This window comes from Arvicola amphibius, chromosome 7 (assembly GCF_903992535.2).
Source record: "Arvicola amphibius chromosome 7, mArvAmp1.2, whole genome shotgun sequence".
Lineage (NCBI taxonomy): Eukaryota > Metazoa > Chordata > Mammalia > Rodentia > Cricetidae > Arvicola > Arvicola amphibius.
The window spans coordinates 99,710,481-99,817,246 of NC_052053.1; the positions used below are offsets into that span (position 1 = coordinate 99,710,481).

The window sequence follows — 106,766 nt, forward strand, 5'->3', positions numbered from 1 at the left end:
CGATGAAGCCCTTTCCTCCCCAGGCTGCTGTGGTCATGTGTGCTGTCACAGCAATAGGAACCCTGACAATTCCGGTTAGTGTTTTACCCCAGGGACAGAGGAGCAAAGCAGGAAAGAAATCTTCAACATTTTTTAGAGCTGATGCTTTTGATTTATGACTGCCAATGCTGAGAACACCACTTCCAATAAATTTGTAGTACAGAATAAGCAGATGTATACCTAGGGCCATTTCCGTAACTATTGGAAATTTTGTCCTAATTCCCAACCAAAATTCATTGAACAGTTTTTCATGAAACTTGAATCAGCCACTCAACAATTTTTAAAGTCAAACATTCTAACACAGTACATTCCAAAGATATAAAATCATGGTAGCTGGGACTGAAGAAATGGCTCATTGGTTAAGAGCACTGGCTGCTTTTCCAAAGGACCTGGGTACAGTTTCCACTACCCACATGGCAGCTCACAACTGTCTAACTTCAGATGTGTGCCAAAGTTCCGCTCTCTGGGGTATTGTGTTCCAAGTCCCCCACACTGTTATTCCTTTAGATTCATCCTTCAGATTCAAAGTATGATTTGGTTTTTTCCCCACGTCTGAAATATTTTGTCTAGATCTGCTAAAGGACAACATCATAGCAATTTAGAGGAGATTTATATTTGTTTGGTTAGTTTTGTTCTTATTTTCTTGTTTTCACACAGCTGTGTTCCCCAAACTAGCCTGTAACTTCCATATGTTACCCAGGCTGGTCTCAAACCCACAGTCTTCCCTCCTTATCCTTCTCAGTGTGGGGATTACCCTTATTCCTGGCTTGCTTGCTTATTTATGTATTTATTTTTGTTGTCTAAAGGATCAAGCCTTACACACAGTGAACAAACTTCCCTTTTTCTTTCTCCTCCTCGTCCTCTTCCTCCTCCTCCTCTTCTTCCTCCTCCTCCTCTTCCTCCTCTTCCTCCTCCTCCTCCTCCTCATCTTCTTTCCAAGACAGAGACTCTCCACTGGAATTGGAACTCACTACATAGACCTGTCCTGGAACTCACTGTGCAGACAAGGCTGGCCTTGAACACACAGATTTGTCTGCCTCCACCTACCAAGTTCTGGAATTAAAGGTATGTACCACTATGCCTGGCTTCTTTCTTCTTTTTTTCAAGATTTACTTTACTTAGTTTTAAAGTGTGTGTGGGGGGGGGGGCAGGTGCATGTGTGTGCGCGTGTGTGTGCATGTATGTGTGTGTGTGTGTTTGCATGTGAACATATGTGCCCATGGAACTCAAAGGAGGGTGTCAGATCTCCGGGAACTGTAGTTACAAGTGATTATGAGTTGCTGACGAGGACACAGGTTCCCTGTAACTACAAGCTCTTGACCTTTGAGCTATCTCTCCCGTCTCCTCCCTTTTCTGAGACAGAAGTTTTATTCTGTAGCCCAGGAAAGCCTGGAGCTTAATATGTAGCACAGGCCAGTCTCAATTTTGCAGGAATCATCCTGCCTAGGACCCCCAAATTGCTGAGATTAAAACTGCAGCGCACACCTCCATGCTAAATTAGCAATAATAAAAAAATGGTAGTAAATAAAAGTAATAAATTTTTACGTGTGTGTATGTGTACATGTGTATCCGACTAAAGGGAGGTGTCATTTTTCTTGGAGCTGCAATTACAGATGTTTATAAGTTGCCTGATGTGGGTGCTATATCCAGACTCCAGCAGAAATATTAGTTCTCCCTCTTAAACACTAAAACCATCTCTCCAGCCCCACATTCTATCTTTCATAATCTGCTGGGAGTCAAAGGGGGTTGAGGTTCTATAAGAGAGTAAGAGCCAGTAAAATCTGAGTTGTTTGCTGATTTCCATGGTGTAAACACTCCCTGAGGTTGACTTCAGACTTCCTACATATGAACCAAAGATGGTATTGAGAAAGGTGCTAATTGCATAAAAATTTCACCAGGTAGATAGATACACAGAAATAACCTCAGGAGCATAAATAATAGCAAGAGATAGTTGTTTGTTTGTTTGTTTTTAAAAGGGTAGTAATAAGTATGGTGTATATTGTCCTTATTCATTTATTTACTTATTTATTTGTGTGTGTGTCCTATGCCTGTGTTCATGCACCAGTGCATACACCACACACACACACACACACACACACACACTTACACATGCACACACACACACACAAAGAGGGGGCACAAAGGAAGTCCTTCTCTATCACTCCCCAATTTTAATCCTTCAAACAGGGTTGTGGGATATTTGTACACTGTGTGAAGATGTTTTGCTGTGATTGGTATAATAAAAAGCTGACTGGCCAGGAGGTAGCTAGGCAGGATGTATAGACGGGTCTTCCAGACAGAGAGGAACACTGGGAGGGAGAAAGTCAGACAGATACAGAGGAAGCAGGACTTGCAGGAGGAGGGGTAAGAGCCACGAACCACATGGCAGGATGTCAATGGCTAGAAATGGGGTAAAAGCTCTAAGAACTAGTTAGGAACAAGTCTTAGTTATAAGACCAAGCTTTCAAAATAATAAGTCCCATGTCATTTTTTGGGAGCTGGCTGGCAGGACAGAGAAAGAGCTGTTACACAGGTCCTTCACCAAACCTAGATCTGGTAGGTAGTTTGCCTAGGTTGGCAATCGGGCAAGCCCGGCAAGCCCCTCTGTTTCCCCTCAGTCCCACGCTCAGTGCTAAGGTTGCAGCTTAGCTCTTCACACGGGCACAGGGCACCTGAACTCATACCCTGTGCGTGTGCAGTGCACACTCTTAGTCCCCCCCCCCCCAGCTATCTCCCCAGTTCCTAGGGTAGCTGAAGCTGGTCTTGAACTCCTGATCCCTTGCCTCTGGCTCCCAAGTGCTGGGACTACAGTCTTGCCTGTATTTTTAAGTTTAAGTTTATATAACTTGGTTTTTAAACAGGGTAACATTTAATAATTAGCTTACAAATTTCCTGAAAACTACAAGCTGCTAAGAACAAGCTTCAGGCTGTGAGTCTGAGAGAACTAAGCAAAAACTAAATTCTCAAAGGCAGAGAATTGACACCTCTGGTCATCATGTTATCTCGTCCTGCATACAGTGCTTGACACACCACTGAAGCAAACAGCAAATAAGACAACCTGAAAGTTCTTATTCCCAGTCCGAGGTCTTCAGCTCAGACATGGAACACCGAAGCCCTTGCCCAGAGAGCTCTTTCTGTTCTTCCTTTATGCGCTAGTGACAGTCATCAAGCACACTTTAGAGCTTCTGCATAGTTTGAAAAATAGATTCCTTTGGGCTGGAGAGATGGTTAAGAGCACTGGCTGACTGCTCTTCTAGAGATCCTGAGTTCAATTCCCAGCACCCACGTGATGACTCACAATCACTGTAATGAGATCTGGCGCCCTCTTCTGGCCTGCAGGCATACATGCAGTTTGAAGACTGTATACATAATAAATAAATAAATCTTTTAAAAAAAGAGTCCTTCACTTGCTGCAGTTGTCTGAGCACTAGGTGTGTGCAAACTTTCCGATGTGCTCTTGGCACATAGGAAGGCAGGTGACATAGTTCATCATTCATGGAGGATTTAGTTGGGCAGATAGTCAAATAACTTCAGATGGGGGCCGGAGAGTTGGCTCCATGCACAGGAGAGCTTGCTGTACAAGCATGAGGAACTACGTTTGGGTCCCAGCAACCAAATAAAAACAAGGCATGGGGGGCTGGAGAGATGGCTCAGCAGTTAAGAGCATTGCCTGCTCTTCCAAAGGTCCTGAGGCCTGCAAGCAGATACACAGACAGAATATTGTATACATAATAAATAAATAAATATTAAAAAAACAAGGCATGGCCTCACATGGGCCTATAACTCCAGCATTGTAGTGGGTAGGGACAGAGGATCACTGGAGCTTGCTGCCCATAAGCCTTGTTCCAGCTCCAGTGAGAGACTCTGTTTCAAAGACATAAAGAGGAGAGAGTTAGAGTAGGCCACCAGACACCCTCCTCTGACCTCTGCACATGTGCACCAACCCCTCAAGTTAATTAATTATGAAGTAAAAACAATCAGATGGTGGAAAACGGCATGAAGAAAATAAAGCAGGGGAATGGGCTGAGAGGTCAAGACATTTAGAGGATGCTGGGGAGGGGGGAGGGCTCTCCAAACTCAGATTTGAGCCAGAGACCCAAGCCTGTTCTTTACTAAGGGACAGCAAGTTCAGAAGCTCTGGTGGAAATGCATGCGTGGGGCCTGGAGAGATGGCTTGGTGGTTAAAACCACTTGCTACTTTTGCAGAAGAGCTAGGGTTCAGTCCTCAGCACCCACATGGTGCTTCATAGCCACCCATAACTCCAGGGTCAAGGGACCAGACACCCTCTTCTGGCCCCTTTGGGTACCAGGCAAACATGAGATTTACATACATATACTCCATCACACATATATAATCATAAAATGAATAAGTCAAGCCTTTAATCCTCGCACTTGGGAGGCAGAGGCAGGTGGATCTCTGAGTTCAAGGCCAATCTGGTCTAAAGAGTGAGGTCTGGGACAGCCAGGAATACACAGAGAAACCCTGTCTTGAAAAATCAAAAAGAAGAAAAAGGAGGAGAGATAGAGAGAGAATACATGTATGGTAAGACAGTTCCTGAGGAGGGCCAAAGAGGTCAAAGATCAGAGAGTTTGGGGACTTATTTTTAGTTTGAGACTATTGGGCTTCTAACTCAAAGGTTCCACCTAGTTGTAAATCAGAGTTCTCCTCTCTCAAGGCTATTGTCAACAGGTGTGGCTAGTTGCCAGACCTCCTGCTCCTGAAATAGGGAAGTAGTTGGTTTCTACCTGAATCAAAAGTCTAAGAAACCAACTAAGTTCTTGTTCCCTTTATGGGAATAACTTGGGATTCCACCCAGGGGGAGTTTTCCTACAGAGTGTTTGGTCTAGGGCAAAAGAGTCAAGGGCATTAGTGGTGACTTTCAATTTGTATGTTAATGCAGTCCTTTGGTTCTACTCCTACCATTTGAAATCAGGGATATATTAAACTGTCAGAAAATTAAACACGGACGAATTCTCAGTACTCACTGAAATTCCCTCCCGATACTGTCCTATGTGTTTCTGCATTTTATTATTTTTGTTCACGTCTCCGTATTCCTTACTATATTTCTAGATTCTCACGCCTCCACTCTGGAAGAAAGGTAATCTTGTCGAGGCTGGCCCCTGACAAGTTCCAAAGGTCCAGCAGCAGCCAAGCACCAGACGATACTGCGGAGCAGAAGGGATGCTGCACGGTTTTAAGAGCCAGCAGGGTTGGGCTGGAGAGATGGCTCAGAGGTTAAGAGCACAGACTCCTCTTCCAGAGGTTTGGAGTTCAATTCCCAGCAACCACATGGTGGCGCACAACTATCTGTAATGAGATCTGGTGCCCTCTTCTGGCCTGTAGGCATACATGCAGACCGAACAATAAATAAATATTAAAAAAAAAAAAAAAAAAAAAAAAAAAGGCAGCAGGGTTTAGAGGCAACGCTACACTGAAGGCAGAGGGGGAGTCAATGGAGACACCATGAAAAGTCCCCACACAGAACCAGACAAGGTTTAGCAACCTGCACCTGTGTATGTAGGACGCTGAGCAGTCAAATGCAGGTCAGATGGTCGGCAGTTTTGAGTGTCACTTGGAAACGCTGTCAATGTGTCCAAGTGTCCAGGCAGGACAACCTGTCCTTGGGTTGGAGTCCTTGGGAAGTCTTTTGCTTTGATAATTTTCCCGGACAAGGCTTATGAATCATGATTAATGTCTTAGTTTTTTATTTCCTGTTCTATAATAAAAAATGTACCTAACAAAAGCAGACTAGGGGAGAAAAGCTTTATTTGGCCTACAATTCCAGGTTACAGTCCGTCCTCGAGGGGAGATCAAGCTGGTGGAGCTCGGAGCAGTCACACTACACCTCCAGCGGAGAAGAGAGGATGACTTCACACACGACTTCATACACGTACATGAGTGCTCAGCCCCCTCTCCTCTCCATTCAGACCTGGGCCCCACCACGAGATGGTGCCGCCAACATTCAAGGTAGGGCTTCCCACTTCAGCTGGCCCAATTCAGAAAATTCCTTATAGGCATATAGGCCAACCTAATCCAGACGATTCCTCATTGATCCCAGGTGATTCTGTAAGTCAACAGTCAAAACTCACCATCCTGTGAGCAACAAAGTAATGGCTCAGGGTCTACCACCTCTCAGTCTTGGTGGCTCTGTTCGATCTGGCCCGGGGGAGGGACATGTCAAGTGACTCCCATAGGTTTTGTGTTTCTCCTTTGATTCGATACATTCACAGGTATAAAACTTTCAGTTTGTGCCTCCTGGTGTGCTGTCAGGTGGCTGTGGTTTGCTTGGATAAAAAAAGATGTAGAATACTTCTATCTTGGCCCTTATACTCCAAATGGCGTACCTCTGGTTAAACAGTAGGTTCATAAAGTAGAATAACAAATACACTTAAAACAAAGAAGTCCAAGATCATCCTTGACTACACAGGGAGTGTGAGGCCAGCCTGGGAAGACGTGAGACCAGGGTTGGCAGGGAGTGCTCTTTTCCTACAAAGCCCATCTAGACAGGTAGCTTATACATATAGTTGATGGTGTCCCCAGGCTTCTCCCAGTAGACACCGAGCAATCACAGAACTGGGGGTGCCAGACATCTTAATGCAGGTGGACAGATGGCGCACATTGATCCCTACTAACCTAGTCATACGATATGTTTCCGGTTTTTTTTTTTTTTTTTTTTTTGAATCTCAAGAACAAAGGTCGTTATTTCGAGAATTATTCTTATCGCTGGTTGACTTATGCCTATGCTGTTTATATCGCAAAGGGCAGGCCAGATGGTAAGGACTGGAAACGTACGTAGCACTCCACTGTCTCTCTCCATGTGTATTTCACAGTCTTCTGGCTCTGAGATTCCCGTCTCAGATCAGGCTACCCATACAGAACAGAGGCAGGGGCAGTACCTTGAGCTAGAACAGGACCCAGTGGGGCTTGAATATGCATGGTTGTTTGATGGCAAGTTTTTTTTTTTCTCCATTTCAGTCACAGACGGAGACTCACACCCTAGGAAATTTTGCTAACTGGGCACCCAGGTTACTCTCTGCCTGTGATTGTGGTGTGTGATTTACTCTGGACATTTTACTATGGCGTCCAACTCGGGGCATTTGGGACCCTTTAGCTCCGGTTCCCGCTCTGCGTGGCAGGGATTCGGCCTTGGGCTTTTGATTGCTTCAGCGGGTAGTCCCGCACGCAATTTTGCCCTTCAGCTGCCTGCACGCTCCTACACTCGATCTCAGCGCAGTTTCCCAGACTAGCCCGTCCCAGCCCTGCTTGTACAGAGCACAGGACGCGCGCCCGGAACTCAGCCCAAGCGCACTAACCCCTCAGGCGGCGCCAGTCCCGGCTGAGTTTGGCCTCGGCCCTGACCTGCCGGAGACAGCAGTTACTGCCTGAGTCCCCGAGTTCGGTGAGAGCGGTTACCGCCTGCGATCAATCGATCGTGGAAGTAAGGTGTGAGCAACCCGAGTGCGCTCCCACGGCCACCTTATCCCCTCAGGCGGCGCCCTCCCTTGCCCAGCTATAACCCACACAGTGTGGTCTATGAGCAAAATGCTGCAGCTTGCTTGCTGGCAGGGACCTTGAAACACTGTAGAGTTGTGGCAATGAACATGGCTACAGCCGGTACCTCTGCCATGAGGCTGGAAAGCTAAGGAATGGGCTGGATCCAGCCGCCAAAGTCACAGCTTTAGTCCTACCGATATTGTTTGGTAAATTAAAGACTCCTGTGGTCACAAAAAGAGAGATATACAGTAAAAGAAAGATTCAAAGTCGAAGAAAACGTCCAAATGGTTTATTATGTGTTAAAAATATATGCAGGCTAAAGGTTAAAGTTCTTAAAAGTAAAAAAGAAAAAAAGGAAGTAGTTGGGTGTGGTGGTACACACCTTTAATCCCAACACTTGGGAGGTAGAGGTAGATTGACCTCTGTGACTTGAAGGTGTGGTAGCACACACTTTTAATCCCAATGCTTGGGAGGCAGAGACAGACAGATCTCTGTGAGTTCAAGGACAGCCTGGTCTACAGGGTTATTCCAGGACAAAGATATACAGAGAACCTGTCTCAAAAAAATAAAAGTAAAAATAAACGAAATAGAGGTTAAAATAAAGCCACACAAAGATGGAAAATACACAGAGAATCTTGAAGCTGTATACTATTATGCTCTCTTTGAATTGTTTGAATGCTGAGGAAGGAGCAACAGCTGCTAAAAGATATTTGTTTATAAATGCTGAACTAATCCAAGAAAGATATTTTGAAAATACCTTGACTTCAGAATTTGGATCTAAGGATATGATACTTTGGAAAAGAGATTCTTCTGTTGTTTTTACAGAAAATGAGACCCTATGGATTGCTTCTATCCCAATATGGTATGACAGACCATGCCCTCCTGAAAGGTTGCTGTGAACACCCTCAAAAAATTACTTTGCTCAACTGCCGACTGAGAGGAACCTAGCACACAGGTTACACCATGAAAGATCTGATTAACAGCGCCCCCATACAGCAGGAAGAAGTTTGGAGAGATAACTATGTCCATGTTCCCAAATATTGATTATAAATGTTCTTTTACATTTAAAGGGGGATATGATATAGATATGAATAATTTACATTGATATAAATTTTGCTTCATTGATATAAATTTAAGGTTAATTTTGTTATATGTATATGTATTTTTGATCTTGATTAAGGTATTGTGATTGTGTAGTTCATTTAAAAATGTAATGTATAATTAGGAAATATAGGTTGTTAATGAATAATCATCGATAATAGTCAAGCTTGTAGTCATGTTAGTTAGATTTTCTAGATATACAGAGATATATTTCAGTTAGATAGGCATTCTTCATATCTTCCAAAGACTACAGAATATTGCATTTTAAATGTTTTAATAACTTAGGACTGTTCATGACAGTGAGACACATCTGCTCCTGGCAGCACCAATCTATTTCAAGAAGAAGATGGGCATTGAAGAGGATCCTTATGGAGTTTGATAGCCATTTGGGCAAGAAACTGCTCTTGCCTGGACTGTTGCATAAACTGGACACAGAGAACCCTCAGAGAGAGGACTGCTGAACTTGCTTAAAGGTGAGATGGTCTTTCGGGGTTCCTGATTCATGAAAGAGTCTGTGAGACATTCTGCAGGACACAGCAGAAAGTGACTACACTGTCTTTGAAATTTCCTGCCTCATGGAAATGTCTGCTGGACACTATGGGCCTGAAGGCCGAAGATGGATTCCCCAACAGTACAGAGGAACTTTGGGTGACTGTCCAGGTAGCAAGATGTCTCAGTCATTTCTAGAGTTTTGGAAGTTGCTTACTTCTTGTTCACCTAGATAATATTGTGTCCTTCTGGAGTCTTTGATGGAGTTGAAGAATAAATAGATAGTTATAATTTTCTTTAGTTATGATCAAAGATAAATTAGATATAAATATTGTAACTGTAATTCTTGCTTGATAACTGTTTTGTTATATGTAATTTTACTATGTTAAAGTGAAAACCTTTCTTTTTTGTTTAAACAGAAAAAGGGGAAATGATGGAGGACTCTCATTGGTTAATAAAGAAACTGCCTTGGCTTTTTGATAGGGCAGGATTTAGATAGGTGGAGTAGACAGAACAGAATGCTGGGAAGGGAAGTTAGTCAGATGCCATGCCTCTCCTCAGTGAGACAGATGCGATGAAGCTCCGGCCCAAGATGGACGTATGCTAGAATCTTCCCGGTAAGCCACCACCTCGTGGTGCTACATAGATTATTAGATATGGGTTAAAGCAAGATATGTGAGAATTAGCTAATAAGAGGCTGAAACTAATGGGCCAGGCAGTGTTTAAAAGAATACAATTTGTGTGTTGTTATTTCAGGTGTAAAGCTAGCCGTGTGAGATCCGGGCAGGATGAAAAGCAGGCCTGCTCGCTCACATCACTACATTACTGCTAATGATAATCTGCCTCTAGTGGTGAAATAAACCGTGACACAAATAGGATTCGTTGGTATTAGCCTCTTATTTAAAATCTGGGCACCTGGGGCTGGAGAGACGGCTCAGTGGTTAAGAGCACTGGCTGCTCTTGTGGAAGGCCTTGGCTGGCCAACCAGCATCAACATGGCTCATAGCCACCTGAAACTCTAGTTCCAGGGTATCTGACACCCTCTTCTGGTCTGCCTGGGCACCAGACACATGTGGTACATACACATACATGAGGACCAAACATTCATGCCCATAAAGTAAATAAATCCTTTTTATAATGTAATCATTTTTAAAAATTATAGCCAGGTGGTGGTGGTGCACACCTTTAATCCCAGTACTTGGGAGGCAGAGGTAGGTGGATGTCTGTGAGTCTGAACCCAGCCTGGTCTACAGAATGAATTCCAGGACAGGCGAGGCTGCACAGAGAGACCCTGTCTTGAAAATAAGCAAACAAAAAATTTTAATTATATACTTAATTCTCAAATAGACACACATAAATAGTCTTTGTGATGCCATATTTAATTACTGTTGCTTTATGCACCATAGTATTAGCATATTCCTATCTTCTTTCCTAAACTTTTACTTATTTTTCAGTATTTTGTTCATATACATTCCTAGTCAAAAGATCCTAACTGCCAGATTTGTTCACCTGACTTAATAAAAGAAATGGCCAAAATTTAAAGATCACAGTGCATTTATATTTAGACTGTTTAAAAAATTGCAAATAAATATAAAATATTTATCAAATATGGATATCAGAGGACAATTTTGCATGTTGGTCCTTAACTTCCACCTTTTGTTTAAGACAGAACTGGTGTGGGAAGTCCTTCTATATATGTGTTACTTTTATTGGTTAGTGAATAAAGCTGCTTTCGGCCAATGGCTTAACAGAAACCTAAATTGGAAACCTAAAGTGAATGCTGGGCAAAAGAAGGCGGAACCAGGGAGAAGCCATGTAGCCACCAGGGAGAAAGACATGAGCCAGCAGCTGGAACGCGAGCTGGCAGCTGGAACCTTTCCTGTAGACTACAAGCACCATGGCAAAATAAATAAATAAATAAATAAATAAATAAATAACAATAACAACAATAATAACAATAATAAATTATATTAATAAATAAATAATAAAACAATTGGAAATAATAAAATAATAGGAAATAATAAAATAATATATATTATAAGAATAATAAAATAAAAAATAATAAAATAATAGGAAAGGGTTGATTTAAGATGTAAGAGCTTGCTAGGAATACGCTAGAGTTGTTGGCCAAGCAGTGTTTAATTAATACAGTTTTGAGCTGGGCAGTGGTGGCGTTCGCCTTTAATCCCAGCACTCGGGAGGCAGAGGCAGGCGGATCTCTGTGAGTTCGAGACCAGCCTGGGCTACAAGAGCTAGTTCCAGGACAGGCTCCAAAGCTACAGAGAAACCCTGTCTTGGAAAAAAAATTAATACAGTTTTGTGTAATTATTTCAGGTCTGAGCAGCCTCCACCAACATAGAATCTCTGTTGTTCACCACTGCACATGACAGACTAGCTCTCAGGGATTCTCCTGTCACACGGGTGTTTGTTTTATTATTTACTTATTTAGTATTTATTTAGGGCTCATGCCATAACATGCCTATGATGTCAGAGAAGAACTTGTAGGAGGCTGTTTCATTCTTCCACTGGGTGGGTCCCAAGGATGAACTTGGATCGTCAGGTTCAGAACCAACTGTCTTTACCCACTGACCATCGTGCTGCTGTCCCCCAGGGACAGTCTTGATTCAGACTAAAACTTTACCCTTCCATTCATCAGGATAGCCAGGTAAACCAGATACAAACATGTTTCTGAGAATAGTTTGAAGCCGGGCATGGTGGTGCTTGCCTTTAATCCCAGCACTCGGGAGGCAGAGGAAGCTGGGTCTCTGAGTACAAGGTCAGCCTGATCTATGAAGTAATTTCTAGGACAGCTAGGGCTCCACAGAGAAACTCTGTCTCTTCACACACACACACACACACACACACACACACACACACACACACACACACTAGCTTGAAGTTACCATCACTAGTCTTCTGGGTACAGAGACTTATATGATGGAAACCAACCTAGAAGAAGAATATTTAATTTAAAAAATTCCTCCATATTTAAAATGCGAAGCATGGCTGAAAGCATCTGCTAAACAGAACTTTAAGTGGGTTTTATTTTAGGTCCCTCCAGGGAGATGCCCTAACACAAACAGGCAGAAATTGTTTTGTTTTTATCATTTTTTTGAAATGTGTCTTAGTTACTTTTCTATTACTGTGATAAGATCCCGTGACGAAGGCTACATATAGAAGTAAGAGTTTATCTGGGGCTTACAGTTTCAGAGGACGAGTGTCTTAGTTAGGTTTTACTGCTCTGAAGAGACACCATGACCAGCAACTCTAATAAAGAAAACATCTAATTGAGGTGGTTTGCTTACAGCTTTAGAGGTTCAGTCCATTATCATCATGATGAGGAGCATGGTGGCATGCAGACAGACATGGTGCTGGAGCTGAGAGTTCTCTGTGTTTCAGGGCCACAGGAAGTTGACTGAGACACTGGGCAGTTTCCTGAGCATAGGAAACTTCCAAGCCCACCCTCCTCCCCTGACAGTGATGCACTTCCTCCAACAAGGCCACACCCACTCCAACACAGTCACACCTCCTAATAGTACCACCCCCTATGTGATTACGGGCGTGGGGGAGGGGGCGGCAATTACATTTAAACTACCATAGTGAGTCAGTAACCATGGCAGCATGTAGGCATGATACTGGACCAGTAGCTGAGAGATACCAACAAGCTGAGAGGCACACAGATACACATATCTGACCCCATACACACGAGGCAGAAAGAGAAAACTCAGACCTGTTTGGGCTTTTGAAGCCTCAATGCCCACCCGCAGTGACTCATCCAACAAGGCCACACCTCCTAATCCTTCCCACGCAGTTCTACAACTGGAGACTAAATGTTCAAACATGTGAGCCTATGGAAGGCCATTCTCATTCACACCACCACAGAATGCAAGCCAACCTATTGTTATTCTTTACCCACTTTAGCAGCCAAAACCAGGAGTGTATCTCTTTTAACACAACCTTGACTATTTCTGAGGGCGTTTTCATGTGGGTGGGTATGAAAATGTATCTAATTTCCAGGGATGACAGACATCCGGGGGCTTTGTTTGCTGAGCCATACTCTCATCTTTTTGGCCAAGTTTTTGCACATTTGATGAATGAGCAGAAGAAAGGCATCCCTAAAATCTGTGCAGATTTTCGCCTTCTTCCTGGCTGATGCTTGCAGAGTCTTTGTCAACACTGTGAATTCTGCCTTCATTGCTGATGTCTCAGCCAAGGAGCTTTGCCTTTATGCCTTGATCAGCCAAGGTGTATAGCCCATATGGTCTAACCCACAAGCCAGCACCCTCATTCCCGGGAAGCTCCATCCAATAGTGAAAAGCTCCATCCGTTTTGCTAGGGCCATCCTGCCGGACTACGCTAAGTCCACAGTTTTTAATACAATTATGACTTAAAGCAGCAGTCATATGAAACTTATTGTAGCCTGATATTTGCCTGTTGTTTCAGCTCTCTGTGGCCTTGGAGCCTGTCCTGGAACTAGCTCTTGTACACCAGGCTGGTCTCAAACTCACAGAGATCCGCCTGCCTCTGCCTCTCGAGTGCTGGGATTAAAGGCGTGCACCACCAACACCTGGCTACCACTTTGCTCTTAAAAGTCATACAGGCTCCAAAGCTACAGAGAAACCCTGTCTCGAAAAAAAAAAAAAAAAAAAAAACAACAAAAACAAAAACAAAAAAGTCATTATTACCTGGTGGGTAAAAATTATTTTTTTTAACGGATGTGTGTATGTGTTTGTGTTTGCTTATCTGCGAGTGCATGTGTGAAAGGTGTGTGTGTGTGCACGTGTACAAGGCAGAGGTTGACTTTGGGGGTCTTCCTCTTTCACTCCCCACTTACACAGAGAGGCGGGATTTCTCACTTGAGCCTAAGCTTGCTGATTGGTCTAGCCAGCACGCTCCAGGGATTCCCCTGTCTCTTCTACTGGACCTAGAGACCTGAACTCTGGTGTTTACACTTTTGTGGCAAGTGCTTTCCCTGATGAACCATCCCCAGGGTGAAAATTTAGCATCACATCCAGTGATTTGCAGTGAAGGGCAGCTACAGTCAGCCATGGGAACCATCCTTTTGCCGCTTCCCTAGCTGTTTGAAGTCAGTAGTAAGCAATTAGCTGGGAACCATCCCCTAGCCTTCGGATAACATTCCAGTCGAACTTGTTGCCTCTTGTCCTGCTGCCAAGCAAAGGTTCACCCCAGTGGATCCGAATCCAAACTCCTTAAGGCTTCACAGAATGACACACTGTTAGTTCATAACTGAAGTCTTAAATCTAGCAAAAATCCAGCAATACCAAGGAAATCCCATAACCATCCACTAGTGGTTGAGATCTTTTCTTTTTCCTCCTCCTCTTCCTCCTCCTCCTTCTTTCCAACAGTCTCACTTTGTAGCTCACACTGGCCTAAAAACCACAATTAGTGCCTAGTACTCAGGGGTTAAAAGCACTGGCTTGTCTTCCAGAGGACCTGGGTTTGATCTTAGCACCTACACAGTAGCTCACAACCACCCATAACTCCAGTTCCAGGGGATCTGATGCCTCCTCTATCTTGGGTGCCAGGCATGCACATAATAAACACACATCCATGTTGGCAAAACACTAAACATACAAAATGAATAAATCTTTAAAAAATAATAAAGGAAACAGACCACCTTGCCTCAAGTTTATTTGTAAAAACAGCACAAGGTCCTGACCACCTGCAGACACTGTGTAGAATCCACACCAGTCCATCTCTTCACACTGGCAGGCTGAGACCTTTCTTATGGGGCCTTCGCAGGCACCTTTGGGAGCCTGAGCTGCAGCTGAGGCCTCTGCCTTGGCTTGAACCTTGGACTTTGTTTTTTGGAGCCTACAACCCCTGGCCATGTAGCTTCTAATCCGCTTCCCAAGCTTGGGGTGAGAGATGAAAGCGAGACGGGTGAGTTTGCGGCTGGGGCCCTTTGGCACCTTGGGCTTCACCACCTGGGGCTTCACCAGGGCCTTGATGGCCTCCGCACGTGCACTCGCGGCCTTTGCGTTATTTGCCTGCATCTTCTTCAGGCCTTTCTTGTTGTGCTTCTTGGCAAAATGCATGTTCCTCAGGAACTTGGGGTCGACCCCCTTGAGAGATTCGTATCTTTGTGACCGGGGTTTCTTGATGCCATTTCTGTGCCATTTCCGGGACTGGTTGTGTGTGGTGTGGTTCTTGGACTTGGCCATGGCTGGACGGTAACCGGCGGCTCCCGAAGTGCCTGCGACCGGAAGAGAGAGTGTCTATCATATTTTGAACTGTAATTTTAAAGTCCCAATGGTGCTTGTTAGGCATTGCTCATGCGTAAAGATGACTACATATTATAACAGCAACCCCTCTTTAGTTTTAACTAACTCAGGTCTCTGGCCAATGCTTTTTCAAAGGGGCAGAGTCTTTATTGTTTTTCCTGAGCCTATTGGTACATACAGTAGTAGCCCCTCAGAGTCAGGCCCCACCCCATACACACCCGTGAGAGGCCAGAAAGATTTTATCTCCAGCATCCCCAGAGAATGTTTTCTGTTGTTGGTATCAAGAAAATACTCAGTTTGTTTTGTTTTCTCCAGTGTCAGTTTCATCCAGGGAGGTCCTTGAACTCTCAGTATAGCATCGCAGTGGAGAGTTCCTATCCAAACTGAGTTCCCAGCTGCCATGGCAGGGTAAGTAAGCACCATCCTGTTGCTTCAAGCGCGTCTCTCTTCTGTAAGTATTTGGTTTTTGAGCAACAACCAAAAAAACCCTTTAAATTTATGACTTGTTTGTAATTCCACCTCTTATTTATTGGTTCATTTCTGTTATTTTCCTTAAACTTGCATTCTGAAACAATTCATTAACCACACCTTTTTCTCACTGGGGAACTGGCTCAGCAGTTAAGAGCACCGATTGCTCTCCTAAGAACCTGGATTCCTTCCCAGCACCCACATGGTGGCTTGCAACTGTCTGTAACTCCAGTTCCAGGGGGTCAAACCCCTCTTCTGGCTTCTTCCAGCTTCCCTAAGCATCAGGCAGGCATATGGTGCACACATATGCAGCAGGCGAACAGTCATGCACATAAAATAAGTTTTTAAGAAGGTACTTTTAAAAAGAAATTAGCAATTAGATCTATATAGCTGAATTATCCAAGAAATAATAATCTCCAGATTCTGTCAGATCTGAAAAATTTAAAAAGTACTCATTCTCTCTCCCTCTTCCTTCCCCCTCCCTCCCTTTCTCTCTCTGTTACATTTGTTGTTCATGAATGTGTGTGTGTGTGTGTGTGTGTGTGTCCATCTCATGAATAGTAAGAAGGCAACTTTTGAGAGTTAGTTCTCTCCTTCCATCGTGTGGGTAGAACCTGGAGATTGAACCAAAGTCTTCAGGCTTGAAAGCAATCACCTTTACCTGCTGAGACATCTTGCAAGCCTCCCCGAGATCATCTATCTATCTATCTATCTATCTATCTATCTATCTATCTATCTATCTATCTATCCATCCGTTTTTCAAGACAGGGTTTCTCTGTGTGTCCCTGATTGTTCTAGAACTCACTCTGTAGACCAGGATGGCCTAAAATGCACAGATCTACCTACCTCTGCCTCCTAAGTTCTGGGACCAAAGGCGTGTGCTGCTACAACTACCCAGCCGATTTAATCATTTGTTTATTTACTAAAATACTTTTACAGTATTTTATGCCCAAACTGTACTGCTTAATACATCTTTTTCTTTTCTTTTCTTTCTTTCTTTTTTGTTTGTTTGCTTTATTTGCGACATAGTCTCACTATGTAACCTTGGCTGGCCTAGAACTCATTGTGTAAACCAGGCTGGACTGGTACTCATTATATAAACCGGACTGGCTTCAAACTCATAGAGACCCACCTGCCTCTGCTTCTTGAGTCCTGGGACGAAAGACAAGCACCACCGTGTGCAGCCTAACACATTTTTTCTTTATCTCTAGTTAAACCATTTTTCATCCTTCCCCCACACAGTATCCCATCCACTAAGAAACCCTGCAGCTCTGGCTTGGTTGTCATGAAATAACCTAATTTGTGTTTGTCTTTAAATACTTTTGTGTTCCCATCAGTTTTAAAGATAGTTTTGCAGGGTATAACATTCTTTGATCACAGGGTTTTATTTATTTATTTATTTATTTATTTATTTATTTATTTATTTATTTATTTTACTTTTAGGTCTTTAAATACTTCTAATCTCCTCTGTCTTTTACAGTTTCTGATGAAAAGTCTGGATAATTCTGATATCCACCATGATATGTGAATTATCATTTTTAACCTTGTTTTAGGATTTCTTTTATGTTTCTGACATCTTGACTATAAAGTGATGAAGAGTTTCTTCTTTGGTCTTGTCTATTTGGAGTTCTATATGTTTGGAAGCCTGTTGAGTTCTATAAAACTGGGACCTTTTCTGCTATAATTTCATTAAGTAATCTGTCTATTCCATTCCATTTTTACTTCTGTTCCATCTTCTACACCATAAATTCTTAGGTTTGGCCATTAATGTATTGCAGATGTCTTGGGAATATCATTCATGCTCCCACATTATTTTCCTTATATTTGTCTGTTTGTGTTGTTTTCTTGACTGTCTTCTATTCCTGAAATTCATCCTTCTGCATAATCATGTCTGCTAATAATGGAATCTGCTGTGGTTTTTATTTGCTTGATCTCCTTCATTTCAAGTGTTTATTTGTCTGCTTGCTTGTTTTTCAATGTTTCAACCTCCTTGCAAAACTTTTTGTTTGTATTTTAGACATTCAGTTCCAATTTACCAATTGCTATGCTCTCTTAGGAGTGAGTCTGTCTTGTCAAGGTCTTGAATAGATTTCCCAAATCCACACATCTGTTTGTTTGACTCTTGTGTCTGCTCAATAATTCTTTTGGATAGCAACTCTCTAAATTTATTCTCAAACGTTCCAGCTATCTCTGTAACTTTGGATTCCATTCTAGGGGAATCGATGGGTTGATGAGGAGCCATGGATGGCAGTCCTGTCATGGCTTTTGTGTGTGCTCTTTGTCATGTTTTATACATCTGTTGGAGTGCATTTGTTTTTAATCTCCTCTTCTTCTGAGCCTATTGGAATATTCTGTAATTCTTCCTAGAGGAACATCTGCCTCAAGTTCAGCTACAAGGAACGGTGAATCTTGGTATTGACTATCAAATGAGTTGATGAAGCGATCCTGTCTTGGCTATGTGCCAACGGGACTAAAGGGCTAAACACTCAGCACCAAGGTGACCAGATAGACTCAAAACCTCACTTACATCTTGGTTTCTGGGAATCTGCTGGAGGCAGGATACCAAACTTCAGACCCAGTGAAGTCTGTCTATTCTCTGGGGGCTGCGGTGAGAGCCACAGGCCCAAAGTAAACTCTGGAGCCACAACAGTATAGACTCCATGTCCTGAGTGACCATTGAAACCTCAGAAATCAAAGCCCTACATCTGTAATGACCTCAGAGACTACTGGAACCAAAGATCCTGTCTTCATGGGACCTTGGGCACACTGGATTTGAAGCTAAGGCCTTGCACTGGCCTCTGAGGACACTGGACTGAAGTCCTGATCACAAGGTGCTCTCTGGTCCTGCAAGAGTGGGAGGGCTGAGCACTGACTCTCTCTGGTCCTGCAGAATCTGGAGGCCTGGTCCCACGTCTTTTTCATATGTAGTATTTTTTTCTGTTTACCCAAAGGTGATGCTCACGCTGTGACTGCCATCGCCAGAAAAGTTATTTCAAAGGGAGACACTTATGGGCTGGATAAGTGGCTGAGAAATTAAGAGTACCTAGTGCTTGCTGTTGCCGAGGGTCTGAGTTCAGTTCCTAGCACCCACATCAGGTGGCTCACAGCCTCCTGGGACACCTGCACTTATGTGCACATACCCCCAAACAGCTGCACACACATATTTAAAAATAATAAACAAATAAACATTAAAAAGAGAGAAACTTGTGCCCCTTCCATTTGGCTATCAGATTGTTGAAATAATGGACCCAAAAGAATTATTGAAATTTCATCAGGAATCCCAGGCTGGAAGAAGGGAAAAGCAGAAACCCTGGTGCCAGCTAGAGACTAGCTTTGCAAGAAAGAGATTTCACATGGTTTTGATAAATTAGTGACACCTATTTCTTAGCTTCTGTTTCAGCCTTTGTATAATTGTAACACTGTTACTGAAAAGGCAAAAAGAAACTGCACTAATTGCTTTTCTATTGCTCTGATGAAACAATATAACCAAGGCAAGCGATAAAAGGGTTTATTTGAGCTTAAGGCTGGGGGTGGGGGGCGGTTAAGAGTCCATCTTGCCAGAGAGAGCTGGCAGCAGGAAACAGGTAAGCATAGCAGCAGGAGCAAGCTGGCAAACAAGAAACAGAGTAGAGTGAGGCCTTAAATTCTCAGATCCTGCCCTAGTGACACACTCCTTCCTGCAAGGCCACACCTCCATCACTGCTCCAGACGGTACCATCAACTGGGCACCAAGTATCCAGATATCCAAGACTGTGGGGGCCATCTCATTCAAACCGCCACAGACGCTAATGGTCTTCCTTTCTCAGGTTTGGCCAAACTGTAAATAATTCATTCTCCTTTACCGTTTGTCTCTTCACTTCTTTTTAAGAAACAGTAGACTTGTAAACACGAGATCCTTCTGTCATAACTTCGGGGAGCCAGGCAGGAGGTTGGCCGTAGGCAACTATCAGATCACTGTGGCTAGAACGCAGGGAAGCCCCTGTCCTGGAACTCTGTCTCTGACCCTTGGTTGCTAAAAATGTGTATTGATGAACTGGTGAAGAACAGGCTTTTCTAGATTGTGGGCTCATTTTATTTGCATAGTACTCTAGTTCTCCAGTGTTATGATTTGGAGAATACTTGGCAAATTCTCATCATCTAATTCTTAGTCTGTTTTGTGCTTTTGATGCCAATTTGTAAAGAAGGCTGGTTTCTAATAATTATCTTTTTTTTTAAAAAAAAGGTTGTTTTGAAATTTTATGTGTATGAGTATTTTGTCTGAATATGTATTGAAGTAGGGAAATAGAGTCTCCAGCCTGGGTGGAGATATAATGTACCAATTGGGTGGATCAATCTCCTGGTCAAAGGATCATCCCTAGGAAGGCAGGCTCCCCTTAAGGCATGTTAAAAAAGATAGGTGCTTAGCCTAGTTTAGCATTTATCTTCAGATGTTGGTTTAATGTTTAGCTCCCCTGTGTTAGAGGCATGAGAACTATTTGTAGCTTTTCTCGAGTCATTTTGAAGTACCAGTTGATAGTCCTTTGATAAGAATTATTACTAATTATGAAAATCATTATGAGAATTGTTAGTGTTAATGAGAATTGTTCAGAAAAGCATATCTTCTTTTCCACTTTTGTTTTGTTCTGTTTTGTTTTTTGAGTCAGGGTTTCTCTGTGTCCTGGCTGTCCTGGAACTCACTCTGAAGACCAGGCTGGCCTCTAACTCACAGAGATCTGCCTGCCTCTGCATCCCGAGTGCTGGGATTAAAGGTGTGCGCCACCACTGCCCAGCCACTTTCTCTTTTCTAGGTACACTTTTTCCCCAACATTTTGAGCTTCTTTACTCTTTCTCTACAGCCTCCTTCCCTGCGATGAGGCTGCTCCTCTACCAGGCCTCTGACCATGACAATTTAAATAGCATAGTTCCCCTCAACCACTCTACTCTAGGAGCAAAAAACTGGTATTTACAGTTTGCCTGCCATCAGGGTTTTTCTTCTAAATGCCAATAAAAATTATCCTGAGCTTCCATTTGAGTCCTTTCTCAAATTATTTTATTAATGAAAATAAGAACCTTCCCTTGTGCCATCTGATAACCAAGAAGGGACATCAAGACTCCAAACTGGCATTTGCACACATGTGTGCCTGGTGCCTTTAGAAGCCAGGAAAGGGACATCAGATCCCCCAGAACTGGAGCTAGAGATGGCTGTGAACCATCATGTGAGTGCTGGGAACCAGACCCATGTCCCTGCAAAAGCAACAAGGGCTCTCAACCACAGAGCCAGTTCTTCAGTTCCAAATGACTGTCACGGATCCGCAGGTAAAGGAGCTCGCTCCCAAGCCTGATGGCTCATGGTTAAGCCCAGGAAGGCAAATGGCTTCAGCAAGTTGTCCTCTGTCCGCCACATATTCTCTGTAACGTGCATGTGGCCAAACATGCACACACGCAAATGTGTGCGCGCTCATACACACACACACACACACACACACAGAGAGAGAGAGAGAGAGAGAGAGAGAGAGAGAGAGAGAGAGAGAGAGAGAGAGAGAGAGAGAGAGAGAGAGAGAGAATAATTAAAACATTTAGGTCATTTGCTGAACTGGTGTTTGGTTATGTTACAGGGAAACTCAGGTTTTGTTTGGCACAGTGCTTACACTCTTTGCTTCTCTTCTTGGCCCAGTTTGCATTCATCTTTGGATTTTGCTTTAATTTCTATCTTTCCCCATGTTTGAGGCACGAGAACTATCTGGATCCTTCTTGGGTCACTCTGTAGTACTAGTTGATAGGAAATCAATGATCTCTGCTGTCTGAGGCTTGGCTATTTGAGTGCTGCCTGTCATTGCGAGATAATGAGAAGGATTCTTAGAAAAATGTATCGCTCGCATCTGTATTTGAGTTTTTAAAAAATTTCTTTGTCATTATTATGAGGGGGGAAGGAAAAAGAGGGAGGGAGGGAGAGAGAGAGAGGAAGTGTGTATATGCAGATGACCTCTTCTGAAGGTCCTGAGTTCAATTCCCAGCCACCACATGGTGGCTCACAACCATCTATAATGAGATCTGGTGCCCTCTTCTGGTGTGTAGGCATACATTCAGGCAGAACACTGTATACAACATAAATAAATATATAAATCTTAAAAAAAAAAAAAGACTAACTAGGAATGGTGTTAGCTTTTGAAACTTCAAAGCCAACTGACACACCTCCTCCAACAAGGCCACACCTCCCAATCCTTCCCAAACAGTTCCAACAACTGGGGCCCACGCATTCAAACAGATGAGCTATTCTCATCCAAACAACCACAGTTAATGATGCACACCTTTAATTCCAGCACTTGGGAGGCACAGGCAGAGCTCTATGAGTTCAAGGCCAGCCTGATCTACATATATGGTATTCCATCCTACGTAGTGAAACCTTGTCTCAATAAATAAATAATAAATAAATAATGCCTTATATAATACCTGCACATAACATCCATTAAAACCTTTTGTTTAATTTTTGTTATGAGTTTCTTTTCTGGGAATAATCATATACTTGATTGTGCTCATGATATATATGAGAAAATGTGCCAAGGACTGTACAGGAAGTCAAAGAATAAGTCTGTTGGTGAGGTCAAAGATTCAGTCACTTCCCCATCAGCGGCCAACCAATCTGTTAGCTCACAGCCTTTGCGGACATTTGTTGGATCTAAACTGTAACAGCAGGTTACAGGTTACATAGCTTCCTCTCGCTGGTGGACAAACTCGCAGGAGTAAATGAAAGTACCCTAGGCCAAGTGAGGTGCCTCACACTTGTAAATCCCTGCACTCAGTAGGGGGAGGCAGGATTGCTGCAACTTTGAAGCCTGCCTGAACTAGATAGTAAGAACTTGTACCTAATTAAATAAATGATGGGCCGAGTCGAGAGTGCTTCCAGGAGTAAGGACGCATCCAATGCCAGGAGGCTGACAACGCAGTCTCACAGAAAGGGAAGTGCCTTTACTTAGACCTTTCCAGCCTTTGCCTTGTGTGTCTCTTGATCTATCTGTCCATTTGCAGAGATGAATTTCCAAGAAGGGTCCAACGTGGCTAATTGGGTCTCAGTTCACCGGCCAAGTCTGGTAGTCATTTGCCAGTGTGAGGTCACAGACACGGTGTTCTAGAAGAACCACACACTGAAACTTGCAGCCTTTGCTCAGAAGTGTCCCTGTCTCAAGCCCAAGATAGCAGCTTCTAGAAGCTTCTTCTTGCCACTTGCAGCCAAATTTAAATGTCAGTCAGGACTGTTCCCCAGGTATTGTATCTGTTTGCTGACAGTGTGGAAACTTTCTCGACACAAGCCAGGCCCTGGTGTGCAGGCTCTGTGTGTGTGCGTGTGTGTGTGTGTGTGTGTGTGTGTGTGTGTGTGTGTTTGCTCTGTGTGTATGTGTTCACAGGCTTGCCCACGCATGCGCATGTGCAGAGGCCAGCGATCAAAGCTAACGTCTTTGATACACAGAGAGACCTTGTTTCAAAATAAATAAACAAATAAATAAAAAGATAAAGGAATTGACTTTGTGTCTCTCTGTGTGTGCATGCGTTTGAATGTAGGCGCAAATGTCCCATGGTATACTTGTGGGGGGTCAGAGGACAACTTTCAGGAGTATGTTCAATCCCTCCACCATGGAATCCAGCAGTCAAACTCAGATCATCAGGCTTTCATGCTAAGCACCTTTATCCACTGAGCGCATCCGTCAGCCCTACTTTCCAAGGCCCTCCAGCACTGCCTAAATGATAGCATTGGTGTCTGCAGGAGCCCCTGAGACTGGGTGTGTGTCTGGAAGTGTTGGATTACAAAAGACAAGTCCTCTCGAATCCAAACCTCCCATAGTCCAGATAAAGGACTTAGAGACATTATTTCAAGATAGAAACAAACATCTTAATTTACATATTTATCTTAGTTTACTTACCCAGTAAATACTGCAGACTCCACTAGGTGAGTGGAGAGTACTCATGTTCTAGAGCGTTTTCGAATGGGCAGCAACCTCCTACATTCTAAATATTTTCATGACTAAAAATTATTGTCCATAAGAGTTGCAGTTTGCTAAGTCTTCGGACAAAACTAACCCAGAATAATCCTGAACTTTCCTGGACCAATGGGACTTTCAGAGAGGACCAGTGCTTGCCCTGGGACTGGACAGCTGAGACCTGGGACCTCTGACAAAAGCCTGGCAAAGGGAGATACTTCTTAGCACCCAGAACTCTGCAGTGAGGACCAGCCAAGGCAAGACTGGCTCGCTTGTTATCAACTGGACACAAACTACCAGATTGGCCTGTAGGCAAGTCTGCAGGGCTTTTGTTTGTTTGTTTTTAATTAATGATTGCTGTGCCGGAACTAACCCACAGTAGGCTGTACACCACTCCCACCCCCTCCCACCACCCTACCCCGCAGGTCCTGAGATTAAAAAGCAAGCTGACCAAGCCCTTGAACAGGAAGCATGGGTCTCTGAACTCTGCGTCAGTTCTGGACTCCAGGTTCCTGATGCCTTCAATGATAAACCCTGACACGGACCAGACCAGTGGGACTATTAACTCTTCCCCGGGTTGCTTTTGGTTGGAACATTTTATCACAGCACTAGGACAAGGAGAACGAAAACATTTTGGAAACCCGTGTTTTGGTTAAAGGTGATTAGATTCATATTTGATCCTTTCAGGAATCATCTTTGGTTTCCTCAGGCTCATCTTTCTGTGTCATTTGTTAGAGGGGAGCATAGGGAAGGAACACAGGGATTGCTGCTGTCGATCCTGTCGTTTGAACTGGCCTTGCAGACAGACTGGCTCACAATTCCCAACAGCCTAACACCTTTTTTTTTTTTTAAAAAAAAAAAAAGGATTCATTATATTTTTAAAATTGTGTGCATGGGTGTGTCTTCGTGTGACTGTGTATCTGTGAGTGCAGGAGCCTGTGGGGGTCAGGAGTAGCCATTGGATCTCCTGGAACTAGAGCTACAGACGGTTGTGACCCACTTGACATGGGCACTAGAGGCACCCGTAACTGCTGAGCCATCTCTCCAGCTACCCCCACCTCAGCACCTATATTTGTGTGTTTTATAATTTTTTTAAAAAAATGCTGCAAGATCCCCGGCGGCAGTAGGCAGCAGAAATACTGTAGGTCCCAAATGGTGGTAGCGAGCCATGTGGTGGCAGGCAGCAGGCTCTGGGAGCAGCCAGTTCCAGGCAGAGATGGCTGCCAGTCCCTGAGCAGTGGCTGGTCCCAGGCAGGGAGACACATGGCGGGCGGGCAGGAGACAGAGACATGGATAAACGCGACATGCAGAGTGAGGTTGAATATTTATTCAGGGGGTTATAAAGGGGGGAAGGGAGAGGGGGGGAGAGAGAGACAGAGACAGAGACAGAGACAGAGACAGAGAGGAGAAGAAGAGAGAGGGGAGAGAGACGGGGGAAGGCGGGGGAAGCAGAGAATTGGGGAGAGAGGCAGAAGTAAAGCTGCCTCTCTGAAAGGAAGATGGAAAAGAGAGCGAGCTCAGGCCAAAGCTGAAGATCAGCCTGCCTCAGCAGATGGGGGAGGGAGTGGGTGTGGTTTGTCTCTTAAAGGGACCAGGGACCAAAACCATAACATTCCCAGGTCTTCCTTATAATAAAATGTAGGAGATTAGACACCACAGTTTGAAGGAATTGGGGCGGCGAATTCTCAAAACTGCTTCCTGCTGATTTGTCGGTGTCGTCTTGGAGGGGGGACCTGAGAGAAGGCTGGGTGCTGGCCACATCCTGGCATAGCTGGTCTCTTTGCTCCTGACCGGTGTTTGTAGCATGGAAATGTCTGGTGTCTCTTATCCTGTTTAAGGTATTGGCAGAACAAAGAACAAAGTTAAATGAAAAGAATTTTAAGATTATGAAAAGCATCATGATAGAGAAATTTGATATGAAATTTGTTTGGTGAGGTAACCTGGCAAAACCTCTTAGCTATCAAACTGTCAGAGATCTTTGAGAAGGATAAGATTTTACTTGAGTTACTGATTAAAAAATGACAGAGAACTTATTTGGTTGGCACCCAGAGCTACTCTTTTTGGGTCCTCCATGGTCGCTGAAGGTTGCACTTGACCTTTGCTATTTAGCGCAGTACCTGCCAGGACCAAAACCATAACAGTGTGTATTTAGTTTTGTGTGTGTGTGTGTGTGTGTGTGTGTGTGCCACATGTGTGCAGGTACCTAAGGAAGCCAGAGGAGAGCATCAGATCTTCTGGAGCTGGAGTTACAAGTGCCTGTGAGTGGCTGATGCAGGTACAGGAAACCTAACTTGGGTCCTCTGGAAGACCAGCAAGTCTCTTAACCACTGAGCCATCTCCCCAGAAGCAAGATGTCAACTTACACAAACTTTCCTGAGGGTCCCCCCAAAACAAACATGCAACAGGAAAAAGCAAAACAGAACCAAACACTATGTGAAGTTCCTCTTTTGTCTCCCATCTCAACAGTTAGGCTGACCAAAGAGGACACCTGCTCTGGTCACAGGCTTCGAGGGACACTGGTGTCTACCCTGTGTCTCGGCAGCCGGTAAGAGGCTGAAAACTTCAGATACACAAGCTCCTTAGAAGTAGTTCTGTGTCACGTATGCTAGTCCCTCGGGGGCTTTTCCTTAGCAAGGTGTTCATCTAGTGCACCGGGGCCTTCCGCTGTCCTAATTGTTATTGTCTCCTGAGTACCAGAACAATTCCCATCCCAGTGCCACCTGCCTGTTGTTACGAGTTTGAGGCTCTATAATCAGAATTGTCTCAGTTCTTTAAAGAGTGACCAGAGAAGCTACTGCAAAAACATAATAACCCTGGGTTACCGCAGCGACAAAGGTCCCTGACTCAATGGCTGAGAATAAACTTTGGATCCTGCGTGTCACACCTCCTGCAGTCACTGCAGAAACAGCTCTTGAATACTCAAATAAGGTCCCAAGTGGCTAATTGCACCCACGTTCAAAATAAAGCTTGGTTGCTCTCTTCCAAATGGGGGTCACCCAGGTACTCTATGTACCTGGATAACCACACTGAACTTTGCAGCCCTTGCCTGGGCATGTTCCTGTTCCAACTGCCAAGGTAAACAGGCTCCAGGAAGTCCCGTGTGCCACCTGCAGGCAACCTTCTTTTTCCCTCTGTGATGCAGGGAGTGGAACTCAGGGCCTCCAGCATGCTGGGCAAGCGCTCTACCACTGAGCCAACCCTCCCCACCACCATCCTGCCGTCAATACTAGTGCAGGATGTCCTCCTGTATATGTGATGCTGTTATTGGCTAATGAATAAAGCTACGTCCATCAGTGGCTTAGCAGAGCAAAGCCAGATGGGAAATCCAAACAGAGATACAGAGAGAGAGTAGGTGGAGTCAGAGAGACACTATGTAGGGAAGCTTACCAGTAAACCATGAGCCTTGTGATAAAATATTAAATAACATTAAATAATAGAAAATGGTTAATTTAAGATGTAAGAATTAGTTAATAAGAAGCCTGAGCTAATAGGACAAACATTGTTGTATTAATATAGTTTCTGTGTGATTATTTGGGTCTGGGCAGCCAGGAAACAAAAGAGCAGTCTCCGCTTACCTAATGGCAACTAAACCTTTGGCAGCTATATGGCATCCCTTGGACTCCACCTACTCTCTGTATCTTGTTCTGATTTCCCACCTGGCTTTATTCTGCCCTGCCATAGACCGAAGCAGCTTCTTTATTAGCCAATGGTAATAAAACATATTCATAGCATACAGAGGGGAATCCCTCATCACAATGTGAACCAATCAATCCTAAATATTTGATTTGCATAGCAGGCAGAGTGGGTGTTCTAATTTTTAGAAAAAAAAACCACCACAAAGGGAAGTCATGCCATGGAACAGGGCTCACATGGGAGGTTTATTGGGAGAGAAGAGAGAAAGGGACAGAGAGGGTGGTCCCTGGGAACAAGAGTGGCGGAAGAGAAAGAGAAAGAGAAAAAGAGAGGGACCGGAGGTGGGCAAGCCCACCTATTAAAAGGAAACATAGTGAATGTGCACAGGAAGTGCTCTTAGTGCTGCAGCTGAGGATGTATCTGTCAGGACCCTTAGAGCAGCCGGTACAGATGCCTGCAGTCTAACAGTGCGAGGCCAGGGAAGACACTTCTCTGTGTAAGCCAGTCCTTCTCTCTTTTCCTCCAGTGCCACCTCAGTTATGCCTCTGGAATTAATTACTTCACATTCAAAACTTAGGTAGTCATTTTACATCTCAGGAAAAATCCTTTTTTCCTTCTCCCAAGACAAGGTTTCTCTGTATAGCTCTGGCTGTCCTGGAACTCCCTCTGTAGACCAGGCTGGCCTTGAACTCACAGAGATTCACCTGCCTCTGCCTCCCGAGTGCTGGGATAAAGGCGTGCGCCTCCACTGCCCAGATTCTAGGATTTTTAAGACTTTGTCTCATCACATCTTAAAACATACAAATACACTTTCAACACCTATTATAATCATGAAACTAAATTTTATGAAACAGAAAGCACACACACAACAACAACAACAACAACAGAAAAATAAAAACATGGAGATAATTTTGTGTTGGCCAGTTCCTGGGTGTGGGGTCTACCCTGGCTTGTGATTCGTATGCCCAGTGTATTCAGTGGACTCCAATGGAGAAAACGGTTTTCCCCTTTACCAGTAATCAACTGCAAATAGGTCTTTTGGTTAGGATGGGATCCGTGTCCACGTCCCCTTTTTAGTGCTAGAACCCAGTCTGGCTTGAGCCTGTGCTGTCATGGTCCCCTGAGCTCATGTGTATCAATCCTGTTGTGTTTAAATTCATCCACCACCTCTGGCTCTTAGAATCATTTTATTCTCCTCTCTGACTAGATCCATGAGCCTTTATGGAAGAGGTTGGATGAAGATATTCTATTTAGGACACAAGACATGCTGATATTAGGAAGAGAGAAAAACTTTCCACACAAAAGCCAAATGTTCTTACAAATTAAACTGAAACTATCAAGTGTCACTATCATAGAAGGCCACAAGAGGGCGCAGTGACCCCACAGACAAGAGTTCTTCTGTCTGCACTTGTTTTCCGCCTTACCCCCAGACTTCAATTGCCACCTTGAGTGTATGGTATATGTAATATACATGCTCGTGTATGTATACACAAGTGTGTGTGCAGGTGAGTGGGCATGTGGGCATGGCTGTGTAAAATCCGCACGTTAACACCAGTTTTTCTCAATTGCTTTCCACCTTATATTTTGACAAAGGGCCTGTTGCTGGTCCCCGAGCTCCCCAACTTGAGCAGTCTATCTTGCTCTAGTGAGCCCTGGCCTCTGGCGTTCTGGAATTACAGGTGGACCATCACACCCACCCAGCAAGCTGTGAATCTGGATTCTGGTCCTGCTGTTTTTGTTCAGGCTGAGAAATCTCCCTGACATTAGTGTTTTGATTTATTTTGTTTGAGACAGGATCTCTGTGCAGCTCCAGCTGTCCTGTAACTCACTCTGTAGACCAAGACGACCTTCAACTCACAGAGACCTGCCTGCCTCTGCCTCTGCACCAGGCTCTTCCAGTTTTTTCTTACATAGACTAATTACTAGATTTTTTCATTGAGTGGAAAGACAGTAGAACAATAGCTTAAAAAAATGTTTAGTGTTTTGTTTTGTTTTCGTAGTGCTGGTTCGTTTTGGGTAATTTCAGACATAGTCTCATTAGGTCGCCCTGGCTGGCCTGGAACTCACAAGTTGGCTTTGGACTCGTGGGGTTGGTCTCCTCTTTATCACTGCTCCAGAACTCACTGCGTTTGTCTTTTGCCTCGTGTGGGTGCCTGCAGAGGCCAAAAGAGGACGAGAGATTGCCTGGAGCTGGGTTGCAGGCAGTTGTGACTGCCTTACACAACACTAAATTGGTCTTCTGAAAGAGCAGGCAACACTCTAAACGGCTGAGCCACCACTTCTGCTGTAAATAAAAGGGGTGGGGTGGGGAGGGGGCATGAGGGTGATCAGAGGACAGGGGTTTCTCTCCCTCCACCACGTGCATTCTGGGTATTGACATTAGGTCGCCAGGCTTGGTGGCAAGAGCCTTTACTGGATAAGTCACCTTAATGGCTGATACATAGCTATTTTAAATGAATCATAAAGTCATAGAAATAGACAAAATTCTCAAATTGTTCATGTTTCTTTACAAAATTGTGTGTATTGGCACAGTTCAAATCACAATAGCCTGGCTGGGTATGGAAGTGCACATCTTTAATCCCAGAACTCGGGAGGCAGAGGCAGGCAAATCTCTATGAATTTGCGGCCAGCCCGGTCTACAGAATGAGAATTCCAGGACAGCCAGGGTTACACAGTGAAACCCTGGTTTGAAAAACCAGTAATAACAATAATAATTATGGTTTTGCTTATTAACCCACCTTTGGTCAGAGGCATGTCGGCCATGAGCTCTGTGACATGTGATTGAAAAAGCATTGTCCCCTTCCACTGAAGACTGTCCAGGGACCCTGGGCCTGAGGAGCAGCATTGCTATACCCCTAAGCTTCAGGGGCCAAGACTTCTTCTGAGGCTCCAGCCTGCTCATGGTCACTGGCCAATAAGGACTCTAATTTGGCCTTATATGCATGGTAGCCAATAATTCTCTCACACGAGCTATGGCAGACCCCAGCACTCAGAGACGGCTGAGGCTGAGGAATCACAAGTTGAAGGCCAGCTTGGGCTATAGAGTGGAACTTGTTTTGAAATACCACCCACCAAACTCAAATTGAATAAAAGCATTATAAGACAGCACTCTTGAAAATAAACAAAACATTTACCATAGCTAGGGAGCAAGGGAGCATGTGGCAAAGCAGAAGTCAACTTGTGGGAGCTGGCTCTCTCCTCCCACTGTGGATTCATGAAGCAAACGTAAGCCATCAGCCTGGGGCAGGTGCCTTTACCCTCAGAGCCACCAGGACAGCTCCTAACATGGTCTTCTTACACTGCTAAATCTACACGTAGCAAATACTAAAACGAGAGCTCCGTAAAAAAAAAAAAAAAAAAAAAAAAAAATGTAAGAACCCAGTCTGAACCTTAACTATAAATGGTTCTGTTTTGCCTGTTCCAGGAATGGCCACCATGCCTTTGAAAAAGTTATTTATAAAGGTCTTGTAATCCTACCTTTGTTTCAAAAGGTTATATGACCACCTATGACTTCGTCATTATGACGACCTGTCGTAACTACTTTGTTATGCCTATCTTGCAAGCTTGCTTTTGTTTCGGGATGGACTAACTTATCATGCTGATGTTCTGCTCCTGTAATCCTGACTATTTTGCCCAGATTCTACTCTTGAGCTATAAACGCCTTTTGTTTTCCTCACATCCAACGCAGACACCTGAACCCTGCCTTAAGGGGAGGCAGCCCGCGTATGTGAATAAAAAAGCTCACTTTAATGAACAGCTTGCTTTCGTTAACGAGGCCATGATGATTTGTGACTGTGGTCTTACTCCTCCCATCTTTGGGACTGATATACTCTTTTAACAGCGAAGACTACTGTCCAGCCCAAACCCGGGTCTTAGGCCTACCTATGTTAATAACTTTGTTTTCCTGTGCATACTAGCCTCTCTAATTTTTTTGATTCCTGTGACTTAACTCTGTTCCAGCCCCCACCCCCACCCCCGCTCATCCTTTTTTTTTTTTCTTTTTCCTGGAGATTTTCTTCCCCAACATTCCCCGGACCAGTGTGGCCTTCATCCTTGTAGGTTTAGTAATGAGAGCTTTACTTAAGGTTGCCCAGTCTTTCTCTACTGGTCTGAACATTTTTGCCAATGATACTATTTTAAGTTACATCCATATCGCTTTTTCCTACTATAAAAGAAGCTACGTGGGGGAGGACAGGGAATCATCAGCACCTAAAATTCCTTGGCAAGGAAATGAATGCATGAATGAATGAACACACCTGTGAACCATTTCTTGGGGCTCACTCTGGAGTAGCAATATAAATGAGTCAGCCGAGTGAACAGAGATCTTAATCTTTCCGAAACTGGTGCCACGAATCTGGGGAGCTTGGGCTATGGACAAACTGGGAGAACCAGCTTCAACCCCTTGCCCTGCTCTCCGTGCGCAACTACGGCTGCGCGGAGCGCGTGGCGGGCGGGGCCGAGCCGCTTCCGGAACGGTCGGGAGCCGGCGAGACTTCGGTCCTCCGGGTGCGCTAGAGCGGCGCGAGCGCCTGTCGTCCGTGGCCATGGAGGATGAGAAGAGCTTCTCGGATATCTGCGGCGGCCGAGTGGTGCTGCGGCGTCGCTACTACTCGCCGTACTGCCGCGAGTTCGGCCTCAGCTCGGCTCGGCTGTCGCTACGCTCGCTGACCGCCGTTACCTGCGCCGTGTGGCTGGCGGCCTACGGACTCTTCACCCTGTGCGAGGTAAAGGCTGGCGCTCGGCCCTCGCAGGCGGCCGGCTTTAAAAAGCGCTGACCCGTGGGCCCGGGCCGGAGTGTGGGGACTCTGGGCCCGGGACGCCGTCCCGTGGCTGGACTGTTCTTCCTCACTGGGTGGCTGCCCTGCTCATCCTCAGAGCACACCCACCTCCTCGGAGAACTGTCAGTGGATGCTCCTCCTCCGTTCACGCCTCACTGCCTGTAATAGCCTGAGTACCACAGAATTCCAGAAAGGGGCTTTGGCAGACACAGCTGTGCACGTGTGTGTGCGGAAGGAGCGCACTATTTCTGCCTGATCTCTGCGTTTTAAGACCATGTCAACCGCCTCCCACTCCCAATCCTTCCCCAATTTAAGTACACCTTTTTGTCCCCCAAGACAGGGTTTCTCTGTAGCCTTGTAGCCTGTCCTGGAACTTGCTCTGTAGACCAGGCTGGCCTCGAACTCAAAGAGATCCTCCTGCCTCTGCCTCCCAAGTGCTGGGATTAAAGCCGTGCACCACCACTGCACGGCCTTATGTGCACTTTCTAAAGAATTGCCAAATTTAGGACATGAGTGTTTTCTATGTTCAATTTCCAGACTTTCTAGTGTTTTGGGTTTTTTTTCTTCTGAGCTTCACTTTTCACATATCTAAGGTGGTTAATAATATTGTGACAGTCAAATGCCGCGAGTTTGTGACAGTTTTCAAGTAAAAAAGCATCATCCAATTGCTCAGGATGAGTGCTGGTTTCCTGTATAGTGCCCTGAAATGAAATATTCCTGGTGTGGTCTCGCCAGAGCTAAGTACACCAGAACTGTTTATTTCTGTAATCTGCATATTGTTTGTATTAGAACATCCATTCACTTTCTTCTTTCTTTTTTTTATTTTGTCAGGGTCTCGGTATATGTGGTACTGACTGGCATGGAACTGGATTATAGGCCAAGTTATGTGGCGCCTGCTCTGCCTCCCTAGAGCTGGGACCAAGGGTGTGCTTCATTACACCTGGCCCATGAGCTTTTATGCCGTCAAAGCAGATGGCAGAGCACAATTATCTACATAGAAATAGATGAAATTAAGACCACTCACTCATTTAGGGCCTGGGGGATGGCTCAGCAGGTAAGGGCAGCTGATGCCGTTAGTTGAGAATCCCAAAACTCACATGATGGAAGGAAAGAGCGATTCCCAAAAGTCCTCTGACCTCCACACAATAAATAGTAGGCTGGGTGTGAAGGTGCACGCCTGTCATCCCAACACTAGAGAAGCAGAAGCAGGAGCATCTCTGGGAGTTCGAAGCCAGCCTGGTCTACATCAGTGTACATCCTGAGCTCCAGAACAATCAGGGCTACACAGTGAGACCCTGTCTCAACTAAAACAAAACATATAAATAAATAGTATTTGTACCAATTTGCATCTAAAAGTTTCTTCACAGATCAGTTAAAGTCATTAAGTTGACCTAACCCTCCCCCCAATTTACAATATAGTGGAATTTTTATTTATTTTTACTTTTTTTGGAGGGGCATTAGTGTCTCACTATGTAGCTATGACTGGTTTGAACTCATTCTGTAGATCAGGCTGACCTCGAACTCACAGACATTCCCCTGCCTCTGCCTCCTGAGTGCTGAGATTAAAGGGACACATCACCATGCCCAGTTGAACTTTAATGCTAGCCTATATTCCAGATACCTGTGTGTAGTGTGAAGCGGCGGGGCTGTGTCCCGCCACCCGGCCCCCGGCTAGCTTTACACCCGAAATAATTACACGGAAACTGTATTCTTTTAAAGCACTGCCTGGCCCATAGTTTTAGCCTCTTATTGGTTAATTCTCACATCTTGCTTTAACCCATATTTAGTAATCTGGGTAGCACCACGAGTTGTGGCTTACCAGGAGAGATCTTAACCTGCGTCCATCTCGGAGAGCAGCAGCATGGAGACTCCTTATGGAGACTGCCTGAAGCGTCTCCCCAACTCTACTTCCTTGTTCCCACAATTCTGTTCTGTCTACTCCGCCTACCTAATTTTCTGTTCTCTTAAAGGGCCAAGGCAGTTTTCTTTATTAGTAATGAAAGTAACACATAGACACTCCTCCATCACCTGTGCAATTATCTAAAAGGAGGAACATATTACATGCCCAGAGTGCTAGCTAGCTGTTTTGCTGAATTTCTTACTTCAACCCTAGAAGAAAACAAAGGTTCAGAAAGAGTAATAATGTAATAGTCTTGATGCTGGCCAGGTGACAGATACGGGCTTCAAAACCAGAGCTGCTTCACTTTCTAACAGGTCTCAGGCAGTCGTGTTCCTTATGTGTTGGTTTGTTTTGAGATACAGGGCCTTGTCGTGTAGCCTAGGCTGTCCTCTCTCCATCCTCCAGTCTTGGCCCCCATCAGGTGTGTACACCACACCAGCTCAGAATGGGTCATGCCAGCTCCCTGCTGTATTGATACTTCTCTTGTGCATTAACCCTAATGTCCCCCAAGTGCAGAAGTAATGCTTGCTCCCTCATACTCCAAAACTTCCCTGGGGCTCTGTGTGCCAAAATTTTAGATCTTTGCCCCTGTTGAAAACATTCATGAAGGCATTGACTATCTGCAGTGAAAGGAGTCTCAGAGGAGACATCAAACACGTGGCTTCCAACCCTGACTCGAATGAAGAGTGCATTGTTAGAATGCTAGCCAGGAAAATGGACTTTGAGGCTGATTATCTTAAGAGAAAGCTGAGTGGGTGAAATTGCCTGAGCATTTACTGTTCTTCATCCTGTCATTCTCCTTGCCTTTGAATTCACAGTTCTTCTAATACTATTCCAATCTGAGCCCTTTAAGTCCTTCCAGCATGCACTGTCTTCTCTGCACCAGTGAGGGCCTGCTGCCTTGAAGTCTTTGTGGAACAGTCCTGTGTGTTTCAATCTCTCTCTGCTCCTCTCTTTCCCTCTCTACTCTTTTATGGCCCTCCTGCCCTCTCCCTCCTTCTCTCCCCCTTCTTCCTTCCCACTTCCTTCAACACTTGTAGTCAGTAACACAGTATTCTAGACTCTTTTTCCCTTTTTGTTGTTGTTGTTGTTGTTCTTCTTCTTCTTCTTCTTCTTCTTCTTCTTCTTCTTCTTCTTCTTCTTCGTCTTCGTCTTCGTCTCCGTCTCCGTCTCCGTCTCCGTCTCCGTCTCCGTCTCCGTCTGTCTCCGTCTGTGTCTCCGTCTCCGTCTCCTTCTTCATTCTTTTTTTGAGACAGGCTTTCTCTGTGTATCTCTGACTGTACTGGAATTCCCTCTGTAGACCAGGCTGTCCTCCAACTCACAGAGCTCTGCCTGCCTCTGCCTCCCTGAGTGCTGGGATTAAAAGCCTGCACCACCACTGCCCGACTAGACTCTCTAATGTATCAACCTTGCATCTAAATTTAATTTGGCCTTTCTTCCATAATGTTTATTCATTTTGTACTGTTTACAAGACACTTCCCTACACCTGGAAGTTAGTTACTGGAAACTTGAAGTTTCTGGGTCACCAGAGGCCCAGCTCTAACTCTCATTTATCAGCCAAAAGTAATTATCTGAACAGAAGTCAGCAAACCTTTTCTTTAAAAAGCCAAATTAATATTTTAGTCTTTGTAGGTCTCTGACCCATATTCTTTTTGTCCTTTTATATTATTTAAATTTTATTTTATGCGTATTGGTGTTTTGCCTGTATGTTTGTCTGTACCACATACTCCTAGTGCCTAAGGAGGTCAGAAGAGGGTGTCAGGTCCCCTGGACCTGAAATTACAGACAGCTGTAAGCTACCATGTGGTTGCTAGAAATTGAACCCAGGTCCTCTGGAAGAGCAGCCAGTGCTTTTAACCGATGAGCTGTCTCTCCAGTCTGTTTTTTTTCTTTGTTGTTTGTTTTTTAGAGAAAGGGTCTCACGGTGTAGTCTTTTCTGGCCTGGAACTCACGCTTTGACCAGGTTGGCTTTGAACTCAGAGATCCACCTGCCTCAGCCTCCCGAATGCTAGGACTAAAGGAGTGTACCACCATGCCTGCCTGGGCTTTGTTTTGTTTTGAGACAAGGTCTCACTGTGTAGCTTTGGCTGGCCTGGAACTCAGATCCATTTGCCTCTGCCTCTGCAGTACTGGTATTAAAGTGTGCATCACAATGCTTGTCCAGTTAGGATGACTGCAGAAGGTAGATGCAACAATTTCTATTTGATATGTCGGCACTGGAGAGATGACTGGTTAAAAGCGCTTCCAGGGGACCCGGGTTCACTAGTATTCACATGGCAACTCTCGACTGTCTGTGACTCCACTTCCAGGGAACCTGATATCCTTACACAGATAGATATACATGCAGGCAAAACACCAAAACACATAAATAAAAATAGATTTGATAGGCTCATTGTTTAAAAACAAACTAACAAAAAAAGCCAACAGCAAAACAAAATATGGAACCCTTAAGAGATGGGGCCTGTGAGGATACATATTTAGTCATTGGGGTTTGCCCTCAAAGGATAACCTCTCTCAAGCTAATTCAGCACAATTCCTGGATGACTGGGCATTCAAGTCCTTTAAAGACAGATGCTGAGGTCATAGAATACTTAGAAGAATCTGATTAGAGTCAGGTTAAAGGGGAACTGATCAGTACAAAGAGTGAGACATTTTTTGGCTTTGTGAATGTGGTTCAACATTACTGAATTTTATTGATTTGGGTGTGCTGGTTAGTTTTTATATCAACAACACAAACTGGAGTCATTTTGAGAGAGGAAACTTCAATTGAGAAAATGTCCCCAGCAGATTGGCTCATGGGAAGCCTGTGGCACATTTTCTTCACTGATGATTGATGTGGGTAATGCCAATCTTGGCTGGGTGGTTTTATAAGAAGGCAGGGTGAGCAAGCCATAGAGAGCAAGCCAGTAAGCAGCACTCCTTCATGGCCTCTGCGTTAGCTCCTGACTCTAGGTTCCTGCCCAGTTTTAGTTCCTGTCCTGACTTCCCCCAGTGATGGTGATGGGCTGTGATGTGGAGCTGTGGGTTGAAAGAACCCTCTTCTCCCCAGGTGGCTTGTGGTCGTGGTGTGTTATCAGCAGTAGAAATCCTAAGACACTAACTAGTTCAGTGGTTACCTTTCCTTCTAGAGTCGGGAGCAAGAGTGTGAGAGACCAAATGAAAGAAACAACAAAACAGAACGTCCCACATTGCAGCTTCAGATGTGGTAAAGGTTATAAATGTGTCTTAGACAGAAGAACATACATAGCTCTTGTGTGCGTGTGGGGGTGGGTGCAGTGGGCAGGGATATGGATCCAATAGGGCCTGTTCATGCCAGACAAATGCTGTACCACTAAGCTACATCCCCAACCTGCTTACCATTTTCTGACCCCTTAACACATCGTTTGGTCATAGCTGCAAGTAACACAGAACAAAAGGAGATGAAAATGATAAGGCCATTATTAACACAGTAAGAAGTAAGGTCCGAAGATCTCAGAGTTCAAGTGAGAGTCTTATTTGACCCTGGCTCCTCTCATTCGAACACCCTCCAGTGTACTCTTAGTCCTCAGCCTAACTGTCTTTGTGGGAGAGTGTACCCACCAGAAACCATGGACTTCTAATAAATCTCTGCATCAACTAAGTCTTGCATTATAGGCTATACCTGGATGCTTTAATCTTAATGCCCCTGGCACTGTTCCCTCCCCCACCCCGCTTTCCTTTCTTTTTTTTTTTTTTTTTTCTTTTTTTGGTTTTTCGAGACAGGGTTTCTCTGCAGCTTTTTTAGAGCCTGTCCTGGAACTAGCTCTTGTAGACCAGGCTGGCCTCGAACTCACAGAGCCCACTTTCCTTTCTCCATTCTTTCTACCCCTATTTTTTTTAAAAAAATATAATAATATAATAAATTGGCCTCTTCTGTAGACCTCTGACTACCACATCTCATTGGCTGGGGTTGTGACATGTGTCTCCTTCTAAACCAATCAAAATTTATTTCAAATTCTATTAGGAAGAATATGGACTATCATTCAGGGAGTCGTATCAGCTACTGTACAGAGCGCTTCACAGTTGTGTCTGTAATTTTGTGCTATATATTTTTCAGGGGGAATAGGGGAGGGAAAGCACTGGGTCCTTAAGTTGTTATTTTAGGAAGAAAAATTTCTGAGATAGATGTGATGATGGCGGATATTTTGCTGGGAGCATCCCAAACCTATTCATTAGTAGTCTGGATCCTTTTCACTCTGCGTGCTGTCCAAACACTTTAGGAGCTCCAGAGAAAGTGATCTCCATGCTTGTTCCCTCTTCTCTTCACCTCACAGCATAGTGACCAGAGAAAAGGCCTTCTCCCTCATGGTCGGTTTAACTCGCTGTGTATCACAGAGCCACATAGGGGCATTTGGTAATCTTACTGCCTATGTCTGGCTCTCTCTTCAGAATAGCATGATCCTCTCTGCTGCCATCTTCATCACCATCATAGGCCTGCTTGGTTACCTCCATTTTGTGAAGATTGATCAGGAGACTCTGTTAATCATCGATTCACTTGGCATCCAGATGACTTCATCCTATGCTTCTGGCAAAGAAAGTACCACCTTCATAGAGATGGACAAGGTCAAGGATGTTATCATTAATGAGGCAATTTACATGGTAAGTAAGTGTTTACGGGATATCTCTGAACTCTGCATGGAAGCAGTCAGCTCATGGGGAATGCTGAGATCTAAATGGAGTTTTAATAAAGCATTCATTGTCACAGAATTAAACGTAAGGAGCCTACATTCCAATACAAGTAGTTATTTTTTGTCTGGCATGCCCGTGAACCATGAAAGAGAAACTACATTAAAATAAGTTTCTTTATAGTCATGCCTTCCTCAGTGATGGGGATTGTTCTAAGAAATGTATCGTTTACCAGTTTGCTGGTTGTACAGAACATTCTTACATAATGGTACAGTTTACTCACTCAGACAGCCCATTGATGAATCGAAAGATGTAATAAACAAGATGCTTGTGGTTGCTGCCAAGTGTAGTCCTGTACTGCCTTACAGTAAACTGCTTTTTTCCTGAGTCAGGGTCTGACTGTATAGCTCATGCTGGCCTTGAACTTCCCGTCTTCCTGCCTCTATCTCTTTGTGCTTGTTCATAATTTTATAAACTTTTATTTTTACTTATGTGTGTGTGTCTGTGTATGTATCCTGTTGAGGTCAGAAGAGGTCAGATCCCCTGGAGGTGGTATCACAGGTGGTTGTGAGCCACCCAACATGGACACTAGGAACTGAACTCTCATCCTGTAGAAAGGCAGCAAGCACTCTTAACTGCTGAGCCATTTCTTTAGCCCCCTGCCCCCCTACTCTTTTTGTTTGTTTGTTTTTAAGCCAGGGTCTCATTATGTAGCCTTGGCTGTCCTAGAACTTAACTATGTAAACCAGATTGTCCTCAAACTCACAGAGATCTACAGATTCTGCCTCCTGAGTGCTGGGATTAAAGACGTATGTCACCATGCCTGGCTAACAAACTTTTGCTTTTTTTATAAGTAGGAGTACACTCTATTAAAAAGCATAGCAAATGCATAAGCCATGATTGCTGCAGAGGTAGCAGTCTGTCATAGACAAAGAGTCAGCATTTTGACTTATATCTCGTAGCTCAGATGCAAAAGCATTTGTTTGCTTCCTTTCTCGGAATGAGGTTTCACCATGTTGCTCAGGTTGGCTTCTAATATCTAACCTAGTTCCAAGGAACCACTTGCCTTGGTCTCCTGATTGATAGGACTTCTGGTTCATACTAACATACTTGCCTTTTTTTTTTTTTTGAAGGGGGTTAATTCTTTAAACAGAATGTAGGCAAAGGGACACATGAAGTCATGAAGGAAGATGTAAAGCTAATTCTTATTCTAGTTTCAATTCTATGTCATTTTCCCCCTGTTTTGTAGTGGGTAAATGGCATAAAAGTGTAATTGATAAAGTATAAAACCCTAAGCAAAGCTCTGTGGCTTCAGAGTGGACATTCTGATGGTACAGAATTTGAGACTTGGCAAGTGTTTGAATGGTTACCTTAATCTAGCTTTGATGTTTCTATTTGTCAGTACATTACAATTCAGTGATTATTATTTTTTATTTGCTGTGCATGGTTGCACAAGCTTTTCATCCAAGCATCTGGGAGGCAGAGGCAGGTGGATCTCTGTGAGTGAGGCTAGCCTGGTGTACATAGCAAGTTCCAGGCTAGCCAGTGATACATAGTAAGACCCTGTCTCAGCAAAAACAAAGCAAAAAGATTTTTTATATATATCAAATAAAGATAAAGGATGAAAGCCAGGCAGTGGTGGTATATGCCTTTAATCCCAGCATGCATTTGCCATGCATGGTTGCACACACTTTTCATCCTAGCATCTGGGAGGCAGAGGCAGGCGGATCTCTGTGAGTTCAAGGCCAGCCTGGTCTACAAGAGTGAGTTCCAGGACAGGCTACAAAAGTACAGAGAAACCTTGTCTCGAAAAAATAAATAAACAAAGGATAAAAATAAACTTTTCTTCTACTTCAAAAGTTGTCAAATATTTCACTACCTAGAGGTAATTTGTGGAACGGATTTTATTCTTCCCTTGAAGGAAAACGAAACAAGATGAGTTTCACTGAGACCTCTGTCTGGTGTCTTTTCTTACAGCAGAAAGTGATTTACTACCTCTGCATTTTATTGAAGGACCCAGGGAAGCCACATGAGATATCCCAAGTAGTTCCTGTCTTCCAGGTGAGCGCAGTGTTCTTCCTTTCTCTTGCGAAAGCCTACCTTTTCTCTGTCTGCTTTTGTTCAGTCGACATGAATTTCTGTTGTCAGAGTGAGTAAAAGTTAGGATTTATTTTAGACCTCAGCAGCCTCTCTCTGATGAAGATATACTTTAAAAAATATTAATAATTCACAAATATCTTAGAAGACAATTACCAATCATATAACTATTTCTGCTTACAAATCACATTCTTCCAATCTGTCAATCTACCATTGTATAAGTTTACATTAATACAGTGAGGCTGAAATATTCTCTCTCTCTCTCTCTCTCTCTCTCTCTCTCTATATATATATATATATATATATATATTTTTTTTTTTCTACCACAGCCAGTATCTGCCTACATACCTACCTATATCTTTTCTACCACAGCCAGTATACTTACTTTAAATAATTATGTTCTATTATATTGAAATATTTGTTTATTTAACTATTTTATTGCTAGGATTTAAATAGTATCTAGATTATCTTTTCTTTTGATTTTACAATAAAAACCATTGGTGGCACAAGCCTGTAATCCTCTTGTTTTAAAATGTCAGTTTTCTCTACTAGCTAAGTAGAACCTAGAAATCAGTTATATATTCGTAATAATTTTGTGTTATTTTTCAATAGGAAACATTTATTAAATAGACTTTCTACATGTAATTTTCCTATTCTGTGGCTTCTCTTTTAAATTTTAGTTGTGTTACATTTTATAATACAAAATCTTTTCAGAATGTACATTTTAAACTGCCCATCTTGTCTCTGAGGTGCATTTCACAACTTGTAACACTTTTTAAGATGGTCTGTCTCACTGTCATATGCTTTTGTCAGGCTTAAAACTGTATTTTGATGCCTGTAATCCCAGCATTTGGGAGGCAGAGGCAGTAAGATCTCTGAGTTTGAGGCCACCCTGGTCTACATAGTGATTTCCAGGACAGCCAGAATACACAGAGAGACCCTGTCTCAAAACAAACAAGCAAGTTTTTTATCTTCCATAAAGGCCAGATTTGGAGAGCTCCCAGAAAAGTGCCCAGAGGCTTGACCCGTGTCTCTTAGCTCACAGTTGTGCTTGACGTATGTGAGAGATTGAGGTTGCAAGTGGATTCTTCTATTCTTCTTGACTCTGCGTTTCTCCCCTTTGGAATTCAGAGTGCCAAGCCTCGGTTGGACTGCTTGATTGAAGTATACAGGAGCTGCCAGGAGATTCTGGCACACCAGAAAGCCACATCAACAAGCCCATGAATCTCAGCATTCAAAGACCAGTGTTATCTTTATGGGAGAGGACTCCTAGACCATAGTGGCTAGTTTATTTTCTGTACTGTAAAAATCACTAGGTGGACACAGTCCTGGGAATCAAAATGGATGAGTGATCTCAGAGCTATAGAGGAGGCGGCTGGAACTTGACTCAGTGTTTTGATATATTATAAAGTTTCCCTTATAGATTTTATCTACATTACTAGTCAAGGGGAAACCTTAAGGATTTTGACATATCAAAAATAGGCCAGGCATAGTGGCACATGCTTTAATCCAAGAACTCGAGGCATAAACAGGTGGTCTCAAGTTTGAGGCCATGCAGGGCTACATAGTGAGGACCCCCTCCCCCCCAAAAAAGTAATTCACATGAAGAGCACTCTGAAGTTTCTGAGCACGTTTATATTTGTGTTAATCTGTGGAGGATTGAGACTGGTGCCAGATTCTACAAGAAAAATAGAGTTTCCATCTCCATGGACTCTTGTCTAAAAGTTAGGGAAAGAATAAGGTTTTTTTTAATGTATGAATTAGCAAGAATAAAATGCCTTACAAAGGGCTAGCCTCTGGCCATAGCACCTATGACCTCTGCAGGATGACTCTTAACCCACAGTTGAGCTAGAGGTGTTATGGATGCCAGTAATCCCAGGACCCAAGAGGTGTCAACAGGAGGATTGAAGTTTGAGGCCAGCCTGGGCTACAGGGTGAGGCGCTGTCTCAACTCAAAAATAAATAAATATCCAGAACACACAGGAATTGCTGGTTCACTGACAGCTTTTTATTGACAGGCGTACACAGCACTGCAGCCATGGGTGTCAAGCACATTAGTACCTTTCTGTTACTTGGTATTTTCTATTACTTCAAAAGCTGCTGGGACCAAGAGGGCTTAGATGAAAAGTCAGAGAGTTCATGTTGGTTCCCAGACATGGGACTGTCACATTAAAGAATTAAGAAGCCAGTTTACAGAAGCTTTTGTTTCTAAGGCAGTTTCTGGAATTCCTAGAGATCAGGAAGGAGAAAGGGAGCTGGGCTAGGCAGTGCAGGCCTTTAATCCCAGCACTTGGAAGGCAGGTGGCTTTCTGAGTTTTTGTCCAGTCTGGTCTATATAGTGAGTTCAGGACAGTGAGGACTTCCTAGTGAGGCCCTGTCTTAGAAGGAAGAGAAAGGAAAGGAAAGAAAGGAGAGGAGAAAATTTAAAGAGAAAAGGAGGAAGCTAATCTGACCTCCAAGTCTAGTACAAACAGTTCTATTCTTTGTAACTCTATTACAAAACAATAACAACCCGAGAGTAGACCATATCCTTTTGGGCTTTAAGGGCCCCTTGGAATGTGGCCCACAAGAACTGCATTTTCTGCCTTTGACACTAGCCTGGAAGGAGTTGTCAGGACCCGAGAGTGATGTGACGTGAGGTAGACCTGTGTCCACTAGAACCCCAGGACCCAATCCTGGGGCAGGAGTTGACATTGGAACAAAAATGGCTCCTGCCTGTCAAGCTTGTTTAGGCCTTTGTAAAGTCATGTTTGTCAGTCCAGAGGATAAGAAATGAAAGATTACAGCAGCTGAGCCATTCTGACAAACTAATTTGTAGTGTGCAATAAACACATTGTTGGGTTAAAAGCTTATTTCCTGGGTGTTGCTCCTATCCCCTTGACCATGTTACTGAAAGATGATAGAACTATCTTAGAGCTATACAATAAACTTAGATTTTTTTTTTATGTTAGAAAATCAAAGTATGAACTTTCAGTTTTTACTATTTCTTAAGGGGAAGGTGATAAAGGTCATCTTCATCAAAATCAGAAAGTCTGGGTTGAAAGGGAGTATAATGTTCTCAGGAAGGCAAAAGTTGAAAAGAAACTTTGTACTTCCATATACTACTAGGGCAAAATATATATCTCCTGTGCTTCCAATTAATTCTCAGAAGATAGATACCAGAAGTGTTGGTGAGCAATCCAGGCCTTCTGGGAAGGGGGGGGAGGTCTTTAGTGTTTCTGATGTGTCGTCTCCTGACCTCATACAGCAGCAACAAGCAAAACTCACATGCTTGGTCTCTCAGAGGGTGGAGAGACGATGACTACCTCGTCCTTCAGTAGTGAGCACAGCCTTCGCTAAGCCCTAGTGGGCCTTAAAATGACACAGGGAGGGATCTGTCCCTGCCTGTGCTAGTCCAGTGTGAGAGAAAAAGTTTGCATCTTAACAGGAATAGCGTGCTGTCCTGAAAAGATTAGAGCTGTAGCCCCAGTAGGAGCATAGAAAATGCCTCCTCACCATAGGGGGAGGCTTGTCATTTTTCTCCAGTTCTGTCAGTCTTTCCATCTGGGAAAGTTGTCCAGTTTTAGAGATTTGTAGACATTTGCCAGAACTTAAGTGAATTAGGAATTTTAGTCCTATTTTGTTCAGGGATGTTCAGAAAACTTCAAGTATAAGCCCCCACATAAGGACCACGTACAATATAAAAAGACGAGCTTCCCTGAGTATCAGTGCAGAAGCCCCAAATACAGTACCACTGCCCTTGTAACGATGGGCCATCCCTGTCTCAGTCTAGAATCAAGTAGCATCCAGAGTCAGTATTCTTGTAAAAGAAATAGTAAGTGGTTTTGATGTTGGGTCTGGATTTTAAAATGCTGGGCCTTGAAAGATAAGGCACTTAAAGAGCACAAAGGTTTCAGAGACCCTGAAGTACACATTTCACAGAACAGGGTCGGAAGGGGCCGTCAGGCCCGTCACAGTAGTAGCATGCTCTGGGACACACTCTAATCCCAGAGGCACCAGTGGTGGCAGGGGTGGGGGAGGAGGACCATTCACAGCAAAGCTGGCCCCTTAGTGCAGGAAACAGAAGCAAAGAGCTGTCCATCCAGGTCTCGGGGCTGGCGGGCTGCAGGCAGCTTGGTGGATAGGTTCACAGTTGCAGAACAGTGGTTCATGTAGCTGGCGATCATGAAGGTAGCTTCTGTGATCTGAGGTCAGAGAAGTGAAGAAATTGAACTAGCCTTGTCTTGAATGCTGAGTTTCTCACTGGCTATAACATTGGGTACACACATACCCTTCCTGGGCTTTCGCTGCTTTCTCTCTTAAACTGCTCATTCAGGAGAAAAGCCCTAAAGAGACTAGTGTGATGTTTAGAGGCCAGTGAAATGTACCTTTGTTGACCTGAGAGTCTCTGACTCTCCTGAAGAAAGGAGGAACAGCAACGGCGGAATCAGGTAGTCCTACCAAGTACCAGCTCAGTAGCGAGATGGACATACTACCCCACCTGAACCCTTTGGGATGCTGATCACACACCAAGGCCAACAAGTGTATTTGGGGCAGAACCTTCCCAAAGTTTTCTCTAAGCACCAAGCTTACTATATTACACCAGGCCAGAGTAAATTGTTGTGGTAGCTGTCAGACCCACCTTGGGAGCAGGCATTTGGAAGATCAACTTGTCAATATGGCTTTTTCCAGAGCTCTGGTCTGGAATAGATCTAATCACAAGCATGAAGTCATCCCTGCAGCCACCAAACGTTGTCACTGAAGAGTAGGGATAACTGATGTTCACTTGCTGTGGAAAGGAGCCAGTTGAGTTCAGGGGAAACTCCGTACCTATTTCTTCTAGACATAGGGAGCCTTTACCAGGAAGGGAGAACCCGAAGGTGGTGATAATTTAGAGAGTTAAATCCTGATATCTGTAAGTTGTATCTAGACTATAGGACAGCATTTCTGGGACAGAGGTTAGAAAGTCCAGAGCAGGGAAGATAAAACAAGTGTTTAAGAAGGGTTAGAACCAGCCTTTGCCTCTCATACCATAGTGTGGTGGTCCAGGATGCTGACACCATCCTCATTCACAGCAATCCACACCAGAGTGTTCTCCTTAGAAGACAGCTGGGCAGGCTGCAGAAACAGAAAAAGCCTATCAGACCCACAGTTAGAGATTCTGAACCTAAGTACTTTCTGAGAAAGAAGGTATGTCCAGAGGGATGGGCAATCACATCATCGTGGAAAGCAGAGAATAGCATTTATACAGCACAGGAATGCTGTGGCAGGAGGCATTTGGCCCTGGGGCTCTGCCCCCAACACCCGAAAGGTGGAGGGCATCACACCTGCCAGCACACTGGGTGGAGAGCTCCGAGTAGTAGAATACAGGCCAACCTAGGGGCTGGTGTGTAGCTCGGTTAGTAGATAGTTTCTCCTGCTCCCCAATCTCTCACAAGCAAAATATATCTTGCTTTAGCCAATTTCCTTGGGACTATAAAAGAAATAGGAATACAAGAGTGCAGTGGGTGGGCTTTAGGTCCTTTCAGTAAGTTTGTGACTATTTGGTAGCCATTTCCTGGGTGTTTCTTTCAGGGCTACAGTGAAGTGCTCCAGGCATCTCTCTACCTAAAACCCTGGGGGGAAGAGAAGACAGATATCCTTTCTTTGAAACTTTTCCCAACCTTCCAGGCCAGTGGCATTCTATTTATAATACCACTGTACTTTGACTGCATGGCCCTTGTGACCATTTGTGCGCACATACAGACACACACACACACAAAGGCTGGAGGTATAGCTTAGGGGGCAGGAGTATTCTTAGCATTGTGCAAGGTCCTGGTTTGGTCCCCAGCATATCCCCAAAATTAAACAGGAGATTAATATTGCTTAGAAAGATTGAAAAGTGAATATGAAGAACAATGTACAACTCCCCGAGGGTTCTATTCGCACTAGCTGGAAAGCCTCCTAAAGGCCAGGGACTGGTCTGTTCATTTCTTTAAAACATTTTTAAAAATTTATATTTATATGTATGGTTGTTTTGCCAACATGTATGTCTGTGTACCACATGTGTGCCTGTATCCAAGGAGGCCAGAAAAGGATGTCGGATCCCTGAGACTGGAATTACAGACAGTTGTGAGCCACCATATGGAGGCTGGGAATCAAACCCAGGTCCTATGGAAAAGCAGCCAGTGCTTTTTAACTGCTGAGCCATCTCCCCAGCCCTTGTTCATTTTTGTAACTTTAAACAGCTAGAACTAGAAATAGTATATATTCAACAGTCTATCTGTTTATGCTATGTAGATGAGTGGATGTCCATTTTCTGATCTGTAGCTGCAGTGATCAGAACCTAGATCCAGCCTCAATGTCTGATTATAATGTCTGGTCACAGGGTAATGTCTGTGATTATCTGCAAAGTTCATGCATACCAGACACCTACTGAGGAAAATGTCCAACTGAAATTACTGTTTGCCTCCTGGCCTTCGTGTAGAGGTGAGAGTTACTTGTCTGAGTAATCTGATTCCCCTGGGTGGTCCATTTCTCTCACTTCTGGCCTTTTGGGTGGCCAGTAGAGATGAGTTTGTTTAGGTTATACACTGCTTTGTCTTTCAGACTTTTAGGTCTGAATCCTCGTGTAAATTAGTTGAGCTTGTCTTTGCAGCAGAGGCACTGGCAAGTCAATAAAGGAAGTATGAATATAAACAATGAATTATAACTCCACGGTAGACCATGGAACTCTGGAGCAGCCAGAGTAGGGGAGATGGCAACTCCTAGGGTTTGATAGTGAGGTGGGGGCTGCAGACTAGACTGATATAGACATATGAGCAGAAAAGGGAGGGGAGGTCCAGAAGAAACAGCATTCTGGGGGTTTGGGTAATTCTTTTTGCTGTCACTCACCTGAGCAGCAAAGAGCTTAGCACCAAAGAGAGGCCATTTCCGAGCCACAGTCAGGTAGATGCGGATGCATTCAGCAGGGGAGCAGCCTTGCAATGCTGCCCACTTGGTGGCCATCGTATCTGCCAGGTGCCTGGTGTGGATGGACAGAAAGAAATGGTGCCAATGAAGTGCCCGCTTGTTTCCATCACAGCCCTGAGGTTTCCCCACAGGCTTCCTCTGTAAGACCTTGCCTCCAGCCTACCTCAGCTGCTCAGGGGGTGCTCCAATTCGATAGCGCTTTGGGTAGAACCTGTCAAGGACCTGCTGGAGGAGATGCTGAGATTTGGCAGGAGGTGTACCTCCAGGACCTGGCAGGATAGGTTTCTCCAAGTCCCCGTATTCCACCTGAGGTAGAAAGGTAGTCATGAGTTTGGGGGGTGATGGGGCTGCTGTTAGAGAAGTAAACAGCCCTTACCCATTATGCTTATCATATGACGATGAAAAGAATTTATCTATGCCTCATAGACATTAGAGAAACATCCCTAGGGTCCTAATAAGATTGTCTACATCAACTCTCACTTTTAGCTAAATGCTAGAAGGTAGAAAGTGCTTCAGACTACAGAGGACAGAAGAGGTTTTGATGTCAGACAGCTAGCCCAAGTATCAGCTCTGACACTTAGCAGTTTTGTGTCTTTGTTCAAGTTATTTAAACTGAGTGTAAACTTCCTTCTAAGTGGGGATGAAAAGTACAGAGGCAAATACATCTGAAATATTAGCATGTGGTGGGCTGGAGAGATGGCTCAATGGTTAAGAGCATTGCCTGCTCTTCCAAAGGTCTTGAGTTCAATTCCCAGCAACCACCTGGTGGCTCACAACCATCTGTAATGAGGTCTGGTGCCCACTTCTGGACTGCAGGCATACACACAGACAGAATATTGTATACATAATAAATAAATATTAAAAAATATTAGCATATGGCTTGCTACAGAGTCCTTATATTGATAATTACGAAGAGCCACCATGTAGTCCAGGCTGGCTTGGAACCCAGACTGGACTTGAATTTATGCCAACTCTGCCTCAGCTCTCCAAATGCTGGGATTATATATATCTGGAACCATGGAGGTATCCTGGACAGCCCATGCAGATAGCCACCTAAAGAAACACACAGGAGAATCGTTCTGAACATATGTTTTTTTCTAGTCTTCTACTTAGGATGAGGGGTGGTTCATAAAGTTTACCACATGCATTGTGCCACATACAGTGCTCCTTCACACACCCTGCAGGCAGGGAGGGAATCGTGTTTCCCACATACACATAAAAAACTGAAGCACTAAGAAGTGACTTGGCCAGGCTCTCACACTGGAAGAAGACTGGGACTTAAAGCCAGTTTTTCAGTTCCCATTCCATTCTGCGCACAGCCTGTGTGCAGTGAGCGAGGAGTCCCTTCTCTCCCGCTGCCTCAGGATCTGCAGTCTTCTGTAAGGTCTCAGGTTTTTCTAACAGATTGAAACTCACCTGGGCCATCAAGGCAGCCATTTCAAGAGCCAGCTCCTTGGTGACGGGAAATCTTCCTGCCACAATTTCTCCACTGGTTTGGAAGGCAAGTAGCAGCCGCTCTCGCTCCGTCTCTCCTTTGACTTGACTTCGAAAGTATAGCCTATAGGGAAGACAGTAAGAAGCCAGGTCTCAGCTGGCACCCCAGACAAGAATGAGAAAGCTTTCTCTGCATCTTTACCCTGATCCCTACAGTGAAGATAACTGTTTATGACATTTGTCAGCCTCTTTTCTACCACCCAAGAAATGTGTAGCCAAGTCTAAGCTCGCTGTGGGCATGCAGGTCTCACCCACAGCAACAGGAGTCAGTTCTGAACAAACCACCAGACTTACTGCACTTTGCATGAGGAATCTGGTGCCTAGAATCACAGCTTGTTAAGGGTCTGAATGAGTTAAGACTCCAAGAAACTAATGGAAATTATTTGCCTGGAGGCATACTAGGATAGATCTCTCCTGTTTAAATTGGTAAAAAGTACTTGTGTATGTCCTGAAATAGAGGAAAACTTTATTCCTAGCTTTAAATATCTGGTACTTACACAAAGCTGTACCCTCCCATAAGGTGACATATAGCCATCCCATGACATTGGTATGCTTTTGTGGCATGTGTGCATACACATGTCCACAAGGTAGTACAGAGAAGGCTGACAGAACATCTGAGTTACTAGGGTCTCATTAGGGATCAGGAGGGTGGCTAGCCTGCAACCCACCTGATGACTGCCACTTAGAGTGGTAATTATAGGCCCCTCTGCCTTATTGGGGCAAACCATTATGTTTGGGAGGTGATGAACTGGTGCCCAGTGGCAGCCCTCATGTGCACCCCACCCTCAGGCAGCTCCCAGGACCTGTTTTTATACATCAGCTTCACGACGCGTGTCCCACCCTCAGACTTTCCTGGGTGCAGCTCCTTCATTGTTTGTTCCCACTTGGAGATGGCATCACAGATCTTGAAGAGACAAAAGTCTAAAGTCAGAAAAGCCCCTTGTGAGGAGAATGAGGTTCAGCCAGAGCTGGATTCTGGCAGAGCTGAGTGAGGGTTCTATCCTTAGGAGGTTGCCCTGTGAGGCCCCAGACTGTCAGGATGGGAGTTGCCTACCAATTCTCTTTTGATGAAGAGGTAGATGGCACCATGGATGTAGTGAGCATCCAAGAAAGGATTGTTGACTCATCGGCTTTGTGTGACCTCTTGGAAAACAAGGCCGGCCCCAGTTAAAACCCATGATACCGTGTCTCCGTTTCACTCACCATATTCTCCTCTCAACAAATACACCTGAATGCCTGCCGTGACCAGAGCCCATGCCTCTACTAGAAAGAATGTGGCTTTTCCCATCACTGCTAAAGACTAGCCCTTCGTTCTAGAACAGCAGAGGAAGCAGGTGCTGGAGCCAAATGCACCCGTCCAGTGTGGCAGTACATTCCCATAAGTGGTTAATACCCTCATGGAACTAGCCCCACACCACCATACAGATCAGCTGTCTCTTTCGAAGGCTTTCACCTGCAGAGGTGTCATGAGGGCCTACCTCCCTAAACTATAGTTGAATCTCTAACGTAAACCATAAGCATAGCAGACAGAGTATAGCTAGGTGATGGTGCACAACATGGTACCCACTGGATCTACACTATAGCTGTTGATCTAAGTGGACAGATATAATTGGTGGCATGCGTGGCAGGGCCTCCTCGTCCTTACACTGAGATAAGAGGCTCTCCCCCTGAATGCTGCTTAGTCCCCTGAGGGAGACAAGATGATGAGGATCTTGTCTCCAGAGTCAAGGTCACATATAGCTTTCCCTGCATGCACAGATCCGTTTTAGCATGGCATGGAAATGCTGGCCTGAAGAGATTGTCTTGGTCTCCACATCAGCCAGGCCGCTGACAAGTTAGGCACACACTGGGCGAGTTCTATCCCACCACCTATCTTTGAGCTAAGAGGGGTGTGTGTGTGTGTGTGTGTAAGGGGGGAGTGCTTACCTTGACACGCCCTTGAAGACAGTGCTCCAGGTCTCTGCCAGAAGGATCGTCTGTGAAGAGGGCGAAACCAGACTGGGATGGCTTCCTCATGCCTGTCTCCTGGTTCAGCCGCTGGAGGAACTCATCAACTGTGGAGGAGCCATCAAAGCCAACCACCTGGAAATGGGGAGCGGCACCCTGAACCAGCAGACTTCCTGAGGGACTGTCACTGGGGGTGACACAGGGTGAGTGCAGGAGGCCAAAGCCAGCTGGTTTCCGCGTTCACATGCAGAGGAACCTGCGCCTGTTCACTGTAAACTGGACCTGGACAGGCCCAGCCGCTCCTTTACAGTCAATATTCTGGGGTTCCATCTCATGCTACTTCCTGGCCCAGTGTTTCAGCTTCCGTGTTCATGCAGTGGGTTCAGAAGTCCTACCTCTAAGGCACCAAACAGGACTCAAGCCGCTTTGGGATTCAAGCTTTCTCTATACCCACACTGATCATGCCACTCCACTTCAGGTCTAGGCCCACCCCTTTGTCGATGTGCCTATCAATCTGAAAGCCTACAAGGCTTAGGCACTTAGAAGTATCCTGTGGGCAGTGATAGGCAAGACTTGGGGTAGGGAGCATGCTCAGTGTCCTTACCTGATAGGTCCCGTTGGCAAAGTGCACAGGGATGCTGAAGGGTAAAGAGTGGTGGAAGGGGTTCCGTAGCAAGATGGACACTACTTCCATACGCGACGGCCTGGCCTCCCGTTCCCCTGTCTGCAGGGTCCGCTCCACTGCTCGCTGGCAGTAGGTGGCATACTGGCCAGTTTCACTTCTAAAAACAGAGACTGGGATAGTAGGAATTCTTTTCTGTTGGCACCCTGAGGTACATACAGACTTAGCTGGGATAAAAAGTAACTGGATGGGGTGTGGGGGGCCTGAAACTGGTAGAGGATGTTATTACATTCTTATTTCAGGGGGAGGCACACTGTGGAAGCCAGAGGACAACTTGTGGGAATTGACCCCTGGTTGTCCTCCTTGGCGGCAGTCACCTTTACCTACTAAGCCACCTCACCAACTGCAATTTGTCCCTAATTATCTGTGGCACATGTCTGCCATGGATATCTTCTTTTCTTGTTTCTTTCTTTACACTAGTACTAGGGATCAAACCCAGGGTCTTGTACATGCCAGGCAAGTGCTCTACCATTGAGCTACACCCCCGTCCCCTCATAGATATTTTCCTATGTAAACCAGAAGAACACGGATAAACATCTGGGGGATAATTTGGGATAGCATAGCTTCACATGAGACTGTTTCCAAAATACCCAAGGACACATGAATCGGTGTCCAAAGAAGCTAAAGTATGCTCTGATCTCCACCTGCTCATGTGTACATGGTGATGGGTGAAGTCTCTCAAACCCAAGCAAATTTGAGGGGATATGCAGTCAATTCAATCTTGTCTTTACCCCCATCCCTTTGAAACATGACAGCAATAGTGTAGGAGGGACAGGGGAAATACTTTTGCTTACCTGGGATCTGCATGGCGTTGAAGCCGCTGTTTGACATACCAGAGGAAGTGATGCTGAGGCAGGAAGAGTGGGGCACACAGAGCCAAGAGCTGCCAGCACTGCCATGGAACACAGGCAGCATGGGATGAGTGCGGGCATCCCGCTCTTGCGGCTTTGAGCTACAAAACCCTCACTATTCTTTCTCCACACCAGAACCTCAACTCCCTCGTCAGGCAATGCCCAGGGTAGCAGTCATATTCTGACCATGCACAGATCGGGCAGCCATGCTCAAGCAACTTGGCAGAAGCTGCCCGTGAGTGAGGACTAGAGAACACCTCCGCAGGCACCTGCTATCCCTCCCCCTTAAACATCTCCTAGAAATGGTTCTAGCCAGTGATGTCCCCAGCGTGTGCCCACCTGCATAAGAGAGTACTTCTGGGGCGGGCGGCAGCTGGTCTGCTTCATGAGCTGGCAGTAGATCTCACTCTGTAGCTCAGGGTGAACAAGGCAGACCTGCAGTGCTGTCTGCGCCAGGGACACGTGGTAGTCCACCGAGGCAGCCTCCACAGGCACGTTGATGAAGAGCTGGCAGGACTGGAAGGAGGGGGACAGTGGGCACAGGCAGGAGCACCCCATTGGTTTTTCCTGGGACATGCACTGGTGTAGCAGAGCCTCAAGGAAGACTCTAGTAGCTGGACAGTGGTGGCGCACGCCTTTGATTTCAGCACTCGGGAGGCAGAGGCAGGTGGCTAGCTCACTGACGAACATTGAAACAGCCCTTTCTGGAGGGAGCACTTTCTGCTCTTGAGGCTGATCAGCTAGTTCAGGGGCAGAATCACCTTCTTTAAATGTAATGTTTCCATTACATAAGCAAGAGAAAGATGGGGTAGCACAGCCTGGCATTTAGCTCCAGGTCCTGCCTCTGCCTCGTGTGTGCTGCTGTGACTATGGACATTTAGCACCACACTAGTCCCTAGCAAGATTGTTTTCGTTTGGTTTTTTGTTTTGTTGCCAGAAAATGCAGATGGGCACAAAGAAAACTAAACTAGGTCAGAATCTCTGATTCCTACATCCAGGCCTTTTCTGTAGATACTTGAAGGAGGTGGCAGCTCCTTAAGGGAGAGCTTTAGGGGGCATATCCCAGAGCCCCAGAGCTTCCTCCTGGCCTGCAGAAGGGTTACATTCCTGCCATAAAGGAAGCCATAAAGGGGTCCCTGTGGGACACTCTCTTCCTCTCCACAACCCTTGGGCCACTCCATAATCACATAGGTCTCCTGTGCTGGGACGGGCTCAAGCTGTGCCGGGCAACAGCAGCAATAGGCCTGGATTCCACTCCCGTGTTACCTTGAAGAGCTTGAGAGCCTCCGTCTGCAGGGCCTCGGAGGGAAGGGTGGTAAGGGAGGTACAGAGCCCATCTCGGCTGTAACACAGCATGGGGTGCCTCCAGAGCGGGGAGTCTGCACAGAGCACAGACAGAGAGCAGTGGCAGTCACTCCAGAGAGAACTCGCCGCCTTCCCTACCAGCCCCAGCTTTGACTCGCAGGGAAGACAGTGGCTTAACTCTGGGGACCCTGGGTTGTTCTGGGTTGATCATCTACAGACTGAAGGCATGCAGGTGTGCACTGCAAACTGCACATTCCCTCACATGGCTGTGAGCGCCCTGAGCACAAGTGTCTGCATGCAGGGACGGCCTTCCCTGCGGCATCGGGACAGACCGGCCCTCAGCGCAGTAATAAAGAGGTATGTGTGCTGTGTACCTCTGGAGAGTTCATGAGGCCCTGAGAATTAGCTGCCAAATAAGGACTCTCAGACGTCCCAGGATTAGATTAGTTGGATCCAAATTGAAGCTTCATATATTAACAAACTCTTAATTATAGATTAACCAGCTGCTGCCTCCCCTGCCTCCACCCCTGCCCCCGAGTCTTCTGCATAGCCAGCAAAGCTACAGATTAAACAGAGTAGAACATTTACCCAGGTGTCTGGAAAGTCTGTTTCCCAGATTCCCTCACATCCAGTGGTTCCCTCAATGTTTTGGCCACAGACAGAGAGGCCCTGGAGCATGGGATGGGAGCCCCTGGCATGGCTAATACAGCTTAGGTATAGTAGTGCTCTCTATTTCTTGTCCTGTGTGCACCCTACCCCTTCCCTTCAGCCCAGGCAGAAATGGCCATGCTTGCCTTACCTGGGTCTCCCTCACCATCCATCAGTTTCCCAATGAGCTGCTCATAGACAGTGCCCACCTTGGCACTGCTGCCACCTGCAGCCACTGTGAGGTGGTAAAGCCATGTATCCTGGAAAAGGGCAAAAAAAAAACCAAGCAGATGATAAGGAGGTAGGAAGGGTGGAGGCAAGAGTCGGACTTGCAGGAGGAGATGTAGCTCAGTGACAGAGCACTGGTCTATGTGTGAGTTCTGGGGCTCACTCCCATCACTCCCCTGCAGAAAAACAGCGTGTAATTTAAGATGGGAACGGAGGTGTACACCTGTACTGACGTCAGAGCAGGAGCTGGGAGGCTGAGGCAGAGAAATCTAGAGCTCAGGGTTGGCCTGGGCTTATGAGACCTTGTCTAGGGGAAACAGGTGGACTATTACTAGCTTGGCTAGCGTGAGTCAAGAATAAAGACAGGATCAGGTGGATCAGATGTAAGCCCACATCTCCAAGTCTGTGGCACTGTATCATGGCCCGTGATGGATAGATGCTGTTCACTTGGAATGGACTCAATAGACAGTCAAGGGTAACATTCCCATCCAGCGTCCAAGAAGAAAAAACTTGAATTTGGAAAGCTCAGGAGAACAGAGAGAGGGGAAATCAGAACCCAGGTCCAAGCTAGGCCACAAAAGCCCAGCTCCTCCCTTACCTTTTCATGCTTGGTGCCAATGAGGAGGTAGGTGGGGCTGTGCTCTGGGGGGTGGATCACCAAGGTGCAGTGGGAGGAAAGCAGCCGTCTGGTTCCTCCAGCCTCATAGTCTTCATCTGAGTCACAGGATCGATCTACTTCCTCTATGTGAGCATCCTGCACAGGTAGGCAGCCCAGGGGTCTCTGCGGACATGAGCCTTCCATGAATAGGATAACAGGAGGACAGGGGAGTCTCCTTCTTCTGAATGCTTAGGCTGGGCGGGGCTGGATAGCATAGACGTGGACAGAGGGCAGGATGAGGAGGTGGAAGCTACAGCATGGCAGCCAGGCCAGAAGCAGAAGACTGTGCTGTGGAAAGTGCCAGCCGACTACACTGGTTATGATGCCGGTCACACGCCCTGGAGGGAGCAGGGCAGCTGGCTCTGTATTTGTTGGAGGGTTTGGTGTGGTAGAAGGTAAAGCTGGGGGCTGCCATCAGTGGCATGCACCGTGCAGTTTGGAGGAGGCGCTGTTAGGAGGCTGATGAAATACCTTGTCCTCGTGGCTCCGGTAGTAGTAGAAGGTTTTCCCAACAAGGGCACACCAGACCAGCTTAGAGTGGCCATGCTTTACCTGTTAAGTGAAATGACTTCATTAGAACCAGGACTCCAAAATAAATCCAGGGCTAGCCAAGACAGACCACAGAGAAGAGTACCAGAGTCAGGGTTCCATTCACAGTGAGACTGCCACAGTATGTACCCCGCCACTACTGAGCCACTCAGAGACCTATGACCTGCCATGGAAAGATTACCCGGAAAATCAGAATGTGGATATGGGAAGACCCTACTAGTTGACACAGGCCAGAGCTGTAAGGATGCTGCAAGGTAAATAAAGACCCGGGTAGTCTGGAGCCTTAAGTAAGGTGCTCACAACGGAACAGCAACTGAACACTCCCAGAGAAGGGCAGGCTGATGAGAGGCAGAGGCTCAGAAGGAAAGTCTGAGTGCTGAGCTTGCTGGGCACAAAACCCACAGTACCTAACCCTGTGAAAGTCTTCCTAGTTAACTTCCCTTTGCTGGGCCTAACTGGGGTCTCTGCTTCCAGAAGAACCCAGGTTAAAATGTCTTTAGGCAAACCTGGGATACTAGTCTTTGAGTGGCGGCCACACTGGCTTTACCTAGGTCTTTTCTTTTTACCATTAATCCTGACACAGCTACTTACACTGTGGGAGGCAGTGCCTAATACCCTCAACATTAAGTAAGAACATTTCTTTCCCTTCTGTCTTGAGAACAGTTGTTCTAAAAGCCCCCATCTCTGTTTCCAGAATCACTGCCATTATTTTGTATGCTCGGACCATGCTTGAGGGTCCACTGGCTAAGCAGTTCATAGAGAAAGACCACCATCTCTGGGCACTTCCATGCCTGGCTTCCATTACTTCCCTAGCCGATCCACCTCGTACCTTGGTCAGCCAGCCCTTCACTGTAGGCTTGGTGCCCCCTGGACGCAGAGCTGGAGGCCCAGTGACCTGCACCTTCAGCAGGCTCTGTAGGACACGGATCCATTCTTCCAGGAGGCTGGGGGACTCTGCTGTTAGGTAGTAGGTTTTGTTCTCGGAGATGAGCTGTGGGGGTGGAGTGGAGCGGGGCTGGATTAGAGTCAGTGAACGACACAGATCCTTCAACCTGCTGTCCCTTCTTTTCATGTTCACAACCTAAGACCGTATCCTACTCCTGGTATGAAATCCTTCATTCATGCTTACTTCTGCTTCGTCTTTGCTTCGATGACAGTCCTATCCACACCATACTACAGCTAAAATCCAGCTGCTACAAGCAGGCTCACCTGAAATGTCTGTGCTCCTTCCCCTCGAACAATTTGGCAATGGGAGTTCAGATCCACTTGACCTTGAGGTTTCCGGATGACATCATTCTGCAAAGGAGGAGCAAGACGGAGAGCATTGGAGTCTGGAGGCTTCTCAGATCACCAGTTTTTTACTCCAAGTTATAGGCACAAAGTGGAAAGAGATCCCCAAGCTTTGCTGGCTATGGTACAATGAGTGACTTGTTCCAGATTCTTCTAGCAAAACAAAGTCATAATTAGGAACATGAGCCCCTCTAATGTAGGCCTCAAAAGATCTCAAAAAGGAGAGCGAGCCTCTAAAATTGGATCAGAGGCTACTAGGTTACTACTGATCTATAAAGCCACCACCATGCTCCTTTAACTGAGCTATGTGTGGTGGCGAGTGCCTACAGTCCCAGCTACTCAGGAGGACATGGCAGGAGGATGAGGCTGGTCCAGGCGACAGAGCAGGACCCATCTCAAAAGAAAACAAAACCAAGCCTTTCTATTCAACCCTTATACCCACAGATACGGCAAATTAAGGGGCATATAAGTCAGCATTACTACAGACATTATAATTGATAGTAGCATGCTTTTCAAGGAGAAATTTAGGTACAGAATTCTTAACATGGAGCTGGAGAAAGCTCCTACCAAGCAAACAGCTGCACAAGAAACAAATCTACTTTGTCCTCTTTATAACATGATGCTGCCAACCTAATTCTCAACATTTGAGGTCCCTCAATTCCAGACAGTAGAGGAAAGAAGAGGAAGCAACGAATTTTTCAGTTAAAACGATCCAGAAAGGGTAAAGTCAGTCTGGGAACATCCTTTTACAAGGCCAGGCATAAGAAGAGATCAATTCTGAAGGAAGAGGAAATTGCCAGCCAACTGGCCTAGGACTGCCTTGATAGCCTCCCCAGCTTGTTTTGAGAATAGGTGACCGGCTCAGAGTCCCCTGTGTGGCTCAGCACCTCTAAGGACAGCCATGCTGCTAAGTCTTCCATCGGGTAAGCCCCAGCCACACTGTCCTTCCTCCAGCCCTTACACAGTGTGGGTCTGGGCTAACGTCCCTGAGATTATGTCCTGGGGGGCTCACCGGAGACTTGTAGTACAGGATTTGTCCCTGTCTCAGGACAAACCAGCGCCTCTTCCATGTCTTCACCCGGCTCCCCATTTTCAGCAGGTAGCCTGACTTCTCCAGTGCCTCCTGAGGTAGAAAACAAGAAGGGAAGAGGGGACAGAGGGGGGAGTCACATGAGGACCCTGTGGGATGGAAGGCAAGGAGGGAAAATGGGACAAAGGGAAGGTCGCATGAGGCACCTGGACGCCACTTAGGACAAAATGGTCTGGATCACCACTGGCTCATTTTTTTGTTAAGAAAAAATTATTGACCACCTATGAGTGTTTATTTCTAGGCTCTGTACACTGATGAGATCCAGAGAATTGAATAAAGTGTGGCAATCCTACCACGGAGGGATCCCAATGATGACCTGGCCCACCACGAGAAGGCGGTGGATCAGGGCTGCAAGTAGGAGAGAAGCTGGCCAGGGAAGGCTTGGGTAAGAGCCGCATCTAAACTAGCCTCTAGACCAGTGGTTCTCAACCTTCCTAATGCTGTGACCCTTTAATACAGTTCCCCGTGTTGTGCTGACCCCCAACCATAAAATTATTTTGTTGCTACTTCATAACTGTAATTTTACTACTGTTATGAATAATAATGTAAATATATGATATGCAGGATATCTGCATGAGATACCCCCGAGACCCCGAGGCTCTACAGGAAAGGCCAGATTCTTTTACCAGAACCAGCTGAGAGGAGGAAGGCCATTCACGGCATCCCCGGTGGGAGAAAGCAGACAGGTCTGAGCCACAGGCTCCCATTCATAAAACACGGCAATACCATTAGGAGCATGAGGCAAATGAGACATGAGGCACAAGCCAGGCACTGAGGTAGTACCTGGCCTGCTAAAGCTTAACCGGCAGCTCACGGCAGCATCTGAAGGTCAGGGTGAAGATTGAACGTGACAGGTGCAATCCTCATGGGTCCAAGGAGCTCCCTGCACTTGGACTCCTCTTTCTTCAACATGGGGTCTGCACAGCTGTCTCTGTGACACCTGTAGAGCCTCCATCCCTCTACCATCTCTGGGTCCTCCTTCTCTCTGTCTGCTTGCTGTGTAAGTACAGAGGCCCAAGCAGCCTCTGCTCAAGTCTGCTCCTACGCAATGCCTCTTCCCCACACAGGGCCATGTACTCTGCTCACCCCATCAGTGGAGTACGATGACGTGCGCTGGAGTTTGTGTTCAGGCTCTGAGTAGTCGCTGTCCAGTGAGCAGGCATCAGGAGGGATGGCGTAGTCACCCTCAGAACTCAATGAGGACATGGAGACTCCTGGCCACAGAGGAAGGAATCAAGGCTGGGGTTCTACACCCCTTCCAAACACCCATATAGCCAGAAGATATGAGGCTCCCATGACCCAGTGGAATCTCCTGAGTCTGGAGCTGAGGGTAAAACTGGTAGAACCCTGGCAGAGACTGAACAGGAAGAGACCGAGAGTCCCCTCTCCTCTGTGTACCTCTCTTGATGGCCCGGGGGCTGCCCAGTCCGCTGGTCTTCCTGTACTCAGAGCAGGGGAGTGACATCCGGAAACTCGCTTGAGAGCCGCAGTCGTCATCAGACCCAGAGGACTCATCCACAAAAGGCACACTGCTGATCTGCGTGGCTTTCTGCAAGACAGGCACCTCCCCAGCTACAGCTCAGGCTCCAGAACAAGCCCCGCCACACAACAGCTCACAACAGCTGTACCTAGCTCGGTGTGCCCACGCAGCCTCTCTGGGGAAACATGAGACGGGCACCCAGCTGAGGCACCGCCGACTAGACAGAAGTCCCAAGCAGTGTAGAGTCCCTTTCTGACCTCACTCCTGCAGTCTAACCTCCATGCTGCTTTGTGGGTCCCCCAACTCCCCTACCCCATCTTCTGTGGTTCCCCAGAGAGCTCCTGTTTCTTCCACTAGGGGGCCAGAAAGCCATGCCACAGGTCAAGTGTGGGACAGGACGCTGAGATGGGGACACAAGACTAATGCTTTCAGTGTTGTACGAGTGTGGCAGGAGCATAGCCCAAAGATGGCTCTAGTGCCGAGCACGGCGGCGCACACCTTTAATTGCGGCACCCAGGAGGCAGAGGCGGGCAGAGCTCTAAGGCGTATGAGGCCAACCTGATCTATGTGATGGCTTCTAGGCCAGCTAGGGATACACAACAACAAACAAAAACCTATTGGGACAAAGCATTTGAACGAATTAACATTTTGTTAGATCTTTTTTGTTTTTTGTTTTTGTTTTTCATAGTTCTAAAAATAGACCACAGAACCTCACACTTTCTAGGCCAGTGCACGATCACGTAGCCCACAAAGCGCTTTTACAGTAATTTGGCAGAACCTATCAGAATCTAAACATTCATAGAACCTGCTCAGGAATTCTATCTCTAGACCTGTGTCCTTCAGAAACATACAAGTGCACAGGGTACGTACGCACAGTGGTGTCTATGGCCACATTTACTTCAGAAAGAGACGGATATAACCTACTTCCAGTGAGCAGAGGGGGACCCAAGCTAATTATAGTGCTATCTACCCCAGGGATAACACAGAAGGCATGGAAGGGCAGGCTCACATGGTTAGGTGAGTAACCCAGACACAGGATCCCTGCATGTGCATGGGTGTGCTTGCATGTGTGAAAGGACGAGAGTGACAGAGGAGGAGAGCGTAGGTACAGCACGTGTGCACATCTGTAAACCTGCAGTCGCGTCGGACGGCCTACAGAATGAACGCCAGCGCGTTAATGACAACTGACTTTGGGATTAGGAACCGGGAGGAAGCAACGTGAGAGAAATTTTTACTTTTGCTTTTGTGTTTTTATTCTTCTAAGAAAAGCATCAAGCATTACTAACACGATTTAACAATGAATAACAAGAGCTGGGAAGATAGCTCCGTGTATAGCAGCTGCCTAGCAAGAGGGGGCCCTGGGTTCTAACTCAAGCACTGCAAACCAAACAAAAACTAATAGCAAAAAGATGAAAATATCATGCTGCAGTTACATGCGAACCTCTTAGAACAGATTATAAATCACGACAAAATGATGGGTGAGCAGTGCTCTTGTTACTGCCGAGTTTGTTACCCCTGCAGTGGGCTAATTAGCTTGTTTTCTTACACACACACACACACACACACACACACACTCACTCACTCACGGTGGGCTAGGCTGCCTGACCATGATGCTCCAGCCCCAATGCAGGCACTGCACTGGGACAAGGGGTTTCTCCTGATGGGGACAGCCCCTCTTGTCACGGCAATTTCTTACCCCCTTCAGTGCTGTGTAGACAGGCACAGTGACATTCTTGTAAATGAGGCCAGAGAAAGCTCCAGGGAAGGCAAGGGCAGGAGGGCCTGAAGCTGGGGTGGACAAAGAAGGAGGAGATGAACTCAGGAGGCAGCACTCAGCCAGAGGCTTGGGGAGGCAAAGAACGGGGCCAAAGCCTTCCCATCTCTCCTTCCTGCTTTCCATTCCCTTGACTTTCTGGGGATGATGATCCCTATGGCTAAAGGCCTATCACAGCAGAACCCAAGCGCTACCCTTGAACCATCTGCTCTCCAGGAAGCTTGCACCATGCCCCGCTCTTGCTGGCATGAGCTATAAATGTGTGCCTGTCATTGCGGACGCTATGGATGGTCAGCGACTCTGGAGCCAGGGGCTCAGGGCTCTCCCCACCCATTTCAGTCCTGTAGGAGGCCAGCGCTACAAGACGGAAGGCAGGACTTGAGGACCCTCCCTTGCTAGGTGGTAAACAGAACTGTACAACCCCCCCTTCTAGCTCCAAATAGCCCTCACTGCCTGCTGTACCCTAGGGAATGAGAGCCAGACCCACCAAGGACGTTTTTAGGCCCTCGAGTCCCCCGTACTCACCACAGCAGGCAGCGTCACTGCAGGACGAGGCGTCTGATGACAGCTGCATGCCTGACGTGGCCATCGCATAGATCCGGCTCTCCTGTAATAAAACGTCCCAGACGGTCAAGGACTGCTCACCCCAGCCCCTCCCACAGTGGAAGGAAATCATGACTTGGGGTAAGCAGACCTGGGTTCGCCACCCAGGACAAGCTGGTCACTGGCCGAGGAATTTTAAGCAAGTTTCTTCATTTCTTAGCCCCATTTCCCCCAGCTCTGAATATTACCAGCTTTTGAAGAGTCTGCTCAATGGAATCAAATAAAGTAGCTAATTAATGTATAATATAAGCACTTCATGCCTGGGACATAATCCACACCCAGCAGATTACTCCCTCTGGCCTCTACCCTTCCCCTTGAAGCAAAGGAGGTTTGAAGAGAGCTGGTCAGTAAACTGTCTCTCCATTTCTTGGATTCCTGCCTATTTTAGTGACCCCGGGGTCCCTGGGTCTCACCCCAGAGGCTAAGTGTTGACAGTGAGGGAGGGAGAACCACAAGGATATAGATGTTTGTAATTCAGCTGTCTGAAGGCTAGGATACATAGCTTCCTGCGGTAGCAGGGTGCATGCCTTAGGCTTCCAAGGCCAACCACAAAGCTACTGTGGCCACAAGGGCTCCAGACCCCTAAATGCTCTGTAGAACAGAACGTTCTTCTGCAGAAAATTCTGCCACTAACTATACAAGCCCTTGGGTCTGAAGCAGACTCAAGGGGAAGAGCGTTTTGCTCCCAGCGGCCAGGAAGGCCTTTCCCAGGCTCCTCCAGAGCTGTTCGCTCACTAGCCCTCCAGTGAGTTCAACGGCCTCGCAGGCAACCGATGAGTCACAGGGGCTGAACAGGAAAGTCAGCCATGCTGGACCAAAGAGACTGGGATGGATACCGGCCCTAGACCAGCGCAGCTAGGGATGATGGGAAAGATATGCTGAGGTAACCAGAGCTATGGCAAGACAGGTAGAAGACAACAGAGAGACCCTCAGGCAGGGCAGGGCCAGGGCAGGATGCCTATGCTCAAGCAGGGCAGATACATAAAGTGCGGGGAGTAACTGGGCATAGATACCTCTGCCCATATTGATCATGAACTTACACCAAGGGCAGGAAATGAAACTCAAGGTGGAGGGAAGAACGTCAAACAAAAGACAGCTCTGTTGGACAAAGAGCACCAAGTGTCCCCTCAGGAAGCTGTTGAAAGGCTTAGAGAAAAAGAGCGGCACAAACGCGAAAGGCGGGTGGCACTGGTCCGCCAAGTACTTGCTCTGAGAACGCCCTTCTTTGGATTCCAGGCCCTGCTCCTAACAGTTACTGCCCGGCTGGCCCTGCCTGAGGGAGACACCTGAGCTTCGTTAGGGAGCTTGGGTAAACTGGCAGTCTGTCTTTCTGTCAGGAGCGAGTTACAAAGAGGACTGAAACTAGGAGATGAATTCTCCTCAAACAGTACTGCTGATCATGGGGGTTCCCTGATGCCAGCAGAAACAGGGAGGTCAGACCTGACTCTGAGTCTTAACACTGTTATCCTGGGTACAGCTGCTGATGGACCACACCTGGAGCCAATCTTGTTCCACACTCTACTGTGCCTCCTGTAGCAACACACAGGCTGGCTTGCAGTCACTGTTGAGGGCACAGTTAAAAGCCTGGGTGCAGAGCCTCCTTGAACTAGCACTTCAAAAGGAGACCCGGGAGTGTGCTGCTGAAATCAGGGGCCTCCGTCCCACTGAGAGTACCCCACTTTCTCCACAGCCAGGAGCAGATGTCCTTGCACATCTGTAGGACTGGGCTTGGTTAAAAGATTGACACATGTGCCCGTGTCCCCAGGGGCAGTGCGGCTACAGTGCTGGGGCTGTGCTTCAGGTGGCCAGGCCTCTACTGGAAGCCTAGAACCTTCACTGCCAACATGACTTGGGGAAGTGGCTGAAGTGTAGATAGCAGTTCCTATCTATCAAAGGGAGAGATAGCTTCCAGTCCCTCAGACAGACGAGGCTATTCCCGAATGTCAGGCTCTGAGCCAGACATCATGCCATCCTCACCACCCGCCTGTGTTTATTTGAACCTTTATCGCAGATGTCAGACAGAGAAGAGGAACGGTAGAAAGAATGACCTCGTCCCCATCACCTGTCTTCCCTCTGTACTAATGTACGTTCAGTCTTATTTTATCTGGATCCCCACCTCCATTCCAGACATCATGTCACTGTATAGAACGCCACCCGTAAGGAAGCTAAGGCTGAGACAAAAACAGCAACAATGGTAGACCACTGACCATTTACACGCACTGTTCACTACATATTTTAACTAATTATTTACTATGTAGGGAGGTTTGTCTGCATGTATGTCTGTGCACCACTTGTGCATTTGGTACGTTTTGAGGAGGACAAAAGAGGTCATTTGATCTCCTGAGACTGTAGTTAGAGACAGTAGTGAACTGGGACCATGTGGGTGCTGGGACTCAAACCTGGGTCCTTTGGAAGAGCCGAACCATCCCTCCATCCCCTCAATATACATTTAATCCTCCCAGGAACCCCATTAGTAGGATCAGCAGGATGCCTCAGTGGGTAAAGGCACTTGCCATCAAGCCCGACAACCTGAGTTAGATTTCCAGAACTTGCATGGTGGAAGAAGAAAACTGATTCCGACAAGTTGTCCTCTGACCTTCAGATGGGCATCATGGCACACGAATGCCCCCACCCCAATTTACGTGGTAATAAAGAGAGACCCCTACTAGTCATCACCATCACCCTCATGTTGGGCCACGGGCTTAGTTACGTGCCCAGGTCCACAGGGAGAAATTCAACACAGTGGCCTGACGTAGGGCAGAGCTCTCCCTTCCACACATGGTGCCTCAGAACCAAAGTGAACTGAGGGCATCACAAAGCACCCGACTTGGCACATGGCACATGGCACATGCCATTTCAGATTCTGCCTCTGCCCTGCCTAGGTGCGCGGGTCAGGCAGGCCTGACCCCACATGGCTGTGAAGAGGAGCCTGACCTCATGGGCCCTAAATATCCTCAGTGAAGACCACGCCTGTAGCTGGCTCTGTCCCCTGCCCAACCCTGATAAAGTCACTTACCCAAGATGGAAACCGGTGCAGGGGGGGTGTAGGTGGCTTGTTCTCCAGTTCCCCTTCCTCCAGTTCAGCTCTGGGGGGCTTCGGGCTCTCTCTCTCTTCCTGTTTCCCCGCTGGAGGTGGCTCCTCCATCTCCATCTTCTCTGCTTCTTCCCGGGCTTTAGCTCTGGCCTCAGACTTGGAGAAGCCAGATGAGGGGAGGGCTGACAGAGCCCCAATCTTAATGCTTACCACGTGGTTACAATGCCCAGGACCCACCTGGGGTTGACTGTGGTGCCTTTTGGTCACCTGGAAGCTGTCCCGGGAACTGCTGGGAGCCCGCGCCTTTGGCAGGGTCAAGCTACTACCAGGGCCGCCTTCCCTGGTAGAGATCTTAGTCCCGGGGAATGTCCCTCCCTGAGCAATAAGCAGATCATCCCTGTAAGACACTGACCCATGTTTGGAGCTGCCAGGCTTCATGAACAGCTGGCTGGGTGAGCCCTCTCTTTGGAGATGAGATTTAAGGGTCTTGGCCTCTGCTATCTCCCCAGGGCAGACCATGCTGAAGTTCGAATCCTCAAGACTTTTGGCTTCCGACACCGAGTCCTTGTTCTGCAGGGTACTCAGAGCAGGTGCAGGCACAGCCACCTTCAAAGGTTGAGTATGGGGATTATTGTCCTGCTCCACAGGCTGGGCTCTGGGTCCTGAAGGGACAGGACTCCCCTCTGGGGTTCCCTCGGGGACCACTAGCGGCTTCTCTGAAGGTGTCATCCGAAGATCTGTAGACGAGGCGAAACCAGACACACCTATTGAGGATGTCTTCCATTCTTCCCACAACGTGCCATGCCTGCAGACACTGTGTCTACCTACCCTCAAGAGCATCCTGAAGGGCTTCCACCTGCTCCACCAGCTGCTGGTTATGGGCCTTCAGGTGCTCATTCTCTGTTTCAAGCTGGGCAAAAAGAAAATGATGGTTTAGGGGATCATGTCACTTGTCATTCAGTGGTAGACTGCTGCCTAGCCTGCCAGACGCCCTGGGTTTGATACCTAGCTGTAAGGAAACAGAGATTTAGGATGCCCAACCCCTGCTTGTTCATATATATAGTACAAGACAAGCCTAAAAGTAGCACATGGTACAATTTGGGAGCTCCTGCGCTTTCTTTTCTAGTTTGTTTTTATTCTCTCCCTCTCTGTCTCTCTCTGTCTCTGTCTCTCTCTCTCTCTCTGTGTGTGTGTGTGTGTGTGTGTGTGTGTGTGTGTGTGTACAATGACTTGGATACATTGCAGTTAATCTTTTTTTTTTTTTGAGGCGTGAGTCTGAGTACGTAGCCCGTGCTGTCCTGAAATTTTTTTTTAATTGTGAAGTATAGCACGTACACAGAAAACTGCATCTCCCTTCAGTGAAGTGTTTAAACAGTTCTGAAGCTGCTACTCATATGACCGCCTTGCAAGCCGCGTGAGCAGTCTGTCGGCACCTGACGCTTCATGATTTGCCCCTTCAGTCACTCTGTTCTCCCTCCCCACAAAAGTCAACGGTTCTTCTTAGCTTACCCAACTTCAACTTTCTGCATTTTACCACCTCAGTCTGCGTTCCTGCACAGCAGTTTAGGGGGACCCACACCCCCTCTAGCTGAGTGGTTGGTTACACGGTGTGTTCTTCTCTACATCTGCTTTGTTCTTCTCGCTGTGCTATCTGTGAATTCTGTCCTCGGGGTGGCTGTATTTTCTATTAAATTAAATAAGCCTGGGGCTGGAGAGATGGCTCAGAGGTTAAAAGCACTGGCTGTTCTTCTGGAAGTCCTGAGTTCAATTCCCAGCAACCACATGGTGGCTCACCACCATCTATAGTGAGATCTGGTGCCCTCTTCTGGCATCCAGGTGTACATACAGGCAGTATGTACACACACAATAAACAAACAAACAAACAAACAAATAAATCTTTTTAAAAAATTAATTAAGCCTAGCACAATTTTATTGAACACTTTTCAAGCAAGGGGCCTAGTTTATTCTGAGTTCTGTCCCCAAGCACTCACAGTCCAGTGGGTCCCTCTGTCTGTTTAGAAAGAGCCAACTGTTTGCTGGTAACGCTACAGTCAGTGTCCAGTCCTGGCTTCCTAAACGCAGCTGTAGCCAGTGATGAACTACAGAATGCACAGACAGAGAGGAAGAGGATCTGAGGGAGGAGAGAACCAGAGGTGCTTGGCGTGAACAGTTTTTGTCTGGGGTGAGAGGCAGCTTTGGAATAGGTGGTGGTGATGTACACACAATGTGCTGTACTTTATGTGCTTCATATCTCGGCATCTGGGTACTTTATAAATGGTAAAATGGCAATGGTTATGTATACTTTACCATAATCTGGGGAGGGGAGACAGGGTTTCACTGCATAGCCCAGATTGGCCCCACCTCACAGAGCTCTGCCTCTCAAATGCTGGGATTAAAGGTGTGAGCTACCACATCAAGCCTGACCACATCCTTTAGAAAAGAGTTTTTAGTTGTTGCTCCATGCATGTGTGTCTGTATCTGTGGGTGCTTGTGGAGACCAGGGAGTTGGAGCCCCAGAGCTGGAGGGACGAGTAGCTGCCCAACTTAGGTTTTGGGACCCGAACTCAGTCCCTCTGCATACATGCTGTAACCCACGGGGCCATTTCTCAGCCCATAGCTTACAATGTTTTAAGTAGAGGATGAAAAAGAATAAATGGCATTGTGATGCGCTCACTAAGAAGCAGCTGAGAGGATTCTCAGAAACTTCCCGATACTAATCCCATCTTCCCAAACCCAGTACTGGGCTAGAGGAGGCTTCAGGAAACCTGACCAAGACAAGGGAAAGGAAGTGATGATGAGAAGGGAAAGTGAAGCTGGCTGGGTCTGAACTCCCATGCAGGACTGTGGGTAAGCGAGACAGCAGTCGGGCAGAGGCAGGGCCCTGGGCAGGACCTCAGGCTGACCTTCCACTCACCTCTGCTAACTTTACGGTCACCCATTCCTTGATCTTTGCAGCTTTTTCTTGAACAATTTTGGCTTCTTCAGCTCTTGTCTGCTTCTGCGAGGAGAAAGCCTTTGGTTAATTACAGCAGTCAGAAAGGGAGGAGGGCCAAGAGAAGAACCCAGTGACCGGATGGGGCGATGCTGCAGAGAAAATTAACTATTTTTTATGGCTTTTAAGATATCCTTGGGCCGGGCGGTGGTGGCGCACGCCTTTAATCCCAGCACTCGGGAGGCAGAGGCAGGCGGATCTCTGAGTTCGAGGCCAGCCTGGTCTACAAGAGCTAGTTCCAGGACAGGCTCTAGAAACTACAGGGAAACCCTGTCTCGAAAAACAAAACAAAACAAAAAAAAAAAAGATATCCTTGGGCATGATACTGCACACTTACGATCTCAGCACTTGGCGGGCTGAGGCAGGTGGATCCTGAGATCAGATGGACTAAACAACAAAATTTTGCTAAAACAAAACTTAAAGTGGGAAGGGCTTTTTCCTACACATAATACAAATCCTAAAAACCCACTGAAGAAAAAACTAAATAATAAATCCATATACCATCTCTATAAATTACTGCGTGATAAGAGAAAATGGCTAGACCAACTGAACTACCAGTGGAGGGCTATACACTGAGTGTATATACCTGCATACTCAGCTACACACGGGCTTAGGTGGGCAGCGGTCGAGCACAGGTTCAAGACCAGCCTGGGCAAATAGGGAGACCCATTTTCAAAACAAAACAAAAGACCTACTGGAGAAAGATCTGTAACCAAACAACACACATACAGATGGCTAGTTACCATGAACAATCCAATAAACATGCAAAACATGCAAAGGATACAAACGGGAAGTCAACAGAAAAAGGACCCACAAGAGGCTGTGAAGCCCGACCACAAGTATACAGATATATAGGACATCATTTCCCTTTATCAGGCTGGCTTGATAGGACCCCCAAGTGTCAAGAATACTGGAAGCAATTCTCACACTAACTACCAAGGCCTCTGGAGACAATTAGACCGCGTCTACCAATGTTTCAAGCATACAAACCCTTGGGCTAGGAGAGCCATTGCAAAGGAAGCGCTCACTGCAATGCTATTTGAGAAAGCAACACAACATAGGAACCCCAACCTTGAACCAGGCTGGGTGCCCACAAACAAGAGTGACTTAAGTCAACACGGCACAGCCACAGAATGAGAGTCCCTGAGCTTTACACAAGATCAGTGAGAGGCAGAAATGAAGCCTGGGGAGAACGGGAAACACTACTTTCCATTCTAGACCCTTCTGGATGGTTTGTTCTTTTACTAGAGCATATAGTATGCTTACAATTAAAAAAAAATGCTAAATGAGTAAAGAAGTAGTATTTCTTAAAATAATTAATAATTGAAAAGTTATTCATCTAGCCTTTAATTCCAGCACTCAGGAGGCAGAGGCAGATGGCTCTCTGAGTTTTGAGGCCAGCCTGGTCTAGCTCTACTAGGACAGCCATCGCCATATAGGAAACTTCCGCCTGGAGAAAGACAAGGTTTGCATCTAAAGGCAGTGAAAATTGAGACTATAGCTCCATGGTAGAGCAGTCACTTACCATTCATAAGAGTGTACGTTTGAGCATCAGTACTGGGGGGTGGGGGGGAGCCTTGAAAGAACTCTAGGATAAAATGAAATGTGAGTTCCGATCCTACAGGAAACTCTCTCACTGTAAAGTATTAGGCACTAAACCTGGTCTCTCTGGCCTCGAATCTGCCCCTCTAAAGGAGAGATAAGCTATCCATCCCCCTCTTGCTGGGCCACTCTGAGGGTGAAATAAGAGTACAGAGTTCAGTGCTTATTGCACAGCTATCAGCCGGCTTAGATGAGAACTACTTCCATCCCTAAGAAGCATGGAGCACGTGGTGACCCCTGGGTGGTTCAGAGCTGAGCAAAAGTGACTCCTGTTGTACTTCTAGGAAAAACTGCCCAACGGTTCTCAGAAGACAGACAGACTCCAAAGCAGAAGTCTGTGGAAAGGACCTGGGAATGTGGGAACCTCAGGTCAGTTTGTCAGACCTTGAGAGACCTTAAAGGTCACCTAGTTCAAAGCTGGTATACAATTGCCCTGAGCCCAAACTCAGTCTTCCCCTGTTTGTCTCCCACATATTTTTATAAATAAAGCTTTATTAGAACACAGCCATATCCACTCATTTACAGATCATCTATATTGATTTTGCCCTGTGACAGCAGAACTGGGCAGTTGTAACACGGACTATATGGCCTGCAGAACAAAAACCAATTAAATTCCTTGGCCCTGTACAAAAAAACCAGCGGATACCTGACATCCTCTCAGGGCAGTCATGGAAACTGAGACCCAGGGATGAAATGTAGCCGAACAACATTCTTTCTCATCTGCTCTTTACCTATTGATTATAATTGTAAACAAATGTTTTTCTAACCTGAGGTTAAGTCATTCTGCCCCACCAACCACTTCTTCCAATTCTGAGCTACTCAAAGAAAAAAAAAATCTCTAAAATCAGTGGATAAAATTCTATCTTCTCTACACAAGGCATCCAACTGCATAAAAGGCACATAAGGGGGTGCTCAAAAGATGCTGACAATTACCCACAATGACTGGAAGGAAGGGCTTGGGTCAGCTGAGACCTTTACAGAGAATACACAGGTAGATATGTCAGTCTCCCGACCCTACCCCTGAGCTCGTGGCTAGGGATGGATGGTGAGATGTCACCAGAGAAAGCTGGGCAGACGAAGCCAGTGACAAGGATGGAACCAGGATGGGGAAGACATGGTGGCATGTGTCCATCATCCCAGCACTTGGAAAGTAGAGGTAGGAAGACAGGAGGTCAAAGCCAGCCCGGTTGCACGATGGCGGTAATAAGACTATAAAGGGGAGGAAGTCTGGGCACAGGAAGTAGCAGAAGGGCCAGAGGGGTTCTGGAGTCCCTAGAAGCAGGAATGCTAACTTGCTGCAGTACTGGACAGTGGTCTGTGGGGCTCCCTTGAAGTTGTGAAAAATCTCCATTTTCAGAAGCAATCTAGTCTCTGCCTGCTCAGGTTCATTGAGAAACTTTGACCAACCAGCTGACCAAGGTTGACTATCCAGTCCTATGCTGTTCCAGTCACACTACAGCCAGGTATCAAGTAGCACATGCTGGCCTGGCACAAGGCCACCACAGAGAAGGAAACGATCTCCTTACCAGGCCCAACCACGTGTTTGATATTATACACAGATACCTAGGGGTAATTAACTCCAAACCTCGGAGGTTTCATAACCTCTATTGTATGAAGCTGTAAAATGAGAATCAGTGAGTCAGGCAATTTCCTCAGAGTATCAAGCAGAGGTGACATTCTCCTCCAGATCAGCCTGCCTCCAGGGCCTGCTTCCTCTACCTTTCCTGAGCTTCTGATAAACGGATGTTAAGAAGACAGTAATGACCATCATGTAAGAGAAGAGTCTCATGAAAAAGTGAGTTCATGCACAGGGTTGGAGACACTGAGGCCAACTGGTACAGACGCTGAGAGGGGAAACAGGCTCTGCCTCGCATTAGTTCCTACCTGCTTCTCCAGCTGTGCCTCCAGCTGACTGATAAGCTCATCTTTGCTTTGCATGGCTTTCAGCAATTCTTGGTACTTTTGGTGCAAGCTACCCGTGGAGTCCACGTTCTTCAGATTGGACAGTTTGATCTTCTCTTCCATCACACTCACCTGAAAAGTATCAACAAGTCTTCTTAAGGTCTCAGATCACCATGTAGTGTGTGCAATGGAGTGGGCTAACCCCTTGATGCTTCAGAATATGCCTCTTATGCCCTTACCCAGGGCAATCTAGACCAATTAATGATGTGACCATTGATGCTTTTATCTGAGCAAAAGAAGGAATTGACAACAGAGAAACTCATTTTGCCTGCTCTGAAAAGACCAGCTACATTCTAGGCCTTGTCTCTGTGGGATGGGGCAGAGGGTTGATGTTAGAAAGGAGCTGAGCAGTTGGATTCGGGAGGACATCTGTTCCCACCCCACTGGGGCAAAGATACTACTCTCAGGACATCCACGTGTTTCCCTATATTTCCTAACCCTCTTAGAGTTAGACAGGACCATGCCATTCATCTGACCAAAGGGATGTAGTAGAAACAACACATCGTTTCTGGGCTAAAGTGTTTACACTTTTGTTGTTTTGAGACAAGGTTTTTCTATGTGGCCCTGAATGACTTGAACTAGCTGTACTGGTCTCAAGTATTTGAAATCTGGTACATGGGTAACCAGCAAATTCTCTCCAGTGAAAATCAACAAGGCTGTGTGTTCCAGGCAGGGGTGTCCAAACATTGTAACATGACAGTGTCACCTACAAATCTGTTGTGCTGGGATGCATGTGGAGCCTATAGGTTGTGTGTGCCTGTGTAACCAGCTAGACAGTGGGACCTCTTTGGGCCTGGATTCCCGAATCACAGTGGAAGCTGACTCTGTGGTTAATCCTAATGGAAGTGTACCAGGTATGAGGACTAAACACGATAAACCACAGACTGCGGATTCAATTTGTTCCTGCAGCACGGCCAGTTTGGACTAATACACCCACTCACAACACCAAGCCTACCCAAAGATCCCTCACTAGCACAGAGAGCTCCGTGGGAAGATCGCTGTCCCTAGCGCTCTCCCACCTCCCACCACGCCCAGCTACCTGAGTCTCTGCATCCTCAGCTCTCTGCTCAGCCTCCAGCAGCCTCTGCTCCAGTTCCTGCATCTGTGAAGTCAGAGACAGGGGCCCTATTAGTACCAAGCCCTGACGATGAAAGTGGCATCAGGGTACGCAAGTACACAGACACCACAAGGCCACAATTCACCCAGATATCAGGGTAAAGGTTGTCACGGCAATTCTCAGCTCTCTGATCCCAAGTTTACCGAGCAGATGGAGGGTCACTGCTGTCTTCATCAGTGCAGAACAATAGTCCCTTGTATAAAATGTCACTGTCATTCTCCTTGAATGCCACTGCCCCAAAACCTGCCTTAGTCTCTGGTGCCTCTTTCCTCTCTACACTGGGTGATGGGTAGGACCACGGTGCTGTCTGCCCACATACTCAGCATGGAGCACGCTCCTGTCCACGCCTACCTTCTGCCACTGACAAGACAGCGCTCCTTCCACCCCAAGTATCTACCAGCTAGAGGAAAATGGCACTCATGAGTATCCTCTTGATTGATTTAATTAATTTAAAAAAAAATAGAAAAAGGCCAGGCATGGTGGCAGTGGCCTTTAGTCTCAGCACTTGGGAGGCAGAGGCAGGTGAATTTCTGTGAGTTCATGGACAGTCTGACCAGCTAAGGCCAGCTAAGGCTATATAGTAAGATCCTGGGGAGAGAGGGGTAAGAAACAGAAAAAAAGGTACTCGAGTATTTGTATGCTTGTGTATGTGCTAGAGATCAAATGCAATCTGGGGCCATGATGATCCAGTAACCCCTATACTTAAAATCATTCTAGCCAAGTAGGTAAAAGCATTTGCTGTGTAAGCCTGACACCTGAATTCCATCTCTGGAAACAGACGTGGTGGTTTGCATATGTAATCTCGGCACTTCTACCATGAGATGGGGTATGACAGGAGGCAGAGACAAAACTGGCAGGGAATGAACCAGCTAGTGGTGGCATCAAGAGGAGGGTAAGAACCAACTCCTGAAAGTTGTCCTCTGACCGCCGTACATACACACACACACTAATAAAATGAAGTTTTAAACTTCTATCTTGCACAGAGTGTAGCAGTGTACACTTGCAATAACAGACCCGAGAGATGGAGAAAGATTAAAAGACACAAGATAAACACAGAGAAAATTCCTGACATCTTGGGCCACATAAGCCCATGTCCAAAAATAAGTAGAGAGAGACAGAAACAGAGAGAGAGAGAGAGAGAGACAGAGAGAGAGAGAGAGAGAGAGAGAGAGAGAGAGAGAGAGAGAGAGAGAGAGAGAGAGAGAGAGAGAGACACATACTGGGCCAGCCAGATGGCTCAACAGATGAAGGACTCTTGCTATGCCTGGTGGCCTAAGTTAAATCTCAAAACCCATAAAGGTCAAAGGAGAGAGTTAGCTCCACAGAGGTGACCTTTATCCTCCACATGTGCCATGACATGTGTACCTACACAAACATACCATGCATGCACATTTAAAAAGTTAATTTAAAAACCCCACCTACCTACTACCTGCCTACTTTGCCGGCTGGAGGTGTAGTACCGTGGTCCACTTGCCTAGCATGTACAAGGCTCTGGATGCACACATTCCCAGAACCATAGAAGACAGGGGTTAGGGAGAGTCTAGCTCTCTGCCAGGAGAGGCATTCTATTTAGGTATCTTTCTGAAACAGGGTCTCTCTATGTAATCCTGGCCGCCCTGAAACTCTCTGTAGACCAGGTGGATCTCCAACTTACACAGAGATCTAGCTGCCTTTGCCACCTGAGTGCTGGGGTTAAAGGCATGCACCACTACACTCAGCTAATTCTGGAATCTTATTCAGGGGCTCACCAGGGACCAGATCTAAGCTGCAGCCTTTGGAACAGGTCGTGGCTGACAGGGTACCCCTTTGCAGCTCCACAAGCTCAGAGCTTAGCAGGTGGAGGATAGGTTTTCCCTCAAGTGACCCCTCTATTGCTGCATAAATCACTTATGCAAAGGACAGATTTTCATGGCTGACTCTCATGTCAAGGGTCCTGTGCCTCTCCTGAGACAGTGCCAGACGTTTTCCCTCCATCCATCCCTACTCATCCATCTGAAACATACCTCACCCCTGTCCCCTCTGCAGCTGGATAGAATCAGGGTCCCATACTTTCTTAGCTCTAGTTCTCACCCCACTCTTCACCAAAGATTCGACTTCTCTTGATATTCAACCTTCTCTCCCATGGCCTAGATCCTGGCTTGATATTTACCAGACAGCCAGCAATTCCCTGTGCCTTTTCATGGGCCTACCTCAGCTGCAATCTCACTTTCCTTGGGAAAAGATGTAAAGGGAGGGGGAAGGAGCCCTGTTAGTGTGGGACGGCGGATGTTACACCAGAGCCACAAGTCATGTTTAAGGACCTGAGGGTCTTTTTCTGAGGTTGTCCTTCCCTTATCCATTTTTCCATCTTTTCTAGGACCAAGAATACTTTCTAGGGGGCTGGTGAGATGGTTCAGTGGTTAACAGCACTGACTGCTCTTCCAAAGTATCCAGGTTCAATTCCCAGCACCCACATGACAGCTCACAACTGTCTGTAACTCCAGTTCCAGGGGACCTGACACACTCATACAGACATGCACACAGGCAAAACACCAATGCACATAAAATAAAAATAAATGAATTATTTAAAAATGAAAAGAATACTTTCTGTATCCACTGTATCTGAGGAGCAGTTGGTGGGATGTTCCTCCAAAGGTCTAAGTAAAACTCAAAGATTTATACCCCACAGGTCTCCCATCAAGTGAGAAGGAGCGAGGGTTCATGCACGTCCTCCTTTACTGAATTGAGTTATCGTGACCAAAGCCTCAACCCAAGCTAAGAGACAGGGTTGGTTGTGCTACTCAGAATCGGTTAGAGTCTGGTGGGCTTTCTTAAACCTGAGGCTCTAGAACAGTCCTGGAGCTCCCTGACCTTCAGACAGTTTCACGCAGCACAGAACAATACTACAGTCATAGAAGTGACTGTCCAGCCCATAAAGTTCTACTAAGTGGCTGGAGAGAAGGACTGGGTGATAGAGAGTGGTGTTGACCAACTCAGTATTAAATAATTCTCCCTTAAGCACTCACTGAGCAGGTTAAATCTCTGCAATTCTAAAACCTGGAGTCAAGAGATTGAGGCCAGGGAGCTGCGCAGAAGTGTGAGCCTCACTATGTCATGACTGTTGGACAGAAATGAAGACCCTCCTGCTGCTCTGGTCCTTCTAATCAAGTTCCTGTTTGCTTTGGCTAACCAGTATTGAGGGTTTTGCCTTCCTGAAAGAATATAATCAGTATAAAGACTGGGAGTACAATGAAATATTAAATGGGAAGGTCTTGGCTCCTCAACAGGTTTCCCAGAAGGCTTCTCCTCCTGTACCCATCAATTACCAATGCTGGCCTTGAATGTAGAGACATTTTCAATGCTCCTGTTTTTATGAAAACAGATTTCCCCATCGCGGCTGGGGTGCTCGCAGGTGTAATCAAGCTGACATCACTTTTAAGTTTCTACTCTCCTTTCCCTGAATGTTCTCCCAGGAGCAGCAGCGGATGCAACTTCTCCACACAGCCTTTAGGACGCACACCTGGAGCCGCGAGGTCTGGCTCTGGGGGTAGGCCACCCTTTCTCTGGGCCCTGCTCTTCCTCTCAAGGGTTCCCTAAGACCATGTCCTCTGCTCTCCTCTCAGCGTGTGGGTCTGTAGCGACGTGCCAGCCAAGAAGGTGTCGGGTTTACGCAGCTGTCAAGGATCTGCTCTCACCAGCTGCAGTTAAGAGTCATAAGCTCCCTAGAACTTGGCCGCAGCAACCTGATGAAAAGCACTTGGCACCAATCTGGTATTCGACTCCCCATGTCCACAGCAACTTGCGACACGTGGCAACACTGTGAAATACCAGCCCCACTGCAGCAGGAGCAGCAGGGCGTCTCCTACGCCCAAGCATAGCACTGCCATGCCAAAGGGTTACCTGAACTAAGAACCACTTCACCCTGGGTCTCCACTGTCCCTTTGAAGAGGGGGGGATCAAGCCAGCTGTGGTGGTACCTGCCTATAATCCCAGCACTTGGGAAGTGGTGGCAGAAGAATCAGGAGTTCAAGGTTATCCTTGGCTACTCAGATGTTTCAAGTCAGCCTGAGCTCTGTGAGACTGTCTAAAAACAAACCCCCAAAAGCTGGGGGTATCACTCAAGAGAATAAAGCACTGCTTACCCTGTACAAAGCCCTGGGCTCGATTCCCAGCATCCCAAAAGTGAGTGTCAACATTCTTACTACTACCTTTTACCCACTGGATAAAAGAGCAGAGGTGAAGGCCAAGGTTTCAGAGCCTAGCTGATGCCTTCATGTGGCTTTAGAACAATGCATCAGTCTTCTGAGTACAGCAGTTTCAGGTGGACCTTAGCACCTAACTAGAACACTTTCCAGTTTTAATACATTAAACTACTATATATTTATATATACATATTACATATGTATATATAAGTATATATACTTATATACACATCAAACTACTATATATTTATATATAATATGTATTATAAGTATATAGTAGTTTGACGCGTATATATAAATATATAGTAGTTTGATGTATATATGTATATATATTATGTCTCCTATGAGTAATATATTTATATTTACTTCTACCATTTTGGCCTTTCTATAAGCCCTTTCCTCTTCTGTTTGTTGAGACAAGGTCTCATGTAATTCGACCTTGACCTGACCCTTGTGCTTCTACCTCCTGGGTGCTGGGATTACAGGCATGCAGTACCATACCTGGCTTATGGTCCTCTTTTCTATACTTTTCCTATTTGGAGTCTTTCATTTCAATTCCTCATTGTGGTGATCTGAAAGTTAATGTATAAACTAGTTTTATTCATTATCACGTTCATTATTCTAGACGCAAAGACAGCTGACTACTGAGGAGGTAATTTGGTGGCAGAGTGCTTGTCTAGCATGCATGAGGTCCTGGGCTCCATTTCTAGTCCATAAGATGAGAAAGAGGGAGGGGAGGGAGGGGAACAACCGGTTGTTGTTTATTTTCTCTCTAGAAAATAAAACATCTTAGTTTTAACTGAGTACGTGGCTATTGAGAATAAAGACATTTCCCAGCCTCCTTTGCTGCTGAGTATAACCACGTGGCTAAGATATGGCCAATGAGATCTGGGCAGAAGGAACACACGCAACCTCTGGGTCATACACTTAAAAGGAAAGAGTGGGGCCATGGGCATCAGGATGAACCACCTTTATGCTCAGGGCTGGATTGCTTCTGTCTGGGAATCTACACCTGACAGACACAAGCACCTGTCTGGTCTAAGCCATTGTGTTCTTTCTTACAGCAGCTACACTATGAAATAGTTAAAACAGAAGACAGTGATGTTCAAGGTTTTTTTTTTATCCTGTTCTCATTCCTTCTGCCTTCTGAATCTGTGGCTTCGCCTCTCTTATCAAGTTTGGAATGTTTTTGAGGCATAATTTTCTCCAATAATCCCTCTCCTTCATGTCTTTCTCCAAGGCCATTATAGAGCGGGATTTGGAGGCTCATGGTCCTGGCACTCACATCTTGCTGTGTGTTTCTTTTTCTGTGTTGTCTTCCTAGAGGTTTCCCTGGTGGTCTCTGCCTGTTCTGTTCTTCTGGGCAGAGCACCTGCCTTCCCTGCATAAGGCCCTACGTTTGATCCCTAGTAACAGACACAGCCTATCTTACGGCGCCAGCCTGATGTTCAATCTATCCACTGAAAAACCCATTCCAAGGAGAACACTTTCTCAAAGGTCTATCTGGTTTTCAAGTCTGCCTGATCCTTTTGGATACTGTGTTGTTCTTGTCTCAAGTTTTCAATTTCTTTATTCTGTCATCAGTAGTTTTTAATGAATTAATTTACAGTTTCTTGTCCATGGGTCTATCATTAGAAGACCAATTATTTCTTGTGTATGTGAATTCCTACTAACTATAGACCACCCCTCCCCCCAGGCACTAGTCATTTTGGGTAACACATCCATCTTCACTAAAGCTCATTTTGATTCCTGGGGGCTCCTGGGTGGTCTGGATTGAAGTCTTGTTCCTCCAAAGAAACTGTGTCTGTTCCTACAAGTTTCTCCTGTGTCCCCAGACCCAGAACTTGGGTTCTTAAATCAGCTATATAAATCTAACGGTAAATGACTGTTCTTCCCAGAGCCTTAAGTCTGAGAAGCTCTCTTGGTGCTGGGGGGCTGATTCTCTTACCTTTATCTACCTCGTTATTTCTAAGCAGTCCGGATTACACGGGGATACTGTTTTAGCTCCAAGCACCAAACCTCATCTGACCCCACAGATGTAAAACCTCCAACCTGAAACCTTACGTGACAAAGGGGAGGCTGGTCACTTATTACCCCACATCACTCAGATGCTCAGATGGAGCACTCCTGCTTTGTCCCTTTTTCCTCCCTGGGGAGGCCTCTTGCTCTTTTCAGCCCCCCCCCCCCCAGGATTCCTACCATGCTCTATTCATGGTTCCCCCTTTGTCTTGTTTATCTGTGCTGTTGTCTATTTTCATCTTCCCCAGATGTGTTCCACTCCACTTAGCTGAGTCTATCCCAGTTACCTTTCCTTTCCCTTATCCTCTCCCCAAATGCCACAGCCTAAGGCAAGGTCCTCAGACTTTACAGTGACAAAACCATTTTCTAGCAGCCTGTTAGCCACAGATTACTAAAGCACCCCAAAAATTTAGAACAAGAGGACTAGAGTGACCCAAGAACAGCCATTCTAAGTAAGCAACCCCCCAGGTGATTCTGGCCAAGTGGTTCTGACCACACCATCCTTAGACCTACGACCCTCTCCCTTAGGTGCCTAAAGTCTTAACATCCCACTGGCAGTACCTGGCTGGCACCCACAGGAACCCTATGCTGTCTGAACGAAGAAAGTGATGCCAATAGACCCGAGGTTCACGATTTCAAGTCCAAGCTAGTCCAAGGCCACACCTCAGCCACGGGAATGCCGAAGGTGACACCACTGACTGGCCTTCCCACACTTCAGGGTTCAGGACTGTCAGATGGCCAGGTCATGGGTTCCGTTCTTCCCAGCTTTACTAATCAAGGTTTGGACCTTACCTAAAAGGGTGAGCTGAACTTTACCTTTGTACTAAGAAAGCCTTAGCTAAACACACTGATACTGTAATCAGAACTGCCAGGAGAACGGGTGACTCACTCACCCGTTGTGTTCCTGTACAAATACATTGTAACTGCAGGTTTCCACTCCCTAAATTAGAGTTAGCCACTTGAATGTATCTTCCCAGAGAAATGTGACCAAAGAGGTGAGTTGTGCAGACCAACCAACCTAAGCAAAGATAACACCTGTTCTCATTACTTAGCGCCCCGACCCTCCCATAAGCCATTAGATACCAGTCTCAAAATGACTGAGAGGTGGAAGTTCACAGAGCCAGACAGGTGGAGAGCCAGGCAGGGCTGACTCCAAAGCTTATCTGTTGTCCCTAGAAAATCGGGCATTTTACTGAGGCTCATCGGCTTATAGGGGATGGGCAAGGAGAGTGGAGATTTTTATTGTTCTCCTAAAACAAAAAATCATCCAGCCCACAAAGAGAATGAAATTGTTAGCCATAGGAGTAATAGTAAAAGAAGTAACGGTGGAGATGAGGAGCCATGAGGGATCAAAGTGACAGAGGACCAAGATGGTTGTATCATTTTTTTAAAAATTTTAATGGTTTGTTTCTGACAGGGTCTCAGTATGTAGCCCAGGTGGGCCTCAAATTCCGGGAGTGGCCTTGAACTCACAGAGCCCTGCCTGCTTCTGCCTCCTGAGTGCTGGGATTTAAATTGTGCCACACCATCATACCCAGCTTGACTTTAGTGTGTGGTACTTGAGGTGGCCGAGTCAGGAGAAATGTCAATGAAAGCTTAGTGGAAAAAAAAAAAAAAGCTACTTTTCATTTTCCATAAAAAACATGGCAAAGTCTTAATGGGAGTTCATTTTCCCCAACTTGCCCCTCTCAACTCTGAACCTGACATTGGCTACTGGCCCCAGCCCTGGTGTGAGGGAACTTCCTGCTCTCCAGGGGACTCACCTTGTCAGCCAGCAGCTCCCTTATCTTGCTGGCCTGCAGGCGGAATCGGAACAGCTGAGTCTCCAGGGAAAGGCAGCGCTTCTGCCAGTCGATGCTGGCCACCTCCATCTTGACTTCTGCCATTGCTGGAGTCCAGGTATTCCCGGGAGCACACTGAGAAAGGGGAGGAGGAGAGTGAGGAGGAGGAATGAGAGGGAAGGGGGAAGGGCAGAGAAAGCAGGGTGTGGAAAAGAGGTGGATCCCTTCTCTCAGCCCTGGGTGTCCAGCCGCAGGACCAGGAGGCGGAACCACGCCAGGATAAACCTGAGACACCTTCAGAAGAACCTGGTTTCCTTCTCTTTTTGTGGCAGCTTTAATGTAGTTCAGTGAGTGATCTTAGGAAGAGTTTCTCTCAGACTTTAAATCCTCTTAATTAGCATACAAAGCATTAGGTTTTATTGTGGCATTTTCAAATAGAAATGGTTTTTGTCGATTCTCCTCCAAACCACAGCCCCCACTTGGAGTCCGGGCACCTTCTAACTATTCAGTCACCTGCACACTATTGCCCCTCCCATCCACAACACCTTTCTTCCCTCTCTTGTTCCCTTTCTAGTTTCACAACAGTTGCTGGAACTCCTTCCCTGGGGAGATGTAAACAACCGCCAACTCCCTCCTTAGAGGGCACCAACAACAAACCGAAGATAATTCCACCAAAGGCCAACTTGGGAAACCAGGGAATTTATCAGGCTTACCCAGAACAGGAGTAAAGGGGTACTTACAGGAATGTGGGCCACCACAAAGCACTCGCACCCCAGCATGGGTGACAACGTCCCCAGAGCTGCACAGAGGCTTCTCCTCACACCAGGTTACATTCCTGTCTACATACGCTAGCACCACAAGGCTTGGGAAATGAGGGCATAATTACATACAACTGTCCAGGAGGTGAGACAAGACCTTCAGGAATCTCGGGGGGGGGGGGCGAGGACCCTCCCCAGCCCTCCTTCCATGGGGGGAATGTCAACAGTCAGAAGCCCCATCCTGGGGGGTCACCTGCAAACAGTCACAGCTGTTTGGGATGAAAAGTGGCCCTTAAACTTGGATGACAGCACTCTACAGTAATAGCCTATACCAACACATGTTCAAAACCTACTCACACACACAGACGCTGAAAGCTAAGATCCACGTGTAAGATAGAAACCTTTCTGAGTCTAGGTCAAGGTCACCTTACTTAATATAGTAATATCCAGATCTATCAATGTTTTTACAAATTGCATAATCACATTTTTATTTATAGCTGAGCAAAACTCCATTTGGCATGAGCCACATTTTCACTACCCACTCAACATTCAGGCTGGTCCCATTTCCTTGGTATTAGAAACAGTACAATGAGAAACATGGATGAGCAAGTATCTCTGTGTAGGACATGAAGTCTCCTGGGAATGTGCCCAGGAGTAGTGTGGCTGGGTCATTTGGAAGTTCTATTTTTAATGTTTATTACACTTTAACATATGACCTGACTGTAATTCATGGTGCTCATATACTTCTGGGTGTGCAGCCATCCATGGGAGCATGATATCCCTACCAGGAGCCACACCCTCAAAGAAAACTGTCCCTAGCTCTTCAGCGAGGGGCGGAGGTCCGTGAACTCCTGCTGTGATTTCTACATCACATTAGTTCATATTTACATTCCTATTAGCGCTGGCTAATGGTCCCTCTTGCCCCGCAACCTCGCCAGCATTGCTGCCACCTGCTTTCTTGATGAGAGCTCTTCCAGCTGGGGCCAGAGGTGAAACTTAGGGCTCTCTTGTTTTTCACTTAATTATCTACTCAACTGCCATGTTGGCGGATATCATCCTAGGCTCTGCAGATGAGAAAGCAGAAGTCCCTGCTTGAAGTTTTCCACTATAACACATGCACAATTGACATGTGGATAAATAGGTGCAGGGAAAGGGGCCAAGTATAGGGGTCGAGGGCCTTAGTGTTTTTAGGTAAACCTTAAAGTGAAAAACAGGTTCCTCCAAGGGCGCACAGCTAACTGGAGACAGAGCTCTGGTTCCCACCTTAGTCCTGAGTCTGTAGCTCTGTGTACGTTAGGTGGGCTGAGGGCGGACTGGAAATAAGCTTTGGGTTTCCTTGACACTTTGCTGTTTAGCAGAGATCTTGCCAAATGTTATCAGTTCATCCTGACTGAGACCAAACTCTCATTCTCCCATCCCCTTATAAGACTCAAGCCAGAAGACTTCCAGATGTCTTGTTCCAGCCTCTGGTGACAGCTGCCTTTCACAACCCCAGCCAGGGGAATTTACCCAGATGCCTCCAACCTGTGGTTTAGACAATAAAACCTGGGTCTAGGATGAGAAGAGGAGCAGGCGTGAGTGTGCCTGAGCCTGGGGGCAGAGGCCGGGAGAGAAAGCGGGAGGTGCGATGAGCATCAGGACTTGTCTTCTCCGTGCCACCGTTGGGACTCTCAGCAGCAAGCAGAAACAAGGCCTGGCCAAACCCTGAGAAACCGCCACCTGAATACCAGGTCGACAGGGTTAGCAGGGTGGTGGACGTGCATGTGGTGCCAACACACATGCAGGCAAAACACCCACACACATACAAGCTAAAGAAAATAGTGGCAATTGTGACATGAACAAGGATCACGCGCACACGAACGCACGAAAAAACAACGAGGCCATAAATTTGAAAAGGATTATGTGAGGCTACATGGGAGAGTTTGGAGGGAATAAAGGGAAGACGGAAATGATATAATTATAATTTCAAAGCATTTTTAAATTATTTAAAAAATAGTAACAAGTGTGTGTATGTCTGTGTTTTTGCTGTGACTTGAACCCAGGGACTCATGCGTGCTAAGTGCCCGCCCACCCAAGCCCTGACGGCTGATGATTTGGGAAGCTGAATAGTGAGCCCGTGGAAGTGTGTCACACTGAATAGTGAGCCTGTGGAAGTTTGTCACACTGAACAGTGAGCCTGTGGAAGTTTGTCACACTGAATAGTGAGCCCGTGGAAGTTTGTCACACTGAATAGTGAGCCTGTGGAAGTTTGTCACACTGAATAGTGAGTCTGTGGAAGTTTGTCACACTGAATAGTGAGCCTGTGGAAGTTTGTTATACTGGTCTTTCTACTTATGCTTGGAAATTCCTTTAATAAAATGTGTTCTGTTTTGAAATCCTCTTCTCTGATCTTCAGGAGCCGTGTGGCCTCTGAGAACCCAGTCACTTTCTGTGCTGTCGCCAGATAGCAGCACTACCCGAGAGCAATAGTGAGTCGCCCGCGTGGCTGATCACCAATGTGGTTTCTCCCTTCGCACTTGGCTTGGATTAACTGGTTTCTCCCATTATGTTTTGTGTTTGTCTGTTTGTTTTGGAGACACAGTTTCTCTGTGTAGCCCTGGCTGACCTGGAACTCACAGAGATCTGCCTGCCTCTGCCTGCACTAGGCCTCTCTCCAGCTGAGCTTCACAAATAGCTGTCACTTCTTGGGTCCTTACTCTGTGGCAGGCACTTGCAGATTCTTTAACCCTCAGGTCAACCTAAAAACTGCAGGAAGCCACCACTGACCACACACAAAAGGTCACCTGGAACAGAGTCTGAGTAACTTCAACACAGTGTTCCGTAGCTGGTCAGCAGTGGGAATGCTGGGATTGTTTCCAAATCCCATCTACCATCAAAGAAAAAAAAATAGGAAAGAGGCCGGTGGTACCGGTCACTAGCAACAGCAATACAGCAATGCACTTGCTTGTCTAGCGTACTTAAGGCACTGGGTCTGAGTGGGGCAGTGGTGGGGCAGGGGTGGTGGTGGTGGGCATTCTATTTCTGATCCTACAAAGAGTAAGATAAATTATTAAGAACAAGAAAAGTGCTTTCGAATATCTTTCAAAAGCCTTAGCACGAAGGTAAACCAATAGCCCAGATTTTCCAAGGCATCTAAGACTCAGATAGTCTGCCGCTACAAACCTCCACAGGCTCAGACACTGGTCATGTGAGCAGACCTCGGGAGAAGGGCTGAACAATCACACCACTGATAGGTCTTTGGGCTCTGGGATCCTCTGAACACTGGACACATGACCTAAGCCCAGAAGTATCATCCTAGACAATAGGGACGTTGTGACCTCCCAGCCATTCCCACTTCAAAAGACTGGGACCAACTGGAACAAGCAGGAAGACAAAGGACAAAAACAAAACATGACCTTATCTGAGCTAAGATCACTGCTGTGAAGACAAACAGAGCCTAGGAGGGCTGGGAGAAGCTGGGAGGCTTTATGGTGGAAGCTCCTTGTCCTTTGGGGAAATTCTGTTTTTCATCCTACAAACAGGAAAAGTGGCAGATCCGAGACTGGGACTTGAGTCTTGTACTCTAGTTCAGGCTAAGAACCAAAGCACCCAGAAGAACCCAGCAGTGGGAGGCAGGACACAGGAAATTTGGTGAACAGAGTTTGGTTTAAATACTTAAGTCCTTCTTTTGATTGTCCCAACTGCCCCAGAGATTCTGTGGGGACGGGAAAATGCTGTATTATCTGTCTTCTAGAATCTTGGAAGTGAACTGTTTCTAGTTCCCCTGGCCCTGATATCCGAGATTACACTCAAGGGAGCTTTCTCCATTGGAGCAGCTTCAGAACTTCAGAGATCTAGACCAACAAGTGATCTGGTTTCTACTCCTCCCTGCCTTAGGGATGCTGACAAGTCCTCAGAAGGCTAGGGCTCCTGCTAGGCTTGCTGGGGCATGTGAGGGGATTTAAGGGTTTGGAATCAGATCTAGAATAAGGTATCTATTGCCAAGTCAAAGGCCCGGGGCTCTTAGGGCTAAAGCAGGTGGTAGGACCAACAGCTATAAAACAAGAAATGTTATGGGAAGGTGCTAATAAACTGAACTTTACCTGCTAAGTGTCCTTGCACTTGCACCACCCAAAAAGATGTTCAAGGATAAACAGAAACAAGAAGAAGACTAGCGTAGTAAATGCTCATGTGCCCCACACAGCAACAACTTCATCACCCCATGGCCATTCTTCTAAAACCTGTTTTTACTTTTAGTGGAGCCCAGAAGGCTGAGTGCACAGCAGATGGACCAGATGATTGCCAGGGCCCTACCTGCTGTCCTGAAGCTCGGCAATCCCAGTCATAGAGCCCCACAGGGGCAAACTAGAGGCAAGGGCTGGGGGTAGAAGAGATTGTGGGGAAAAGACACAAGAACGGTTTGGTGCTTTGGACTCAGTCTGTAACAGAGAAAACACAAACCTGCCCTGAGATCTCTGGGGTAAACTTGAGGACTTAGGCAGAAATACACAAAATATTGAGATTTAACTCAATTCAGCCAACTTTTGGTAATTTCTATGTGCAATATTGAAGCAGTAACACTGGTAAGGATCTTCTGTCGTGCAAGCCTTTCAAGTCTGGTCACTGCAGACCCAGGAAAGCAATGCTATCAATAGCACTACCTGAAGGACCTGAAGGTAAGGAGAGCCAGGTACAGGGGTGCACATGTGTAATTCCAGCACTCTGGAGGCTGAGGCAGAGGGATCATTAGTAAATAGCCAAGAAAAAAAAGGAAGGAAGGAAGGAAGGAAGGAAGGAAGGAAGGAAGGGAGGAAGGAAGGAAGGAAGGAAGGAAGGAAGGAAGGAAGAAAGGAAGGGAAGATAAAGAGAGAAAAGGATGATTTAGCCTCTCTTTTCCAGACTGTGAGGGTATGAGGACCCCATGTGACGTCCACATCTAAGGATGGACTATTATGTAATGTGAGTGCTGCTCTTTAAAGGCCAGCTGTGGGAAAGGAAGGCCTCGTTCTGATGCATCTGGGAGGAGATGGTGAGCAGACACGGAGATCCCTCTGATCTCAGCACTGCCCTCTGAGCCAACCAGCAGCAAACTCTCCAGCTCTCCTGGGTGTGAGCATCGCCCTTCAGACAGTGCTGGAGGAGGTAAAGGAAACGGGGAGCATGCCCTAGCCCTCAAGAACCTAAGTACCAAAAGGAGAAACAGCATAGTGCTGAAGATCCCAAGCTGAGGCCAAACCGCCTGGGCCTGAATACTGACTCAGACACTGAATAATCCATCCGCTTAACTTCTCTGGTCCTCCATTCCACTTTGAAACTGACAGCAATATTTGAAAATGAGAGCAGTGATATCAGTTGAGAACTATGAAGCTGTCAACACTTAACTAGCTTTTTGACCATCAAAACAACAATCGCAAGCTGGGCAGGGTAGTTCAGACCTGTAATCCCAGCAAGGAGGCTGAGGTAGGGAAACAGCCTCAGATTCCAAGACAGCCTAAGCTATGGAGACTTTGTCTCAAACAAACAAGGATATTTCCACCTGGGCGTGGTGTCCTGTAATCCCGGTACTTGAGAGCTAGAGGCAGGAGGCCACAAGTTCTAGGACATCCTAGACTAGCATGGCGAGGCCGTGGTGGGGCAGCGATTCCAGGGCTGTGTGTACTTATGTGTGAGGGCTTGGGTTCTGTACCTGACACAGAGGAAAAGAAGAAAGGAAGAGGTGGGATATAAGAGTACTACCTTAGTCTGACCCCTGCTGAGTATGTAAACACCCAATAACTGACAGCTGATGTTGCTGCCAACAAACAGAACGCAAACCCAGTGCATATGAGGATATGCAGTTCATGAATATGCTCACTGCCGTCCCCACGTGGTAATTTTTTTAACAATTTATATTGTCGTATTATTTTTTAGTATTAAAAAAGAGAATATAAGGTGCAAGGCTTATATTCCTTCCCAGATCTGTATTTCTGCAGTAATTCTTTTATTTAGAGCTACCCAGAGTACAGACATACATACACATGCCACACACACAATCATAGCATGTATACATATAGTGTGTGTGTATGCACATGTGTGTGCTGGTGTCCACAGAAGCCAGAAGAGGGCGTTAGATGGAATGGAGTTAAAGTTACCAGGGATGTAGGTGCTGAGAACCAAACACAAATCCCCTGAAGAGCAGCAAGTCCTCTTAACTGTTGCGCCATTTCTGTAGTCTGATTCTCTCCACTGTACTTAAGGGAAGAACTCAGAGCTCTTCCTCCCAGCACACATCCTTACTGTGTTCCCTAACCCCCAAGCTTTTCAAGAACCTTAATGCATCCTATTGCGAGGCTGTTACCTGATCTTATTTAAGAATCCCTTGTTGATGGATATTTGAGTTCTTTCCAACCTTTTGCTAAAATAAACACAAACATTACTACAATGAATATTCAATGAATATACCTCACTTTATCTGTATCAGTATATATATATATGAAGAACAGTCCCGGAGATGGGAGTCATAGGATTAAGTAATATACATTGTAAAGTGCTCTCCCTTGAGGCTCCCCTAACTCATCCTCCAGCCAACAGTTAAGTGCCTGTTCTCCAGCGCAGACTTCAGCTTTTGCTTTTCTCTCAGGATCTTATTATGAAGCCTAAGCTGACCTGGGACTTGCTACATAGTAGACTCAGCGATCCTCCTTCCTTACCCTTCTTCAGCTTACTAAGATCACAGGGATGGGCCCCCATGCCAGGCTACAGTATCAGTTTGGAACTGGCTATTGGTAGAGGGCAAGACAGGGTTAGACAACTTATTGGTCATTCAAAGAAGGCAGGATGGTGGCTCAGCAACAACAGCCTGAAGTGAGGCAGGGAATCCCTGCACACCTTACACCCCTCAACGTCAACATGCATAAAGCATTCTCCACTCTGAGGAGCACAGATTTCAAGACAGACGCACAGCCTTGTGGGGATACGGAGAATAAAGAGGGATGAGTTGCCATAATGTCAGCACTAGAAAGGCTGAGGCAGGAGGGCCGGAGTGACACAGAGAAATAAAAAGAAAGAAGAGAGGAAAGGAAAAAAAAATACACCGCAGAGAGTGGAATGAGAGGAACACACTTCTCTCCTGTTGCTGGTGACTTTTTCAGCCAGAAGGCTGACTGCTCATTTCCCTTAATTAGGGACCAAAAAGGTGAACAGTATCACAGCCCAGCTCTGAGTAGGTCCCTCAGGCAGCCAGGGGAGGGCAACAGACAATCTCACATTTGAAATCTAAAATCTGAAAGTTTGAGTCTCGTCTATATGTGACCTTTAGTCTTTCACTATAACCTTGGGTAAGACACAATTTCTCTGAGTCCTAGCTTCCTCCTGTGCAGTGGAAGGTGAGCAGATGGAAGAGCTCAGTGACGACAGCTTGCACCACACAGTGTCTGACACAGATGGTAGGTCTAGAAAGTCTGAGGAACTGATAGCTATTCCATGCGCAGAGGTGAGGGGACTTAAATAACGATCTTTCGAGCGTTCTCCTGGAACCTAGACTTGGTCAGAGTCAGTAAGTTTTCTGAGGTGGATTCACAGCAGAAGCTGAAGGAGCAACAGGGAGACCATTCCATTTCCACAGGAGGGTCTCCGCTGCCTCTGCCACCCTCCGGGGAGACGTATTCCTAAGGCTGCTAAGACACAAAGCCCCTGATGTCACTCAGCGCCCAACTTGGGCTCTTTTCTGCTTGGCCGACTTGTCACTAGGAGTCCAGCCTGACGCCTAAGACTCCTAGGAGAGACACCCAGAAAACACATCAGAAACACTTAGGACGAGGTGCTGAAGGGAGCGGAAGGGTTGAAAGCAGCAAGCACCGAGGTGGAAGGAAGCCTGCACGTACGTCCTGGGGCCCCTTCTCAGGAGCAACTGGCTCAAGCCAGTCCCAAACGGCAGAACCTACCGCGGGAAGGCTCGCCACTGCCTCCCAGTGCGGGTGTCCGGGAGCCCCGGGTTGCCTGCGCCTGTCCCGCGGATCTCAGGTAGGCAGGCACCTGCTCCGGAGTCGCCCTCCCCGCCGCCAGGAGCCAACCCAGTCCGCCCCGCCGAACGCCCTCTGCGGGCTGCACACCGCCGGCCCTCCCGGCCCGCCCCGGTCCCCGGGGCCGCTCACCTGAGTGAGCAGCCGGGAGTCCCGCCGCGCCCCCGGCCGCCACGCGCGCCTCTGCCCTGCAGCGGCTCCAGCCCAGTCCCCGGAGGCCGCCGGGTCTCCGCTCCCCGGCAGCAGGGGTCGCGGTGGGCGTGGCGGCCCGAGGTCGGAGCCTGGAAGGTCCCGGGAGCTCCGCACAAAGCCCGCCCCGGCGCCGGCTGCAGCGCCGCGCCCGCTGTGTCCGCACCGCGCTCGGCGGGCAGCTCGCGGCCAGGCACAGGAAATGACCTCAGCAGCCGCAGCCTCCCACCGCGGGGCGCGGCCGGGGCCGCCGGCGGGGCTGCGCGCTGCGACCCCCGGACAGCTGGGACCCTCGCGGGATGCTCCCGAGACTGGACCCTTCCCCGGAAGGAGGGCCCGGCGAGTGTCTAGCCACCTGTATGAAGTACCGCCTGGTTATTGGAAGCAGTATGCACAGCTGATTTGTAGTTTGGTGGAGAACGAAGGGGGTAGTGTGTCCCTGCAACTCACAGAAGAACTTGTTTGCTTGTGTATGTATTACTTATTTTAAAGGAGACGGCCAGGAAGTCAGAAAGGCAAGAAGCCCTTGTTGCAATACCTAACTCACGTCATAATAATCACATATCCAGAGGGAATGGAACACTTGATGCAAATGAAGGATCCCAGCAAAAGAGATAGAAGGCTCTGCTTTGGAATACTACTTCTTTTGGCTGGGCGTAACTCATGAAGGAGATTCTTGTTCTATCCCCAGCACCAAAACAGAAAAGACACAGCTGGCTGTCCCAGTTCCATAGACTGAACAGCCAAAACACCAAACAAAACACCACCTGGGCCTGTTTCTCCAAGTGGGTGCTGGAATATTCACTCCAAACCCCCACCAAAAAAGTCCCTGGCCCCACCCCAGGTTTAAATCTGAATCTGGGGGTGGGAGTGGAGCCGCCGGGGAATTGGGGAATTGCCCGCTGGGCAAACCTCCTCAGGCTGTCTTATGCACAAATTTGAAAGCTCAGGCACTAAGGAAAGCAGTTTAACTGAGTGGGTGGAAGAAGCTTTATAGGCAGGACCTCTGGATTTGTGAATTTCAAATACAGGGGGCTAACAATGGAAACGAGGTATTTCTCCCATTAGGTCCTTTGTCTGGCAGATCACCCCGCCCTAGTACAATGATTGTCGCTACGATTATATTATATTATATATACATATTCATTCACACATATGCATATTCATGTAGTCATATGCATTTCTCTGTATCCATGTATATGTATTTACAATCTACTTTTAACACTAACTAAGCAGCCCCCCTTTTCACCTCTTCTTATTCTCTAACTCTTTCTCTCTTTTGAGACAGGATCTCACCACAACAGCCCTGGCTGGTCTGGAACTCACCCTGTAAACCAGCCTGGCCTTGAACTCGTGGAGGTCTGCTGGCCTCTGCTTCCAGAATGCTAGGACTAAAAACTTGTGCCACCACATCCAGCTTGCTCTTTGGCTCCTGACATGTTCATGTGTTGACACAAAGTGTGCTATATTAATGCACTTATATTTGTAATGACAAATTCAAACTTTCGATTGTTAGCTTCTTGTTACAAGTGACCTGACACTGAAGGATGGAGCTGAGCACTGGGAAGACTGTCACCTTGGCTTCAATGATCCCTGAGGGCACTCTGGGAAGGTGAGGATGAAATCCAGTCTGTACCAATTTGGCCCCTTGGTGGTAGCTGAGTTCTGGAATTAGCAGCAATGGAACATGAGCTGAGGTCATTGGTCCTGTTATACATTCCTACAGGTGAGATATTAAAAGTGGCAGAGACCAAATTAGCCAGATGTGTGTGTATCAGCAAGCAAAACAGTCACGTACCCTACTTCAAGGCAGGCCGGCTGTTGGCCTACTCTGATTCATTCAAGGGCAGCAGGGCCCAGATAATCTTCCTGGCTGATTCTGTGTTGTGAAAACCACTTATTTCACCAAAGAAAGATTATTTCTAGTATCGCTCAAGTACATTAAGGCCTTGGGCATAGATTTTGAAGTGCTTATGTAACCAAGCTCTGGAGTGCAGGTCCGTGATTAGACCACTTCAGATGCTAACCCCACTTCTGGGGGGAGAGGAGTCTGTTTGTGTACACATACTACTACAAGGCACAGGATGGAATGTTGACTAAATCCGTCGGAGTCAACGTAATAGTATCTCAGTCTGGGCTTGGTTTCCTGGACAGCACCTCTGTAAAGAAGGGGAGACATCAATTCAAGTCCCTACTTTGTCACTTTGGTGGTCATGTGACTTTGCTGGATTTTTCTGTGTTAATTCTTCTTTTGTAAAGTGTTGTTAGAAATAAATTTTCTTAGGAAGAATGAATTGAGGGGCTGGAGAGATGGCTCTGAGGTTAGGAGTGCTTGCAGTCTTTCTAGAGGTCCCGAGTACAATTCCCATCACCTACATTCTCTGGTGGGTCACAACTGCCTGTAACTCCTGCTTCTGGGCATCAACACCCTTTTCCGACCTCCTTGGGCACCATACACATGGCATACACATACACATGCATACACACAAACACACGTACATACATAAAATTAAAAGTAAATCTGAAAGAATCGAATGAGATAATATGATATCTGACATTTAGCAGGTAACCTATATGTGGTAGCTTTTGTTATTCGATCTTTGAACGATATTTTCTGGGGGTCAGATGAGTCTGGGGTGGGAGGGTAGAAGGATGGTCATGACACACAATCTGCTCCTCAAGAACAAGACTGCAGCTCCTGTCTCTCCTGGGTAGAGAAGCAGGAGAACTCTAGAATTACTAAAACCTCCACAAATCAAAGTAGCCTCCCTTCTGCCTGCTTCTTTTAGAAGAAAGAATAGAGAGGGGCAAGTGGAGGAGAAAGGGGAGAGGAACCCAGACTTCTAGGATTGGGGAAGTAGGGATAGCCAGGGGTAGAGCATAGTACTCCTTAGGGAAGTCAAGAGGTCATTTACTGCTGAGAGCGGCTAGGGTCGTTATGGGTTGAGCCCAAGAAGTTTGGGGTCACCGTCCAAAGGTTGGCATGGTGATTGGGCATGCAGAGAAGTGTCAGATAGAAGGCCTGGAGGAGAAGGGTGGAGAGTTGCGGGGGGGGGGGGATGAATAAATGTTGAAGGTAGATGAGCAACAAGTTTCCTAACTTCCAGTATTCCTTTTTCTTCCATCTACTCATTCAGTTTCTCGCCAATGCATACGTCTTAAGTACTTGCCATTTTCTAAGCGTTATGCTAAGAGGACACATGTCACCCAGGTGAACTCTGGGTATAGACTTTAGAGCTCTGTAAGCCTACCCTAGACTCTTGGCTATTCCCAGAGGGGTACACAGGATGGACCTGACTCAGTGACCACATATCTAGCTACACATGATCTGTGGAACCAAGCAGAGGATGGGGAAGGCAGGGCTCTTCCTCTGTAGAACAGGAATCACTTACTTCCTTACATGGTATTTAAAAGGTGGAGATCAAAGGCCTGTCCTAAAGTCTGGCGTATGATAAGCACGTCCGAACTGTTCGTGAACGAGAAGCAAATGCGAAGGAAGAAAGGCAGAAAGGACTAGGGTGCTGCCTGAAGGCAGCAAGAAAGAATGGGCTAGAAAGAGAATCTGGACAAGGAAGACCCTGATTGAGTGGGTAGACAGATTCCCAACCAGGCCTCACATTATGACATCCCAAGAGCACTGATTAAAACCATAGATTCCAGGTCCCAACCCTGACCTTTTGAGTCAGCAGCCTGGGGCTGGGTAGGATGCTGTGTTTTCTCTTTCTGAGGACCTGTCTGGTATCTGTATTGACTAGTAAGCCATACATCACATTCTGACATTTCTGCAATGGCCCCAGAGAATAGCAGCTCCAGAGGGAAACACAGGGTAGAACAGATATAATTACAACATTATGTCAATGGAAAATGATCCGTCGAGTGCAGCTGTGGGCAAGAAGGAGCCAGGCAGGGGGCGGCCGCTCAGTGGATTGAGAACAGGAGAGAGGGAGGAGGGAAGCTGAGTCTGGGGCTGTAAGGCTCAGAAAATGAGGACCAGGTAAATCTAGCCAGTTCTAGGTCTTTGTAGAGCTGGCCTCACAGTTTACTGTAACCTTGTTGCTCTATTGGTGTTCACCAATAGTGGAAACAATGACCACTCATATCAATTCCGGGAGGGATGAGCTGGGCAGGGACCAGTTCTAAGTGGGTGTCAGGTTCTCCATCAGGGAAGCCCTTGTGGAGAGAGACCCCCAGGGTTCTAAGAAGCCAAGAAAACTCAAGTCAATGTCAGGGCTAGCCATGGCCTTTGGCTCCTTTTCCGTGGTAAATACACGGCAACATCAAGTTTTAGTTTTCAGACGACAACATGTAATCTCTGGAATCCCACTCCCAGAATCCAAATTGCTACTCTAGCACTTAGCTTAGTTCTTGGCACTTAAAAAATGCTCACCAGATGCTGACCACTGTTATCTGTCCAACTGATGACAGACACAAGCTGAAGAAGTTATCTTTCTCTCCCTCACCCCCGCCTTACCATCTTGACTCCACTTCAGCCTCCACACGCTCATCTGGGGTTGATATAACAATGCAAGAGGTCTGGGGAACTAGGATTCTGATTTCACATGTTCAAGTCATGTTTGCTGCACGTTCAGTCTGGGCCAAGAGGAGAGTGTGGAGCAAAGCCCAGTCCCAGGCCGCCGGCCTTGCAGGACCTACCTCACCATGCTCTCTGGTCAACCCTCCTCTGAGCCCCCTTTTTCTCCAACAGGAAGAGTCCTATGGCCTGGGGGGGGGGGGACCTACCCAACACCCAGGGCTGTGTGTACCAGTTCTTGCTGTGATCTGAGGGGGCTCCAAGTCCCCGTGTCTCTGTTCACCTGTGAAACCAACACAATGTTTTTATGGCCCCTATCCTATTGAGATGGACCCTTCAGGAGGGCAAGGATCCGGGAGGAGCATAGAGCACACTGCTTACTACCACGAGAATTGCCAGATGGGAATAAAAGCAACGTCACTAAACATACCTTGGACACAGCCAGCCATTCCAGGACACTGAGAACAAGGGAGACTCACTCTGATTTTCTCCTTGAGAAACACGTATTTAATGTCAGTACTCACAGAGGGGTGAGCATGTCCCTCCAGGTATCTGCTACGTGTTGTAGAAGGCATCTGAGTAAGAACATCAGGAAGAAAAACATCCTGAGGACTCATCTTAGTTCTCACAGTTTGCTATGCCTGAAGCTGCTTTTTTATCTCCATTGTATGAGTAAGCTGAACTAAGGCAGAGATATGCAGTCAAACCAGGACTCAAGCCCTTCTGACTATTCCAAAGAACATGCCTTTAGTCACTCTCGGGGCCTACCTCAGGAATTGATAGGTCTGGTCACACTGGTTTAGTTAGAAGTCAACAGGGCGGCTATCTCCTTCATCGGGTCTCGACTTAAGCTGTCACATTCTCCTCTCTCCAGCCTCAAGCCTTCCTGGACACTCTGCCTGCTGCCCGGGTGATCACCTCAGATCTAACCTGTTCTCTCTCTTCTGGGCGGGACCCAGAGGGAAGCACGAGGCTATCTCCTAGTGCCATCTAGTGGCCACGGTGACCCATTTTGAGTTCCCAAAGGTCCCAGAACTCTAGCATTCTGACTCCCAGACACCCAAGGGCCAGTTCAGTCTCCTTTCAACTTGACCACCGCATACCTTGATCATCTTCATACATAAACGACAGCAGGGCTTCAAGCTCTGCTTAAAATAGAGATATTTTGTTTTTTGAGAAAGGGTCTCATGTCGCCCAGGTTGGGCTCAAATGACTTTGAACTTTTGAGTGCTTCCTCGGGTTTTGTGGTCCTAGGGATTGAGCCCAGGGCTTCGTGCACTCCAGAGAGGCACTTTACCAACCGAGCCACATCCCTAGCCCAAGATGAAGACTTTGAACTCTCTATCATGTCCCTATTCCTCTCCTTTGTTTTTCTGCAGCCCTGGGAATTGAACCGGTAGCCTACAGCACTGATTCTAGGCAAGACCCAGTTCCTCCTATTTAGTTTTATAGAACCTCAGGGGAGCAGACAGGAAAACGCGGGGATATTAAAACACTGAGGACAAGGCTAGGGGTGTAGTTTAGTGGTAGAGCACTTGCTTGGCGTGGGTCAGGGCCTGGATGCCAGGGAGAGAGGAGGGTGCATCTGGGGAAGATGAAAAGCACTTCTCTCGTCAGCTGCGAGGCTTAAGGACCACCTTCACTCTTCTAGCAACAGAGTCATGGAACTCAGAGCTGGGGTGAGCGCACTCGGCTTCACATCTCACTGGAGGCTTTGCTCAGGCAGATACGAGCGCTGACGTTTCTGGGGAGGGCACAGACAATGCATTTTTAAAAGGAAATTTGGGGATGGAAAGATGGTTCAGTTGCTAGAGTTCAGACTGCTCTTGCCGAGGACCCAAGTTCAGTTCCTAGTGCCCACACTAGGTGGCTCACAACCACCTGTGACTTTGGCTCCAGCAGGATCTGATGCCTCTAGTCTGAGTAGACGCCTGCACACACATGCACACCCCCCCCACACACACACAGACAAACACACTGTGATAGTTTGAATGTAATTGGCCCCCATGTTCTCAAAGGGAGTGGCACTATTAAGAGGTGTGATTTTGTCGGAGTGGGTCTGATCTTGTTGGAGGAATTGTGTCACCATGGGGGCGGGTTTTGAGGTTTTCTATGCTCAGGATACCGCCCAGTAACTCAGTCAATTTCCTGCTGCCTGCAAGATATAGGTCTGTCAACTACCATCTGCCTGCATGCCTTCATGCTCCCGTCATGATAATAATGGACTGAATCTCTAAAACTGTAAGCAAGCCACCTCAATTAAATGTTTTTTCTTATAAGAGTTGCTGTGGTCATGGTGTCTCTTCACAGCAATAAAAACCCTAAGATATACACATGCACAACATTGAAAATAAATCTTTAAAAGTTTTTAAAAATAGTCACGAAATGTCTAGATGCCTAGGCTCTGAATTTCTTAGTTCAGGTCCAGAAGAGAAATATAGCTGCTTTCTTTTTGAGGCAGCCCAGCCATCAGGTAACATAAAGGAGATGGCAGACAGATCCCACACTTATAGAAGGAGATTGTAGGAGGAGCAGAAAGGCAGCTTCCTAGGATGGCACTGTTTTTGGGGTGTCCCAAGTCAGCTCCTTCTTTCAAGTCCTCCTCACCGCACCATGTTCCACAGGGGAAATGCTCAGGTGTCTTCTGGGGTGTTCTGATAATCAAGGCACAGGCTTCCTGGACACGAAAGTTCATACTTTCATGGACGGGGGCGGTGGGGGGGAGGTCTACAGAACAAAAGACGCTCCTGTGAAGATTGTGATTCGTTGAGGAAGCAAAGGTTTCAGTGTTGGAATATCCCACTGCAATCTTGAAAATAAGTTTACCTAGATGTGTTTGCTAGTCATGCCCATAAAATGGTAGTGTACATGTGTAGGAATGTATCTAAGACCAGAGATTCTACAAAAGGAAGATGATAATTTCTTCTTCTAGGGTCTTTATCCCAAACCTCTGCTTTTACTGACATGTCCTTGTGTAGTCTTTGTGCCCTTTCTTGAGCTAGATCTATTGGCTATTTCTCATAAATCATGTGTTTAGTTACTTTTCTATTGCAGTGATATAACATCATGAGCCAAGACAACTTAGAAAAGAAGGTATTTAATTGTGCTTAGAGTTTCAAAGGGTTACAGTCCATGGCAGCAGAGACAGGTGAATCTCTGAGTTTGAGTTTGAATCTACATTGGGAGTTCCAGACAGCCAAAGCTGCAAAAAGAAACCCTATCTGGAAAAAAAAAAAAAACCAGAAAATTCAATATAATATTTTTTGGTTTATGTTTTGTTCTTTTCTATATTATATAAACATTTTTACAAGAAATATGAATCATTTTTCTAATAAGAGCTACTAAAATGTTTAAAAAGTATTGATCTCATGAGTAAGGAGAAAGCTGAGATTCAGGGAAGTTGACAACCAACTCAATAAAGCCACAGCCTCCCTGTCCAAGAGCAAATGTAGCCCCATCCCTCAGGTTTGGTGCCAGCCCTTTAAGTCCTGTCTCCAACTGGATGAGATACTTGATAGGAATATGGTAGCAGGGACCTGGGGGAGTTAGGAATCAATTTTAGGTCAGAGGGGACTCACATGCCTCTAATATTTTGTGGATCCCCTATTATCTCTTCAAAGCAATTAAACTATGACCGCAACAACATTACCGGGTTCCTATTATACACTATGTTCCTGTGGTCTGGCAGTTGCCCAAGTATTAAAGAAGCAGACACAAGTCTGGGGACAGAGTTAAGCTGGCCTTTTGTTTCTAGTCCTAGCCCGTCTCACATCCGACCAGGGAAATGCTGTTTTCAGTCACTTTCTACACCGGAGGAAAGAAGGAAGCGTATGCTGGTTTGGTGTGGCCCAGAGGCCTGGCTCACAGAGGTTCTGGAAAGTAGCATAGTGGTTCCAGGAGGAAGTCCTGATCTGTCTCCCTTCACCTGCCTCTTCTCATCCCCTTATAACCACCCATATTCATCCTTTCTCCTAATTGTCCCGCTGGTTCCCCTGTGGCCCTCCCTTTGATCTTAGTGCTGGGATGTCACCAAGCTCAGTTCAGCAGTTAGGGTAGGGACCGGAGCTCACAAGGTCTAGTGTGTTTCTAGAACACAAATTTAAATTTAAACGGTGAAAACTAAAGGATGTAATGGAATATTAACAGTCTGTCATACATCATAGAGAACACAAGGGGGTCATCACAAGCCGTTGAGCAAGGCATTTGTTTTGCTTTGTTGTTTTGAGACAAGTCTTATGTAACTTAAGCTGACTCTATCTTGGTATGTCTCCAGGGCTGACTTTGAATTCCTTTATAAAAAAAAATGTTTTAAAATGATTTCGTGTGTGTCTCATGTGCATGAGTGTGCACCCTTGTATGTGTATGTACAGGTGCACACGCGCCATGGAGTATGTGTGAAGGCTAGAGCGCAGGCTTTGAGTTTGAGGGAAGAGCTCTTGGCAGTTCTATAAATTGAAGTAGCTAGCGGTCAAGCTCCTGGAGACTCTCCTGTCTCTACTTCCTCTTTCTGATGGGGCCTCTGGGGTTACAGATGGCAGTTAGTTACAGATGGAGACCCAAACACAGGTCGTTAGGCTTATATGCAACAGGGCAGTGGTTTTGCTTGTTTAGGGTTTTGTTTTTATGTGTGTGTGTTTCTTTCTTTTCTTTTTTCTGTTTTTTTGGGTTGGGGTTCAAGACAGGGTTTCTTTGTAGTTTTGGAGCCTGTCCTAGAACTAGCTCTTGTAGACCAGGCTGGCCTCGAACTCACAGAGATCCGCCTGCCTCTGCCTCCCAAGTGCTGAGATTAAAGGTATGCGCCACCAACACCTGGCTATTTTTTTTTCTTCTTCCTCACTGAGCTGTCTCCTCAGTTCTGGCTTTGAACTCCTCATCACCCTGCCTCCACTTCCCAAGTGTTAGGCTTACAAGCATGCACCACTACACCATATTTTCCGTTTTTTGAGACAGGACCTCACTCTGCATACAAGGATGGCCTCAAACCAAAGGTGATCCTCTTGCCTCCTCTCCCCAAAAGTTGGGGTTACAGGAGGGTACCCCACTGGGTGACAGTTTCCTTTTTAGGATATGCTCTAAACACATATCCATTGCAAAAGACACTCCCCACTGGTGTCCTTCTGCTGAGCCACTGGAAACCCCGTGTTTCGCCCTGCCTAACCTCAGACTTCCCCCTCGTCTTCCAGAAGAAATTCATAGATCTATATATTTGACATCACTGCTCAGACCTATTAAGAAGGGGGAAAATCCTACCAAAGATGTTACTATGACTTCCCATACCTGTACCTTGACCTAAGATGTGAGCCAGAAAGAGGAAGAGTAGTATTTTAAGGGAAAGGGGATGCATTGATGTGCAAATGCTGGCCAACTCAGAGCGCAAACTAGATAGAGAGTTTACTCGGCAAATAAAGTGTATTAAAGAACGAAGCCTGAGCCAGGTGGTGGCACACACCTTTTTTAAAAAAATATTTATTTATTAATTATGTATACAATATTCTGTCTGTGTGTATGCCTGCAGGACAGAAGAGGGCACCAGTCCTCATTACAGATGGTTGTGAGCCACCATGTGGTTGCTGGGAATTGAACTCAGGGCCTTTGGAAGAGCAGTCAGTGCTCCTAACCTCTGAGCCATCTCACCAGCCCCTGGCGCACACCTTTAATCCCAGCATTCAGGAAGCAGAGGCAGGCAGATCTCAGTGAGTTTGAGGTCAGCCTGAGCTACAGAGCAGGTACCAGGACAGCTAGGGCTACACAGAGAAACCCTGTCTTAAGAAGAAGGAGGAGGAGGAGGAAGAAGAGGAGGAGAAGGAAGAAGAGGAGGAGGAGGAGGAGGAGGAGGAGGAGGAGGAGGAGGAGGAAGAAGAGGAAGAGGAAGAGGAAGAGGAAGAGGAAGAAGAAGAAGAAGAAGAAGAAGAAGAAGAAGAAGAAGAAGAAGAAGAAGAAGAAGAAGAAGAAGAAAGCCTGGCTGAGGAATAAGCCCTATGGTAGGACACTAATAACCACAGATCCTCCTCTGCACAGAAGGTGAGAATTTGCAGCTGCGTTTAGTTACCAGCCGTCTTGTGCTGCTCTTGTTCTTGTTCTCCCTTCTGTAATGCATAGGTGTAAATCTTTGTTACCTCTGGGATCTAAATCTTTGGCAAAATGTATAGTATATTAATAGATGTTGAATAGAAGTTTTTAGAACCTAGTCCTTAAAACAGCACAGTCTTAAGCAAGAGAGGACAGTAAAGGCATATTTATAAATCAATTAGCATAGAAGCTAATGGGCTGTCTCTGGTGAACTAGTTTCTCAGTCAAGACAGACTCTGTGGAATCATCAGCCTCCCAGGATCATGTGGCTTTTTCTTAAAGTGGCTAAGCTCTACCAGGGCCAGGACAGGGAGGATAACAAGAGCAGAGCTGGGTTTTACCCTACTTTCTGTGATGCAATCCACATATCTTGGCGCCCCAGGCCAGCCTGCTCTCAACCAGCTCCCAGGGGAAGTATCTCTGGACTCCAATCTGCAAAAAATATTTTCCCATTCAACCTCATCCCAGGACCTAGTAGGGCTGGTGATCTGAGCTTGGACAAGGTGTCGTGATAGGAATTCTTAGCCTATTAATGTTGCCAAGTCCCAAGATACCTTTCTGTGATTGCTATGTCTGGCTGAAATTTCCCTTTGAACTGATATGGTAGAGCTAGGACAAGCACACTGTGTCCCCTGGGGGGGGGGGTGGGGAGACAGCAGCATGAAAGCTTTTAGTTGAGAAGCCTTGACATAGCCATGCTCTCCTTAACAATACTCCTTTGTCCCTCCTCAGCCGACTGAGCTCCCCTATCCTGGCAAAGGGAGGCACAGAGGGGAGGGAGGGGATCGGCTTAGAGATTGGTTTTTAATCTCCAGGGCAGAAATTCTGTTCAACATGGCCAGCGTCTGATTGGCTGGATCAGAAAGAGCAGCAACAGAATAGGGGTGGAAGTGTGTGTGTGTGTGTGTGTGTGTGTGTGTGTGTGGTGTGTACAGTTCTCTCCTATGATTCCTACGTGTTCTAGTCAACTCTCTCTTCCCAAAATGTGCAGCCTTCCCAGTTAAACCCACACTCAGGTGTCTGAAGTGATGTGGTTTCAATGTGTGTTCCTATTCTTGTTTCACATGGTCTCTTTTTATATGGTATTTTCTTTGTTTGCGACCAGGTTTTATTCGAGGCTGGCCTCAGATTTGCTCCATAGCCAAGGACAACCTTGAATTTTCCCTCTTGCCCCCACCTCCCTGTACTGTGAAGAGACTGGGACAGGCTGAGGTTTCAGGCATGTCCCACCACTCCTAGTTCGTGGGGTGCTGGGAGTCAAACCCAGGACATTGTACACGCTAGGCCAGCACGCAGGACATTGTACACGCTAGGCCAGCACGCAGGACATTGTACATGCTAGGCCAGCACACAGAACATTGTACATGCTAGGCCAGCACGCAGGACATTGTACACGCAAGGCCAGCACGCCAGAAACTGAGCTACACCTCCAGCCCTTCGCTTTTGTTTCTTTAGCTTTGACCTTGTACTCCCTTCATTTACTGCTGGCCGTTTGCACTAGTTTTCAGGGTTGTGACTAATGTTTCATTGTTAACGTGGTTTTTTTTTTTTTTAAACTTTCTTTATATTTATTCTTTGTGTCTTTTACATCCTGCATCTCAATCCCATTCTTTTCCCCATTCCTTCATATCTGCCCTCTGCCATGGACTCCTCCCAAAATAAAATAAAATTTAAGAGGAAAATAAAAAGGAAAAATCATCTCATCATGGAAGCTGTAGGGTGACCCAGTGAGTCACACAGTAAACCCTTTGTCCATACATCTTTACTTGCGAGTGTTCATTGCAGTGAGTCACTGGTCTGTTTCCAGGCCTCTGGGTTCTGCTGGGCCTTCACTGGAACTTCTCTTGGATATCCTGTTGTTGCCCTGTGTCATGGAGATCCTGCAGCTTTGGATCTGCAGACCGGCCCCTTCATGTGCTCCAGCAGATCACAGATGTGGTGGATGTTGGGGTGGCCCAACTCATAACCCTGGTTCTGGGCCTGGGTAGTTTCAGGGCTGGGGAGCCCACCAGCTCTCCCCTATCCTCTCCACTAGGGTAAACTCTCCTGTGCATTGCCCTGGCTAGTCCATGCCTTGCAAAGACGAGCAAGGGCGGGGCCAGTTCTCCTGCTTTCCTGTCCTCAAAGTAGCCTCTTCCACACTCACTTCGCCAGGGCCAGCACTACTGTGTTGCTCGCTACAAGGGCCACTCTCCTGAGCCCTGCAGCTGGCGAGGGGCAGGGACAGCTCTCCCACCTGCCATAGGTGACAAGGGGCCCACACAGCCTTGTGGCAGATGAGGGGTAGGGCCAGAGCTGGTCAACTCTAGTGTGCTGCCCAGGCAAGGTGCAGGGCTCATTTTCCTGAGTGCGGCAGCTGGAAAGGGGGAGGGTCAACTTCCTTGCCCACCACAAGTTGTAGGGGCCTGGACGGGGAGGGGGGTGGGGGGAGAGGGAAATGCATCTCTCCTCCCTCACCACCAGGTTGCAGATGAGAGGGGAGTGGTCAGTGATCCCACTTTCACAGGCTCAGGGCCAGCTCACTCTTGTCTCTGCCACCAGGGTCCGCTCTACTGTGCTGCTCAGGTGAGGAGCAGGGCCCGCTCTCCCAAGTGCTGCAGCTGGTGAGGCCAGGAGCAGCTCACCAGCTGCTATGACCTATGACCTATGACCTCAGGGCCAGCTTTCCCATTTGCCTCAGGCATAGAGAGGTGTGAGAGGGGAGGGCATCTCTCCCTCACCCATGCCACCATATAGCAGATGGGAACGGGGCCAGATCTCTCATGCTCACTTTTTCGGACTTGCTCACCCCTGCCCCCATCCACAGGGTCAGCTTGGCTGTGCTGCCCAGATGAGATGCAGGGCTCACTTTCCTGCGTGTTGCAGCTGGTAAAAGGGAGGGTCTGCTCTTTCGCCAGCTGGAGTTGTAGGGGTGAAGGGCAGGACATGTTTCCCTGGCTCCCACTACCACACTTCAGATGATGGAGACAGTACCAGTTATGCCCCTGCCATAGCCTCAGGGCTGGCTCACTGTGCCCTGTCTACAGGGTCAACTCTACTGTGGTTCCCAGGCAAGGTGCAGGGCCCATTCTCCCAAGTGCTGTAGCTGGTGAGGGGTTGGTTCAGGTCCCCCACCTTCTGCAGGTGAGAGAAGTGAACTATTCTATTGCTGTGCAGAGACTCCACGACCAAGGCAGCCTAGGAAAGAAAACATTTAATTGGGGCTTGCTTACAGCTTAAGGTGAGTCCATGATCAGGAGAGCATGGCTGTAGTCAGGCCCCGGACTGAAGCAGTAGCTGAGCGCTTGCATCCTGATCCTTAGGCAGGAGGCAGAGAGAGGCTTTTGAAAACCCAGAGCCCACCTCCAGTGGAACGCCTCCTCCTACAAGGCCACACCGCCCCATCCTTCCTAAACGGTGTACAAGCTGGGAACCAAACAATATATGGGGCCATTCTTCTTCAAACCACCACGGGAAGTGTGTGATAGATGTGCATCCTGGTGGAAGGATATCAATATGGGTGGTGCTAGGCTTGGGTTGTCTCGGGCTATATAGAAAAACCTCTGTACTGTCTGCTCTGTTTTGTTGTGAGCCAGAAAACGCTCCTAAAACATAAACTTTAAGTTTAGGAGTATAGTTCAATGGCACCATGCCTGTCTAGCATATAGGAGGTCCTGTGTTCAGTCCCCAGCACGGGGTTGTGGGAGAGCTCAGAACGGTTGCGCACACAATCCCAGGTTTTCAAGATACCAAGGCAGAAGGATTACTTGAGCCCTGGAGAAGTCAGTCTAGACAATGCAAGACTCTCACTTAAAACCAAACAATGATGAGACTGAATTGTGTTCCTAACCACCGTGCCAGAGCTACCTTTAGCTCTCTGAGCTGCAGCTCAGAGAAGTGAATAAGTTAGGGGGTTCCTTATATCTTGGCTCATACAAACATCCAGGAAGCAATTGGCTACAAAAACCGCATGTGAGAGTGCGCCCTCTATTGGAGGGTGAAGAAACATTGTCACAGTCCTGGTAGGGTGAAATTAGGTTTAGTCAGAACTCCACAGACCCAATCCACAGGCTCTTCCTTCAGGGCCTGGTGTGAGAAATTCCTCTGATCCTCAGAACAAATCTGTGCTTTCAGAGCGCAGCCCTGGGTGCTTTGCAGAAGGCAAAAGAGGCCTCGTTGGTGTGGCTTGTTGAAGACACCAACCTGTGGGCTGTCCACTCCAGCCACGTAGAATCTGTGCCAGAAGACACCAATCTATGGGCTGTCCACGCCAGCCACGTAGAAACTGTGCCAGAAGACACCAACCTGTGGGCTGTCCACGCCAGCCACGTAGAAACTGTGCCAGAAGACATCCTGCCCTCAGGCTAGGTCCACCTTGAGGGGAAACATTTCGTGATGAAATCATGCTTTCCCTTTTCCTCCCGTTGGTGGTAGTTATGAACATTACATTTTCTTCTTAAACTCGAAATCAAAAGGTCCCTAAGTATGTCATCGTAAATGGAAAAATAGGGGACAGAAATCACATATTGATAGGTTTTTCCCCACTTGTTTTTGTGTGAATGTTTAATATAAATGCAGGATGTAAAAATGTTAATGTAAGTCAATGTTTCTGTGAATCAGGTTCTAAAATTGTAATAAAATTGTAAGTAAACCTGATAAAGTTTTCTAGACTACGCCAGCACTTGGATTTGTGAAAAACAAAGCAAAACCGAAATAAATGTCTTATTGATGGCAGCTAAGTGGTATTTGTAGCAGATTCTGTTTGCTCACTGTACTTTTCTGAGTTGTCCTACATGCAAGTACATGTTTTTCTAAATTGTATGCTATTGCAGTGTGTGTGTGTGGGGGGGGGTGCCCCTGCTACTGAGTATCTGTGAAGGATGAAAGACAGCTGGTAGGAGTCTATTTTCTCCTTCTACTATGTGGGTCTCAGGGATCAAACTTGAGTCATCAAATTCGGTGGCAAATGCCTTTGTCCACTGAGCCATCTCCTCAGCCCTCATACATGGGGGTTTTTGTTTGTTTTTTTTTCTTTTCATTGTCAGTCTTTTGTACTGTCCCTGTAATTTTGCTACTAAGATACATTAAACTACACAATTAAGTAAATTAAAAAAATAGAGAGATAAAGTAGAAAGGAAAGAAGGAAGGGAGAGGGGAGAAAGGAAGGAAAGGAAGAAAGATAAAAGTAAGGAAAAAGTCAAGGAGCGAGAGAACACGGGTGGGGAGAGAAAGAGATGGGGAAAGGCGAGGAAGAAGACAGCACAAACTGCTGGGCGGTGGTGGCGCGCGCCTTTAATCTCAGCACTCGGGAGGCAGAGACAGGCAGGTCTCTGTGAGTTCGAGGCCAGCCTGGTCTATGGAGCAAGTTCCAGGACAGCAGTGGTACACAGAGAAACCCTGTTTTGCAAAACAACAACGGCAACAAGGCACATTAACTTAGAGGGCACCTGGTTAGGTGTAGCTCCTGGAGCAGCTTGCTTGCCTCCTCGTGGACATTTGCCGTCTGGGATCCGTTTAGCAGCTAGTCGCCTTTCCCTTCATGTTGGTAACAGACTTCCAACTTCTGTTTCCTGCTCACCTCTCACCCACAAAGGCTGGGACTGGGAGGCTGATACACGGGGGGATCCTGCTGGGTCTTTCCATGGCGGGGAGAGAAAGTGTGTGTCTGACCCAACACAGGAAAACTGTGAACAGAACAACAAAAGCTGGAATCTGGTGTTACAGGTGGCCAAAAGCCTTGACTGTTAGTTACTTCCCACGACCTTCAGTCCCCAAACTGACCCAGTCTGAATTGCACACACACAGGTGACATTCACTTTTTTTTTTTTTTTTTTTTTTTGAGGCAATGTCTCTCATTGACCGGGAGCTTGTTAAGTGGGCTAGGCTTCTTGTCCAGCGATTCCTGTCCATCTGCCTGACTACATCTTCCCAGCACAGGGATGACAAGCCTGTGACATCACGCCCAGTGTTTATTTTAGTGTGAACCACGGTGAGGGCTCAAACTCAGTTCTTCATGCTTGCAAGACAATCACTTTACCAACAGAATGTTCTCTCCAGCTCCTTGTCAGAATTCTTGCAGACTTTAAAAAAGCAAAACCACAAAACCGTAAACCCAGATATGGTGGCACATACCATTAATCCCAGCACTTGGGAAGCAGAGGCAGGGGGATCTCTGTGAGACTTACTTAGACCAGCCTGGTCTA

The 106,766-nt window shown here is 46.6% G+C and overlaps 3 protein-coding genes across 5 annotated transcripts; 1 reads left to right on the plus strand and 2 right to left on the minus strand.

The window, feature by feature from the left end:
- Window positions 1-14,070: 14,070 nt before the first annotated feature.
- Window positions 14,071-15,330, minus strand: LOC119819903 (60S ribosomal protein L29-like). The gene is made up of 2 exons (XM_042055407.1): window positions 14,760-15,330; window positions 14,071-14,201 (listed from the first exon to the last, which is right to left on the minus strand). The coding sequence occupies exons 1-2, from the start codon at window positions 15,307-15,309 to the stop codon at window positions 14,071-14,073; spliced, it is 681 nt and encodes a 226-aa protein (XP_041911341.1). The 5' UTR covers window positions 15,310-15,330.
- A 16,567-nt stretch (window positions 15,331-31,897) lies between these two features.
- On the plus strand, window positions 31,898-43,693 carry Pigh (phosphatidylinositol glycan anchor biosynthesis class H). Of its 2 annotated transcripts, none has more exons than XM_038336718.1 (4): window positions 31,898-32,146; window positions 38,508-38,717; window positions 40,722-40,805; window positions 41,973-43,693. In XM_038336718.1, exons 1-4 carry the CDS (start codon window positions 31,967-31,969, stop codon window positions 42,063-42,065), a joined length of 567 nt encoding a protein of 188 aa, XP_038192646.1. In that variant the 5' UTR covers window positions 31,898-31,966; the 3' UTR covers window positions 42,066-43,693. The 2 variants fall into 2 exon arrangements, with proteins under 2 accessions (XP_038192646.1, XP_038192647.1); XM_038336719.1 differs by having other exon boundaries at window positions 40,725-40,805.
- Plekhh1 (pleckstrin homology, MyTH4 and FERM domain containing H1) lies at window positions 42,828-90,106 on the minus strand. Of its 2 annotated transcripts, XM_038336716.1 has the most exons (29): window positions 89,928-90,106; window positions 81,041-81,193; window positions 73,000-73,062; window positions 71,883-72,032; window positions 68,319-68,402; window positions 66,233-66,314; window positions 65,387-66,141; window positions 62,293-62,374; window positions 61,690-61,781; window positions 59,912-60,062; window positions 59,600-59,727; window positions 58,436-58,546; window positions 57,343-57,429; window positions 56,963-57,124; window positions 56,056-56,136; window positions 55,525-55,707; window positions 54,850-54,958; window positions 54,012-54,124; window positions 53,085-53,261; window positions 52,689-52,786; window positions 51,817-51,994; window positions 51,192-51,347; window positions 50,069-50,169; window positions 49,188-49,329; window positions 47,935-48,077; window positions 47,694-47,823; window positions 45,852-45,938; window positions 45,463-45,609; window positions 42,828-45,025 (listed from the first exon to the last, which is right to left on the minus strand). In XM_038336716.1, exons 2-29 carry the CDS (start codon window positions 81,161-81,163, stop codon window positions 44,870-44,872), a joined length of 4,071 nt encoding a protein of 1,356 aa, XP_038192644.1. In that variant the 5' UTR covers window positions 81,164-81,193; window positions 89,928-90,106; the 3' UTR covers window positions 42,828-44,869. The 2 variants fall into 2 exon arrangements, with proteins under 2 accessions (XP_038192644.1, XP_038192645.1); XM_038336717.1 differs by lacking the exons at window positions 71,883-72,032; window positions 73,000-73,062; window positions 81,041-81,193; window positions 89,928-90,106 and having other exon boundaries at window positions 65,387-66,010.
- Between the last annotated feature and the right edge of the window lie 16,660 nt (window positions 90,107-106,766).

What these genes read in the sequence shown, in the direction of transcription:
- Plekhh1 (XM_038336716.1), bottom strand. Translation starts at nt 81,163, where the DNA reads ATGGCAGAAGTCAAGATGGAGGTGGCCAGCATCGACTGGCAGAAGCGC. An exon ending in TGCACCGGTTTCCATCTTGG is followed by an intron (nt 62,375 to 65,386) that starts GTAAGTGACTTT and finishes GTTTTATTACAG; the next exon opens with GAGAGCCGGATCTATGCGAT. An exon ending in CAACGCCATGCAGATCCCAG is followed by an intron (nt 51,995 to 52,688) that starts GTAAGCAAAAGT and finishes CTCTGTTTTTAG; the next exon opens with AAGTGAAACTGGCCAGTATG.
- LOC119819903 (XM_042055407.1), bottom strand. Translation starts at nt 15,309, where the DNA reads ATGGCCAAGTCCAAGAACCACACCACACACAACCAGTCCCGGAAATGG. An exon ending in AATAAACTTGAGGCAAGGTG is followed by an intron (nt 14,202 to 14,759) that starts GTCTGTTTCCTT and finishes GACTTCAAACAG; the next exon opens with CTAGGGAAGCGGCAAAAGGA.
- Pigh (XM_038336718.1), top strand. Translation starts at nt 31,967, where the DNA reads ATGGAGGATGAGAAGAGCTTCTCGGATATCTGCGGCGGCCGAGTGGTG. An exon ending in TTAATGAGGCAATTTACATG is followed by an intron (nt 38,718 to 40,721) that starts GTAAGTAAGTGT and finishes CTTTTCTTACAG; the next exon opens with CAGAAAGTGATTTACTACCT. An exon ending in AAGTAGTTCCTGTCTTCCAG is followed by an intron (nt 40,806 to 41,972) that starts GTGAGCGCAGTG and finishes TTTGGAATTCAG; the next exon opens with AGTGCCAAGCCTCGGTTGGA.